Raw genomic sequence first — 114,433 nt, 5'->3', positions numbered from 1 at the left:
TGTTCCTATTTAGCTCCTCTGAAAACGAGCCATCACTTACGAATATCATATCTTAAGAAAGAAGTCTAACCCTTGGTTCGAACACAAGTTACGTGCATTATACCGTCCAGGAAAAAATAATGAGTTGGTATCCGGCGGGATCTGGAACCCACATACAAAAATTACCAACCCTGAAATGATGCTGCCTAAAGTCTTGTCTTTCTTAGGACTCCACCCGGAGACCAGCCCATCGTACTAGCTAACCACGAGTCCAGAACAACTGCAAAGACTCCTCAGTGGCAGTCATGAGCCGAAATGACATTCGATATAGTACATTATCATTCAAAAACTACCTTGGCTGGCAGTAAGACAGCCTCTCAATCAGAAACCTCTTATAATCGTTTGACCATCATTGCCGGCTCTCATCTGTGTGCCATAAATCAAAGAAAAGAATCATATTGCCAGAGCTAGAAGGGAATATTCAGTGTAAATTAAGAAACGAAAAGGAGTAAAGTATGGGTCCAGGATTCATGTTCGCGTTTGGTCCGAAGGATGACCCGTTGAGAAAACCAAGTTAACAGACGGTGATAAACAGACCGAGACTATAGCTTATGGTTAGCTGAAGGTCTTTCAATAGACGTTCATCAGAGTATACTCACGGAGATGGGTTGTAGTCCTCGAAGAAGTTGAGGTAGGTGTCACCGGTTCCCTTCATTTCATAACCCACGGTTTGACCAGCCGGGCACGAGAAAGAGGCAACCAGGTAGGAGTTTCCGGGTGAAATGGTGATTTCTCCATAGTCCTGTTTGACTGACGGAGCGGTGTTATAAGTGGTCTTCAGCCCAGCAGCAGACGTCAGCTGAGAGAAGTCAACCTTGCCGTCACCACTGAAGGTGTAATCAGAGGTCTCGAGGTCTTCCTTGTTAGGGAACAAGAAGATGAGGCTGCATGTCTTGCCGGCGTCAGAAGATGGGATATCAAAATTGAAGATGGTCGACACTGTGGACGAAACGGTGCCGAAGAGCTGAGAGCCATAGGCGGTATCAGGGGTGGAGGAGTTGACAGGAACAATGAGATGAGGATACTCATAGTCACCTGACAGATCAGTTGGGCAGCTGGCAGCGCCTGACCGAGTAGCGGAAGCTGATGGTTGAGTACTGCTGGAGCCTCCGGATGTTCCTGAGGGAGCAGGTTGAGTGCTCGCAGGCTGGGTTCCGGTGGATTTAGTACCGGCAGGCTGAGTACCAGCGGGCGGCGTCCCGGCAGGCTGCGTTCCACCAGTTGTGGTTCCGGCGGACTTGGTGCCTGCGGGCTGAGTTCCACTGGATGCAGTTCCAGAGGGCGGAGTACCAGCGGGCGGAGTACCAGCGGGCGGAGTACCAGCGGGCGGAGTACCAGCGGGCGGAGTACCAGCGGGCGGAGTGCCTGCAGGTTGAGTTCCACCAGGTGCAGTTCCAGCGGGCTGAGTTCCACTAGGCGCAGTTCCAGCAGGCTGAGTGCCTGCGGGCTGAGTGCCTGCGGGCTGAGTTCCACCAGGTGCAGTTCCAGCGGGTGGAGTGCCTGCGGGCTGAGTTCCACCGGGCTGAGTAGTTCCAGGAATTGGGATCGGAACAGGAACAGGCTGGGTGCCAGCAGGTTGAGTCACGCCAGGCTGACCGGGCCGAGTGCTAGCGGGTTGGGTGCCAGCCGGTTGAGTACCTGCAGGCTGAGTTCCAGCGGGTTGGGTTCCACCAGGTGCAGTTTCGCCGGGTAGAGTTCCAGCCGGTTGAGTTCCCGCGGGTTGAGTGCCGGCAGGCTGAGTTCCAGCGGGCTGAGTGCCGGCAGGCTGAGTGCCGGCAGGCTGAGTTCCACCTCCGGGCTGGGTTCCAGCGGGCTGAGTACCGCCAGCGGGCTGGGTGCCAGCGGGCTGAGTTCCAGCGGGCTGAGTTCCAGCGGGCTGAGTGCCTGCGGGTTGAGTGCCGGCAGGTTGTGTACCCTGAGGAACGCCTAAAACACTAGAACCAGGAATTGGAATCGGTACCGGAACACCAGAAGTTCCTGCTGCGCAATTGGATTGAATCACGGTAGCGGTGACGGTAACTGTCTGAGCGGAGGCACATCCAGCGCCAGGCACTGGTGCACTGGAGATGGGACCACCCGGTATGGAAGCAGAGGATTGACCTGGGGAAACCCCGCCAGGCACGGGTGTGCTTGAAGCAGCGCCACCAGGAACGGAAGCAGAGGATTGACCTGGGGAAACCCCGCCAGGCACGGGTGCACTTGAAGCAGCGCCACCCGGAATGTAGGAAGATGATTGACCTGGAAGAACCGAGCCAGGTTTGCCAGACTGGCCGGGCACCTGAACCGATGATACTGCCGTAGCTGTGCCGCCGCCCTTACCAGCACCAGCACCGGAACCCGAGCAAGAGTCGGCGGCCAGCGTGATGCTCGAGCATCCAGTCACCGAGGAGCTCTCAGTGGTATAGATGTTTAATTCACCGTTGTCACCCGTCTGGCATGCCACAAAGGTAGAGTCGCCCTGGTACTCCAGCTGACCGCCGGAAGAAATTGAGAAGCCAGTCTGGGCGGTATAACCCAAGTCACACTGGAACTGGGTCACAGAACCTGTCGGCATACAACTGATTAGCATTGTTTCTCGCTTTAGCATCGTCCGATTTCAAGACTTACTGGTCACGACACAACCACGTCCGCTGCTGTCAGTAATCGCACCGTTCGAATCGATGCAGAACGAGGCTGCAGAAAGACCACCACCGAGGCGATTCTGGCCATCACCAAGTTGGCCTACCGTGCCAGATGCGGCGCCCGAAGCAGTCAGGTGGAAGCAACATGAGTCGGCGCGGCTTACGAGGGCATTTCCTCCAGCAGCGAAAGCTGCGAGAGTTGCAAAGTTCTTCATCCTTGCACTAGCGAGCTTGGTCGGCAGCTAGGGGGTGAAAGGACTGGACGGCTTCCAGTATAGTGCAAGGTCGTTGTTTTGACAAGAACTCAAGAGTGACATTCAGGGCATGTGCAATTCTTTATAAGAGATAGTGGACACAACCAGAAACGTCATACTATCTGTTCCGACACAACAAACAGGTCCCAGGGAACACGATCAAGTACCTCCACATGTAGATCGAGAGAATTGAAAATAGACCGCAGCTAGTTGCAATGACTCTGCAAGGTCGACGAGACCATGGGCCCGATGAAGAGCCACCATGGGCCCAGCCAGATATGGCCGACGAGCGAATAGGCAGTCAGCGAATTGGCCGGCAGTCTCGGGTCTGGACACTGTCGTGGGTCGGCAAGAGCACCAGAGCAAACGTCATAAAGTCCTGAGCATTGTGGATATGAGAACCCTTGTGAGTGGCTCTTGTTCGGGAAGTAAGGCAGTACTGCTAAAAGGCAGCCGTATCAGTGGCCGGGGTATCTCAGGGCTTCTCAAGCTCGGTGGAGCCGGCCCCATCAAGCGGTGCCTTTGGATCGGCCAGATACCCTGCCTTGATCGATGAGCTCCCGATTGATGGAAGTGTGCAGCGGGTCAATTGCGACCCTGTGGCAAAACAACATACCATCCACGGGTTTTGTCCGCCGTTCAGCGACCCATAGCAGGTTCCATATCTGCCTCGCACCAGGGCCTGGACATTGGAGTTCCCAGGAACGCGTTGTTTCTATTCATATTCACCCACTTGACAGGCACGCGGAAACCCACCATCACAGAGCATATAGTGGGATAGGCTTTGTATGTATGAAGTATAGTCAAGGTACGATATGCGCAAGAACAAGCAAGTCCGCGTAATAGAGGAAGAGTGCGTTCCGATCAATGCCATATGGAAAGTGGACGACGGCAATGTCGGATTCCTCTTCGAATACATATTGCATCATTCCTTCCGTGTACAGGCCGTGTTTGGGATGAGTCTCTTTCACCACATGGTGTGCGGAGTAGTGCGATGACCAACAATTCGGCTGGACAGGAGGTTTCCGTTGGAGACATCAACAGCCTAGGATAGGCGAAATTCCCACCCGTCTGCATGTCATCATGGGATAATTGAATGTGATTGCAGCATCAGAATTCCGGCATGGAGGGGGTGCGGGGCGTGTGGGTGGGTGTGGATGATGTGGATGAGATGAATCGGGGAGAAGAAAGAGTTCCAGTTGAGTTCGTTTCATCTGAAACAGACAGGAAAGCCAAGTGACGGAGACACCGGAACTCATTCGGGGGAGTGGGGAAGGGAGTTGGTGGGAGGAGTGGGCCTCTCAGCAGGGGAAAAACAGGGGATGCAGCCACTCATCGGCCAGCCACATCAGTCATTATTCTGCAAGTGGACCATGACGAAAGCCACAACCAACGGCATTGCTTCTGGTTGGATTGTTTGATGGGGATGTGCATCGCATTCATCATCACATCATCCAAGACTATTTTTATTTCTCAACTACTGCTCATCTAATGACAATCGCTAAGAATTATCTCAATGCCCTTGTTCCATTCCATATTTCTCTGTTTTCTAGGTAAAGGCAATGTCGATCAACTTACCACGTCATTCGGAATTGTGTGTATGGCGGTGGTTGTCTGCGTGCTGCAAGCTCACAGCACAGTCTGAGCGAGGATGCATTGTAGTAAAAGAGCAATTGAGTGTCATGTACAGTACACAGACCATACAGCCCTGTGCGTCTGGGCTCCATAAAGTTTAGCCTAATGTTGAATGGTGGATGTATAGCTTCAGTTCTTAATTCCACCTTGGTCCTTTTATGCATAACGTCGCATACTATTGTTTTGCAAACCATTATATGAAGATTCTAATACATATATTCGAGTCCACCAACGTATACCAGACCTGGCAGAGTTCTCACATGCTTCTTTAGTGAAGCTACTTAATCACCTATAAATTAACTCTGATTCCCAGCTGTTTGACACAAGTAATACTTAGATTGTCTCTACATCTACACATGGAGTTGGACATCCAGAGCAGTACGAATGGTTGCCTCAGATGGTCTCTCTTTTCTACTGAATATAGATTCTACTTAGTCCTTTTTTTTCTATTCTATTGAAGCCCAGAGTGATCTAGCATTGGACGTATAGTACTTCGTACTGTACAAGTACTGAGAATCTCAGCTCTTCCCCGCGCACAGGGACCGTTACGTATGCTTCTGCCATCAGGACCCCCTTCAATTTGGGTCCTTCCCATTCCATCCATCATCCCACTAGATGATAATCTGGACAGCCGAAATGGTACAAATTCGCAGATTCCTGCCGGCTGGTCTCGGGTTTTCAAACTGGATTTGGGCCAGCCATTCTAGCCTTTGAAGTCAAGAATACCGGACCCACACTATCCAGGACTCTCAAGTGCCGGAAGGGAAGGGAAACCTCCATCGGCTTGTTTAAGAAAAAAAAATATTTGATTAAAAAAAAGGAAAGAAAGGAAGAAGTATCCCATTCGATCCACCCACATCTTTGGACCTGTCCGCTCGAGAATTGACAGCCGTCATTGATTTCCAAGCCAGTCTTCCCCTCTCCATAGACCGTAGACAGACCATGCTCTGCATAGTTCTCTCCCCTACTACAAGATGCTGTCAGGTGCATAAACATGGGGAACCGGACGAGAAACATTGCATACGAGTAGCATGTTGTGGAAACGCAATTGTGCTGTACTCATACGAGCCAATTCCCTTCCCCTCCCTCAGCATGTCTTACATGCATGGTCTACTTGTCAATGGCTCGTGATAAACAGACAAGTACTCGTACTCAGTAACTCACGCTGATCGGTTGACTGTACCTGCCTGGAGAGACTATGGGTTGTCAATTGCCTTGTCGATTGGATGGAACAATGGGCGGGGAGGGCCATCAATCCATGGATAAACAACACTGACGTCGATGTCAGTTGCAGATCACTTCCATTAAGACATGTATTTCCCGCGCTGTAGGAATCAGTATTGCGGGAAGTGGTACGCAAGCGATTCTCCACCTACATGCAGGGAATCATAAAGTTGTCGTTTTCGCTTGACTTACAAATATCAAAGACTAATTGACAGGTGACGTTGCCCAACCTAGGTCAATTGCCTGGAGATTCTTACGACAACAAAACTATGTTATGTGGCATTGGCTGGATTTCAAGGCGAAACAGGTGCCATCATCTGCTTGTTCAGATTGTTGGATGAGGAAGAATAAATTGAGCAAGAAGGCTAAAATGCGTTGAGTCATGGCCGCTGATGCACTTTATAGAGTAGCATTTTCTACGTAGATGGCGCCTCCAGGGTCGGGTTCTGGGATAATCGAAGAGATGTTGAGGGTGAAACGTAACCGTATAACCATCTCTTACTGTCTGTAAGTACTCCGTAGAGCCCAATACATCCAGTAATGGAAATACAGTCAGAGAGCCCTTGGTCCTTGATCTTGGACGTTTCAGCGTTATGAGCATACCAGGAGGTACTGTATGCTCAGTCATGAAGCTGAAGTCCAGTATCTACAGAGAAAATTCCTCAATGCAGTATATCAATGTGAGAAAAAATGAATATATTTTCCCAATTACCATGCATGTACATAGCGGGTATCTGACTTCCAATTGCATCTGATGTTTTTATTGACCTACCTCATGCGCGCGGCCTTGAACTTACTCACACGCCTCGGAGCCTCTTCTGTTTCGAGAGGGACAATTTCGGGCTCTTCGTCAACGAATCCCCCTTGTTCCTTGATCATGCGATTGCGGATTTGGTAAAATTCAGTCGCAATCTCCTTCCGATGCAGTTGTTCATCGAGCTCGTCGGGTTCCGGTGCCACGGCGGACGTCTGCGAAACATCACGTTCAACAAGGGTATCTGCCAGAATTTTGCCTTTTGGGCCTCTGGGTGCGGGGTCTTCCTCGGGATCAGCTGAGATTGGCTGGGAGAAGGGTTTAGGCTCCGCTGGCCTGGCAGGGAAGAGAGGCAGAGAGGATGGCGCGGGAGAGGGGGTGCCAGTCTTGCGTAAAGACGAGCGAAGTTCGACGGGCCGGGAAGGGCCAGCTAAAGTCTCTGACGCAGTGGCTGGATTGACTGCGCTGTCGTCCGTTCTCCGAACGCTCTTGAACCGAGAGACTTTCTTCGGTGCGTCTTTAGTTACTGGTTCCTTTGCAACAGGCTCTGTGCGTTCAACCACGGAATCTGCAAGAACAGGTACACTAGATTCACGAACTGGGACAACCCTCTTATCCTGCGTCAAAGGCTTCGGGGCCGGAGCAATGTCGAGGTCGTCAGCGAAGGCAACCTTCTTTTTCGGCTTCTTCTCAAGCACAGGTCCGGTGCCTGTCTCGGTGGTCTTCTCAACACGAATCACACTGGGTTGCTCCAACTCTGCTTTAACATCAGTTGGGAGAGAGTCGGTGTTCTTGCCAATGTTCCACAATCCTCGCGCGTTCAGCTTGGCTTCCAACTCTCGCATTTCGCGGTGGTAATCCTCATCAAGAACACGTGTCGTAGTTCTCCCATATTCATCTTCCTCCTCTTCGTCATCGTCGTAAGGGTAATCATCATATTCTTCGTCCACAGAAACGTCGCTTGCATCCTCGTCAAGTTCCAATTCGGCGACGACCGCTCCAACTTCATTTAGGCTATACTGCAGCATATCGCGCCGTAACTGGGCATCCTCTGGCGATTCCTCAATGCTTGCTGCAAGACGTTGGTATTCTAGGAGACCAGCTGCATCCATTGAGGGAGGCTTAGGGTTGTTCTCGGGAGTAGTCGCTTCCGGCATTTCCTCCTCCTCAATAGCCTGGGGATTTACCTCCTCCACCTCGAGTGCAGTCGGAACTTCTTCCGTAGCGGGTGCTTCCAAAGGCCTTGCAGCATGCTGCGACGAGTCTTGATGTGCCGTATTCACATTCGCCGTGTCCGGTATATCGCTGACACCTGCTTTTTGCAAGACATTCAAAAGCTCAGAAGCCTGGCTGCCTGGGGTGTTCGTTGTGCTCGAGACGACATTACCATTTTCGTCAAGTTCTTCAAAGATCTCAGTCATCGGGAATTCGGCCGTACTATCACTCGGCAGTTGCTCCTGAGAGTCCAGCGCATACAATTCGTTCTCTGCGGCGCGTAGTCTTTTCTCCATTGTCGCAACATTTTGTTTCACATAGTCAATGCGTCTGTTGATCAAACTGACCACCTGTCCTTTGGTGCGCGTCACGCCTTCTTTCTCGCCCAGTATCACCTTCACTTCTTCCTCAGTGACCAGCGATCCGCCGAGGCTGTTGCCCACGCTAAGGAAGTTTTCGCGATCCGCATCTTCAGGTAAATCATTTATCTCCTCTTTGAGGCCGTCGTACTCTGCCTCCCAGGTGCGCCAGTGGTAGAGTGAGTTCTGGAGTTTCAGGATATTGCCTTCGAGTTCTAGGCGCTGGCGCTCGAGTTCGTGTAGCTGGCTGTCGGGAACACCCATGATTATGTTCATGAAATCAAGTCTCGAGAATGTACCGAACGAATAACTTGGACTGAGATTCAGGATAAGTCGTGTTTCACCTGAATGAGGAAAGTTTGTGTGAATCAAGGTCAAAGACCAAAGGTGGACGGAGAGAGGAGTTGGAGGAGGCGGCGGCAAAGAAAAAAGTTCCGCCGCGGAACAATGGGCGGAATGCCTGATTGGCCCGTGCGGGCAGTTGGATTGATCACCCGTCATTTAGGCTTCACTGCTGCGACACCTCCGGTCTGTTCAACACTTACTCTGCTCTGCCTCGGTCTTATTCAGATCTGCGAGCTGTCAACTATGCCTTCTGCCCAGGAAGCTATGGCCAACCGCGGGGATGATGACGGTATGGTTGTTTGTGCATCGGAATCCCCCTCCCATTTGTGCTAACCAGCTCTCTTTAGAGGTGTGCCCTGTCTGCAAATCCTCGCGGTACTTGAACCCAGATATGCAGTTCCTTATCAATCCGGAATGTTATCACAAAATGTGCGAATCGTGTGTGGACCGCATATTCTCGTCAGGCCCGGCAAACTGCCCCGTCGCGGGTTGCCACAAGACGCTGCGAAAGGCTCGGTTTCGGAAGCAAACGTTCGAGGATATCAATGTGGAACGAGAGGTGGACATCCGGCGCAGAGTGATGCAAATGTATGTCGTCAGGCCCTCTTCCCTGGTGGCCTTGCAGGATACTGATACTGTCCGCAGTCTCAACCGCCGTGAAGAGGAGTTCGACTCCAAACGAGCCTGGGACGACTTCCTCGAACAACGTGAGGAGATCATCGCAAATCTCGTACACGGCACCGATGTGGCCAAGACCGAAAGCGACCTTCAGAAGTATGCTTCAGAGAACATGCGCTCGATTCGCGCCAACCAAGCCCTCGAAGCGCAGGAAGCCTCGTCTTTCAAGGAGCAGCAGACACATGAGCAGGAACTGGCCCGTCTTCGCCGAGAAGCCGCTAAACAAGAGTACGAGAACGAACGGCGGGAGCTACAAGCCTCTCGGGAGGATGTTCTCACTCGTCTCGCAGCCGGGCGACCTGGCGACGCTGCGGCTATTGCACGCGAAGGCAAGAAGGTGCTGCTCAAGAAATCATCGGCTCGGCGAAGTGAGGAGGACCGGATCCGACAGAAACAGGCTGCTCTCCGGAATTCGGATGCTAGAAAAGCTGGTCAGGGAGGACTCACGGCTGATAAGGCCGACATTGCTGGCGATTCGGGCTTGATCAAGGGTCTCAAGAAGATCGTGACTCCGGAACCCGAAAAGCCTTACGACCCATTTGGTGGCATGGTTCCCAACAATCGCGACTATTATACTTTGCGCGATTTCTATCCGTCAAGCTATCTGGATCCTATCCGCCAGGACACTCGTATGCAGGCAGGCGGGTACGATCTCCAGGAGTACTACTCTCGTACATTGATGGAAGCTTTCGCCGGCTTGGGCTGCTTTATCGATGAGGAGGTGGCACAACGTGACGGTGCAGGGTCTCTTGGGGCCTCCAGACCTGCCGCCACTCAAGGGGCTGCCCAGGCGGCAGTTTCTACGGGTAATACAGAAGCCAGCTGACTGGCGTTATACATAGACTGTTGAGCCCGCTGGAGAAAGTGTTTCCTGCTGTTATTTCTGCGCTTCTACTTCGCAGCGAAGGTAGCCTCACCTGGGTTGTTGTATATAATGCATAGCGATGGCGTTTTGATGGGATTTGGGTGCTCCGTTGGGGTATAGAAATGACGGTCTTGATAATGGATATGATTGATCTAGGTATACAAAAAAGACAAAGCTAACACAAACTCAGAAGACACTATTTAAACAAGATCAAGGACATCGACTTGTAGTACATAGAACGTAATGTGCAAACGCTCCCATGAGCACTCCCATTTAGAACTTGCCGCCGGTAATCTCCTCTCCAAGCTTCTTGATTCTGCCCTGAATGGCGTCCCAGCGAGCAGATTCGCTCCTGCTAGTCTCGTGGACAAGGCTGGAGACAGATTGGGGGTGGCCCAGGTTCCAGATGTTGTTACCCGCCTGGTGATCGTTGCGCCAGGCCTCATTTTCGCCCTCGGGGAAGACCTTCTCAATTTCGGCTGCGAGCTGTTCCTCGGTAGTGATAAACTGCCGTGCATTCACGTACAGGTCGTGCAGGTTGTTTTGGCGCTCGGCATTCTTGAGTCTTTCTTTCTCCTCAAGTTGACGCCGAGAAGCGCGCAGACGAGATTCTCGACCAGGATCCGGCAGCACCTGCATGCGCTGGGGCAACATAGCTTGAACTACCGACGTCTGAGTCAGCCTCACGTCCTCCCTCGCAGGCTGTCGCATGATCTTCTCCCGGTATCGCTGCTTTTGCTCGCTTTGCTGCTTCATGGCTTTGTCAGTGGCCTGCTTGCGGGCGTGCAGCTCCAAAAGGCCCTCCTTGAGATTCTTCCTCCGCATATTAGCCATCTTCCTCTGCTGTTCGCGGTATTCATAGTCCGGGTGGTTTGGGTTGAGCGAAATCTTCTTGGGAAGAGGCGTAGCGGCGTGAATGTACGCCTCCGTCGGCTTGTCCGTGCGGCGGGCAGGAAAGATCTCACGGGGAACCGGAAGAGTACCCTTGACGCGGGGCTTAGAGGGTTGTTCCGGCTGAAGAACTCGAGGAACGTCGATGAAATTGGGAGACTCGGGTCCGACTCGCAAAGAGGCCGATGAAGCGAAGCCGCGGAACTGCACGGTGGCAGTTCTGCCATTGCGAAAGAGGGCCATGATAAAACAAGGTCGCGCGATTGTCTGGGGATGTTTGGACAAAAGCTAATTGTGGGGGTATCGGGGGGTATTTTGCAAAGGAACTCAATTGAAAGGCCCACCTCAATCAACCGACAACCTGAACCGATACAGAGATCCTGAAAGGACTTATTGGCAAGCGCGGTTCTGCTGCGGAAGTTCGGACAGAACGAAACGATTTTCCTGATATTGGTCCGTGCACCGCTTAGCTTGGCGCGCGCCAATGGCAGAAAAAAAAATAATTTTCCCGCGCTTGAAACTTTTTTCTTCTCTTTCTTTTTCTTTTCCTTCTTGCGCTCCGCCATTTTTGTTTCACAACACTACTTTCTTGTGAATTTTTTTTTTCCAAAACTTCTTGAGGTACTCTTGGGAGGTGTTTTCATCATGGGTACCGGAAAGAAGGAAGCCACTCGTAGAGAGCGGCAGGGGAAGACTGGGGATGGCATGGGAAATGTTCGCACCAAGGGTGAGAACTTCTACAGGTAAAATAATGGCGAAGATCCCTGCTACTGAATGCTGGACTAACGTATCATGACAGAGATGCGAAGAAGGTGAAGCATTTGAACATGTTGAAGGATGGAAAGCCTCGACGTAATGCCGAGGGAAAGATCACTGTGGCTGCTTCATACCAATCTCGAGATGCTCCGGTCGCTAGAATCGAGCCCAACCGTAAATGGTTTGGCAACACGAGAGTCATTTCTCAAGAGGCTCTATCGTCTTTCCGCGAGGCGGTTGCCGAACGTGCTTCCGACCCCTATTCAGTCTTGCTCAAGACCAACAAACTTCCCATGAGCCTGATCAGAGATGACAAGGGCGCCAATGGGTTGAAGCAGCACGAGGCCAAGATGGCCATTGAGAATTCTCCTTTCAGTGATACCTTTGGGCCCAAGGCGCAGAGGAAGCGCGTGAAGATGGGCGTTGCCTCTCTGGAGGACCTGGCCGGCGAAACCGTCAAGATGCATGACGCTTACGTCGAAAAGACAGACCATGCTACTCATGAAGATGGTACTTTGGTTGTCAACGGTGATGATGTCGCAAAGGATGACAACTCCGGTCTGGCAACCACCGCCGTTGAGTCAGTTTTCTCCAAGGGTCAGAGCAAGCGTATCTGGAATGAGCTTTACAAGGTCATTGACTCATCCGATGTTGTACTTCATCTACTTGATGCTCGTGATCCCGATGGTACACGCTGCAGGAGTATTGAGAAGTACATCCGTGAAGAGGCTCCTCACAAGCACTTGATCTTCGTCCTGAACAAGTGTGACCTTGTTCCCACAGGTGTAGCGGTACGTCTACTTTTCTCTCGTGTTACTTTGTCCTTTCTACCCCTTGTTCTATCCTTTATGAAAATGGGTTTCGGCCCAATGCCATTGCTAAGTCAAGGCTTCTCCCTGCGACCTCGTGTCGTGTTTTTCTTCCTTGGGAGTATGTCTGTTACAGCTCTGGCAGATTGACGCTGATCCGCGCCGACCTTCTTTCTGAAGCTAGGCTGACTGGTTTTCGTTTTGAATACCAGTCGTAAGGATCAAGCTGTGTTCTGTTTTTGAGTTGAGATCTGCTACTACTCAATGAGTGGCCCATAGCAGTTCTCTTAGTAACATTTCACACATTTTCTTACCATGTCTCATCTTCGTCTTTTTGCTTATTGTTGTTTACGCTATTGTCTTCATTGCAATACCGTTGGTGTTTACTTGCTAACGTGACACCAGGCCGCTTGGGTACGACACTTGTCAAAAGACTATCCTACTCTGGCTTTCCACGCCTCCATCACCAACTCTTTCGGTAAGGGTTCTTTGATTCAGCTTCTAAGGCAGTTCTCCTCCTTGCACTCCGATCGCAAGCAGATCTCTGTCGGGTTGATCGGCTATCCAAACACTGGAAAATCTTCCGTCATCAACACTTTGCGGAAGAAGAAAGTGTGTACCGTGGCTCCAATCCCTGGTGAGACCAAGGTCTGGCAGTATGTTACCTTGATGAAGCGTATCTACCTCATCGATTGTCCTGGTGTGGTACCAGCCAGCTCGAACGCCACTCCCGAAGATATCCTCCTTCGAGGTGTGGTTCGAGTGGAGAACGTAGAGAATCCCGAGCAGTACATTCCGGCCGTTCTCAAGCGAGTGCAGCCCAAACACTTGGAGCGTACATACGGCATCAAGAATGTCGAGGATCCTATCGAGTTTCTCAGTATCCTCGCTCGCAAGGGTGGTCGTTTGCTTCGTGGTGGAGAACCTGACCTTGATGGTGTTGCCAAAATGGTCATCAACGATTTCCTCCGAGGAAAGATCCCCTGGTTCACTCCCCCGCCTCACAATGCCGGTGGGGAGGACGAGGCGATCGAGGGCCGTGCTGGTCGGCTCGGAGAAATGAGTCGGAAGCGCAAGCTCGACGACACTACCTCTGAAAAGCAAGAGGACTCTAAGAAGGCGTCGAAAGAAAAGGCTTCTGAAACTGACAACGACGAATTCGAGGGCTTCGAGAGCGACGACGATGATGACTCCATCGCGAACCTCGAAATCAGCGATGAGGAAAGTGGCGAAGAAGACGATTAAGTGGTTTCATTGTCGAGATCCTTGTCAAAGACTGTCAATGAACCAAGTACTCCCGATGCCGTCTGTCATTTGGCATCAATCCCGAGACGTACACCCCTGGTGACGCATGTCGCTCCACAACTCCCAGGGCGTACCCCAAGGTCTTGTCACACCTTGACTTTGGGTGGAAGTTGAAAGCCACTTGCGTCGAAGCGTCAATGACGCGAACTCTTCTGAGAACCAGAACACAGTCAGGCCTCTTGAGCCTAGCACTGGTTCCATATGAAATCCGCTGGCATGCCACCTGGACTGTTCTTGGCCAGTGCACGTTATGCTTCAGCTCGGAGAGCATTGGTTGTCAGGCCGATCAATGCCTCTGCCAACTTGATGCCCATTATTTAAGATACCCATTGAGTGTTGTTACACGAAGACTTCAAGAAATTTCAAGCAATCAATCAATCAATCATCCTGAAACAAGGTGGTCTGATTCAAGAAAACACTGGTTCTTCCCACAGTAATCCACCCGTAGACACTTTTCAATAGGGCAGATTCCTCACCGCCGACGGAGCTCACGTGGGGCTACCCCAGCCTCATTCGAGTGCCTCGTCTCCGTAGCAGCTGCCAGAAGATACCTTGCATTTCCTTAATATCACGACGCACTAACTTAGGCTATTTATTCGGCCTTTCATGTCTTTGTGTGCCCTGTGGATATGCTACTCTCCCCGTGACAATGGAGGATGAGGGCATGTCCATTGTTCCCTATGGTTCAGGCAATCTCGATGTCGTGCTGTAAGCCAGCTTTCTTCGATCCCCCTTCTCTCCTAGTTGTTCAGAGAATAGAGATCCTAATGTGGAGGACTGTCTTGCTGCAGGCGACACAATGACTCGGTTGTGGTTTATGATCGCGACTCGCGGCAACTGGTTCTCCAAAACACCGCGGATCGTAGGGGCAGTGACCTTGATCTGACCGATTGTCCTTACTGCCATCGTCCTTTGCATGAAAATGGTTCACCCCAAGGTGATCATGACACTAGCCCGGGCGCGCAGGCGGAATTCATCAATCCTGACTACTTTCGACTACTACATGCTAGCTTACCTGGCTCTACGGACTCATCCAATCCACCATCCCCTCGCCGTCGTCTCGTTCAGCCAGCTATCGCGGACGGTCCGACTAGTGATCCTAGCTATCCAGAGACCGGTATCCATACCAGTCAGGGAATTTCGTCGGCGGCCTTTACACAGGATTACTTCAAGAAGTTCTTTGTCGAAGAAACGGTTCTGGGCAAAGGCGGCAAGGGGGTTGTTCTTCTGGTCAAACACGTACTGGACGGTGTCTCACTTGGCCATTACGCCTGTAAGCGGGTCCCTGTCGGAGATGACCATGAGTGGCTTGAAAAGGTATTAGGTGAGGTACAGCTTCTACAGCACCTTTCGCACCAGAATCTCGTCTCCTATCGACATGTGTGGTTGGAAAATGCAAAGATCACTACCTTTGGGCCCAGTGTGCCATGCGCGTTCATACTTCAGCAGTATTGCAACGCGGGGGACCTCCACAATTATATCTGCGGTGCAGTGCAGACTTCTACTACAAAACAGCAGCTCAAAGAGCGTCTGAGAAGAAGGTCAAGGGGCGGACTTGATCCTGAGAACGATCTTGGGGCGCTGCGAAAGCTCCAATTCGAGGAAATATATTCTTTCTTCAAAGATATTACTTCCGGAATCCGATATCTCCACGCCAATGGCTACATCCACCGTGACCTCAAGCCCCATAACTGCTTGCTGCATAAAACCAGTGACGGGATCCGGGTCCTAGTTAGTGACTTTGGAGAGGTCCAGGCTCAAGATTCAATCCGAAGGTCGACTGGAGCAACAGGGACTGTTTCTTACTGCGCACCAGAAGTTTTACGACGAGAATATCCCGATGGTCCTTTCGGGAACTTCACCTTCAAGTCCGACATCTTCTCTCTGGGGATGATTCTGTACTTCCTCTGCTTTGCGCAGCTTCCGTACAGCAATGCAGACTTGATCCACGAGGAGAAAGAGGACTTAGACCGACTTCGTGAAGAGATCAGTCAATGGTCGGGCTTCGACTATGCTAGACGCATGAGACCCGAACTCCCCGAACAGCTCTACATATTCCTCCAGCGCTTGCTGTCCGTGGACCCTGATCGCCGACCCTCGGCAGAAGAAGTTCTTAATGGTCTCCAGGCTGGGGCTAATGTCAATGAAAACTTCCGCTTGAAGCGAGCAAGCCCAACCAGTCCAGATATGCGCCCCAGCTTCCGGATTCATCCGGTAGAAAGTCCGTCTGCTGCATCCTATACTCGCCAAGCCCTGTCGCCGAATAGGACCCTCGCGAGACCACCGCCAAGTGTACGGCGGAGTTCTGCATACGATAGTACCAACACTGAAGCTGCTAGAGCCGAATCTACCTCCACCTCCCTTAGCCCGGAACGAAATCTCATTTTCCGCCCGCGTTTCTCGAGTACTCCCTCATCTTCATTGGCACCTGCCCACCATCCTCCTGAGGAACATCGCCACGAAGTGGCCCCCCATGACAACTCTGACACAATCGAAGAGCCTCAGCAACAACACCTACTCCCACCACCTCCCCCACGTCACTGGTTCTTACAAAGATATTTCTCGTTCCTCGAGCCTCTGACAACTTCCGTAGCTGACTGGCAGCTTGGGATCACAATTTTTCAATTGACCACGTTCCTTCTCAAAATACTCTCTATATTTCAACCCTGCAGCCCGTTGACTGTCAACCCTTGGGTCGTTTATCCCCTACTATTAGTGGCGGCGGTCAACTTCCCAGCGAAAAGCTTTGCCAGGCAGTTGGTCTCACTGATGTTGCATCTCGTGGTTGTAAGTCTATGTATGCAGATGGATGCGCTTTGTTGGAGGACATACAGGCGGTAATCTCGTACCAACCTGAGGGTCTTTCTTCTGGGTTGATGTCTCGTATCCGGAATGAAATGACACGGAGACCAGACTGCGAAAGTAAAAGGGGTGACATCGGATGCTTGGGTGCATGGCTTCACATGGTATTTTGAAGATGCGCCTGTGGTTGATGAAATTATGTGCCCATGGCCATTGAATGCATTAATAGACCGTTCATGATAGTCACCGCAAGTAATTTCCTTTTCTGCGAGCGAGTCTCTCACCACTAGAGGGCGGGATCCATCGCAGTGGTATAGAACGTACCTTAGAGAGCATGACCTTCATCGATAGGGACAATATACTAAGTGCTTTGTCCGGTTAGCTGGAGCTCTCCAGCTTTGATAGAGTGATGGTATGAAGCAGTAAGAAAGGGGCTCAAGAAATTGAGCGGCTATCCAGAGGTAATGATAATATAATACACAAGAGACAAGCTACAGTGCCGCCCGCACTGGCACTGAAGTACTCAGTACCCTTACCGAGGGGTTCACAGTAGGAAAAGCTACTTCCGTTTCCGGAATCCTGGAAATTTCCGAAGAATTTCTAGTAAACCTCTAGTGGTTACAGCCATATACATTGAACTTGGAACCTACTGGGTGACTTCAAGGTTATAAGACTGGGAGCCGACGTCCCATGCAGTGCAGCTACCCCGCTACGCGATGCTGTTCCCGTCTCATTGGTCATCTCGTATCATCCTCGCATGGCCCATCTGACCAGCTCTTGTATACGCACGAGTGCATACACCTTTATATATAACAAAGCTGGTGGATAGCTATTGAACCTGTCTATCCAGCTCATCTTTTGTTTATATCTCCCATGAGACCCGAGTTCCTATCCTCAACCACCCTCTCCCCACACTGACAATGTTCCCCCAGTCGGTTTTGGTCTTCTTTTTCCTCTTGTCCCTGCCTTTCTTGTTCAGTTACCACGTCATCTGGGGACTTAACTGCTGGGTCCTTAATCAGAACCACCTTGAGCGCACCAGGAGAGGATTTTCGGTGCTTTGAGTGATCTCTTCACACGAAGAAGGCACAACCACGCCGCCAATATTCCGGATCTGAATGCATTCCACAACCTGATAGATGGATTGCCTCGTGTGCTGTCAAAATTTTACGAGTCGTTAGGCACTCGACCGTTGTGCTTCCTCCATACGAAGCTTGCCTTTGCGTACGACATGATATGCAACAGCCCTGAGACTTTGAGCATCGGGAGCTATTGTTGGGTCATCAGACGAGGGTCCAGGCGCTTAGGGCGCTTTCAAATAGAAGATTGCGGCGCTCGGATGCTGGTTCTGAGAACCTTGAAGGAGAAAGGCATTTCCTCCGCGGAACCCAAGTGCTCGCATCAACTTGAGCTTGGCCAGTACCCGTGTGCTGTGCTCACATCCTGCTTATACGCCGCGCAATCTTTCGCTGAACCATTCAATAATGATCTGTTTTATGGGATGGCAATGTTTCGAGCCTGGTCCCACATGTTCCTTCTATCTTCACAAGGCGATTTCGATCATGGAACTATGGCTCAGTTAAAGGGCCTTGCTTTGAAATTACTCTTAAATACATTGCACCCTCGGGGCAAAGAACTTAATTCATGTACACGTTCACGGCGTATTTATCTCTATCTTCATGTTATCTTCATGTGCAACTTAGCTCGCTCAAACATCAGCGCATAGATCAACGGGCAATATCTGGCAACTTATAGCCTTGGCCGGATAGTCTGGCCGCCCTCCCAGGATTCTCCCGCCTCCAGCGTCTGCCACCCAGCGACGGAGCCGGCCTCGACACAGATCATGTTCTTGTAAGCCTCATCCGGTCCAAAGTCGGCCATTCCCTTGGCCTTCTCGATCCAGGGGTTCCATACCACAACATCGGTCAGGGCTTCCCGGGTAACCGAGAACAAGGGCTTGTCATCCGAGACCGTGGTGACCTCGATCGGAACCTTCGGGTCAAGGGACTTGTACACCCGATCGGTCTCCTTATCGATCTCAACCGCAGAGGAGGCTTCCGTCTGGACGGCGCCACCTTGGGTCTTGTCGGCATACTCCTTGGACTGGAGGTTCTTGACGCGGACCTGCGAGATGTCCTATATGCCCTTATGTCAGTCTCTCCTCTCGCAAGATACTTGCACTAATCAGGGGCTTCGCTGTGAAAACGCACCTCAACGCTCAGATAAGTGTGCAGCAGAACCTGGAATTCAAAGTTCTGCTCGCCCTTGTTCTGCACCTGCAGGGAGGTTTCGAGACCCTCCTTGGTCAGGGTGACACTGTACACCAGACCAAACTGGTAAGGCCACGCCTTCTGGAACTCTTCGCTCAGCATAGGGTGCGACAGACCGAAGTCCAGCTTGACCGCATCATCGCCTTCCTTGCGGTCTTTTCCGAGGGACTCGGACGAGGACTTGCCCAGAAACTCCCAGTTCGAGTTCCGTGCGAAGCCGTGTTGCGGGAGGGAGGATGTAGCGTGATTCGAGGGGGGAGGACCGAAGACCTGCAGTGAGCCACGGCCGCGGCACTCGTTAGACAGCGGTTGTTCTGTTTGGGGGATTGAAGGTCACTGGGATAGAACTTACCGGGAAAACCACAGGGATACCGCCGCGGATGGGCTTGGAGCCATCCAGGTGAGCCTTTTCGCTGACGAACAATTGCTCCTTCCCATTGGCAAGCTTCCAAGATGTGACGGTCGCTCCATAGAGGTGGACGGTGACCGACTCGCCGGTGGGCAGGGTGGCCTGGACCTTGTTGTCGTGGAAGTTGACGGTGGGCTGAGGGATGGAGGCACCCACCCCGATGGCGGAGGGCTTGTTGGAACGATCCATCTTCGTAGGGGAAGAATATATCAGATAGTAGTTGCTTAGGGGAGAAACTAGTCAGGAAGGGTGGCTCGAATAGACAGTGTTTCTCTCACCTCTGTCTGTTATTCAATGCGGGGGGACTGTTGTTGGATGCGCCTGAACGGGCGGGGCAGCAGCGTCACCGTGGGGCCCTTCTCGGCTTAGATCAGCATACCGCTATGCGGATAACCCCCTGCCTATTTTAGATTTATGCTGCATAGTGCAGGATATCCAGGACGCTTCATATTGTTACCAAAACAGACATGTTGCCTTCACTGGAACCTTGAACGACCTTGAGGCTCTTCACAAGAAAGAGCCTGTCACTACTGCTGTTTCAGTCGCATAGGTCATTAAGCGGAATGACCGCCGCTATTGTTGGTCTATCCAGCTTTCTCCAACCCATCCGCAGTCTCGAAAGTACGGCAGACGTCCGATCTGGCAACATCTGCTCTTTGCGTTCAAGAGTTAACGAGAGTATGTTGGAAATGATCTAACACAGATTAGGGCTTTGCTGGAATTCATCAGCTGAGAAAGTACAGTACCTTGATTGGAGCAATCGTCATCAGCAACAAAAATGGTTGATGATTGCACCATCAGAGCCCGCGCGGGGTCGGTGTTGACATTACACATACTTCAAAAGCACTGAAGATGCACTGCACTCCGATCACATTTCCCTAATCTCTCGCTTTGATAAAGCAAGTATCTCATTGATCAACGTCCAGCCCAACATGACCACCACTGTGACAATCACCGCTCAACAACCTGATATTCAGTACGCCCCCGACGTGAACAAATGGCATGCTCGCACGGAGCGTCGCTTACGCACTGAAACCCTTCCTGCTGAGCTTCCTTCTGGCTTTCCGGCAAAGCTCGAGTCGGATCTAGTCTGGGAGGGCAAAGACATCGCAGAGCGATACAACTGGACGTACGTCCTGACCGAGGCAGATCTCGAGGAGATTGACGCTGCAGTGCGGCATTTCAAGTGTACATGCTCGCTTAACCCCTACCTTGCAGGTAAATCTCGTTGAGTTTTGTCTGACATTGCTGCTCACAGCGTTGAACAAACCCCTTGGTTTCATTGATCCGGAGACCTTCCCTCTACCTGCGCTGCACTCAACGTTACGTGATATCTCGCAGGAGCTTCACAACGGACACGGATTCAAGGTTGTCAGCGGTGTGCCAGTCGACAAGTACTCGCGCGAAGAAAATATCATTATTTATGTGGGACTCTCTGCACATGCCCCCGATCCGTGGTCGCCAGGACTCGTCCTATGATGGCACACCGGCAGACGTGATGCTCAATCATATTAAAGACTTGAGCACCCAGGAGCAGAGCAAAGGCCGCATTGGGGCGCCAGCGTATACCACCGACAAACAAGTCTTTCACACCGATGCGGGGGATATCATCTCCCTATTTGCGCTCAATACGGCCGCGGCGGGCGGCCAGAGCAAGCTGGCCAGCAGCTGGCGTGTGTACAATGAATTGGCGGAAACGCGACCTGACCTCATTCGTACGCTCGCGGAGAACTGGACTCTTGACGGGTACTAGATAGCTTTTGTGCAATCAACTTCAAAATATGAGGATGCATTTGTGCTGACTTTACATGGTGGCAGATTCGGCAATCCTCAGAACCCATATCATGAGCGCCCGTTACTCTTTCATCAGGCAGCTACTGGCAAGCAGCCTGAGCGCGTCCTGATTCAATATGCGCGACGCAACTTCACTGGATTTCAGGACCTGCCCAGGTCCAAGAATATTCCTCCGATCACTGAGGCACATGCGGAGGCCCTCGATTCGTTGCACTTTTTGGCCGAGAAGTACGCAGTCGGGCTTGACTTCCGCAAGGGTGACATTCAGTACATCAACAACCTGAGCATCTTCCATGCTAGAGATGGGTTTCAGGACACCCCGGAGCAGCAGTGAGTATTCGCCTTCTATGGTCTAGGCTTGTTTTAGCAATCGGCTGATCAATTATCAAGGCGCCATCTCGTCCGCCTCTGGCAGCGTGATCCCGAGTATGCATGGCAAACCCCCGAGCCGTTGATTAGAACTTGGAAGCAGCTATATGACGGAGTCACACCTGAGGCTCAGGTCTTCCCTCTCGAGCCTTATATCAGGGGCTCGGCGGCTGGGGGCAGAAAGGAGTAGGCATGTGTGCTGGTGCTGGATAATGTTGTTGTAGGCTGGCAATTCCGTTATCTCCCGGGCCTTGGCTCTGACATAAATAACGATACGCAGCGCTGTAGAGTATGTGCAATGTTGATTGTGGTGATATGCAGTCCAGGATGGTTGAGAGATTCTCTGATTGTAAAGCATCCAAGGCAGAGCATGGGCAAGCTATTGGGCATATTCTTGAGTTTGAGCGATTATCTAGCAAAGATGGTTTGTAGGCAATGATTCAACCCTTCTGAAGTCTTTTCATTGGATTATCTTCGTAAACGTCCGGCGTCTGTCGCACTGTCTATGTCACTGGTGGTAATGCCCACGCGGAAATAAGGTCTCGTTCTTCCCATGGTACGGACAAAAATTGCTAGCCCTACAACTCATTCCAGGCTCCACCCGCCATGGTTTTTCTTAAAGGATTCGATTTTTTTTACTTCTGCGAAGAAACATTTTATGATAAAGAAATTTGTTCTTGTCACAAATCCCAATGTCCTTGAATCTCGCCTACAGTTGCAGGTTTTACTTTCGACGGCCCTATACTGCATTAGCGGCGCTCGACCGAATATGCGATGAATTCAGCACATCGCAACTCAAATGCAAGAAGAACCACCATAAATCGAAAATTACATGGGATTGAGGGCATCCTGGGATCAATGGCGGCTTGGGGAAGATTTCTGTCGAATTAAGTTCGCGATAGATGGTTCCTTGGTGCAGATTGAGGCGAAAACTCGGTTCCAGGTGCTTGGATATAATTTGTTAAAATATTGACCCAATAACTACAATGGTCCAGATGGTCCAGTGGTTCTCAGCGCCAATCTTCTAGTGGTTAGGATCCAACCTTCCCATTCTCATAGGATTAGGTTGGGACGCGAGTTCGAGTCTCGCTTGGCGCAATTCTTTTTTGTGTTTTTTGGCTCTGATCTAGGTCCGCTGGTAATTTCCTCGTGGTTTGGGTGCTCTTTTTAAACCTCTTTGCGACATACGTGGTTCTTTTTTATCTCATGTCTACTTAGGCAGTGTAGTTGGTTCAGATAAATGTGTATATATGCGTGCATGGGAACATGTGCTGCTCAATAGGTTTTGCCCTCCCGTGGTTAACTCCTGTCTATATATTTCAGTAGCGCCGGGATCATTTACCCCAAACATCCCGGGTCACCATCACAAAATGGGGATGGCAGATCACGATAATGGCACAGCACCCCTGAGATATGCATTGTCAAATCCACTTGAAATATACCACAAATTTACAGCATGACCATACCTCATTAGCCACCCTGGTTGCCTTCTCACCTCCGATCGCACAACCGGCAATCCCTCGCTTGAACCTTAACATCCCTTCAACCATTCAAAGCACGTCCGTAAGAATGACCGGCCGAGGAAGCGAACAATGTACGCACTGCACCAGTGCAATTCGATCGTACTTCATTTACAAGTCCATCATGAATCTAGAGCACAAGTGCAATGTTTTGTGCCTGGCACTGAATCGCAAGTCAGGTCGAGAGTCGAGTCCACCCCCAGTTGTTCATCCCCTTGCGTCCTGTCGCCAACTCAGGCAAGGAATTCCGGACTCTCCGATGCGGCATGCAATCTCATCATCTCCCTCGTTCTGAGCGGTGCGTGTGGCGTCGAGACTGGCTCAGGGTCTCTGCTTCACGTGCCGATACAATGGCATTGCTGCGACAGGGCGTGCAAGGGCTGCTCCTGGTGGCCGATGCATTGCTCTCTATATATGTCCCCCCAGCCGCACACCACTCTACCCCCCTGGTGTGACATGCGCCGTGCAAACAGGGCGAGAAGTCTAGGAGCACTGGGGTTTACCCAGACTTTGGAAAGACGACGACATGGGTGACTTCTCACCTCCACCATATCAGCTCCTCTCCGAGGCAATTATATTCTGGAGCGTCGCAATCGTGCTATACATTGGAAGGATGTAAGTACCAAGAACCCTCATTACGTGGACAGAGTATGTTCTTTTCATAGAGCCCCTACTAACCTACCAAGAGTTTCCCGTGTCATCGCAACCGGTTCGATCAAGCGCCTGTATTGTATGACGCAGCCAGGATTTTTGGGGATTCGTGAGCACTAACGCGCCGGATACAGTTGAGGACTATGTGATGAGCCTCAATTTTGTAAGTCAAGGCCCGCACAAGGAGAGAAGAGCACTTGACTGACCAACTGGGCGAGGCAGTTGATCTATACAACCTTGCTGGTTTTGATTCAAGTCTCCGCCCGCTATGCGTCCAACCTCGTCGATCCGGCACAATACGATGAGATTATGTCCAACCCACAAGAAGTGCGTGATCGTATCTTTGGGAGCAAGATCGTCATTGGCCTCGAGCAGTGCATGTTATTCTCCACCTGGGGGGTCAAGATCTGCATGTTGACCATGTTCTGGCGGCTCACCCAGAATTTCCGGCTGTTGCGGATGTATGTCAATCTGATAGCCGCCTTCATCGCCGTCGGCTTCCTCGTTATCATGGTCACGTACTATGCCGTCTATTGCCGGCCATTCTCACAGTACTGGGCCATGCCGGTACAGGACATGCAATGCGCGACCTACCAGTACTACTCCATCACCCAGGCAGTCTTCAACGTTTCCTCCGATGCTGCCATGCTCGCGCTGCCATTTCCTCTGCTGCGGAAGGCCCAGATGAGGAGGGGAAAGAAAATCATGCTGGCGGGCGTCATGAGCTTAGGCGTCTTCACCATCGCCGCTGCGATTCTCAACAAAGTCTTCAATTTCGCCTCTCCCTTGACGACCACATATCAAATTTGGTATATACGGGAGGCGAGCACTGCGATCTATGTCGCGAATATGGTTTGTCTGTCGCCCCTGATTCGGAGGGTGTTCAGCTCGAAAATGTATCGGAAGACAAATAGGCCGCATGGTCAGCATGCTCGCTGGCATGGCATAGATCCTTCCAGCGCATCGCGTTCCACGCAAAGCAGGGGAAAACCGAGATACTGGCACCCTTTCCATTTCTCCCATACATACGAAGGGAAACTCAACCAGTTCACCATGAGTGTTAAAGGAAAGCCCCACGAGGATAATCTTGTTGACCAACGAACAAGCGAGGAGGCTATCATCAGAACGACCGCCGGAAATCCGGAAAGGACTCTAGGTCCGCATAGAGCCAGTTCCTATCGCTCTTGTGAGGACGAAGGTCAATATACGTTCGACGAGGGAATAGAGCTGAAGCAAATTCATATGGTAGCGTGAAATGCTAACGAGTTATTTACATCACCTACTAGCCTCAAACTCACCCCGACGCAACAGAAGTGAGACGCATGAAGACATCAAATCTCGAGAATCCAGTATGTAATCCCCGCGGTATCAGAACATCACAAAAGACGCTCCACGAATCAAGTCTATGTGCTATGCGAAAGCAAATTGCCACTCCCTCTGAAGTGTCCATGGTCAGCTACCTTTCTTCGGCTCACAACAATTTAGCGGGCAATCACGGTCTTCACTCACAGATATTTAGTTCCGCGATCATAGAGAGGTTTCAGAGACGCGGAAGGAGGTCGGTACGGATCAGAACTGCCTGCGGAACAGCTGGGCCAGACCCGGAACGGAGCCACCCGGTGCGTGAAGCCCTTGCGTTACAGTAGTCTGTCTTGCACAAGGGGCAGCATGCGTGGCGGCGGGTTAGCCAGGGATCTAGGCAGGACACGTGAAAAATATGACCACACGTCAGAGGACGAATGAAGTCTGGCCCGTGAAACTCATCCATGCAGATAACGCACTCTCTGCTGGAATCTGCCCTGTCGAAGCTCTCTCCTGTACCGGGGGCTGCGTGCATAATGTCAAAAGCAGTAGGGGCTGGCCCATCGCAACCAGGGACCTGACGAGGCGTATCTGTAGGCATTTCCTCAGAGCGCGGAGCGTCGTTGACCGGGGCGATTTCATTAGCATCGACAGAGGTAGTATCAGCAGCGACGGAAGAAACCCTCGCCTCGGTGGCATCCTTGGCGGGCATGCACCTGGTCCTAGAACTGAGCCAGTCGCTATACTTCATCTGGGGGAAGCGTCTCTCCACGTCACGGCTGGAGATCACGGCCCGACTGGACCCCATGGGGGCAGTCTCGGCATCGTTGCTGTGCAGGTTACGGGTACGCTCGCGGCGTCTGACCTCAACACAGATCCTTTTTGTTTTGATTCATCCGAGTTAAAATCCGGATACCCACTGAAGAAGAAACGAATGACCGAGGGGAATACGACCCACATACCAAGCAACAAAAACGAAGAAGGCAATGCAGACGGGGGCCAAGTAGCCGAGAATGGCGGCCGACGAGACGTCAACCATGGCTGATGCTGGGTCACCTTGCATCTGCTTTCTGTGAAGACCAAGCTAACCAGGGCGCGCCTAGTTAGAAAACCGACAGGACAGGACATGATCACGGAATCAATCATGACAAGGCCATGTACATACCTTGTGACTTGTGTGAAGCGGTGAGGATGTTTCTTTTCTCTCCGGGAAAGCTCAAGGAGTGTAGATAGATGCTATCAGAGGGCTTGCTTGTTGTATATGCAACTCACGAGATCTCTCAAAGCAGCGGAATCAATTTGATAAACACGAGAGAAAAAAAGGTGGAAGCAGACAGCAGACAGCAGATAGACAGGAGAGCGTGTTAATTCTGGCACCCCTCACGCACGATGCAGCACAACGCAAACCAGATGACAAGCCCCTATGGTCGAGCGTACATACCGACACGGCAGTTTGAGTGCAAAATGAGTGTGTGAAAGCGCAATTTCTGGCAACCCCATGGACATCAGACATTGAGAATCACCGTGCTTTTTGTCCGTGCAGAAAAGCAGATAAAGAAGAGAAAGGAAGCCGTGTTCAAGAGAAAGCATCCAGCATCCGGCATGATTTCCCTTTCCCATCCCAATGACGAAACTCTGACTGGCCGGAGGGAGACTACCACCTTAACCCCCCCCCCCCCAAAACTCCGCCCACCGCTCTCTCTCTCTCAGCCTTGAGCGGAGGGCGGGAGGAAAACTGTTGTTCTTTATGCAATTTATCTTCCTCGGAGAGAATTTTACGTGCTTCTGTGGAAAGTCTATCAATCTAGTGTAGGGGATGGCCTGCTATGTGCAGATCGATAGATCGGTGGGAGCTGTTGGCAGTGCATGCAGGCCTTTAGCGGGAAGTTTAGGAAGTATAAAGTCGAGTAAAGTTAAGCGAGATACAATTTGTATGATTTCTTCTCTCCCACCGATTCTTTGTATCAAGTGCAAATGCAAGTAGGTTGATTTTGCTCGTTCCGCTACTACGCGATAAGAGAATTCATCTATTCTTGTGGTAAGTTCAAGCCTTACTCCCTGCGCGCGCAACTGCGAGCTGAAGAGACAGGGTAGATAGAGACCGATTTCTAATCTAGATAGCCAGCATAAACCTTTTTTTATTTGTTCACTCAAACTGGATCTTCTCTATTTCCCAAATCGGCCACAGACTTCTTTGTGGCTGTGACAATGACAATTAAGGCATGAGGTGCATGACATGACGGTGAAAAATGCAGAGCTGCTGCACTGGAGAAGGCTGTCTCGTCTAGGCAATAAGCAAGAGTACCGGTGTAGGTTGATGCAGCCAAGGCGGTTTGTGCTTATCTATGGCAGAAGGGTCCACTACTTCACTACAGCAATCGTATATGTGATGTGTATGCATGTATGGAAGCCAAGAGTTTGACTTGGCCTAGAAATCATGGATCATGGATGGATAATGGTTGGACCCGATCCGTACAGTGTATCGAATTCGTAGTTAGGTATGCTTCTGCTGATTCCTAAGTGGGCTGATTCCTAAGTGGGCTGATTTCTAAGTGGGCGGGAAGAATGCCATTGTCTTTACACTTGCTGGACGTATCCACTCTCGGTGTTAACTCACACTCTCCACCTATAGAAGAGAGGTTTGCGCTTCATCGCCTTGTGCATAGTGCATGATTGTGTCTTGAAGTGGAGAATATGCCAGGTTCGAAGACAGTCATGTATGTCTATGAGCACCAAGGCTAGGGAGGTGTCTGGGCAGCTGGACTTGATAGCAGAGTTTTGGGATATATTGCATCAATTACCTGCAAATATCATAACAAGCCCGGGTGGTCTAGTGGTATGATTCTCGCTTAGGGATTCCAAACCCAAGCATATCTGCGAGAGGTCCCGCGTTCGATCCGCGGCTCGGGCCGTTATCCTTTTTTGCGTTGCCACTTTTTTTGTTCTCCTTTGCTCTTCACCACCTTCATAAGCCTAGATAGAATATACCTAAAAATGTGGAACCTTTTTCGTTTCCCAGTCCCCGGACCATAATACAAAAAACCTTCTTCCTAATCGGAGTTTTCAGGTACACAAAGGCAGCGAAAACAATATACTACTAGGATGGTGAATCGGAAGAAAACCGGAAGCAAAAACAACAAATCTCGATCTTTTCCCATCCTCCGCCAGAGATACAAAAGCAACCTCCCTTTGACGCATCGAAAGATAAGGGTGTATAATATAGGACCTAAGACAAGTAGATACCCCGCGGACATGTAAAAAAAAGCGCCTTCGCTATGCAAAAAAAGCAAGAAAAGTTCAACCTTCCTAACCCGTATTCCTCCGCATTGCCTCATGTGTCTCCACCCGAATATCGAACAACAGGTCGTCAATCTCCTTGAGAGATTGCCGGTCCAGCTTGGCCAATTTGACGTCGTCAAGGACCTTGCGGAGGGAGTTCGCGATTTCCGCCTCGGACTTAACCGGGACCGGTTCGGTTGAGGCCTTGGTTTCTGCTTGAGTAGTGGCAGCGCGGGATGAGGCGCGGGTTTTCTTCTTTTTCTTCTCCGAGTGCTTCTCCCCGCTGGAAGATGGTGTCTTCTGCGGCTCGGGAGCGGTTTCTGCGGTTGGGTGCGCATCGGTCATCTGGATGTCGTTGTCTGCCGAGGGCTGCAGATTCTCGACAGGCACTGGCCGGGTCGTTGAGGCGACTTCCTCCTGAGCTCCGAGTGCAGGTTGTACCGACTCCTCAGGCTCGCGTGTTTCCTGGTCTTCCTCGGGAACCACCGCAGCATCTATTGCATCTTGAACATCGTCCAGCTGATCGGACGCCTTCTCACGCGCTGGCTGCTTTGGCTGGTCTTCTGCCGTAGTCTCCTGGGAATCACTCTCCTCATGTATAGTTTCCGTGTTCATTTCTATGTCCTGCTTGCGTGGACGAGAGTGCCGAGGTGATTTCTTCGACTTCTTTTGAAGGACGGGGCTCTCCTCGGGTATAGGCGGCGCAGCTTGACCACTTAGACGAGAAGATCTTCTCTTCTGAGACTTGTCTTGACTCTCTGAAGGCTTGTCCTGCGAGCTGACAGGTTCCGATGCTTGACTGTTAGCGACCGATCTAGTCGTGCTGGAGGCCTCAGCCCTGGTGTCATGTTTCCGTCGTTTCGGTGCAGACTCGGCAGGCGACGACTCAAGGTCGTGAGTATTTAGCAAGATTTCGTTCGAGCGAGTGGTGTCGGCTTCGTCTTCCTCAACCGTAGCGGGCGTCTTTGTGAGTCGAGACGAGCGCCGTCTTTCCTTCTTCTGAGGTGTGTGCTCTTCCATCTCACGTTTTCTCTTCCTGGATGGTTGAGGCTCATGCAAAGCTTCCATCGACTCTTCACCACCCGCAACATCATCTTTATCTACGGCAAGCTCCAGATCTTGCTCCAATTGGGATGACACCTGGTCTTCCATATCAACATCATCATTGCACAAGCCAGAGTTACCGCTGGGTTGCTCCGCCTGGGACTCAACGACTTCGACATTCTGAGGCAAGTCCTTCTCCACGTCGGGCCCAGTCTTCGAATCGACGGCGTTGGCCGAGGCGGAGGCCCTTGTGGAGTGCGTATGACGTGTCTCCTTACTGGATTCTATGGCAGCTCCTGTATGTTGCTTCTCGGTTGTGGATTGCAGAGGAGATTCAGAGGTCTTGCCAGTAGAAGAGCGGAGGCGTTTAGTCATAGGCTGGTCTGCGACGTCGTTTGGAGTGTCCCGAGTGACGTGTTCAGTCTGATTGAGCTCAGAATTTGATTTCTTCTTGAGCTTGGCAGAGCGTCTGGCCTTCTTCTTCGCCTTCTTGCTCTTACCCGGTGTGGTCGTTGGTGTCTCAAGGTCAACTGGTGTCTCTTTACCAGGATGGGGGCCAGGAGTAAGCGAGTGACGATCTGCGGGAAGTGAGGTGAGTTCTGGAGGTGATGATCGGGGCTCGTTGTCCAACAAAGAGGCTTCTGGGGCAGATTTTGGGGGTGGTGGCACATGTGAGTCGCTCAACTGCGCCCTCCCTCTTGAAATAGGAGTCGGTGACGAGCCAAGGTAGTTATATTCGTTCTCTGCCGACACAGGCGGCAAAGGGGGTGTTTGCGGAGTCCCTGCATCTGTATCCGAGTGATGCATGTGGCGCAAGTGCGGCGGTGTCATGAAATGGATATCTCTAGGTGTATTACTCGGCGGTGAAGAAGACCTGAGGCTTTCAATCATTGAGAACAACTCGCTGCGCTTATTACCGTGCTCTGGGCCTGATATAAAAGGGTCTGGGTGAGAAGCAGCAACCAGTTGCTCGGCACGCTGACGGTCAGCTTCGAAAGCTCGTTCCCGCTGAGGCTCTTTTGTGCGCTCTCGTGAGACGGCACGGTCTGAGCCCCCGGTTACAGGCGACGAGTTCAAGCCCGAGTCGACCGGATTGTCTAGGATGAAAGAGATCCGTGACTTTACTGACATGTCCGCAAAGCTGTTTTTGGTTTCCTGTTCGTCCAAAGTACTCATCGGAGCTCCAGGCTTCGAAGGGTTAGCATGAGCTGGAGCATGAGCTGGCTGTCGCTCATTATGACATGACATACCTTCGATTCTTCCAAAGGTGTGATGGCTTGCTGATGTTTGATGAGAGCTTCCAAGCTCTCCAGCGCATGCGTTATCCTTTCAGGGCGGGACAAAAATCTCTGTGAACCGAAGGTAGAATTCCAGAAGTCATAGAACCTTCTTCTTACTGATATGTGTGAAGAATCTAGACCCGCGTGAATGATATCTTCGAACGTTTGTAGGAACGAGGCATTATGCGGGGAAGATGCTTGTAGGATATTGAGAACAGCCGAAGAGAGTGCGCGACACTATATAAGGGTTAGAGTATGTCCAAGCCCCCTTGCTTCTGACACTTACTGCAGTGAGAATCCTGCTCTCCACACCACTCTCCACGCTCATTCGCTTGTCCTCATCTTTCAGATAAATAGCCAGGGGTAGCTGAAGACTTTCCAGCATGATAGACCGGGCAGTTGAAGTACCTGAGCCCAAGAGGGATGTGAGGGATTCAATGAAGTCCGCCATACCGCTCGTCTCTGAGGGGTCGAAGTGTTCATAAGAATCCAACAGGGTACGCCCAACCAGGTCAACCAGTTTGTGGAACGGCAAGTGGCTCTCATTGTTGTCTCTCTCAAATTGTTGGTAATAGGTGATGGAAAGCAAGTGCTTAAGGATAGACGCCAACGGCAAGTAAGACTTCCGGGCACCATCCTTCATGATAGACTCGGCAAGAGGCTCAATAATCATGAGTGTGATTGCTTGGTCACTTCTCTCGGTTCTCACCACACGTATCAGGGAGTCAAGCAGTTCATTCCATACCTGAAAGTTGCGATAGTAATTCAACCCCGTTGAAAGAACTTTCACAGCATTTTCATAGTCTCGGGTAACGGATCCATCGCGTTCTCGCGCAGTCTCCATCGGAAGTGAGCGCAAAGAATCCGCAGCTGACTGTGCTGTACACTCCCAGACGGTCTGTGCCAAGAAGGGGCCCAAGGGGAAGTCGGAGTCACTGTACTCATCGTAGAGACTGGCACATTGTTGTAGTAATTCTAAGCGCGAGCTTCGAGAGATTTTATCACTACACGTGGCTTCAAGTACACTCTTGACCAAGTGAGAATACGCCGTGCTTGGCGCCGTAATCACAGACGTTTCACTGATCATTCGGAGGTAATGCAAGGTCGGGGTGCTTAGATTAGCCGTTGCTCTCGAATGGCGATGGGTTGGCGTGGTAGCAGCTTGGAACGAGTAGTCGGAGGTCCGCAGAACAAGCTTCTCTGTAAACCGAGCACTTCCTAGGGCGTGGATCATCGTAGTGGACAAGAACCCGAATCGCTCGAAGAAAGTGTCCATGGAGCCATCCTCTTGTTTTGCGCTGAGCGCGTCTGGCCCGGTGGTCCAGACCCGCCTAAGAAAAACCAGTACGTGAGCAACAGTCTGCATTGACTCAGGAGTTGGGGTAATCTCTTTGTTGAAGGTGAACGCCAAGGCCCTGGATAAATTCAGCCATGCAGCGCCAACATGCGACTGTTCAAGGTTATCAGTCCAGATTGGTGCTTTGAAGATACTCTCGAGAACATCAAGCACTGATGAAATCCTGGATCTTAGCCACCTACTATCAATAGAAGGTAACTCCTCTGGATCCAGCTTGTTGCTCTCATTGACTCTGTTTTCCACCCAGGGCCTTGGATGCGAGCTCCAGAACATGCTGGACAGCACGTGAGCGAGTCGATCATGCATGCCGGGCACTGTTGCGAACACCGTCGATAAGGGCGAGGCAATGTACTCTTTCCAGACAACATCCAGGTGCTCAAAAGTTGCAGACGGGCGAAAGGCATAGTACAATAGATTGTAATAACTGCACAATGCCAGCTGGCTGGGTTGCTTGTCGTGCTTCTTGCGGTCGAATTGGGACATGATCGGTTTGCTCAGCATCTTGAGTATAGAAGGGCTTGTTGTATCACTCGGGCCAACGACCAGAACAAATCGATTCCAACCCACAATAGCCTGGGCTTTGATTGAGGAGTCACTGCAATTGAAGCACCTCTGCAAAACCAGCACCCATTCTTTGAAATGTTCCCACTGGTCAACGTTGAACTTTTTACTTCTCAGAAGCAGTACGATCACCCCCCAGACCTGCGGTACATGTATACCTGACTCGGGGTTGTTCATCATCCGTGACATTCTCTCGCATACTTCAGTCACCATCTTTCTGCCCTTGTCTATGAACCTCCCAAGCACATCCCGGACGGTCTTTGATAGCGTTGGATTGGGGCCACATGTGATAGAGGTCTGGAAGCCGACAGAAATAGCTTTGAGGCGAGTGTCCTTCATATGATGAAGTAGTCCCGAGATTAAATGCTCCATCCACAACGCTGCATGAGAGACAAATGTCGATTTGGACTGAACGAGAACACGAGAGTAGATGCTCAACCGCTGAGACACAATTGCATTTCCATTGACACGGCTAGTCAGACTGTTCAAGACAGTGAGAAGGCGTATCACCCTCGCATTGGTCATGATCTTTGTATGGAAGTTTTGTGTAGCCAAGACAGATAAGTAATGTGTGATCACGGACTTGGGCACTTTGGCATCCTGCAGGCAATCGATCGAGTGATCGATAAGGAATGCCTTGAACTCGTCCGACAGTCGCGCAGATATCTCGTTGTGCCAAACAAGAGCAACAGCCAGTTTCAGCGCCTGGATGACAAGATTGGTGTCCAAAGGTCCTCCAGTCGTCAGGTCTCTGCTGATGTCTCGTTGTATAAAATGTGTAATTGTGCCCAACTTCGCAATAACCTCCTGCTCTCCAGGCAGCCCTTCATAAGCCCTTAGCGCCCCGAAGAATTGCATGTATGCATCGAGTCTGGAGCTGACTGTGTCGCCAGCTAATTGCTGGAGAATGGATTCGAGAAGCATGGCAAACGTGTCGGGAATGGGAGGAGCGGAGGAAGGAGAATCGGCTAGAGCGTGCGAGCTCGTCGTCTTGAGAATCGACTTTGCGGGTTTGAGTTCGTTCGACGGGGGAAGAACCTTCAGCTCAGGTCGCGATTTTGCGGTGGTATTCGTGAAAGTCGGAGGTTTGATATATTTAGTCCATGGCGAGAAATTCACGCGCTTGGAATGACGGGTCGAGGGGGCCCCGGTCGAACCATTGACAGAAAAAGGAGAGTCACGAGGCGTATGCACAATGGCCGGAGAGTCTTCCCTTCGATCTTTCTCAGACAGCATAAAAGATGATGTCCTTGGTGGAGTCGGCGGACGAGCAGAGACAGGACCGAGAATCTCCACCATATTTTTGACGATCGAATGGTTAAGAAATAGGGATCAGAAGCGGAGAGAGAAGAAAGGACATCGCGATATGGCCTGACGATGATCACGAATGGTCCATGCTCTAGTTCAAGCCTGAGAGAAACAACCTGGAGCGAGATTTGAAGCCCAGATGAAGCAGGGCTGTCGAGCGTTTGATCCTCGGGGAACCGCGCCAAGCCACGCAGCTCAAAAGGGACGCGCCTGTGGCTGAGGCACGCGTTAAGTGGCAGCGCCGCGTTTGATGCCTGAGGAGACAAGGCACTAGTATCCGGGCGGGAAGTTGAAACAAATCGAACAAACAAATGAACCATTGAAGTTAATGATGATAGAACCAGTCTAGATATTTGGGCGCGAAACATGGGTCTGGACTCGTGTCTTTGATAGGAAACGTTCTCGAAGAACTGAGAATATCCTCCTAGACAGGACGCAGAAAGATCTCCCTATATCAGTACATACGTTCTTCCATCGATACTTGTGGAGATACACATACATTTGTGAGCCTGAGTGGGGTTCTCCTGCTTTATCGCACCTCTCCGATCCTCTATTCACCGATCCATCGGCTTTAGCTTCTGGCAAGAACCATCCCGGCGGATCCAAGGCCCGAAACCTCTACATCACTTGGTCCAGGGCCTTTGAACCTTGCGCTACAGCGTGACTTATCTCACCAAAAGGAGTGTCAATATTTTGACCTTTCGGATTACCGGAACACTGAGGTTCGTGCGGTCGCAAAGGTCACTAGCTCTAATCAAGCGGGGCCCAAGTTTGGGTGGACTACCAGGGGGTGTCCTGTTCATACAAAGCCACACAGGACACAGGAATCCGGTTGCTTCTCTGCCGAGTTCAAGTTTCGAACAACATAAAAGATGGAGTTTCGCATGCTTTCAGGCGCAGGTATGTAGAAACCACCTTCATATCGATGTAGACTAACAGATTATGCTTAGCTAAACTGCAACGGGTCTCCCAGTTGGTGGAGTTGCTAAAACAAGACCAGATGAAGAAGTCGCTCACATCACAGCGTAAGTACAAAGAAAAGCATACTTATGAGCAAGCTTCTTACAACGTGGAATGCACCTTATAGAACGCGTACAAACACTGTTAGAGCTGAGGCAGCATGGCACCAATCCTGATAACGCAGGCCCGATCTATTCTAAAGAGGTACTAAGAACCAAGTACTCATAGTTTGCTTCGACTGCTGACTATTCTATAGGGAATAGAACTGTTAGCCAAGTACGGTGCTACGGGAGAAACGACTGATGTGCGGCGAGCTGCCCTACGATGCGTTGCAAATGCTCTCCTCCTTAACCCTGCTATGCGTCAGTTGTTTGTTGATACAGGCTATGGAGGAAAATTGGCGGAGTTACTCAAAGTATGCAAATCAATTACACCATCTTACACGTATTTCTATTTGCTGACACCAGGCTAGTGTGACTCTTCAGACGACGAAATGGTTATTAGTCGCATACTCTTTCTCTCCACATATGATACCACCATGGACTTCGAAATACTGATTAAGAATCATCTCTTGAGTGAAAATGTCAACTATGTAAGTGAGCCCCCTCCACCATTCCACCCCCCACTTTGTTCCTAGAGGAGTGGAACCAAACTGACTGATCAATCTATGTAGCAAATTACTCGACACGCCAAGCAATTTCCGAAGTCGGGAAAGAAGCCCTTGTCGCAGATGGACGAACTGGCGCTCATTGACACACTGAAATTGATTTTTAATGTCTCCAAAATCTATCCGGAGCTCGCGGGGAGTTTTTCGCCTTCGATCCCGCACCTCTTCAAGATCATCAGCCGAATGGATATTCCTGCAAAGCCTCTGGACGGTTTGCTCGGTTATCTTCTCAACTGCCTGTCAACCCTTGACATCGAGAACAAGAAAGGCAAAGCATGGGAAAGCAGTCCGCTTTTTCCGACATTTAATCAGAACTGCAATGTCGACAAGCTGATCAATATTCTGGACCAGGCTGTGTCTGCATATAAGGCAGATGAGTTAGAAACCAAAGCGATCCCACTCTTCCACACGCTTGTGACTATTCATGAGCTGGCACCTGATGGCGTCCGCAAGTACATGCAATGGCTTTTGTTGCCCGAAGAGAATGATAGAAGTCGTCCCATTGGACAGTCCGATACGCTTTCCTCCAAGCTTCTGAATCTCTCAACCACTCCCTATCCGAACGTAAAGACAGCTATCTCCGAGCTCATGTTCGTTCTCTCTGGAAAGGATGCGGAGAATCTGACCAGAAACATTGGCTATGGATTTGCAGCAGGATTATTGGCTTCCCGTGGCATGGAGATACCGCAGACAGCGGGCGAGGCATTCGCTACGAACCCGCAGGGATTCGATCCGGAAGTCAACCCCATAACTGGCCAGAAATGGGCTGCGGAGAAGAAGGATGAATGGCCGCCTATGACAAAGGAAGAGAAGGAGCGTGAGGCAGAGCGATTGTTTGTGCTCTTCGAGAGGTTTGTGTTCCCCCACCGATGAATATAGATGATTGCTGACAGCTTCATACAGGGCCAAGGCGAATGGAATACTCAACGTGGAGAACCCTGTCACACGTGCCCTTCACGAAGGTAGATTCGAAGAACTGCCTGATTCGGACGACAGCGACTAAGCGTTTGCTATCTGACCCCTTTGTCACTGCTGTATCATACCCTGTCAATTGAACTGGGACCCGGAGTTGTACAGGTTTGCTTCCCATTTAAGATGTCTGATCTTGCAGTCTAGCCCTCAGCATAGCACTACAGTTACAGTTCCCCCTTGTACATTATTTAGGGTAGTTCTGTCCCTCATTGCCTTGATCTGTCATCCGCAGAATCGAATGGAAAGCGAGCAGGCATAATTTGGCCACCCATTAATAAGCGACAGAATCCCAGAGTATAAGCTCCGAGCATCACATCGAAGGTGCTTGAAGCTTCCGGTAGAGTCTGGTGTAAAGGCCTATGGACCTGTAGTATGAGCAGTCTGTATTTGCATATCAGTTCTCAGGCCTTAGGAAGCACTGTTGAAATGGTGCGGATGACGTACGGATCTGGTGCGGGGCGGGGTTTTAGGCGGGCGGCGCAAAAATCTCCGCCCGCGGCAGAAAAAGAGTAGTCTGTCGCGCGGGGCACTTCGAATTCGATTTCCCAATCCACCCAACAACAACCAACCACCAGAGTTTGTTATCGGTCACCAAATAGACCTTCCATTGTATACCCACCACATTGAACATTTCTCAAAGCATACTCCCACACATACAACCGTCAAAATGTCGAAGCCTTTCGATCCCGAGACCGCGGAGAACTTGGACGATGTAAGTTCGTGCTTTGCGCCAGGAAGAAAACTCCCCTGGTGATCTCCATCCTTCGGAAACAAGATCAACAGCTAATCTTCTCGCGTTGTAGATGGAGAAGCAGTTTGCCGTCAAGGGTCCGTTTCCCTCTCACCTTACCGTTCTAGGTAGAACCGTTTATACTTACCCACTTTTACAGCCGTGGAGCACTTGATGACATACTGGGCGATCCTCGAGAAGGTCCGCGGCTCGCAGCTCCGTCTGACCAAGATGGACGATGAGATCTACGAGTCCTTCATGAAGGAGTTCCCGGACTTCGACCCCGCCGAGACGCTGAACGAGGACACGATGAAGAGCAAGGAGGGCAAGGAGAAGTGGCGCAACTGGATGAACCAGTATGAGAAGACCGTCACCGACTTCAACTTCGGAACTATGCTCCGCTCCAACCCTAAATTCGAGTACGACCAGGAGACGACTATCTTCGGTGGGTTTTCTCTTTTTACCACAGCAAGTTTGTTTGCACCGGGGGAATATGTGGGACTAATGTCGCGAAATAGCTATGCGCATGCAGTTTTACGCGATCGAGATCGCCAGGTGAGCACCATCGCGCTCTTAATTAGACAAAATCACAAGTGGAACTAACCAATCATCGATTCGTTAGAAACCGCGCTGGACTCAACGACTGGATCTACGAGAAGGCCCAGAAGGCGAGCTCCTAGATGTGTGCCACGGAGTACTGGAAAAACCTTTCCTTGGCCCTTCTAGAATCGTCGCACGAATGACTGGATCCGTTCCCCAGCTCCCAAGCCTGCATTCGCTGTCGCTTTATGGGATAGCGCAACGACTCGAGTCCATAGTCATCTCACTTGATGGCCGGTTCCTGGTCCAATGGATTGTTCGGTAACGGCCGTAAACGTTGCTTCTGATGACGTTGGCAGAGAGTCTGGTTTCCCTGCGAGAATGGCACCGGATTGGTCTCAAAATTTCCCTTCATTCTCAAAAAGCGAAACATTATGTGTATATACAATGGGTGGATCTTGTTCATTTGAAATGAAGTAATGAATAGACATTTTTTTTTGGGGGTGGCTGGTCCTCAGGGCGAGCGGAGAAACGACAATGGCAACTGTGGATCATTATCTTTTCCTTCCTCAATATAACCGCTTTGGGACATGGAGCGGGATAATAGGTTATCTCAGCCTGCCATGAATGACTCCCCTTTGTTACGCCTCACAAACAGGATGCAGCATAGGCGAGTGTTAGACTTTTTGGGTCCCTCATCTTTCGATATGGATAGATCATCTGCGAAGACCGACCTGTCTGCATTCTTAGTCAAACCATGTATTTCACAGAGTTTATCAAGGCGCCTCGTCGATAGATAAAAGAAAGGACAAAACAGTCAATCAAGGACGGCTTGCAAGGCCGAATCAAACGATGGCCGCGTTTACTCTCCGACCTCCCTCGGGCAGAAATGCGGGCTGGTTGTCTTTGTTCAGCTTCACAACTGGGAAGCATGCGCCGACTCTGATCGGAGGAGTCGTCCTCGCTCTCGTCGCCAGTCTGCCCACACCAGCTTTCTCTATATTGCTGGGCCAGATCTTCAACGAATTCACCTTGTACGGAGGCCAGGAGATCACCAATCACGACCTGAGTCGGACTACGACGAAGTATTGCGTCCGACTGGCGGTCTTGGGAGCAATCAGTTGGATTTGTAACGGATGTTACTATGTCCTGTTTGTTATCTTCGGAGAGTTGCAAGTAGCAAACGCTCGCACCGAGATCTTCGATGGCCTCTTGAAGAGGGATCAAGAATGGTTTGAGACACAGCAGGATGGAACTCGGGTGTACCTGTCAAGTCTCCAGGGGTGCGTTGCTTGATGATTCTTGTTCGGCTCGCCCTGACATGCTGACACTGAAAACTAGCCATATTGATGACCTGCAGAAGGCGACGTCGCAGGCATTCGGGCTTGCCGTGCAATACTTTTTTCGAGCGATCGTATCGTTGATCCTAGCCTTCTATACGTCCTGGAACCTGAGCTTGGTCACTTTGTCTGGGATGCCGGTGCTGTCGGCCATCATCTCATTCCTGTCCTCGAAAATGAATGCGAGCTTCGAAGCGCAGAAGGTCGAGCTTGCGAAGTCGTCGAAGATTGTGGACAGCGCTACCACCTCGATCGATGCTGTCAAGTCCTTCAATGGGCAATTCATCGAGCACCGGAGTTTTGTGGCCAGCATCGACAAAGCAGCCGTGTGCTACTTGAGGCGAGCACGCTTCACCTCTCTGCAGATCGCATTCCTGCGTATGATGTCCTTCGGTATGTTCATTCAAGGTTTCTGGTATGGCAGCTCTCTGGCGACGTCCGGCCAGCTCTCTGCAGGGGAAGTTTTAAGGACCTTCTGGGCCTGCTTGGGAGCAGCACAGTCCTTTGAATTCATCATGCCGCAGGCAGCTGTAATGAAAAAGGGCAAGATCGCTTCCCTTGCCCTGCGAAACGCGTTGAGTGGTCGAGCGGACGGTAAAGCCCCGGGGGTGTTAGACGGGGCCATATGCCCGGATGTCTGCCACGGTGACATTGAAGTGAAAAACGTGTGTAGTATATCACCACTCCCCTTTCATGTTGGGCCACTCGCTAATCCGCCGGTGCTTAAAAGCTTTCTTTCTCATACTCGTCTCAACCAGACAGACTCAGCCTGAACTCGACGAGCTTCTTCTTTCCAGCTGGAGAGACCACGTTCGTCATAGGAAAAAGTGGTTCCGGAAAAAGCACACTTGGACAGCTGCTTGCCCGCTTCTACATGCCGACATCGGGTGAGATTCTTATCGATGGACATCCCATTCAGACGTTGAGTACGAACTGGATTCGCAAAAACGTGACACTCATCGAACAACGGAGCGTGCTGTTCAACGATTCTGTGTTCATGAATATCGCATTTGGAAGCCGAGACCACAGTCGGCTCCGGAAACCTGACATTCAAGGATGCATTGATTTAGCCAGGTTAGAGGGGACTATAGAGGCCATGCCCGAAGGCATCGAAACATGTGTTGGACCCGGTGGGAGTTTTCTTAGTGGAGGTCAAAGGCAGCGGGTTGCGATCGCCAGAGCTCGACTCAGAGATACTCCTATATTGATCATGGACGAACCGACAAGTGCTCTAGATGGCACCAACCGTGTCGAAATCATGAAAGCTATTCGAGAATGGCGACGAGGCAAGACGACGATTATCATCACGCACGAGATGTCCCAGATCCTGGACCGCGACTTTGCATATATTCTCGAGCATGGCTCGGTGGTTCATGCCGGTTATAGACATGAGCTAGAGGAGAACAAACTATTCTTCCCTTCACTAAGTAAGAAAGCTATCGAGCAAGGTGAAGAAGAAGACGCAAGCGAGGCGATGAGCCGGAGCCCATCGCCTGACCCTGGGTCTTGTGATACATCGAAAGCTCGAAGTAGACATTTCTATGACCCAGTGCGAGATGCATATCTCAAGGAGATGCTGTCGACAGACAACGAGCATGCCAGCGGGGTGCGGTCCAGAAGGCAAAGCGTGTTCGGATCCATGCTTCCACTCCATGCGCAGCGGGAATCCATCGACTCAATTGCTATGGAGATGATAGAGCTCAACACGATTCAAGTCAACGGCGCAAAGGCACAGCTCAACCGAATCAGCCGTCACATTGCTGCCAACAACCACCCGCTTGATCGCATTGACGAAATGGTTGCAGATGAGCACCCCGAGCAAGTGACCCGCCTCCTGCCGCAGCAACGCAGGCCTTTACAGAAGATCTTGTTGACCATGATACCAAATTTGACGACTGGACAACGTTGGTTGCTGGCGCTCGGATCTTTCAGCACGCTTCTCCATGCGATGGCGACCCCGGTGTTCTCTTTCTGTTTGTCGCAGCTGCTGCAGACTTTCTACAACGAGAAAAGCCACGCGTCGAGGTGGTCCTTGGCCGTCCTCGGGGTATCACTGGCTGATGGTGTAGTGTCCTTTTTAATGCACTACCTTTTGGATCTATGCGGTCAGGCTTGGGTCGATAGTATACGCAAGATCGGCTTCGCTCGAACCCTCGACCAGCCCCGCAAATGGTTTGACGAAGAAGGGAACAGACCCTCCCAGCTAACAACATGCCTGAACCAAAACGGCGAGGAGATGCGCAATTTGGTTGGGCGTTTTGGTGGATATTTCCTCGTGGCTGCCACCGTTGCTCTGACTGCGATTATCTGGAGCATGGCCCTCTGCTGGAAGTTGACTCTTGTTGTTCTTGCTTGCGGTCCCGTCATTTACGCTATCACCAGAGGCTTTGAGAGAACAACTGGATTGTGGGAGAGACGATCTTCTGGAGCTAGAACCACGACATCGGAGGTCTTCATCGAGACGTTTTCAGAGATCCGCACGGTCAGAAACCTGACGCTAGAGCCGTTCTTTCACAAGAAGCACTTGAAAGCTGCGGCGGTGTGCATGACCATCGGCGTCAAAAAGGCTCTCTACACGGGATCTCTTTTCGGCCTGGTGGATTCTATGATCATGTTTGTCAGTGGTAAGTCACGAGACTGTTGAAGTATCATGCAGCTGGTGCTGACGAATCAAAGCCTTGATATTTTATTATGGGGCGGTGCTGGTATCTTCGTTAGAATTCAGCGTCGAACAACTCATGAGCGTGTTTTCCATGCTTCTATTCGGCATTGGATATGCAAGCGTGGTTCTTTCATGGAGTATGTTCTCATCATCGGCTGTTTTCCACCTGTATAGCATGCACTGACCACTCCAAAGTCCCTCAAATTGGCACGTCGCATGAGATGGCTAACCAGCTCTTGCGCCTTGCTGACCTTCCCAAGGGCAGCTCGCACGAGCACAAGGGAACCCTCAAGGTCCGCCAAGTCGCACCAGTAAAGATGACGGGGCTTAGCTTTCGTTATCCAACCCAATCCAACGCACTGGTGTTGAAAGACGTCTCCATCACCATTACGAGAAACTCATGTACAGCTATTGTTGGGCGTTCCGGATCGGGGAAGTCCACAATAACATCGCTGCTTCTCAATTTATACGATAGTCCGAAGTCAGCCCAAGGGTGGCCCACAATTGCTTTGGGGGGCGTTGACATTCATCAAGTGCACACTCCAACGCTTCGATCTCTCATCTCAATTGTGTCGCAGCAGCCTTCTATCTTTCCGGGGACGATCCAGGAGAACATAACATACGGCCTTGAAGACTCATCCCCACTGCACCAGATTTACCACGTACGCGCTGCCGCACAGGCGGCTGGGATTGACGAGTTCATTTCATCGCTGGCCCAAGGCTATCTCACAGTCATCGGAGACGGTGGCGTGGGATTGTCGGGAGGACAAGCTCAGCGGCTTGTCATCGCACGAGCTCTCATTCGAAAGCCCCAGATCCTTATCCTGGACGAGGCGACATCCAGCCTTGATCCTACTAATGCTAAGATCGTTCGCCAAACGGTGCAGCAGCTAGTCGCCGGGCAACTTGGACTTACTGTGCTCATCGTAACGCATGCAAGAGAAATGATGAAGATTGCGGACAAGATCGTCGTGCTTGAACAAGGCCGTGTGGTTGAAGACGGGTCATTCGAGGAGCTCGCGCGCCGGGATGGCGGGAAACTGAAGGCTTTGATAGAGGACCCCTGCGAGGACGATGAGACCGATGCATACAACAGAGGGGTTGTTGCGGGCTAAAGGCTGCATCGCTGGAGGTGAGGCCTGCGATGACGAAGGAACTGCGCAGTTGTCGACTCTCTCTTTCCCGGAGACTTCCGCTTTGACCGTCATGAGAAGTCACCAAGCTAATATGTACATACTTGTCGCTTCTTCCATCCTCTTTCTTCCAATTAAGATCTTTCTTGATCCAGAGGAGGTATAAGTCTGTAGCCAGACCAAGACCTCTAGAGGGCTGGGGTGGCCGGTAAGACTGGGTTGACGTTGTCGACACCTACCTTACTTAGCTTCTCAACCCAGCAGGTAAACCAGCTGCAGTGTCGGGCGTACAGCGGTGAGGTATAGCTTGTGGGGTATGGCTTGAAACAATCGCGGGGAGGGCTACTCCATACATGACCTGCAATTGGTGGTGACTGCACGATAGGAGGACCTCGTTCACTCAAGCGGGTAGATCTCTATGTCATAGGCTAGTAGACGCACACATGTACTATGAGCGAGTAGTAGAAAGGAGAGTATTCCGTAAGATGGTAATTTGTGTGCTCTTGGGTGTTGACTTCGAGATTCTCCGAGAGTGCAGTGTGCAGTGGCCACCCACCACTTCTGGTAGCAGTAGAGGCCTAGTGGCTTTCCGTAGGTCCCAGGTTAGCTGTTGTGTCAAAAGGTCATAAATTACTGTAGTTAGTCGCGCGTCACATTATTCCAATGATTAAAAACGACCGAAGTTGAGGGAGCCCAGCTCGTGCACGGGAATGGCGTTCCATGGTCACAGCCTCGATGAACCAACCATCAGCCGTTGGCCTTCCAGAAGCGTGGTTGCACCAACTGGACACGACATTCCTCGTATTGGATGGATGAGGGGAAGGGGAAGGGATCGGAGGAGCTTATCGATAGGGAAAAAAGATGACAAGATCTAAAAATGGCATCGCGCCTAAAAGTGGTCCGGGCAGAACAGCCGGACGGAGGAGGTACTGGCTGTAATGGAATTTCGGTCGGTCGTTTCACCATGAGATTGACTTTAATTACTCGAAGGGGAGGAAATGGAGATCATTAATTTAGAAAGTCTGAGGAAGATATGATGAGTATACCCTGAGTATATTTTCTCATTTGGAGGGTGGGTTGAACTAATTTGATTATCAAGGAAGAAATGGATACGAAGGGGAGGAGAGGAGAGGAGAGGGGAAAGCCTTAGTGGAACTTGGAAAGGCCAGCCACTCAACTCCAATCCCGTGTGTCTCGCAGGCCCAGCCACTCACTCTCTCTTCCTACAGCACTCACCTCTAATCTGCACTCGGTGGTGCAGTGGTGTGTCTGTCTGTCTTGTCTTGGACAGATAATCAATCGTCATTCTTTGATACCAGCTAGCCGCTGGTTTGTTCTAGCTACCTAGGTAGACTGCCTCTACCTAAGCTGTCTTCACTCGTTCTCCGACTTTCTCTTTTTCCCTTTCCCTATTTCTCTTTCTTTCCTTCTTTCCCCTCTTTTTTCCCTCCTCACTCTTGTGTAAGCTGTATGGAGGTCACGGATATGCTGACAAGCCATCTCATGTGTATCTTACTCCAACCATCTCTACTATTCCTGAACACCCCTCTAATCTTCTTTTGATCCTTCCGGTATACTTTTTGGATTTCTCGCCTTTTCCATCTGAACACGCATTGGCACCTATCAGCAGCTTCCGCTCCCCGTCTGTATCACCCTATATACAGCCTCACCACATCCGCCAGTTCCGCCACTTTCCCGCTCTAGGCTACCATATCTTTCGAGTTTTCCTCCCGAACCAGACTTGAATCGAATCGCTTATCATCTCTTTCGCACTTCTCGCACTTCTTGTACCTCTGTATGTTTTGAGGCTGAGGCCTTGGGCCTTTTTCTGCGTCGCCCAAGCTTGTCAGCATGTACATTCCAGACGACCTCCGGCATTTTGGCGCCCGTCAGAACGGGCCGGCCAGCGACCCAAACACGGAGAAGAGCAGCGACAATGGCGGGGACCACACTACGAACAAGAAGAACAATATCTTCATTATTGTAAGGCCACTCAATCCTTCCATTCTTTCTCTCCCTTTCATGAACATCACCCGAATTGCCTTGGTGCTGACAGTACATAATCACAATTGCAGTGTGCTGCCTGTATCATTTTCGTCCTGTCATTCATCTTGATGCTCTATTTTGTACTGCGGACCCTTCGCCGAATGGAATGCCGCCCGAAATATATACCCGGAAAGTTCCTTAAGGATCGATGGAATCGATGGAACGTGGGTGTCACGTATGGACAGGTGCCGGATGGATCTTCGACCAACAATTCCGGAAACGCCTCGACTGAAGCACCCCCAGAAGGAGGCTCTGAAATGCACACCACCAATACTGCGGTTCGACGAGAAACTTCAATCCGGTCTATTATCACCCTTCCTCCATATTCTGCGAGTCCCAAACCAACAGAACAGGTCATTGCTCGGGAGGGCGAACGAGAGGGTATGGATGTCGTGGTCGAATTCCCTGAAACTGCCGAGGAGGAGGAAGAGCGCAGAGAAAACTTGATGGAGTCCTTGTACCAGGTTCGCTTGCAACGAAGACAGGAGCTAGCCGAACGGGAGCAGCGGCGACAGGAGCGTCGTGAGGCTCGTGCTCAGGGAGATCATGCCCGCCTTGAACAGCTACGAATGCAGAGTCGGGTGCGCGCACAGAGTCGATCATCTGCCAACGCTAGTAATTCGACCCTTAGCGCGACGCTTGCAGAAAGTCAGGGTCGTGGTCGCGACAGGCGTATTTCCAGTGTTTCATATGCCGAGGTAGGATACGTCCGTCACGACGGATCGCGTGTTCGAGCCTCGTCACCCGATTCAGATCGTCGACCTCTCCTCACAGATGCTACTGGCATGGGCTCCGAAGCTGCCGATCGCTCCTCGGGCTCGATTCTCACCGGCATTCACTCTCGAGGTGAATCATATTCGTCCTTCCAGTCCGGCGCCACCACCATTTCCGAAGCCGACACTCTGACTCAGGTTCGGTCTCACGCGACTTCTACTCACTCTCTTGGGCAGCCTATTCCAGGCCCGGAAGATGGTGGTGACGTCGGCGCCCTCCACATCCCGCCTCCGGATTACGAAGACCTCGACTGGGGAGAGGCTCCTCCTTATCAAAGTCCAATCGCTGAACGAGGCGAACATGCGCCTCAGCTGCGGGAATTGACTCCCTTACCTACAATCCATATCGATGCTGCCAGCCCCATCAGCAATACTCCCACAACACCTACCAATCCTTTGCGAGCAGAAGAGGTTCCGACAAGACATGCACCCGTGGTAGAAAGTCCTGATGTGGACCGTCCACTTGTTGAGCTATTGATGGAGGGTCACTCGGTCACGGATGGCTCGCATACTCGCCCAGCCTCAAACACATAAATGCCCTGTCGACCGCCCGCTGCGTGCCGATAAAGTCTGCATATATTGGAACTGCTAAACCTGATCGTGCCTTGTGACGACTATGACCATTTACGACTTCTAGATTCTTGGCATTTATTCTTTTAATCTCCTTTGGGCACACTGGTTTGTCCTCATCCTCTGCACTTTTGTTAGCCAGCACGGCGTTAAGCTTAGGTGACACCATATTGTTGATTGACTTGTTTCGACACATTGCCTTTGTACATTTACAATCCGGAAGGATAGGAAGCGCTGGCCTTAAGCACCAGGGGCGCGCTTTGCATTTCACATTGTCTGCACATATTACAGGAGGGTGATCTGGGCGGAGTCTTATATTATATTTGTTATTTGTTTGAATATTCAAAACAAATGAACGTGATCACAATAGCAGTGCCTTGTGTTATTCAAAACTACCAGAATTGCCAATAGCGGAAGAAATCGCGGGGAGAGACCATGGCTCGTTGCTGGCCCGGCCGCACCTCGTGGCCGTGGAATTCAAGGCGGTCAGCAGCTCCACTCGAACAAAGTAAACAAACCAAACTGCCGTCCGCCCGTTCCACCCCGAAGCAAGTCAACCCAACCCCCTCGTTTCTTAATTTGTTGTGTCGCATCCACCTTTTACACCTTATGTTGCAGTCAAAAGTGATTACCGTTGTACTCTCATTGTGAGGCGAAAGCACCGTATTTTCACCATCTCAACCCCTCAATTGGAAGAACCTAGGGGTCTTGTCTTTTGTTGTTGCTTCCTGTTTCAGAGCACTAGTGGCTCGCGCTGGCCCGACGCGCTGCCCTCTAAACAATCCCGCACTCATATCACCTAGCCTATACGGTCCAGGTAACAACTATCCTACATCCCCCCTAACCTAGCCCTCCGCACACAATTGTAGGTGAGAGTCAGGTGCTAACGCGACTGCATCGATCACTAGTGTCAACAACGGACTGGATCTCAACCAGGCGCGTAGCTCATAGACGATATGTCGCGCGAAGCCACAACCAACAGCTTCGCGTCCTTTGGCTCAGACTTTGATCCCGAGCACGAAGCTCTCGAGTCCACGAAGGACATCGGAAGAAGCCCACGACTCCCCAACATGCATAGCAGTGCACGGAACCGCCGCGAAATCCAGCAGGATGAAGAGCCAGATTACGCCTTTAACACCTCAACATTTGAGCAATACCTCCCCAACTTTTCCCCAGTCGGCACATCAGAAGAGGAGATGGACCATGACGATGACGATAGCATTTCCATCGAAGCCGGAAGAGGACCCGTAAAGCCTGCACGCCGTTTAGATGACTCAAGAAACTCCTCCATGAGCATCGAGAATAGCATTCGTTCGTCGTCACCTGCTATTAGACTCGACTACCCTACATCGAACACACCACAGAAGTCTGCTCTGCGCAGCGCACCCAAAAGGGCTGCGAGCGAGAGTCTTCGTAAGGATGCCCAGATTCGACGCGCCAGCCAAGCACAAAAGGAGAACCTCGATCCCAAGGCGACCCGAAAAGACCAGCGCCGTACTCTCTCAGACTTTCATGCAAAGGTCCGTGACTCCTACGAAGGATCCTTGCTTGAAGACGAACGGCCGTCGGCAGTGGCCAACAACACGCGTCCGACGCGTTTCGGAAATCCTAACCTCTCCCACCAGATTGCGGACGCTGTTGAGAAGGCTTCGCAGGAGGCCTATGCTCGCGAGATGCGTCGTGGCAAGGCTGCGGCGAGCTCTCGCAGCATGCATAATACGGCTGGCGACACAGCCACCCAACAATCATTCCTCCTACCCGACCTACCGAACTTGTCGGAGCTAGTCTCAGGGGTGTATGAAGATGGTACCCCGGTATATGCACGCCAAAATCGCCCGCGCACTACGCGTTTTGTCTCTCCCCTGCACGATGCCATGGACGTATCTCTAACGCGCGAACATATACCGCTCGATGCGGTCCCTATTCCGGAAGACGAGAAAGCACTCTTTGTTTCGTTGAGACTACTTCAGGACAAGGTGGCTGAGCTTGAGAGAGCCAAGTTCGATGCTGAGAAAAGAGTTGAAGAAATGAGACAGGAGAATGCGTTATTGAAGACAAGCAAGTCTCGTGGAAAAGAGAAGGTTTCTCGCACCAGATCGTATGAGTCTGAGGAAGAAGAGTATAGAAAGGAGCGCTTTGCGCGTGAGAATCAAAGTAAGTCGGATCAACTCACCTTTAGAGACGTAGCTGACAATCGTTCAGAATTAGATGCAGCGAATCTCGCTCTACAAAACAAGCTGGACATGATCGAGAGGAAGGCCGAGATTCAAGAGACGGCCCTCAAACGGTTGAACCGGGAGCGAGACATGGCGGTTTCGCAACTGGGTGTGTCCTATCTTGAGTCACAGGACCTTAAAAATGAGGTTGAAGCTCTTCGTCAAGAGAACGCCGAGCTTAAATCGCAATTGGTGAAGCTCGCATCCGGTTCCAAGGATCAAGACGAGACTTACGAGTCCGAAGAATCATCTGCAACCGAAATAAGCGACGAAGATAGTCAGTTTGATACACAGACGAGCAGAAACATCAGCAGAAGCACTAAAGACCTTACCTCGAAGAGCTCGCGCTCCCGATCCAAGGCCGGTCGTCAGGGGCAGTTAAACACGAAGATCTCTACCCAGGTCGACAAGGAAATAGCTCGCTTAGAAAGAGAACGTGCTGAAGAGGCTCTGTTCTCGCTTGACCTTTCGCAATCAAAAGAGAAATCTAAGTCAAGAGCAGAGAAATCCCGAAGCAAGGCCAGGACTAGCGATGCCGCGTCCAAGAAGCAATCTAACACCGGCAAGCAACGCGTGAAGAGGGTGGTTGTGGAGGAGATCGATGTTAGTGGGCCTGTTGACTCAACTGGTGAGGTCACAAACAATACCAAAAAGTCTTCTGTGGCGGAACAAGACTTGACGCTTCTGAGCTTCGTCGACGTAAGTTCTCCCTCCTATCTGCTGTGTCTGCTTGTAACTTAACCAGAAATTCCAGGAACGTGAAATCGCTCAGCTACGGAAGACCTTGGAGGAGGAACGCCTGGCTCGCAAGAAGCGCCAAGCGACCGCTACCAAGGAGGTGACTGGCAATGAGACTGGGAATACCACCCGCCAGAGCGTGGCAAAGCCCGGACTACCTAGAAAATCATCCCTTAAAGAAAGCAAGGGGCTGCCAGCAAGACCCGCATCAGCAATGGGCGACTTGACCGCCACATCCAAAGCTAGCATAGCTGAAGGAGATAGCAACCTCTCAGTGCCTGTTGAACGTCCCAGACGTCACTCAGACCATGCTGCGACCACTGCTACTCCAAGGCGGCGACGTCGGATGGCCGAGGAGATGACCTCCGCCTTCATCCTACCCGATATCACTCTCAATCCTGCCAGCCTTGTCGATAACCTGACTAAGCTGCCTGAACCCACGCAGCGTGCGCTTGACAATGCCACCCAGCATAATGGCAAGAATTGTACCGTCTGTAAGCGTGTCATGCCTGCTGACTCTTGCGACCACTCGGTCGAGACGGTGAAAGTCCCCAAGCCTGTTCCTGTCTCGGAGCGTATGCCTGCGCCTTCAATTCTCAATGAAGATCATACTATGCGGCCTGCGCAGTCCCCAGAGATTGCCCTAGCGACTGTGCTCAAAGCCTTGGAAGATGAACTGGCACACCTGAAGATACAGCTAGTTGCGTACCAAGGTGCTTACAACAAGCTAGATGCTTCGCTAAGCAAGAGACAACGAAAGTCGCTTGGTGAGAAGATTGAGAAGTTGCTGAAAGACATCGACATGAAAGCTGATCAGATCTACGCCTTGTACGATGTACTCGAGGGACAAAAGCAGGACGGTCGTGAGATGACCGAGCAAGAAATGGAAGTGACTCTTCAATCTATTGGGATTGACACAGGTGCCGGCCCGACAGGCGATTTGACCGCCGCATCCATCAAGTCCTCCCACAAGGCCCCTGAAACGGAATTTGACGATGATGAACTGCCCTGGGAAGGATTTGAGAGCACAATGGAACTCACGGGCCGAAGTGGTGTAAACCATCGCAACTAATCTCAACTACATGATTCCGCTTGCTTTGGGCTTGTGCTCTCTTTCCCTTTCGTGCGAGTTCCGCATTTTTTCGATCCCTCCTTTCCCTCCTTCATCGCATGCCGCTTGCGCACAGTCACTAATTGAGCTGATCCGGGCCCTGACAAAAGACTCGGCGTCTAAGCCCAGAACTTCCAGGAGTCTTGGTGTCTTCGGCAGCTTTTGGACACTTCTGCGTCATGATTTAGAGCTTGCAGTAAAGGGATCTTATCATTTGTTTACAGTTCCGCGGAACTCTCTTTCACTTCTACATGCCGGGAAGGCCTCTAGGGTTGGATTAGGCGTTGCATTGTGTCGGTTGCTTGGTGAATCATTAGCATTGTTTGAATGGATTATTACAAGTGTTTCTGTGGTGGGCTTGGGTTGGATAATCATTGCGTTCCTGTGGTCTCGTGCCTGCTAGCTATACAGAGACCAAAAAGTAATAGTGTCGGCAATAGCGTGCCGAAGAAGCGGTCGGAAATACCCAAAGAGGCACTAGTGGCGATGACAAGCTTTAGGCCGAAGACGGCTCATTCTGTCTATTATTCTTTCTTCGCGCCCACATCACTACTGGAGTTTTGATTTCTTTCCTTGCCACTTACTCTCTTGAATGTAGCCGAGTGTCTTTTCGTTTGACCACGCAAGCCTACCGTAACAAAACATTTTCTCTCCTCTGATGACTTCACCGCAGCTACATCATGATCACCACAACAGTTCCAGCGGCGATGTAGATGTTCCCACGGATGCGACCGAAGTCAGCAAGGCTGCTTATCTCCCCCGAGATCCCTTCTACGAGGGAAGCGAATCTCTGGGTCCAGCTTCTCCTTCTGATCACCACACCTTGGAAGACGAAGCAAGCTACCACACCGCTATCCACGATGACAGTTCTGTGCAGACTCGGATCCTTGCACCCCCGGCAGAAATCATCCCTGCCCGACGCTTATCTATAGACATCGCCAATAGCAGTGATGGCGACAGCAGCGACGATGCCAGTGATGACGACGACAGCGAAGGGCCTACAGGCCCTTCGAGCGAAAAGCCTGTGACATGGGCCTCGCTGCCCAACAAAGGTCAACTTGCGATCTTGACTTTCGCGCGACTGTCGGAACCTCTGACGCAAACCTCCCTCCAGGCGTACATGTTCTACCAGCTCAAATCCTTTGACCCTTCCCTGCCAGACTCGACCATCTCTGCTCAGGCGGGTGTGCTGCAGGGCAGTTTCACCGCCGCGCAGTTCCTTACGGCAGTCTGGTGGGGTCGCCTGGCTGATGCGGACTGGATGGGACGGAAGAGAGTGCTTCTGATCGGGCTCTTCGGGACATGCATTTCATGTCTGGGTTTCGGGTTTTCGCGCTCATTCGCGGCCGCTGTGGTGTTCCGCACGCTCGGAGGATGTCTGAACAGCAACGTCGGGGTGATGCGGACCATGATTTCTGAGATTATTGAAGAGAAGAAGTAAGTTGGCGTGGTAAACGGCGCTTGCGGGCGGGCGCGCGTCGTTTCCTTATTTGGACAGAAGGGTGGCTTGAGCTAACGTGCTTAGATATCAATCTCGCGCCTTTCTCCTACTTCCAATGTGCTTCAATATCGGGGTGATCATCGGTCCGGTCCTGGGTGGTGCACTGGCGGATCCGCTGAATAGCTACCCTGAATTCTTCGGCCCCGGGACATTCTTTGGTGGTACCGACGGAGTTCATTGGATGAGACGCTGGCCATATGCGCTGCCCAACTTGCTCAGTGCGATCTATATCTTTGCCTCGTTCTGGGCTGTGTTCTTGGGTCTCAATGAGACCCATGAAATTGCGCGCTACCGAGACGACTGGGGTCGGAAGCTGGGACGCATTATTACGAAGTTCTTTTCGCGCCGCCGAAGTCGCTATTATCGTCGGCTCAGAACCCATCCGGACAATGAATCTATTTACATTGATGGCAGCGTGACCAGCATGTCCGCTCCTCCCAGCCCTATTCGTTCCCGTGCTCGGCCGCGCCCCAAACGCCCGAGCTTCTGGCAGATCTGGACTCCAAACGTTCTTTTGACTTTGCTGGTTCAATTCCTTCTGGCTTTCCATACCAGCGCATTCAATTCGATGACGTTCACTTTCCTGCCAACTCCACGAGCCCCAGAGGGTAATCGGAAGGGCTTCTTCCGTTTTAGTGGTGGTTTGGGATTGCCGTCCTCTCGAGTCGGCATGGCAACGGCTATCATTGGGATCATTGGTCTGCCGTTGCAGATCTTCATCTACCCCCGCGTGCAAGGTTACCTGGGAACTCTGACCTCCTTCCGAACCTTTCTACCGTTTTCACCACTGGCATATGCGTTGATGCCTTTCCTTCTCGTGCTTCCACGGGTGGCCTGGATGGTTTGGCCTGCGTTCACGCTTGTTGTGGGTCTACAAGTTGTTTCGAGGACGTTCGCTCTTCCCGCGGCTGTCATCCTTGTGAACAACTGCGTCACCGACGCCTCTGTCCTTGGAACAATTCACGGGGTCGCGCAGAGTATCTCCAGCGGGGCCCGCACCTTGGGCCCCATGATTGGAGGCTGGGGCTTAGGACTGGGACTGGAGCATAACTTTGTCGGCGGGATTTGGTGGGCCCTGGCCCTAGAGGCATTGATCGGCTGGTTCGCCCTGTTCATGATCTACGAGGGTAAAGGGATTGAGAGGAAGAAGGTGTTAGAGGAAGAAGAGGAGGAGCAGGATGGATTTGATGAACGTCGCTAAATACGGTTCGCCTTACTAGATGGACTAGAACTATTAGACTATATATGTGCATGGGATACATACACGATTACTACGCGACATGGGCATTATGGGTTCATTGATGAGAGTTAGCACGAGTCTTATGAGAAATGTCCTGAGATGATTGAATGAAACTTATTCATTGATGAATTGTGGCATATTTGTTTCATAGCTGTCATACATTTTGTTATTTTAAAGGATAGAGGGAACTCCGAACCCTTTAAGGTTACCACCAAAAACGCCGTCTTAATCGGGATCTTCTTCCGCCCGCGTCCTCCCAAGCCCAGTCCATCAATCCGCCCCCATCTCCACTTTCAAACCCGACTGACCAGCAGCGACCAGCAGCCTCAACGAGCAAGCGTCGCAGGCGTAATGAACGCCTTGATTGCCTGCGCAACATTCCCCTCGTGGGCCTTCAACAGCTCCGTGGCCCTGAGCTTATTCAAATCCAACTGATCCACCTGCAAGGCACCGAGCGTTTGACACACATTAGCCCAGCGCGCCTTATTCAACGGGTTCCAATATCCAAGAGCATCCCCAAAAGATAGCGGGCTTGAGGACTGCAGAGCAGAATACCTACCAGAAGATTGACATCGTCGGTGCTGACCTTGACGGCCTTCTTCTTCACCAGCTCCCCTCCCTCCTTACTCTGCTGCGTCGTCCCCGCCCGCTTCTTGCCCGCAGGGTGACCGGCTGCAATCTCGAGACGGCTCATGGCCTTGCCCAGGGCCTCCTGGTCAGCGGACGAGGGTAGCCTGGTCGGGGAGTCGGTGGCGGCGATCTCGTTGGTATGGAGGGAGGAGAGGGCGGCGGCGGCTTTGCGGTCCTCGGCGTTGGCGGGGAGCGGTTGCTCGGCGGCGTCGGGGTCGGCGTGCGCTGAGGGGATGGAGTCGGACATGATTGATTGGTTGGCTAGTTAGTTGGGTTACTTCTTGTTGTTTATTAAGATTGGTGTATAATCGAGTAATGGTTGATCCTCAGATACTTAGTGGTTATACAAGAGCACCTGTTGCATGACGTACAGTACCGAGAGACAAACAGACAAACAGACAAACAGACAAACAGACCATCATTCCGGCAGAACAATCAACCTAACAGTCCGGATCTAAACCACTAACAGCCTAGTGCCGGGGAATAATGACTCAGGCCGGGAATAGCCGTGCGTTCCTCATCTTCCAGAAAGTAGCATGAATCATCCCATTTCAGGCCTGGTGCAACTTCGACTTGTTCTTGCTTTCTTTTTTTTTTCCTCCCCATTCCTCTCTCTCTCTACCCCTTAATTCCCTTTCTTCGTCTCTCTACTCCTCAATCAGTCAGATTCGAAAGAGAATCCCCATTCTTTCCCCCCGTTTCTTCTCATACGAGTTGGTGGTTCCCGTACTCATCGAAACGTCACAAAGAAGGGTCCAATCCACTCCGGAATTATCTCCACACTTTTTTTCTGGCCTTGTCCGCTGTCATTCCAAGTTCTTTTAGCCGTCGATCATTGCTAGAATCATACCTATCATACCTGCGTACAGCGTCTTCCTCCCTTCTTCTTCTCGACCTCCTCACAGCTTCCCAACTACCCCGCCAGATCTATATATCTCAAGATCCAAAATCATGGAGACCTGGTCTCCCTCGTGTATGTTCTGTCTCTGACAGCGAGAGCAACATTCCAAATGTCCAGTTTACAAGAAAAGTTGCTAACACTGTCCGGCTCTTAGCGTGGACGTCCAAGCCCGCCAAACAATGCGTTGCGTACGAGGACACAAAGGCGACTGAGGCAGCTCTCGAGAAGCTACGGAAACTTCCGCCGTTGGTCACCACACAAGAGGTGTGTTTTTCTGTGTAACTGATGCCTTGTACCGGCAATTTTGAGGTCTTCTCTGTGCATGTGTTTAACTGATCGCAAATTTTGGCATAGGTTGCGAACCTAAAGAAGAGCTTGCGCAATGTCGCCCTGGGGAAGGCATTTGTGCTCCAGGGAGGTGGGTTTCTAACTTTGTTCCTTGACGTGAAACAGAATACTAACAGTAATTAGGTGACTGCGCCGAGCTGTTTGATTACTGTAACCAGGAGATGATTGAGGCGAAAGTGAAGCTGCTTCTGCAGATGAGTCTGGTATTGATTTGGGGTAAGTCGGTTAGATCCCCGCCAATGGAATGGTGATGATGCTCATGCATGTCTTCCAGGAGCGAATAAGCCTGTGGTGCGCATTGCTCGGATTGCAGGGCAGTTTGCAAAGTACGTTTGTCTCACGTCCTGTCCTGCCAACCGTAGGTCTAATGCACTAATTCGTGAGCCATCAGGCCTCGCTCCAGCCCCATGGAAACGATCAACGGGGTCGAGATGCCCTCCTTCCGAGGCGACAACATCAATGGCTTCGAAGCGACGCCCGAATCGCGCAAACCGGACCCCTCGCGCTTGGTGTCGGCGTACTTCCACTCCGCCGCGACGCTGAACTACTTGCGCGCCTCCCTCTCCTCCGGCCTCGCGGACCTGCACTCCCCGCTTGACTGGGGTCTGGGCCATGTCATCACCCCCGCCATCAAGGAGAAATACGAGCGCATCGTGTCGCGGGTCAAGGACGCCCTTCGCTTCATGCAGACTGTCGGCATCGACACCGACCGCGGCGTCGAGACCGTCGACGTTTACACCAGCCACGAGGGCTTGCTCCTCGAATACGAAACCAGTCTCACCCGTCTGCTCCGCAATCCCCTACCCCCCAATTCCGCCCCTGCTTTCTCCATGTTCTCCCCCCCTTCGTTTTCCCAGCCACCACCATCCGCCGTGGACCCGACGATAAGCACGACGACGGCACCGGCAACGGCAACAAGCATAACCCCCCAAACCTCACTCCTCCCCTCGAAATCCTTCTACGCGACGTCCGCGCACTTCCTCTGGATCGGCGACCGCACGCGCCAACTTGACGGCGCGCACGTCGAGTTCTTCCGCGGCCTCGCCAACCCGATCGGCATCAAGATCGGGCCCAGCATGACCCCGGAGGAATTGACGCAGCTGCTGGATGTCGTCAACCCTACGCGCGAGATCGGCAAGGTGACCCTGATCTCGCGTTACGGCGCCTCCAAGATCGCCGCCCACCTGCCGGGCCACATCGAGGCCGTTCAGCGCGCCGGCCACCTCCCCGTGTGGCAGTGCGACCCCATGCACGGCAACACCCAGAGCACGCCCACCGGTGTCAAGACCCGCCACTTCAGCGACATCCTTTCCGAACTGCGCCAAGCCCTCGAGATCCACCGCGCCCACGGCTCCTTCCTCGGTGGCATGCACCTCGAGCTCACTGGCGAGGCCGTCACCGAGTGTGTCGGCGGCGCCGGCGGCTTGACCGAGGAAGGGCTCGGCGAGCGCTACACCACCTTCTGCGACCCGCGGCTGAATGAGAAGCAGGCCCTCGAGCTGGCCTTCTTGGTCGCCGGGTTCTACCGCGAGATGGATGAGTCGGAGCGCGGGAGGATGAACTCCATTTGATTTGTTGTCTGGAGCCTGTAGACTAGGAATGAGAGAGGGTGGGTAGTATATCTTCACCACGGTTCCATGTTAGTCTAGGACATGTTCCATCTTGGGAGGGATCCAATGTTGAGAACGGGTCTATCGATTCTATGAACCTCTTTTGGAGACGGACAACTCCAGTTTTGACCAAATATTTTGATTTTTATGATCAGCGACAAAGTGATTAGGGCGGTATACGAAAGGAACCATTCAGTCTTCAAGAGAGAAAAGAGAAGTAAGAATGTTAATTTTATTATATTCAAGAATATGAGATATCCACATCGACCCAAAACCAGTTACAACAAGAAAAAAGCAAACCATTCTGCAAATAGGGGGGGGGGGGTAATGTAGGTGTCCCTATACACAAGATAGACCAGAGAGGAAAAACGAAACCAGACCCAGTCAACTGATAGCAAACAAGGAATCGAAAGTCAGCTCCCAAATACGACCGACCGTACCCAACATAACAACAAGAATGAAGGAAAAAGGACGCAAGATCACTCCACGAGGGGACTGCCAACCCGGGGTTTGTAGGCCATGCTCTTGCGGCGCGCGGCCTCGAGCTTCGAGCGCAGCTTCTGGTTCGGCTCGCGCACGGGGCCCGGGGTGGTGAAGAGACCCTGGCGGGTCTGCTTGGGCGGACAGGTCTGCTGGACGAGCTTCGTGCGCTGGGAGAGGTAGAACGGGGTGGCGGGGGACATGCCGATGGCGTCCATGTCGAAGGTGTAGGCGGAGGAGCCGGGGGTCTGGGGCGTGTGGCAGTACCGCTGGTCGGGTTCGGTGTGGCCCACCGTGTAGTCGATCTGTTCGGGCGGCGTAGCCGTAGAGCCTGACTCCTCCTGCTCCAGCTCCTCCCGGGAAGAGAGAGGCGGCGTGCTGTGGTCCCTGGCGAAGCTCTCCATGGTGTCTCGGCTGATGGCGCCGGAGCGGCGGCGATCCAGGGCGGGGGCGGTTGCGGTGGCCCGGACCAGCGTGCCGTTGACGTTGCTCAGCGCGCGCGGTTCCATGCTCTTGCGGCGTTTGGCGCCGCCGCGGGGGATGATGGAGCTGTCGACGGCGTAGGAGGTTTCGTCGAGCCATTTGTTCTCCCGCTCGCAGTCGAGAACCCAACCGACACCAACACACTTGACCAGGCCCCGCGCGTGGCGCACCTTCTCCAGCGTCCGAGCACTTCCATCCTTGAAGACCACATGGGTGACGCCCACCTTACCCTCCTTGGGTTCCAGCCCTTCCTCCGGGGCCAGGCTCGCGCGAGGGTTCCAGCACCAGTTCTTGATGCATCGGGCTCCCATTTGTTGAAGCAGTTCGATGAAAATACCACTAGCATCTTCGCCCTCCGTGGTGTGCACATCCACATAAACAACAGCTCCTTGCAAGGCTAGCTTAGGCGCCGGTGCGCTCATGCTCCTTCTCGGCGCCTTTGCACTCTTGGTCGGGCTTGGTGATTGCGGAGGGCGCTTGGCAGGAGTCGATCTCTCATTCTTAGGCTCGGCGGGTTGTGTCACCGGGGCGACTGGCCTGGTCATTGAGACTCTCTGAAGTCTCGGTGATTTCCGAGGCAACAACGGTGGGTCAGTTTGCTGGGTAGGAGCGAAGGTCGAAGTGCGGATTCTGGTGGAAGCACGAATAGGCGAAGCACCGGAAAGCGAGAGACCTCTCTTGCGTGAAATTTTCAGCGGCGAAATTTGACCTTCAGGTTTGAGAGGCACCTTGGAAACAGTGTGTACTGTTTGCATCTGAGGAATTCGGTTCTTGACAGGGGTGAAAAGAGGAATGTTGGAAAAGACCTCATTCTCCTTGTTATCATCAAAGGCGTCAATTGCAGGAACCGGGCTCTTCGACGCAGAGGTGATCTCCATCACTAATTCCTCGCCGGGGGCCTCCTCGGTATAGTTGCTAAGAGTAGCCTCAGCCTCTGTTCCATTTGGCATGTCAACCAAAGGGTCTTCCCTCTCCTGGATATTTTCAGAGGAATAGGCCTCTAGTTGGGAGTCCTGACTTGGGTCCTCATAGATCTGAGGGTCGTCAACTTCCTCAGTGACCGGCTCTTCAGTCTGAGCAACAATAGTCTCTTCCGTTTGAGATCGCTGGTTAAAATCTTCGAAGATTTGAGTACCATCGACAACTCCTGTAGATTGCTCAGTGAATTCAGCAGGCTCGGTAGTTTCTGTGTTGTTGGTCTCTAATGGACGAGAGCTCTGGCTAAGGCCTTCGTAGATCTCCGACTCGTCCTCTTCAGACATCAGCTCAGCATCCTCAGTAGTGCCAGGCTCTTCTAAGGCAGGGGTCTCGCTGAAGTCTTCGTGATCCTCGGGACCCTCAACAACCTCTGTGACTTGTTCGGCAGTATCTGTAGACTCTAAAGCCTCAGCAGCCTCAGTCTCTTCTGCCTGTAAGTCGTGGCTGTGATCTTCGTCATTTTGAGGATCGACGTTCTCGTCAGCAGCCCCAGCCTCTTCTGCCCGTGAGTCGTGCTCGGCAGTTTCTGTAGACTCTACAGCCTCAGCAGCCTCAGTCTCTTCTGCCTGTAAGTCGTGGCTGTAATCTTCGTCATTTTGAGGATCGACGTTCTCGTCAGCAGCTTCTGGCTCAACCTCCGTAGTCTCATTTGCGTCAATCTCCTCCGAATGCACGCTTTGGCCAACAACCTTGTCAATCTGAGGACCCTCGTCCTCAGAAATTTCAGCATCGGCATCAGCCGCTTCCGACTGCGCAGGCTCCTCCGAAGCCTCTTCCGCTTGGCTGTCGATTTGAGGATATGTGACCTCTACCGGGGTGGGCAATACGTTGCTGGATGACCTGCGGCTGCCACCCAGAGAGAATATACCTTTGCGTGGGCGTTGCGAACGCCGAGGCTGGAATCGCGCGGGGCTGCTGGCCTCCCATTGGCTGAATTGCTGCGCCAGAGGTGTGAAACGCGGAGCGTTGTCAAAGATCGAACGCTTTATAGACCGTCTGAGAAGTGGTGTGCCGGAATTGGAGTCGACGAAGGGGTCTTGATTGCCACTGGTGTCTACCGTGAAGCCCTGTCGAATCGGGCTTGGGCTGTCAGCGGTAGACTCGAAGCTCATATTCCGCCGTACAGGGCTGTCTGGTAAAACGCGGACTGGTGAGATGTTCTTCATTGCTCTGTAGTAGGCTTCACGAATTGGACTCCAAGGATTTTCTGGCTCTTCAACCTCGTATGGCAAGATGGGGACACGGCTGCGCGGAATGATCTCTGTTGGTTCAGCAACAACAATGGTGGGCTCATTTTCTTCGAAGACGCAATCGTCAATGATGTCTTCTTGCTGATCACGGGATAAATCGTCCTCCGCAGCGTCAACGTCATCATCGGTCTCCATCATGTCAGGGTCGTCCTCCGTATCCGAAGAGTCAAGACGCTGATTCGCCTGTTCAGGTAGTGTGGGTTCATCGACAAAGACATCGTCAAGGTCCTTGGCTACGCCGTTTCGGATGTTGGGGATGGGCGTGTGTTGTTCCTCCGCAATCGAGTGGTCGACCTCTTCTAAAACTGAATTGGGTGTTGCCGCGCGTTCCTGGCCAATTGCATTCTGATGGCTGTTTTCAGCATCAGATACTGTCTCGGGCATATCTTGGTCCAGATTGACACGGTCATCATCCTGTTCCTGATTGTCCCCATCAGAAGCATCGTCCAGTGTTGCGTCCACTGAAATTTCGCGAATAACGGGACCATCTTTATGCTCTTTTGCACCGTCCTCAGACTCCACAGCAACCTGCAGATCATCCCTTTCCTTGTCAGCTTGATGTTGAGACTCGGGGATAGCCTCAACAACAGGCTCTCCTAGGGAGTCCTCGTTCGACTCCTCAACATTCTCATCGTCGACATCCTCAATGGGCTCCGCATTTGGGTTCTCTTCGGACTCTTCAGCTGCATCCTGAGTCACTTCCTCGCCAGTCTCTTCCATAGGCACATCCGCATGCTCAGGGGCAGGATCGACCTCTTCCATATCGTCAATGTCAGATTCCTCTGCCATGCTTCCAGCATCTTCTTCCATGGCCTGATCCTCAGTTTGATCACCATCCTCGACGTTTTCTTCGACGACTTCGGCGACGTCTTCAGCAACTGTGCTAGCATCATCCTCGACGTACTCGACAGACTCCCCAGAATCGTGTTCTGTGGTATCTCCATTCACCGCACTGTTCTCATAGTGGCGTGCTAGCGAAGGCGAATGAGGCGGAGTTGTGCTGACAGGGTCGATGTCGTCATTCTCCTCAGACGCCACATCCTGAGTCGTTTCATCCTCCTCATCGGCCTGAGTCTCTACCCTGGTGGTTTTCATGAGTCGGAGAGGGGATTCCTCAAGGTGAGAATCATCAAAAGTATCGTTGTCTCCCGGTTCTTCTTCGTTGTCATTCTCGTGCTCGGACTCTTCAGGTACTGGGCTCTTCATGACGGACAAAGAAGCTTTGAACGGAGTGGCGACCTTCTTCGCGGGACTTTGAAGGAGGGACGTGCTATGTCTCAAGGGAGTGGCGGAAGGCTCTGGTTGAGATTGAGACATGAAGGACGCGCCAAACAGACCTTTTCTGGGCGACGATTTCAGGGGTGAGTTGAGTCCCGGTGTGAAGTTTGGTTGAGACACCGATCCGGTACTGGTGCCAAAAAGATTGCCGCGTCGAGGGGTTTCCAGGGAGGCTTTCTTCGGAGACAGCCTGAGCGGAGAGTTGAGGGTGGGCGACAACGTGGGTTGCGACAAGGGCTTAATGTCACTGCGGAGAGTCAGACCACCACCTCGTCTGGGTGTTTCTCTCATTGTGAAATTGAATGGCGAAGGGGGCGGTCGGCGGGCGGGGCTCGACAGGAGAAGGTTATTATCGTTGAAGTCGACCGAACGTCGAGGGCCGGGCAATGGGTCGCCATTTTCATCGAGGGACTTGCGGAAGTGTCGTCCAGTAAGATTGATCTTCTTGACTGGGGAGCTGGGTCCGGTATTTTCTGATCCGTGTTTGGGAGGCGATTGAAGGATTGCTTTCATCTGTTCTTTGTCCGCACTCAACTCGTCGTCTTCGCCATCCGAGCTGGCGTAGGAAGAAAGCCCCTTGGCGACCTGCGTCGCCTTCTTCGGCGACAGCGGCTTTGACGAGTCGTCCTTCTTCGCTGCCGCAGGCTTGCGGCCCCTACCGGAGGTGGCCGCGGGTTTCCGCACCGGCTTGGACGCAAGACCTCCCTGGCGCCCTGAGACGGCGGCGGCGCCCCTTCTCCTGCCAGCCGGCGGAGGAGACGGCTCGTTCAATTCATCCGCATCCGTATCCGTGGGATCCTGGAACGTGACTTTCTTCTTCTTGGCCGGTCCGCGCAGCATGTTCGACCTCACGGAGGAAGAGTGGGTGGTGATGTACAGTTGCCTCGGGGCCTCTTGCGACGAGGAGAAGTCGATATCCGTGAACCCTTTGGCGTTCAATCGCGTATTTTCCTTCAATTCGTCGACCACCTTCAGCTTCGCAGCCGCAGTCCCCTTCGGTCGACCTCGGGTCTTGGGCGCAGCAGCAGCAGCAGCCTTGTCCGCCTCCTTGGCGTCGGCAGCGGCGGTGGCGGGCTTCGCCTTCGGTCTCCCAGCGCGCTTCTTCGGTACCGTTTCCGACTGAGCCAGCTCGTCGTCGTTGTCACTGTCCGATTCCGCCGCCGCCGGCGTCGCAACCACCGGGGTCTTTCGCGTGCGCGGAGCTACGGCACTGGCCCCCGCCTTCGCTGCGGGCGGCCTCCCTTTAGGCTTCGACGTGGCCGTTCCATTCCTCCTACGACTCCCGGCAAACATATCGATCTCATCGTCCGTCGTCGCGTCCGAATCCTCCTCCTTGACGGGTCGCTTGGCGGTGGCGGTGGTCGTCGTTGTGACTGACGCGGTCCGGACGCCTCGCTTCCGGGCTTCCGTGGCGGAGCTAGGTGCTTTGGCCTTGGTGGTCTTCGGCGCGGTTCTGCTGCTGGCCGTCGTCGTCGTCGCGGTCGTGGTTGTCGTTCCCTTGGTGCGGGTGCGCGTTGCCCGCTTGGGCGGGGACTGTGGGATGATTGCTGCGCGAGCCATGCTGTCTGTTATTCGCGCCTTCACGCGTCGAAGATCCGAAGGGGTTGAGGTCGGTGGTTGTTGGTTCCTCCCACTCACTCTGTTGCTGTTTTTTCCGTCAAATGTGTCGCGCGCGGGGAGGGAGGGAGCCGGGTTAGTGTCGACGAATTCACTCTGCTCTCATTGTGTGACTGCTTGTAGTGACAAAATCAATGGCCACTATGTCAGATTGCCCCCGAAGTCCGATATGTAAGATAAGTCGTAGCAAGCAGGGGGGGGGGCGATGGGCGTTGGGTGTTGAGTGGGTTAAGGTTGTGGTGGAATAAGCTTGCAGCTTTCGGCGGCGAGCGAGCGTTGGGCGTTTCGTCAGAGTTCGAGCTCGGGTTGGAAACAACCAACCAAGCCTGCCCGCCGCCGCGTGTTGTCGACCTTGCTTGTTTGGGAAGTCGAGGGACTGGTTGCCCTGACAACATGGCACGTGATGACAGCCACTCCGCGCGACGATCATTTACAGAGAGATATCCAATCAAAGTACGCAGTACAAGATATCCAAGTCATACATCGTATGCATGTATGCACAGCACTGCTATCAAGAACTTTTACTATGCTTACTACTGTTCAAAAAGACTTGCATGATCAAAAAACCACCAAAGCCACGCCTTCAAAGGATTTACCCACAAAACATTTACAGCAAAGCGCCCGCAGTCACTGTCGCCGCCAAGGCACCAAGAAATACAGCACGCGACACAATAGCGCTTTCACTGCTGAACACAACAGCTGGCTTATACTCGCCCGGTGTGGTGGAGTTCGTCGTACCGTTCCAACAATATCTGTCAAAACACCGGTTACAGATGTCCGGGACGCTGGTGTTGGTGCGTTCGAGCGATCGACTCAGAATCGCGCACCCCAGACACGTTGACCAGTCCGCGTCACGGCTGTTGTTACCCATTGTCGCAACGTCATACCCGTTCTGGATGATCTGATCTCTCTGCGACTCTTCGTATTCCGGTTGGAATGTGGAAACGTTCGAGTAAGACACATATGGGTAATTGGGAAGGTAGACAATCAGCGGCGCCGGTCCCGTCAGATTCGACGAGTTGCAGCCAAAAAAGGTCGGCCGCGTATTGAGGCCCAGATTGACGAAAGTATTTTGGTCCGGAACCGCTGGGAAAGCTGTTCCATTTCCGATGCCCGTGGAGTTCAAGCTCCGTTCGTAGGTAGCAACCATAGCAGTACCATTCGGCCACTTGTTATCAGTGTCAGCAGACGAATCCACCGCGATGATAACGTCAACATGGCGCTCCGGCTGAATCAGTGGATGCAGTGGGATATTCTGGAGATCTTCACCACCATCGACTAGGTCGAGCATGGTTTCATTTGCAGCTGGCGATGAGTTGTTGGCCCAATGGTAGAAAGGATTTGGTGTATACAGCGCGATGTCATAGTTCTCTTGCCCAATGTCCTCCAGAATGCTTGTAAAGGCCGATTTCAAAAAGTCCGGGAGAGCTGTAGAATTAACCTGTAAGAGGAACTGATTGAAAAGACTGGATGAAGTCCCCATCACAAAGCCTGCGTTGTCAAATCCCCTAACACAGCTTTCATTCTTAGGAAGAGACCCAGCCACAAAACGAGACCCGAGGTACTCAATAGGCGCAAATCCGTAGATGGTAGGGTCAAAAGTGCCAAACTCCCAGGGATTGAATTCGTAAACGGTAGCATTGCTACTCACAAGTAGCTCATCCGGATATCGACCGTCAGCAACCAGTATCGGTATCGGCATCTCGGCCTTCTTAAAGGAATCAGTCAGAGCGATTGACGACCAGGTGTAGTCGATCCCCCCATTGGAAGCATTGATCAGCTGATAAGAGAGGGCACGACCCCTAACACATCACGGTCAGTGACTCTCGAATCTTAGCCTGAGGGCAATGTACACTCACCAATAATCGGTGATGGAAGTGTTGAAACCTGCACGCGATTTGCCCTGCACAGCATCATAGATATCCCTATAATAAGAGGCAGAGTCAAATAGCTGAATGCCATTTCCCTCTGGTCCCACAAAAATGGAATTCTGGAACTGCCAGATGTCGCCGTCGTCGTACGTCTGCAAATGAGAAATGGTACTGAAGTTATTCATATAAATCGAACCAACCAACCAACCGCCGCCGCTCAAGCCCGCCAGGTATGTCGCCGACTGCAGCAAACCACCAAGCTGACCATCACTCGTGGAGTTGTTCGTCCGGCTATCGAATGCCTTGATGGCCCCTGCACCGTTCATCAGGGCTCGATAGCCACCTCCAGACACCGCGATTCCGATATTGGGCAGGTTCGAGGTGTTTCCGGAGACTCGATCGATATATTCCGTTGCGTTGAAGTCTGCGATGGTGACATGGCCGAAGAAGCTTTTGAGGGCGGACTCAGTCTTTCCCCGGCGAGTCTTGAGCCATGAGGTCTCGTTCGAGGAGAGAGTCGAAGCACTGCGCACTGTAGGCCGAGTAGCCGAACAACTCACATTGTCCGGGGTGTAGCCGTCGGGGGCGTTGGGAAGCGCGCGCTGTAGCATCATGTGTTTCCGATCCCCATCTTCTGCGCTACTTGTCGCTCCTGTTTAAACAATCAGCCAGAAAAGAGGATAGTCATCGAAGGACATCGACATACCGACCAGCAAGCCCGCTAAAATGAGAAATGTAGCTGTGAGTTTCATATTGACTATCACAGTCAAGCCGCCTGCAATCGACAGCGGCAGAGCTCGTGTGGAAGAGGTCGAATTTGCTGCAATACCAGACCCCGAGTCATATCAAAGGGCTGAGCTGCCGTTGGGCAGGATGACTTGGGTGTTGACGAAGCCCGAGGTCATCCAAGTATTTGTATTCACCGATTCACCGATGGACATGGAGGTTTCCGGCACAGCTGGCAGGCAGCCTGGAGAGTCACGGCTGCTCATTGGTGTGTCTAGAAATGGAACGCGGCACAGTAGTGAAAGTGATATACTAGGTAGTGGACGCAATCGTCCGTGGCTGAGCTCGAGCAGCTACGAGCCATGGTTCCTGGTGAAGCAAAAGCTACTCGGGGTCAATGGGCGTTTGTGGTTCGGACAGCGGGAGACAGCTTCTGGGCTTGGGTCAGAAGAGCTCCCCCTCACCCTCATCGCTGGCAACTAGGCAGGCGCATTTTGACTTGGTGTGGCTCTAATCCTGTGGACAAGAGCCTTTTGACTAATATTTTAATCACTAATAGTTATCGTGTTGCATAGGTGGCCGATCAATCTTAAAGGGAAGACCCTGGATCGGCAAGCGATGGCGGATGCCGCGGGTGGTGGGCGGGCAGCCTTGTTGGAGGGCTGACTGGTACTGACGGCTCGGGTAGGTTGACGCAATCCCGCCCCCAGAAACTTCAGGCCAACCCCGGCATTCCTCCGCCTCTGCTTCGTATTCAACTGCTTCCAATCTCTTCTCGTGTTCCTTTTCCGAGCATGGGTGACCCCTCCCCGAACAAAGCCACGTCTGCATTGCTCAGAAGCATATCTAATATGAGATCATCATAATCCATCAACCCGTTCCCCTCAGGCCCTCCCGAGCCCAGCTGAGCTACCCATCATCCATCTCGACTAGCTATGACTGGCCTCGCGGTTCAATCTCCACTACCGCTCAATCAATCCCTTCGAAACATGATATCCGTCCTCATCGTATACTTGACCCCACGTATCACAGGATCCCCGCCATGCAGCAAATCATTCTGCTGAAACACCAGCACCGACCCCGTCCGGGGAAAGATGCGAAGATGGCGCTCCTTCTCCTCGAACCGAGGCAGAAAGGAGGTCGCACCGCCCAGCAGAGATCCTTTCGTGTCCAGATTCACAACGCCCTCGCCTTTTTCCAGGCGCTTGATCTCCCGCATCAGTTCCGCGCGATCCTGCTCCCCATCCCCATTCAAATAGAGGTGCACCGTGTAGTACGAGGTCTCGCGCCCGTCCGGCGTCCGGTAGTGTCCATCCCAGTGCGGTCGGAAGTATTCCCCCCCTTCGTATCTCAGAAAGCGCAGTCGCTCGTTGAGACGGGTGAGTCGGTAGACGACGTTGCGACCGGCCAGGCCCGTCACCCGGGGCTGATTGTCGATCACCTCGATGCCCCCCAGCTCCTGTAAGAAGGGCCGCAACCGGGCCAGCAATTTGTCGGCCAACTCAGGCGAGTCGTAGATGATTCGCCCGCAGTTGCGTGTGTCCACCGCGAGCGCCTGTTTGCCGTTACCCAGGTTGATCATGGCGCGCTCCCAGGTGGGTTCGGCGGTGGCGGCGGCGGCGACGGTCCGGTCCCCGGGCTTCGTTGACGGGACGGTGCTGGCCTCGGCTAGACGAAGAAACTCGTCGCATTCCTCCTTGGTGAATGCATTGTCAATGACTGCAGCGCAAAGCTCCTTGTATTCAGGCAGCGGTGGGTCGGACTGGGTGAAGTCGATGCGATGGCATCGAGCGTTGGCGGGGGGTTTTGCGGGGAGAAATTCCGCCTTTGTTCGCCAAGTCATAACGAGTTCGGCGCAGAAGATCTTTGGTGGTGTCGTGGAGTGAGCTCGAGATGTGGGCTTAGATTGTATAGAGTCGATCGAAGAATTTTTCAAATTCAGAACGTAAGGGGCAGAGTCATCTTGGAAGAATGACCCTCCGGGGAGGCTTAGAAAGTTAGCCCTGTTTGGGACCCCGACTCAGCCTCGTGAGCAGGCAGCGAAGCGAGTCATATCATACAGTGGGGGCTGAGCCTTGACCAGGCCAAAGTCATGGGCTCCTACAGTGAAAGCACTGCAGCCTTGAGTGTTCAAGTCCATCTCACACATAACAAGTAACAAAGACAATTAATAGGAGCATTTGTCCCGCTCGGCTTATCTCAAGATCCATGATGTCTAGTGCCATAACAACAACGCTTGGCACTCATATCGGATTTTTCTTCTTCCGCCCAACTACACGACTCATCTCTATTGCATAAACCCCAAGTATCATAGCACTGCCTTCTTATGGGGTCGCCAGTGCTGGAGGTAAGACCGCACGTAGAACTTCAAAAACAATAGCATCAGGAACAGAACAAACCCGCATCCAAGGCACACCGCATAAGCCTCACTACTATCTCTGATGCATCTTACTGTCTTCATGTCCCGAGACTGCTGTACTTTTGAGCCCCGTGGCGTTATGTTGAAAGGCGTAACCGGCGATTGATCACGTCGCTCAAGAGGAGGACCAGAAAAAGGAACATCATATTCCACAAGGACGGACGATAAGCCTAATAGGCTACCGACGAAGAGTTGCATGATTTGGAGTAAAGTCAAGGAAGCTTTGGTCGAGTGGTGAACGGGGATGCGCAACGCAGTCATGCTGTAGTATGTATACTGTGCGTCGCCATATTAGCATATGTGGCAGGATAGTATAGTCATCCGACGTAACAGTACTGACCATCACGGTGTGCACAGCCGAGTTAAATAGTGTGGCAATTATCGAGGCCGAATCGATAAATCGCACTCCCATGCAGCCCCAGAAGATAACGCCAGCATGGTGGTATATATGCAGACCCGAAGCCTGGCGCCCTTTCGCAAGAATGATCACGGTGTCGAGTGGTTCATATAGCTTCGACAGATAAAACAGCCAAACGATCAACTTCAACCTCGGCGTATATGATTCGTACCCCGGAAACTGACCCCCATGGCAGACAATGTCTGCCGCCCGGCTCATGTACAATTCGTCTTGCTTTTCCGGCCATGCGGAAAACAATGTGCTCAGCATAGCGGCGAATGTCCAGGCCGAGAAAGCTGTCAGAATCAGATTGTGTAGTATCACTAAGTTAGGGAAGACCTTTGTGCGACTGATTGCCCACGGTCTCCGTCCTCTGGCATTGATCTTATTCCAATATATGACAACCGATATGTACAAGATGCTTATTGTTGTTGGAAACCGCAGGTCCGTAGAGAATTTGTATAATGATGGTGAAAGCTGATATTTACCGAAGCGGAGTGCTGATTCGGAAAAAGGAAGGGAGTGGCTTGAGCCAAAAGCATCGGAGTACTCGAATAAGGTGGAGGGCGGTCGTGTAAGGCGAAGGAGTCGCGGTGTCAGCATGGCGGCAGACATTCCAAAAAATCCTTCAACGATGATTGAAGAGCGAGCGTGCTAATTTCGGTGACAATCAAGAGCCACTTGATGCGCGAACCGCATGCACCAAATGTCGGAGCTTGTTTGATGATACGATTGCTCATCCTGTATCGAAAGCAACCCTCTGTGCTAGGAAGATAGGACCCTTGCAGAGCTTATGAACTGCTGTCGGGTCATTAAGGCAAGGCCTCAATTGCATTCAGGGGAGAATCAGGGATTGTTGTTGGGAGCTGAAGTCCGCCCGAACCGGAAACCGACCCCGGACTTCCAACCGAATGTCCATCTCATGCCTTGGCAAGGCTTCAGCTGACTGCTCATTCTTCACTACAGTACCTTGAGAATAGACCAAAATTCCAGATTTACAGCTCTCTACTATATATATGTTCATTTCCTCAACTATGATCCCGCTACGGCGAAAGTCTGCATATGGAAAGCCAATACTCCCAAGACCCGGCATGGCGCATAAAAGATGATCTTTCCAAGGTGATAGATGGTATGCCCTCTTGAGGACAGGCACTATTAGAGCTCGGCTAACACTTGACAATAAGATTAGATTGAAGAGCTCCCCGGGCTTGTTCCGCACCTATCATTGGGTAGCTTGAGGGCAGTTTCAAGGACATAGACATTGAATCCCAAAGGGCTCCATTGGGATAGACATCGATTTCGTCCTACCATATTTGATCGATAAACTATGAACTAGCGACCGTCAACAATGACTCACTATACTAGCAAATCGGAACATTCAATGTCCATAGGTGTCGCTGGCATATCACAGAGCCCCCTCATTTGCTGTGTCGAGGCGGTACAAACAAGAGCAAAGTCCGTGAAATAACTCCTCCAGCGGCTGTGCCACATCAGGTCAGAAAAGGGTGGTGATTTTGGGCAGTAATCAATTCTCGGAGCCGATAGATTGTTTTTATTGCAGACCTTCAGCCGATTTTGAGGACGATAAGTGACAGCTCTCAGAACATGATCGAATGCATTCTTCCTGCTCCTCGATGACCATCAACTTTTAAATTTGTCCTCTGTCGCAATTATTGCAGTGGGAAGTATGGAAGAAATCAACACAGTCCCCGATGACGATCAGACAGGACATCTCACTGAAGAGCCGATGATTAGACGATATTGGTACCAACGTATAGACTGGTGGGGAATCATTTTTACAATGGTCGTTCCTCTCTATGGCCTGTACCAATTCTGGAAGATCCCTCTGCATCCGAAGACATTCATTTTTGCGGTAGTATTCGGCCATATTTCGGGAATTAGCATTACTGCCGGTAGGTAACACACATTCCACATCATTGCTTGATTCACCATTCCTGACACTGCGTTAAACATGCTAGGTTATCATCGACTCTGGGCCCATGCATCATACCGTGCTACCACACCACTAAAAGTATTCCTCGCCATTTTAGGGAGCAGTGCCGGTCAGGGCCCGATTGAATGGTGGGTGCGCAGTCACCGTACGCATCACCGATACACCGACACTGCCAAGGATCCATACTCTGCCCACAAGGGTCTTCTTCACTCCCACATGGGATGGATTCTGTTTAGGAGAGACGCCAGGATCTACCACGGGATAGACATGTCTGATATCAACAATGACTTTGTGGTCCGGTGGCAATGTCGCTACTACGGCGGCATCTTACTGGCCATGGTGTTCTTGTTCCCAACCGCAGTCTGTGGCCTCGGCTGGGGCGATTGGAAAGGCGGCTTTGTCAATGCCGGTATCGTCCGCATGTTTGCAGTTCAACAGGCTACGTTCTGCGTGAACTCCCTAGCCCACTGGATGGGGGATCAACCATTTAATGACAGGAACTCTCCGCGCGATCACCTAATCACGGCTATCATCACGCTTGGAGAAGGATACCACAATTACCACCATGAATTTCCCATGGATTACCGCAATGGAGCGGACCGGTGGCAGTGGGATCCAACTAAGTGGGTGATCTGGTTGTGGGAGCAGATGGGTCTTGCATACGACCTGATACGTTTTTCTACACATGATGTGGACAAGTGCCGTCTGCGACAGGCGCAGAAGAAACAAGCGTCGCACTCGGCCCGGGACGTTCCTTTGGAGGGCTTGCCAAGAGTCTCATGGAAGGACTACATAGTGCAAGCCAGAGACGGTAGGCGGGCACTGATTGCTATCGATGGGGTGGTCCATGATGTATCGAGCTTTATGCCCGAGCACCCTGGAGGCAGTCAGTTACTCGAGGATGCCATCGGTCAAGATGCCACTGAATTGTTTACTGGAGGAGTACACCTGCATTCCAGGCTGGCTCATGGTAAGCTTGCTACCTTGAGTGTAGCCGTTGTTCGTGAGGTATCATGATTAACAAGCAGATGGCATAGCTGGAACAAACCAGGTGAGCCCAATAGTTTCAGGAGTCTTGAGAGCCTTTCATTACCTGGAGAATCTTGCTACCGCAACGTTCACCCAGCTGGCTCAAACATTGTTATCTTTCCCAATTGAATGTGTCTGAGCCTCTTGCCTCAAATGCATGTGTAGTAGTACCAGCTCACCTATTCAGGCCGGTATACGATCACGTACAAGAAATAAGATTGAGTTGCCCTCTACCCAAAATTCCATAGATGCTTTGGACAGAACCACTTGATTGTACCCAGGGCCACGAAATACGGTAGTGTAGGGCGTGCCGCCGATGACCCACAGGGCGTGCAGACACGCCTTACTCAAGACATACTGATAATGGACGGTGAAGATGAATGCCAGTGGAGATACGACCAGCATATATATATATATATATTGGAAGGGGACTGAGCAGCAGAAAGAGCCATTGTGTTGGGAGTCACCGCTTAAATTATTCTCCATCACCATCACCGCCATGGTTCCTCACAACCGCCCAACGCCTCTCGCCTGACCTACACCTTCACAGCCGCTCCACGCGAGGTCCCAGACGTCCAAACCCTGAGCAGCACCAGCAAGACAATATGCACCGACCACATGATCACTGCATCCTGGAACGCCAAGAGCGGCTGGTCCGCGCCGGAACTGAAGCCCTACGGCCTTCTGAGCCTTGAACCCAGCGCCTCGTGCCTGCACTACGCCTACGAATGCTTCGAGTGCCTCAAGGCCTACCGCGGCCACGACGGAAAACTGCGGCTGTTCCGCACCGACCGCAACACCCGCCGCCTGCTGATGTCCGCCCAGCGCATCTCCCTCCCCGAATTCGACCCGACGAGCTCGAGAAACTCATCTACACATTACTCTCCGTCGACGGGACCAAATGGCTTCCCCGAGACCGCATGGGATCCTTTCTGTACGTGCGCCCGACCATCATCGGAACGGACTCACAGCTCGGCGTCACGCAGCCGACCGAGGCCCTCCCAGCGAGGGCTTCCTCATCGAAGGAGCAGATATCGCATCCAGGAGATTGATCGACGGGCAGCTGCAAGCTCCATAACACCTGTTTCAGGCCCCGCCGATCCCCTAGAACGCTGGAAGGATTCTCGCCTAAAGCGGAAGCAGCCAGCTTATCGGCCATTCAGAATGCTCTCGAGAATGCACCGACGGATTCAGGAGTAAGCCGAGGGCCCGCGCTGGGCCCGCACCTGGATAACTTGTTTCAGACGCCTCGCCATGCAGCTTCCCGAGCAGCTTCAACGGTAAGTGGCGAAAGTGCCACCAGTGCCTCCTCTTATCGCTCCAACCGATCTCGCGTATCTGTTCGATCCCATGGCAGCCAGTCCGGCTCTGATAGGCCAACTGCTGGGATCCAGAAGAAACAGGTCAGCACGGGCAGAAAGAAGCGGAGTTCGGCCAACAACCCTCGTATATTCTGCTGCACGTTTTGCTGTGATAAATTCAAGAGCAAATATGACTGGGTGCGCCACGAGAAGTCCCTTCATCTGGACCTGGAGAATTGGTCGTGCCCGCCGTTCGGTGGTTCTGTCATCCTGCCATCAACAGGCCGCACCCATTGTGCCTATTGCAACCAGCTGGACCCCACCCCCACTCACCTCGAGCAGCACGATCATAGAGTCTGTCAGCAACAAACGCGGACGTTCCGGCGATAAGACCACCTGTTCCAGCATCTGCGCCTTGTCCACCGTCTTGAACCCATGCCAATCACCGACGGGGGGAAGAATGTGGCCACAAACTTCCCATCCCGTTGTGGATTCTGCGATAGCCGGATGACCAGCTGGGACGATCGAGCTGACCACTTAACCATGCATTTCCGCCAGGGTTGTACCATGGCCTAGTGGAAAGGCGACCATGAGTTCCCGCCAGACATCGCCGCTCAAGTGAGACATAGCGTACCTCCGTATCTGCTCGACTTTGAGTCCCGGACCTTCGTTCCCTTCTCTGCCACCAACGGTGCTGTCAATGATCATCTTTCTCAAATGCTCTCCCGGGCCAGCTTCCGAAACGTACTGGGCGAGCCTGAGACGCCTCCGGATTCGGAAGCTCCGCAGCTGAAGTTGCCGCCAGCCCCCGAGCCTCAGTTGGATTGTTACACTGAAGTGCTTACTCGCCACCTGAGTCATTATGCGCGCGAGATGATGAGCATTGGCGTGGTTCCGACGGACCAGATGTTCCAGTCAGAAGCGAGGCGGATGATGTTTGGTTCTGAAGACCAATGGGACCAAACACTGGCGGATGTTCCGGAATGGTTGGCTAAGTTTCGCCGAAGACAGGGCAACGATGATTCTCTGTATGCATAGGGGATATCTCCCTTGGATCCAGTGATCTTACCACAATTATCGGCAGTTGAACGATATGAATATCTTTCCAACTCCTTGCGTCAATGCAGAACTATGGTCTAAATCAATTACTCTCCTGCCGCAAGGCCGCTGCTCTGCCTCAGCCGCGGTCCATACCGAATGAAGGCGAATGGTATCCCTACCAGGGCTAAAGCCAAAAACCCCAGAAGTGAGCCTGCCCGGTGGATGCCCAGGTGGTTATACATCGGGGTCGCGGCGAAAGGCAGAACCACCGCCATTATGGCCCTAGTTGCACTCGCGGCCGCCTGCGCAGATGCCGAGGCTTCCTTATAAGCATCTGTCAGGTAGTTCAACATGGCGGCGCAGACCAGAGAATAGCCGAAACCAAAGAAGACCCCAGCCATCATGGGTAGAGCTGGGTGAATTCTACGATAAGAACTCCAGCCGAGCCAGAAAAGCGCTATGACAATTCTGCGTTGGTCAGTCGAACACAACATGAGCGGGTGAGTGATCGGTTGAGGTTCATGCACATACGAAACGGCCCCGACACATGCAAGTGGCAGACGACGGTATTCTTCGATCAAAGCCCAGGATTTGTTTGCTGCCATGACTCTAGTATGAATCGAGGAGTAGACAAGCACAAGGCATAGGCCGAGAAGGGAACCGAACATCATCATCGACGGAGTCAAGAAAACCAAATCATTGAGTATTCGAACAACGGGCCGACCACGAAACCGACGAGGTACAGCGAATTCAGAAGCACAAGGCGGGCATCCATTCGGATACTTGAAATGCCTGTGCTATTGCCGGCCAGGCTCCCGAGGGAAGTGAAGCACCCAGAGAGCGATTGAAGGTGACGATGGTGCCTGCTAGGACAATATGTTTCTTTCGGAGCTGTGTAGATGGACATGTCAGGACGCGCACGAGGTTGAATACTAGTACCTAAGTTGGGTGGATACTGCATAGCTTTTTTCACGCCCTACAGGATAGACCCATAAATCCCCGAATTGGGACAGGTGCCAGTGGCAGTGAGTGTAGTGTAGTGTTCCACTCCAAACTGCCAGTATCTAGTCACTACAATTACTTTCCTCCCGCTTATTTTCAAGGAAATGGCCATCTTGATACCGGGGCCGATGCCGCCTACTCCGTCCAATGTTTGTGATCCGCCACACGCGCCCGCCCTTACGATTAAGACGGTAATGCAAGTTGTCGGACAAGAGAGGATTGCTTACTCAGTGACTTCGAAGAAGATGACTTGGGCTTTGCTACCCAGTGTACATACAGTGAGTACTTTTCATATGGAGGATTTCTCGCTCTGTGCCCTGAGTTGGTGTTGAATTCATATGATAGTACGCATTCAACGGCTAATATGGCTATGTGACCTAGTCTCCCCTAAATAGAGACTATTTGCACAGTAGATGTGTAATGTACTATCCTTGTAATGAAGAGGCAGTAAGATATCAGATTTCTTGCTGATGATCTCTGGAATCCTTGATGTTGTTGACGAACTGGTGTTATTGCAAGTCCCGAGCGGAAAATTACCAAATGCCTTGATATTATAGAGTACTCTATTTTGGTCAACACTGTAAGCATAATCCTATGACGTAATGATAGTGACACGTGCACCGACGTGTCACCGCACCATCTGGTGTATTTCACATTGAGTGCCAACAACCTGAAAGTAAATGAAAATGACGCCAGTAAGCGAAGCAACAGAGACCCTGCGTTTCAAGGGACCTGCGTGGAGCCAAGCCATCCAATGAACCGGTCGGTGGCGGTGGAGCTCCCGATCCCCGATGCTGTGACGTCACCTGTCACTCTTTCCCCCATCCATGAGTTGATCGCCTTTAATTCTCCAGCTTGTCGCCCCTCAATCATTTTCCTCTTTCCTGTTCATCTCAGGCCTTTTAGGACTTCCGGCTGAACGACTACTGGGTGCTTGGAACGATGAGGGTGTCGATCATTGCGCGTCAGGCCCTTGTGCAGGCCACTCTTCTCTCAATTGCCTCCGCTATTCCCGCTCCAACGGCTTTCCCCAGCACCAACAACGACAACAGTGCCGCTGCCGCCCCGCCCGACCCGGTCATCACCCCTTCACCCGTCCAGTACAACCCTTCTCCAGTCGTACCAGTCGCACGTCGGAATATCTTGAGTGATGTTGATTCGGATATCAACAGTGTCCTCTCAGGGCTTGGGTCGGATCTCCCCTCGTGGGTCGCATCGGGTGTGCCCAACTTCTTCCAGGGCTTCCCCACGGGAGATGCTGTCGTGAGCTCTCTCGGCCTGAACAGCGCCCAATTGGCAGCACTTCCCACCAATGTCTTGAACATTGATCCCTACGCCAATTGGACCAGCTCCGGCTGGAACGTCCGCTTCCACGGAAACGTTTACAAGCAGCCAAACACCTCCGTCTCCGACCTGAACAAGTTTGCCAATGTCTTTCTCGGGAACACAAGTATCGAGGATCTGCCGGAGTCCCAGCAGGCCCAAGCACGCAATCTGACAGCCGAGATTCTGGTGGTTCAGCAGCCGCACGTTGCCGTGAACACCATCCACCTCGAGCCGGCACCGAGTCAGGGAGCCAGCGGAGAGCCCGGTGGCGGCGGCGCATCCAACACCACCGGCGGTACGCAAGACTTGACTCTTCCGTACAACACCACCGCTGAAGGCGATTTCGATGCCTTCGTGCCGATTGACAGCAACGGCCTGACCGCGGGGAATGAAACCTCGGCAATCCAGAGACTCAACACTTACGTGGAGGGCGCATCGATTGGAAACAGTACCGCCTACTTGGTGCCACCCAAGGGTCTTACCATCGTGTCTGACATTGACGACATCCTTCGGGTCACCAAGATCTATGAACCGGAACAAGGCTTGCTCAACTCGTTCGCGCGTCCTTTCACGCCGTGGGAGAACATGCCCGACCTTTACCGCAACTGGTCTATTAACATCCCGGACATGCACTTCCACTACCTGGTAAGTTCGGTATTTACTATCTGCACGTCTTGGATACTAATTGTCGCAGACTACCACCCCCGAGCAAGTGACCAGAAACTACATGCAGTTCATCTACACCCATTACCCTGGGGGCTCCTTCGACACACGTCCCCTTAATTTCAGCGACGTCTCGGCCACCCTGTCGATCCGCAAGTTCCTGCTGAAGAAGGTCTTCGAAACCTTCCCCGAGCGCAAGTTCATCCTGATCGCGGATACCAGCAACAGCGATGTCATGCGGGACTACCCTGAGATGGTGACCGATTTCCCCGGACAAGTTCAATGTATCTGGCTCCGCAACACCTCCGCCACCGACTCGGGCGACAAGTTCCCGTACGACACGTCCGGGTTCAAGAACCTGAACCAATCGCAGTACATGTTCTTCCTGCATCCGAACGACCTCACCAACCTGGATGTCGCGAATGGCCAATGCTACAACCAGTCCATTGCCCAGAACCTGACCTTCAGCTACCAGGGACTGCCCTTTGGGCTTGGGGATGACCCCACCTCGGTCAATGCGTCCGCGAACGGCACCGAAGAGAATGCAGCTAGCGGACTCTCGACGAGGGGGGCCGCTGGTGCGCAGAGCCTGCTGGCATTGGTCGCGGCGATGTTCACGGCCACATTCATGTTCTTGTAGAATCATGTCGATACGAATCATGTTATAATGTCTTGTACATTTCAAACACATCATATAATGAACTGGGATAATTAATTTTACTGGTGAATCTTGACTTCCTTCCCGTCCCTAGACAGGCGGGGTATGCGCGTCATTTCCTGCTGTCCATTTTGTCTCTATTACTGTGCCAGATAATACACCTGCATTGACATCGCTATTGTGCGTTGGCAGGTCTAATGAGAAACACGTCACCTTCTCGCACTGTACGATAGATTGGTAGAGGAAGCTTCCCAATGGCTCCCGGGGGGATGGAAGAGGGGATCCCGCTTCTTTCCTGCACCTCAGAGTTGAGTGAGTAATCTCTTTCCTAGTCACACGTATACTGTACATCTGGCCAGGGGGTCTTCGCCGGCTGCAGGGCACGGACCACCCGTTGCTACTCTCGGTGGGCTTGTCTAGAACCTGGGGAGGATTTCCCAAACCCCAACGGTGAGGTTTTTTTTATGATCACGGGATCAGGTACGTATGTAACGGTATGGAGGTTGACAGTCCGGGAATTAGAGCCAGCGAAGGAAGATGGGGGCTGCTTAACTATCGCTACAGTAGCTGCAATTGATGAATCAAAATCAGGCTCGAAGCTTCCGAGAGGGGATTATGCTGGGCCCGGGATCCCCAGATGGGAAAGAGATGGTTGTGCAGAGTAGCAAGCTGTTTAACAAGTATGATAACTTGTTTTTTTCTTGATGATTTGAAAGCACAAAGCTCGTCCATTCCCCCCTCCCCGCCGCGTTATGCGTTCTGTTAAATAGTCTGGGGAAAGCGGGTCCCCGGGCTGGGTCACCTGCGCACGCCCCATGGTTGAGGGTTCCGCTTTTCGGCTGGCCGATTCGGATGGAATCTATCTTACCATTCTAGTTTCGGAAGGAGAGATATATACTGTGTCAATTGTGGATCTGGAAGAGGGGGTATTTCAAATATTCTTAGTTTGATGGGATAGTACACCACTTCGTTATTTATACCAGTTAGCCCAGAAACACCGAACAGCCATTGGGCGTGGGCATGGGCGTGGGTCTAATCCTGGCTCCAGTTACAGGAACTACATTACAGTCCGCTGCAGCCAAACAATCCAGACCCAGGTTCCAGGTCCAGGTACAGTACAGGGTTTCATGTGTATGTCAATGAGGGCTTGGCTGCCGTGGAATGTGGACATTTACTCATACTACAGGCAAAATGAACTTTACAGGGGTGAAATACAGGAATAATTGGCTGGAAGGGATCTGGAGAAGGAACCCCGTGATCTGGCCATAGGAAATTCACCCGAAATAGCCATGCCATGCCATGCCATGCCAGACGCCGAAACTTCGGCAATTGATCGAATTCGAGCTTCCAGAACCGCCCAGCCCCAGTACTTACCTTACCCTCGTGACCATTTCAAGGGTGCTTCCTTTCCGTATAGCCCGGCCTTGCCTCCTCCCCGGGTTTCCTGATTCGGTAATCCGAGATATCCACTGCGCTGCACCGCTCTGCTTTGTACACTTGTCTGGGACTCGCTCCTGGGGTAACTGGTATTATTCTATGAACATTGTACCCAAGTAGTCATCCCTATCCGGTTTTATCTGCTGTTTTTTGGGATGGTGACTTTGGCTTGGCAGAGGCTACGCGGAGAGTATGGCAACCTCCATGAGAAGAAACAAGAGTCTGGCGGCAATATCGTTACTTCATCATGATTCAACACCATCCATGTGGGAATTGACTAGCTGTCTCTTATCAATTAAGTCGTCAGTCTTGTCTCCTGCGGCCCCACGTTCGTACTGAGTTACTATGTAAATTATAGTTCCTGTAGAATGGAACCTGGAATGGTAATACCTCTATCTCGTGTAGTGCTTCATCTCACATATCGGAAATGGCTACCATGCTTCACACTTGCCACGACTGCTGGACTGGACCCAAATCCGATCACGCATTCCCCGGGTCTGGACCGCGGGCCACTATTCCCCTCGCTGCCATTGCTATTTCTCCGGCCTCTGTTTTGTCCTCATGACCTCCCCCTCCCCCATTGCCAGGACTACTAGGCCCGGGGATTGTCCTGCTTTCCTATTGCGGCAACTCCTGGAGTCATTGTGAATTATTTAAGAAGCTCCTGCGCCCATCGCCTTCCAGTCTCCCCAAACCATCAACCTTGCCGTCTGCGTGAACCACCCGAGCTTTCAGCGAACTACGACGTCTCTGCGAAGTTATTCCTGCCTCTACCTCTCCCAGACAGTTCAAGTACACTACACAATGTCCCTGTCCCTTGAGACCACCGACGTTGCTCCCGCTCCGGTCCCCGTCCCGGTACAGGATGGCCCAGCTCTCGGCTCCAAGTCGCGGATGCCCGAGTTCAGCCTAGCTGGGAAGGTGGTCTGCGTCTCCGGAGCCGCCCGCGGTTTGGGGTTGACGCAGGCCGAAGCTCTGCTCGAAGCCGGGGCCAAGGTGTATGCGCTTGACCGTCTCGCGGAACCAGTGAGTTTGCATTACGACAATAACCAGCTGTCAAACTGATCGGAGATCCTCTAGTCCCCCGAGTTCGCCATCATCCAGAAACGCGCGCAAGCGGAACTGGGAACAGAGCTACACTACCGTCGCATTGACGTGCGCGACACGGAGCTGCTGAACACCGCCATCGAGGCCATCGCCAACACGGAGGGCCGGATGGATGGGCTGGTCGCCGCCGCGGGGATCCAGCAGGAGACCTCTGCGTTGGAGTACACGGCCGAGGACTCGAACCGGATGTTCGAGGTGAACGTTACAGGGGTGTTCATGACCGCGCAGGCCGTCGCAAAGCAGATGATTCGCTTTGGGAACGGCGGCAGCATTGCACTGATTGCCAGTATGAGTGGTACAATCGCCAATCGGGTATGTGCCTGTTCGACGTGACATCTCCAGTTTCCCCGCTTTTTTACCGCCGCCACCCAGTCTCCTTCCTTGTCATCTTGACATCACGTACGTTCCCCCGCTGACTGTTCTGAAAAAGGGTCTCATCTGTCCCGCGTACAATGCTAGCAAGGCTGCTGTGATCCAGCTGGGTCGCAACCTCGCCATGGAGTGGGGGCAGTACAATATCCGGGTCAATACGATCTCCCCGGGATATATCGTGACGGCGATGGTGGAACAGCTGTTTGTGCAGTTTCCCGAGCGTCGTGAGGAGTGGCCGAAGCACAACATGCTGGGCCGACTGTCCACGCCCAACGAATACCGGGGCGCGGCGGTCTTCCTCCTCAGCGACGCCAGCAGCTTCATGACGGGCAGCGATCTGCGCATCGACGGCGGCCATGCCGCGTGGTAGATGTCTGTTTCCAGTGCTTGTTTTCTATGTGCTTCTTGTTGCTGTGTCGCATGGCGTTCATCTGTAAGAGCGAAGCGTTGATTGACTGGGATAATTGTTTACAATGACGCACAACTTTTAAAGAGGGGGATGAATCTCTCATTTTCCTGTTTAGCGTTACTGGTGTCTGGGTTATTCAACTTTAGATCATTGCAAGTTGTATCTAGTATGACCACATATGTACACAGTGGTCCATAATCTAATGAAGGCTGATCCTTTGAATCTGGGGATTATCCACCCACCATTTCGCAATCTAAGCTCTTGGCTCTTGGCTTACTGGGCTCAGTTCTATAAGTAGCTCATATGAGCACTTGTAGATCAACCCACCTACTTGGCACCCGATCTGGCATGTCAGCCTGGATGCACATGACCCACCCACCTTATTCTTTGACATATCATCTGCCAGATTCCCTACCAGTACCCAATCTGGCCATCTTTCGGGACGGACAGTCATCAGCGGTTACCTACCAGCACAGGTAAACGGTCCAGAATTACACTGGAAGGAAGAGAAGAGCAATACCCCCTTCCGGACTCATGACCCCAGACCCTCCCTCCATCCGGGGAAATAAACTCTGTGCCCCGCACTCATCGCCGACCCACGCGATCTTCACTTTTCGCCCCCCCCCCCGCATGAACTGTTAGTTACTCCTTCCCAAGGTTTCGGTTTCGGTCTTGGTTCCAATTGACAATCCAGGTTATGGAGGATGACATCAGCCACGTGTCGTTGACGTCATGGGGGATCACCTATAACCGGTAAGATATTTAGTATAGTCTGTAGTGTAGGCTGATTTCTTCCAGTATCTTTTTCGACTCCGGAGAACACAGTGGAATGGTCAATTGCTTATTCGAATTACAGTAGAAATGCGGAGCTAGACAGTGGTTCAGTGCAGTGTAATCAGACACACCAGGGTATCTCAATCGGTACATACTAGCGCAGCACACTGCCCGCTAAACCGGAGTATATATAACTGTTAGTACTGTACCCAGTGCCACCACCCACAGGCACTAGTCTGAAAGTGTGTTCTCTCCGGCTAAAGCCAACCTCGTTCGTGGCTTCGCCCGGGCCCCTTCATAGATTTACCGAATGGGGGGTTATGTTCTAGCCCTGGCAGAAACTCCTGTTCTGTTCTCTTGGTATGCACGAGTGCATCAACATCAACCCCAGATCGAATGTTCCGAGCATATTCGTTCTTCGGGTGTGCAGTGGAAAGGAGTCGGATGGGTGGTGGGGTTCAACCGCTTCTATTATGCGCGATGTACAGTATGGTCCTTACGTGGGTGGTATTTCTATATCTTTCGGTCTAGGCGTGCTGCTCGTGGAATCACCTGCGGGTCTGGCCTGCTAGGTGGCAATCTGTGGAGCGAGGAAGGACACTAGCCTGGGGCTGTGGTTGGTTGGGGTCGGTCTTGCAATCCCTTTTGTGTTGTTGATATGGGACATCAGGTATAGCTCTCTGGTCGGATGCGTATGGCAAGTGGTAACTTAATTTCTAGTGTGTTAGATGATTAGGGGTCTAGTGATGTAGGTAATCGTGTTTCCGTAGGAAACAATCAAGTTTATCATCCCATGAATATCCATTCATAGATTCACAGGGTGTGGTTAGGTAGGTACAATGTACTGCACCGGTACAGTAGAGGCCAGTAGTTGTGCAGCCTTAGCCTCGAACCCGAGTCTACATCAAGTCATCCAGAACCCTCTGGTAAAATAGCAGAAATGCACTAGCTCTGACTCTCGGATAAACCCCAGACGGGAACTCCCATGTCAGAAAGATCCAGAGGCTGGAATTCCCTCCAAACCAAGTTGAAGGCTGATTGCTCACATAGTTTTCAATGGTTCAGTGGAAGCAAAAGAATTGTCTAATACGTTGTTTGAATCAACTGAAACAGAAATAGCAGCGGAAGACATCAACAATCCTCGATGGTCTAACGGTCATGATTTCCGCTTGTCAATCTCAGCCCGAGAACAAGCGCGGGAGACCTGGGTTCGACTCCCAGTCGGGGAGATTTCTTTTTTTTTTTCACTGGCTTTTCCAGCGCCTTCGGGTACCTGTTGCCGGGATTTTGAGTGTCTTGCTGCGTCTTGAATTGGGGGTGGGGTGTGATTCTCGAATGTGCAGAGGTGGCATCTACATGCGATGAAGTACGTTCTGGATTGGAGCAGCAGCAGCAGCAGGGTTGACCTTCGGCCGCTCCGCTTGCATACTGCCGACTAAGCCAAAAATGCTGTGAGACTCACAACTTCGCATGTCAAACACAATAGAAAGTGTTCGGTTACGTCGCTAAGTATGTAAGCCACCACTCGTACGACGGCTGTACTTCGTCTCTAAAGGTCCGAGGATAATTGAGAATTAACAGCGAGACTATCAGCGGTGTCGAACATGTGCTGCATAGCAATATCGACCTGCACGATACCCACGACCAACAAGAATCCCACCGGTAATACACCCTGCGGTACGCACAACCCTAAACCTGCAGCTTCTTTCCTGATGTACTTCGACTTTCCCGGGGATTTGGGGAGATTGGCTAATGCTGGGAGTATGATTTGAATAAAACAGCTCTATTTGCTTCATCAGATGTAGCTTTCGTATGCAGACTAACATGGATGCGCAGCAGGATAACCGGATCCTTCAGAGACTTTTGCTACTGATCTAGATTTTAAACTATTTGTTCACGAACCAGGGTCTAAAGCAGTCCATCTTTGTGGGTTCGAATCCAGTGCTCTGCGTATCAGGAACCCACCAATCTCACCCCACCCCTCGAGGTCCAGATCCCGCTCAATTTTCTCCACTTCTTCGCTATCTTCTTGGCAAAGACAAAACCCCCCAACCGAACCAGGCAACACTGCGCTGCCTGGGAAGTTAATAGACTCTAGACTTACTTCGTCGGTACACAAATCATCTACATATATGTAGCCCGCATCTCTCCATACGTAGCACTCTCTAGATCTTCCACGCCGTGATCAATCTACCATCCAGCTACAACCTTCCATTGGAAGGCCAAAATGCCCTCCCTCCTCCATCTCCCCAACGACGTCCACCTGCTCATCCTCTCCTACCTCCACCATGACTGCCGCGCCCTCGCTCTAACCTGCCGCACCTTCCACCGCCTCTGCGACCTCCCCAGCCGCAGGCGATTCCGGCGCGTCCGCGTCCAGCCGGGCAAGGCCCTCGACCGCGCGTTCGATCTCCTACTGGCGATCCTCCGGCGGCCGGGTCTGGGCCGGTACGTGCGCCACCTTGAGTACCAGGGGACGGTGGAGGCGCACGTGCCGTACGAGGAACAGCCTGGGGACCGGGAGGCGGGGCTACGCGACGAGCCGGGGACGATGGAATTGCTGCGGGCCGCCGTGCAAAGGGCGATTGGGGTGGATGAGAACGATGCAGACGAACAGAGAACGAAATTGGCGGCGCAGGTCATGAACATGCTGATGCAGTCGTCCGAGCAGCGGAACAAGGGGGGGTGGAATTATACGTGAGTTTCTTTTTTTTTTTTTGCGGGTTCTCCGCGAGCAGTGACAAAGCTGATGATGGGTCCAGGTGTCGAGGTATGCACGGGATCTTTGCGGTTCAGGCGGTGGCGGCGCTGCTCGTCTCGGTGGCTCCAGACCTGGAGTCCATGGCGCTCGTGCAGCCCTTCTTCAATTACACGGGGTTCTATCACACGGAAGGGCGGTTCGCGAACCAGAACCGCGTGGCGTTTCCGCTGGACTACATCCTGCGCCGGGCGAACGGCGAAGAGGACGCGGCGCCATTTCTGCGCCAGCTGCGCCGCGTCTACTTCATCAACGTGGGCCACGGGTGGATGGACGACGAGCGCTTCTACACGAGCATGGACTTCCTCGGGATGTTCGCCCTCGTCGACCGGCTTCCGTCGATTGAGACCGTCAGCACCGACGTCCTGTCCGAGGATGAAAATGGCAAGCCTGGGCTGGCGGTGAACTCGTCCAACATCAGCCGGATCCGCATCAACCATTCGGCCGTCGACACGATGTATCTCGCGTCGGTGATCTGTGCGTGCAAAAGGCTCAGGGAGCTCCAGTTTTCCGGGGGGGGAGGGCTTCCTCGGACGGAAGCAGTCCGATGCAGAACCCCAAGACTTTCCTCCAGACGCTTCTCTTACACAGGGAGACATTGGAGGTCCTTGATGTGGATTTCGAGGCCAACATAAGTGAGTTCTGGAATGATGACGATGAGGACACGGAGCCGGATTTTGATACATACGGCGGACGGTCAGATGCGCATCATAGCTGGACGGGCGCGCCGCCGGACGAGCTGTGGGAGCAGAAGGGCTCGTTGCAAGATTTCACCTCCCTGACCCATGTGAGCCTGGGACTCAAGACTCTGCTATACATGGCTAGAGGGGTCGACTCAGCCAGACCGTCAGACTTCAAGCTGGTCGATCAGCTGCCGCCTAATCTGGAGTATCTGCTTATCCGGGGCTACGAGAGAGGTCTTCGCAAAGACCACGACGAGCATATAGATGGCTTACTGTCCTTGAAAGAGAGCGAGAGTTCCAAGCTGCGAGAGATTAGGGGCGTTGACGAGTTGATCCCGCACGCCGAGGACGTTGATGAGCCCGACGATGAGTCGGCTGCGTTGTGGGAGTGGGAGGAAGAGGAATGGTCAGAGGATGAGTGAGAGGATTCGCGTGTAGAGGTGTATGTAGCCCTCTCTGTCCTGATAAACAGTGGCTGCAGATATCGGGCCGATGGCAGCTCCACCCCATACTCTTCTGTTCCTAACCGAAGGGCGCAGTTCGGTTGCACCCGACCGGCCGCCCAATCATGAAGCTTCATCTTATCATCTTATCCGCGTCCCAACACATCAACTGATAAGATCGAGTTGTTGCTGCTTGCAACGTACCTGGCAGTCTGTGTAATAAACCAAAATACTTATCGCATCCTCAATGGGTCGCCAATGAGGTCGATGGTCGGCTCAGCAGAGTGGAGGTACGAAAACAAACACCAATTTCGGTGGGGTAAATACACTATGGCATAGACACCACCATCCTCGGCTGCGTTCTATCGACTTGGCGCAGCAAACCTCCGCGATGGAGGGAAGAACCTTATAAGTAGAGAGCTGAGACCTTAATCATGAGTAGCCAGTCGAGCATCCCTTCTTCTATCCTGTATCCCTCCGGTTGAACCGGATTTTTCTCCATGGCTCGTTTCCCGCGATCTGCATTGGGCTTGTCTGCGCCATGCCTGATGGGATTGATCAGCTCTGCGGCAGCGCGGTTGGTATCCACAGGCATGTCTGTCACGCTTCAAGACATTGATTACTTCATCTCCCCATATGCCGCCGGGAATGTGACTATTTCGTCTGCTCTGTTGTCCCAGGTCCCAAGCGTCAATGGATTTGCCCCGGTGACTGTCGTGCAAGAGGACACGGCCGAATTGTCCTCGCTATCCTCACTCTTTTCCACATGGTCGACCAAGGATGACGTGTTCACGGACGCATTTCTCGACGCTGTGTTTGTCCGCAGTAGCCGGCACAGTTCTGCCAATATCACCTCGCTAAAAGAAGGCCAAACGAGTGTTGTGGTTCCCCTCGAATCCAGATCGGTTCCCTCAGGTCCGTACTTCATCGAGCAGACCACCGGCAAGCTGTACCCCGTGTACCGTCTATACAGCGACTTTGCTGGAGCATTCAACCAGCCTCTTCTGCAGAAGCCCGACGGCACATTCCAGCCTCTGTCGGCCCAGGTTGCGGGCGTAGCATCAGTCACAGTTGGCGTGCCGTCTCGGCTCTACTACACCCCAACCGAAGACAAGCCCCTGGCTGGTGTCCGGGTAGGCATCAAGGACATCTATAGCCTCGCAGGCGTCCGACAGAGCAACGGCAACCGGGCATGGTACAATCTGTACGGTGAGAACAACGTCACCGGCACGGCCGTCTCGCGGATCATCGAGGCCGGAGGCATCATCGTCGGCCTGCAGAAGCCCTCGCAGTTCGCCAACGGAGAGACCGCCACGGCGGACTGGGTGGACTTCCACGCGCCCTTCAACCCTCGCGGGGACGGCTATCAGGACCCGTCGTCCTCTTCGTCTGGGGCCGGGGCCTCGATCGCCTCGTACGACTGGCTGGATCTGGCCTTGGGCAGCGACACGGGCGGTTCCATCCGCGGACCCGCCGAGGTCCAGGGAATATTCGGCTCGCGGCCGTCGCACGGCCTCGTAGCGCTCGACAATGTCATGTCTCTATCCCCCGTCCTCGACACGGCGGGCTTCCTCACGCGCGACCCGTACCTCTGGGACACGGCCAACCAGGCGCTGTACAGCACCAACTACTCCTCCTTCAGCGGCAAGGCCGTCAAGTACCCCGACACGCTGTACACCCTGAGCTTCCCGACGACCAACGACTCCGCCAGCGACGCGATGCTGCTGGACTTCCAGCAAAAGCTTGCCGCCTTCCTGAACACAACCACCACGCCCTTGAACCTGACCGCGGACTGGACCGCCAACCCGCCGGCCGAGGCCCCCTCCGACGTCACCCTCCCCACGCTGCTGAACCTCACCTACGCCATGTTGATCAGCAAGCAGCAGATCTCGCTGGTCCGGGATCCCTTCTACGCCGACTATGCAGGTAAGCACCCATGCCCAATAAAGACCATACCCATCCATTCTCAACTCACCCCACTAACACCCCCCTAGCCAAACACTCCGGCCGCCTCCCCTTCGTCGACCCCGTCCCCGTCTCGCGATGGAACTGGTCCGAAGCGTACCCGGCCTCCGCCCTCGACGAGGCCATCACCAACAAAACCATCTTCATGGACTGGATGGCCGCGAACTACCTCCAGCGCGTGGCCGATCCGGAGCAATGCTCCTCGTCGCTGATGGTGTACGTGGGGTCGGCGGGGCCCGAGGCGGGGGCCGCGCGGAACCTCTACCGCTCCCTGCCCGGCGCCCCGCTGGGATGGGGCAGTAGTCGCATCTCCAACATGGCCGAGGTGCCGGATTTTGTCCTCCCCGTGGGCGAGGTCGCCGCGTACAGCAGCATCACCAACCACGACGAGAAGTTCCCCGTCACCGTGGATGTGATCGCCGCCAAGGGCTGTGATGGGTTGATCGTGCGGCTGGCGCAGGATCTGTTGGAAGCCGGGATTATTGCGAGGCCGTTGACCGGAGGGACGATGGGTGGTGGGGAGGTTTTGCTTTAGCATGCTTGCCAGCAGGGGTCGGGCGAGGTCCGTCCTTGGTGAGTCTTTCACGACTGTAAATATGGTAAATATATATGATGTTGCGAGCTTGTGGTGTGATTGGAAGATGAAAGAGGAGATCAGTATACTATGAGATAGCTTGCAGGGAGGAGGAGGATTGTATAGATAATAGATTTGATACCTGGGGCTGATGTTGAAGACTAAGACCTTGCTGCTCATGCTTGAGATGTTTTCTGATAAATGTAGAAGATTAAATAGTGTCTTATCTGACGTGTGGAGAGCGAGTAAGGTGATGAACGAGGTTGAGGTGGAAGTTGCTGCTGACGGGAGGAAGACAGGCGATGATGTCTCAGTCGGCAGGTGACTTTTGTCTTGCGTCCTCCCAGATCACGGTACATGACATCCCGCCAAAGCACCCTCCACCTGGAGTATCTTCATATAGAAAAAAGTATTGTACAAGTGATGTTGTCAGTGCTCTTCACACACTCGACTAATAGAGCTATGGTAATGCATATCTACCATTCCTGGATGATAGAAAAGCATTAGATTGTTATCTTACAGTTCAAGTCCCCAAACCATCACACCACTACCGTAGCCCCATCATGCACAGTCCTCCCCCTAAGGAAAAACACCTCAGAAGACAAACCGCAACCGCCTGACAAGACAGCAATCGAACCCATCCTGGCTGCTATCTTAACCAAGATCCCCCACCACCCCCTTAGCCCCCAACCGCTTTACCACCCCACTTTTCAACCGCATCACCCGCTCAATCTCCCTCGCCGGCAGACCCTGCCGATCCCGCATGGCCAACACCTGCCGGATCGTCAACGCATCCAGATACTCTCGTCCGACAAAGTCCGGCCTTCCCAGGTTGTCCACTTCTTCCTCCGCCGCCTGGGTGATCCGTTGCCGCGCCGTGACGGTCAACAGGGCTGGGTTCGGGGCGGGCGCGAAGGCGGTCGTCGGGGCGCCTGGCCCCCCGAAGGATCGCTGCGCGGGGTTGAAGGTGCTCGAGGGAGAGAAGGTTGGGTTCGGGGTGACGGGGCCGATGCTGCGGAGGGAGGCGGCGAAGTCGGGGTCGCGGCCGTCGATGTCGATTGCTAAGTTGTGTTCGAACTGTTAGCTTTGCGACTTCCGGGGAAGGGGGTTGTGGTAAGACAATTTGAAGGTTTAGGATGAAGGGAAGGCAAGGGAAGGCAAGGGAAGGAGGACCGTACCGCTTGATTTCTCGAGGGACGCTTGCTCTTGGTTTTTGGGGTAGTATGTTGCAGGTCTCGAGGAGCTGGGTTGTGGGCTGGGGCGAGGACTGCGCTGCGGCTGCTCGTGAAGCCTGGGTTGTGGTTGCGGTTGTGGTTGTGGCGCTCGCGGTGCTGATGCGGGTGTGGAGGTGGGAGGTCTGGAAGTGGATGTCGTGGGCTGTTTGGGATATTGACGCCGTGAAGCTGCCGCCGCTGCGGACTTCACGGGTTTCGACGCTGATGCACCCATGGTGTTGGGAAGCAAGTGTGAGATTCGTTGCAGTGTTTAGCCTCAGCTTGTGAAGACTGCGGCGGATCAACCGCCGTTGCGTCTCTTCTGCAGAGGATCCGATCTGTCAGGCTAACCCGATCGGGGTTACACACTAGCCGCGCGGATGACGTCAGCCATTTCCGATGTTTTTATATGTAAACTAAGATACGGGGTACTGCTAACGGCTATGAGGTTGGTGTCGTCCTGCAGGATTTGATAGCTGGAATGTACACTTTTCTTCTACACTGATACAACTAGTCATCCGACCACGAGCTAGATGACGTCGGATACACCCAAACAACCGATAATGCCACACCCAGACTCTCGACCCGCAACACTGAGCAATTTACCGCAGGCCGGCAAGCCGTCTGCCCTGGACCTCACCGAGAGCACGGCTGCCGCTGACGAATGCGACGGTACCAGCCACCGCGACAGCAGGAAGGATCTGGAAAAGGTTCCAGGAGGTATAGTACAAGAAGAAGATGCCCTGGATGGAGAAGAGGGAGCCGAGGAAGACTGCGTGGGGAAGGGGAGCCGACTTGAAGGCAGTAGGGAGGTGGTTCAAGTTGACGCCGAGGACCAGCCACTGTATCAGAGGAGAATTAGCCCTCCATCGAGGCGGCAGCAGAGAAGAACAACTTACCACTCCGCCCAGAACCGGAAGGGCAGCAAGCACCAGAGCGAGGAAGACCAAGGTGATGACCAAGGGAGGACTCTGAGCATCGGTCTTGAAGATGTGGTGGATCTCCGGAAGCTTTCCGTAGCGCGACGACTCGACGGTGGGTACAGGCTCGTCGGGGTTCCGGGCCACCGTCAGCTTGAATGCAGCTCCGTTGTAGGCGTCGGCCTCGCCAAAGGATCCGATCAGGACTCGCGCATCGAGGGGTTCGGAGACGGAAAGGAATTGAACGGGCAAGTCCTTCTGGGTCTAGCATGCACGTCAGCCTTGTTTCATCCGGTCCAGAGTTGCTGGATAAGCACTGACCAGCTCAATTCTGGATTTGCCATTATCCTTCACGCTGAAGGGATAGGAGATATCCAATCCGGTCTCAGAGTCCTGAAGAAAGAGGAAAACCTGGTGCGCGCGTTTGGCGGTGCGGCCTTCCTGGGCTGTCAAAGTCACCTTCAAGGTGTCGGCAGATCCGAGGGAGACCGGCTTGGAGAGAGCTTTGTTGTCGGGAATTCTGTCAATGGCACAAGAAGATTAGCATCATAGACCTTTCCTGTAATTTTCGCCTTGACACTAATTGTACATACGCTTCCTTGAATCCAGCGCCGACGCCAGCGCCTTTGGTGTGAACTGACACGGTGGCATCAGTGAATCCCCACGCGGAAGCAGCTACAGCGGTCGGCAGGGCGGTCGAAGCCAGCACGGACAGCTGAAGGAGAGAGTGCCACAGCTGCATTGTGATGTCTGATTGAGGAGGGAATTGGGGGGGGAGAAGAGGAAACGCAACGACCGAAAGCAAACCGCAGGAAACGAAAGCTGGGCTGTGGAGGAATTGATGCGGTCGGCGGAGAGACCAGATGATAGTTAACTACGGGGAAACAGTCTTACTTGGCCAGAAAGGCAGAAAAAGGCCGACCGACCGAGCGACACGCAAGCCCGCGCGGCCAGGTTCGGCGCTAAGATAAGCGCCCGCGCGCGTGCATTGGGGCAAGCAGCGGTCCAGTGACCACCGGCTTCACCGCCCGCCTGCCTTTACTGCGCAAGCCCTAATTTCCCGGCCGTCTCGATGGGAGGTTTCGGCCCTGGCTTTGCTTGCTTGCTTGCTCTGCTTGCTTGCCTTGCCTTGCCTTTGCCAAACATAATTCTTTCCTCTCCGCTCCCTCCATCCCCCAAACTTCTCGACCAGGCTTTGTCCTGCAACTAGTTGCGCGGTCGCAAGACTTCCGATCGACTGGAAAGTCGCTTCTTTACCTGTGCGCCATGTCTTTGACCCCTCTCCTTTAGTTCCGCGACGAACCTCCCTGCGCTTGCAGTGCGCCTTGAACGTTCCGGGGTTTCCCTCGCCTCTCCGCCCCAACCGATCGGGTCACGCGGGTTTCTCGATCGCAAACCGCCGACGCTGAGCGAAATCACTTGCATGCGAAGTGAATACAGTATAAGTAGGGATCCCTCTGCGGTGTTGGGTTAAACCAGGCGGGTGTCGTTTTGGTGTGCGTGTCAGCTTTCCCAGGAGGTTGCCGCTTCCTGCTTTCTTGCTCCGGGTTTACCGCAACCCTCGGTCCTGTCTGGTTTCGCATTTCACTGACAACCACCGCCCAACCTTGCAGGCAAACTCCAAGCCCAGTCCGACCGTCGCCTTCACTGCGAGACTCCAACAACTGTAGCGAAAACCCACGATCAAGCATTAACAACTCATTGCCTATCAGCTCCGTTGCACTCCGAACCGGTGAAAGTGGTGCTGCGATACTAGGGCTGAACCGGGGCCCGATACCTGGACACAAGTAACGAAAGGGCTGGGGAAGTTGGTGAACCAAGCACAGTCAAAAGTAAGAAGAATACAAGAGCGTCCAGTTTGGCTAGGCAACAGTTCATTCACTCCAGAACACTTTTGAAAGGAACATGTGACTTTGGAGGGGGGGGGGAGTGGCTTATTTAGTGAATGCAATGCTAATAACACGACAGTGGTGAGTAGGGCTTCACTGGCCAGGGAACTCGGTTCCCCCGCCGCGTTCTCTCTCGACCCAACAACTCCTGTATGTTGATCCAGTTACTCTCTACCCATACCCCATCCTCAAACCCGTGCTTACCCAGCTTCCAGCGTGAGACTCGACGAAGCTCATCTCGTGCGTCACGTAAAACGACCCGTGAACCTGAATCTCACGCCTCAAATCACTCTCAATCATCCTACTCTCTACCTCCGACTCCTGTCACTACCTCATTTGAAGAATCTTTCCCGTCGGCCAAACGACGCAAAACGCAACGATCTGTGAATCAAACCACGCAGACTCCCAAAGGAAAGGAATCCACGGAGACTCCTAATACGTCTACTTCCAAGGGACCTGTGGTCTCATCTCAAGCCACTGACAGTGTCTCCAAGAGGAGGGACCGAAATCGAAAAGCCGTGACTTCCAACAGTGAGCTGACTTCCAACACCGGCTCTCCCAGTGAACCGGCTGTTCCTCAGACCAAACCGCGTCCAGAACAGTCGCAATCAACGTTGCATCACTTTCTGCTGAAGAAACCTCAACCGAAGCGGCAGTCTTTGGCGACTACTACTCTCCCTACTTCTACCTCCACCCCTCGTGTTACTTCCTCTGCTTCTTCTACCCCGCGTGCCTTGTCCACGTCGGCTTCTACACCCCGTGTCACTTCTACTCCTGTCAGTACTCGCAAGGATCGTAATCCCAAGAGCGCTGAGACCCCAAACTCCAACGTCGCGAAAACTCCTGCGGAGATCAAGACTGAGTCTGCACCTGCGGAAACTGCTACCAAGCTCTCCAGTACGCAGGACAAGAATTCATCCAAACCTCAAACACCTATTGCACCATCTCGCCCGTCTACCCCTCTCGTCTCCACCAGTAGAGCGCGCCGTACGGGCCGCAAAGCTGCCGGTACCACCAACCCCAGTCGCTTGAACCCAGCCACTGAACATACTCAATCCACTCCGGTCGAACAGATATCAACTCCAACCACATCATCCGAAATGGGCAACGCCAAGTCCGTCCCTTCCCGTGCCTCCAAGAAGGGGAGCACTCGACCTCAGCGCAGCAGTCGTCGCTCGCTGATTGAGCCCGGAACTCTTAGCCAAACCCCCAACTATCTGAACAGCAACAACAACAAAGTCAGCGACCGCTCCTCGGGCGCAGGGTCGCTCACCCCCGCGCTGCAGTTTGGCCGGGAGCTCGCGGAGAGCATTGAATCCACCACCCCAGCCTCCGACGACAAGGTCCTGGGGGATTTCGGGACTCCGATTCCCGACGAGAACAACACCCCCGGCGCGACTCCTTACGGGGATAGCTTCCACTTCGAGTATGACACAGATATGTACCGCAACAACTTTGGCCTCGATGGGACCACTGAGACGCCCGGCTCTCCCACAGGAAGCCTGACCACGGCGACGTCAGCTGGCAACCGCATTTCCACTAGACTGCGCAAGCCGACCATCAAGGCCATGGAGTCGATCGAATCCGAGCGGCGGTTCCGCCGGCCTCCCCGTTCGGCGTCGGCTCGACCCGATGGTCCCAAAGGTCCCCCGTTGAAGTGGGATGCAGTGGCCTTAGGCATTCAGATCTTTGATTTGGCAAATGCGGCTCTTGCTCCTGAGTCTGAGGCTGTCGCAGAAGCGGAGAACTGGCTGGCTGAGCTTCGCAGTGAGTTTGAGGTCAAGCATGCAGAGAGGGAGAAGGTGCGCCTGGAGCGGGAGAGACTGGAGAAGGAAAGGGAGGAAACGGAGGAGAGGGAGAGGGAGTTGAGAAAGAAGGATGAGAAAGAACCCGCGGAAAAAGAGGCTCAGGAAAAGCCAAATGGTCAAGCGGATGTTGCGGAAGAGGAAATTGATGTGATGGAGAAGGAAGGTGATGTGATGGAGAAGGACGTGGTGGAGAATGGAGAGAAGAACGAAGCAAAGAAGGCGAGCAGTGAGCCGGAAATCACAGAGAAGGCCAATTCAGAGAAGGCCAATTCAGAGGAGGCCAATTCAGAGGAGGCCAATCCAGGGGAGGCCATTCCAGGAGCCAATCCAGAGGCCATTGCAGAGCCAAATGCAGAGCCCAATGCAGAGCCAAATTCCGAGAAAGAATCTGCGGAGAAGAACTCTGCGGAGAAGGACTCCGTGCAGAAAGAGAAAAGCGAGGGCGAGGCTGAGAAAACCAGTCCACCTGCGGAGCAGCTTTCGAAAGTGTCGAGACCACAGAGACCGGTGCGTGCAACACGCAATAAACGGCCTCTCACCGAGGAGCAACCCTCAAAGGAGACAAAGACCAAGGACAAAGCAAAAGCGAGAGGGGCCAGTAAGCCAACCTCCTCGGGGGACAAGTCGAAGGAGTGGACTGACGAAGACGGCTTCACGTACACAGGCCAAGTCAATAAATTCGGCGAGGAACTGGTGTATGTTGGCGGCGAGTACGAATGGTATCGACCCAACAACACTTACGGGGATGACAAGCTGCCGCTGCCTCCTGTCCGCCTCATTTCGCGCGACCAGCTGGAAAAGGACCGTATCTTTGGCTTTCCCCCTCTGATGGGCGAGAGAAACATCCCACGTGCGACGCACATGCCCTTCACCTATGAAAACGTTTATGAGGAACGCGCGAAGATCAAGGCCCGGGATGAAGCGCGCAAACGTGGCATTGAAGTGGACCGGTTCATGCCCTCTGCTGTCATTCACGCCCTGATAGCTGAGCATGACAAGACCTCGAGTGACAAGGGGAAATCCGGCTCAGGGGTGGAACACAAGGGCCCGGCTCCGCGCAAGCGACGCCGTGGCGCAGAGCAACCCACCGAGGCCGCACAAGCCGCCAAACGACGTCGCAAGGAGGACACTCCCCCTCGCGCGGCAGACCAGCCCAAGACTCTGCGCATCAAATTGACTCTGAAGGGCGCAGCAGCGGCAGCCGCGGCGGCGGAAAACGCCGGCTCTCCAAAGGACTCATCGAAGAAGCGCACCCGTTCTGAGATCGAGACCGCGCCTGAAGCAAACGGTGTTCCAGACAGCAAGACCCCACAGGGCCGGCCTTCAAAGCTTCTCAAACTCTCCGGCCTGCGCCGTGATCCAGTCTCGACTCCGGCCAAGTCGACGGCGACCCCAGCCACGCCCGGGGGCGGGAACAAAAACACCACTGCTACACCTGCGCCTGCTCCTGTGCCTACACCTGCCACGGCCCCCGCCCCCCAGGCTTCGACTCCGGTCACCGAAGCCAGTACCGCAGTCCCAGGAACTACTCCTGGCGGCCGGCCCCGGCGGCGAGCCGCAGCAGCCTTGATGGCGGAATTCCAGACTCATGCGGAGCAGAGGGCGCGCCGCGCCAACGCCCGCAAGAAGGAGCCCACCACCTAGGTGGCCCGGCCTCTCCCCCTTCTACCTACCGCGTTCCACACACTCAGACCACCAGCGCAACTCCCTCTTCCGTCTAGCTCGTACTCATTCCTTCTTTGCGACTATCGACTTTTCGAAGTGAGACCAGAGAGAAGAGCGGGTGGTGGGGAAGGGAGGGAACTCCGGCCTCCATTATCCCACACGTCTCATGCGCTGTTATCCACACAATGCACGATTTGTGCTAGAGCCAGGTTACTCCCTTATTTTGTATCTCGACCCTGGGCTGCGAGACGTCAACGATCGAAAAAGAATCCGCTTCAAGAACAGTATCGACAAACAATCCGACCACGACGATTTTAGCACTAGCACGGTGAGGGTGAAAACCGAAGGCCCTTGAGAGATGAAACGGAACGGTGGAATATGAAGAACGAGCGGAATCGACCCCTGCTGAGGCGGATGGACTTGTCAGAGGGGGCATGAACACAGAGCAGAATGGGGGAGGAAACAGCATCACCTGGCTTTAAGGTTGTCCCAACATACCAAGATTCGAGACATGTTACCGGCTGAGCACTATTACTTTGTCCCTTTTATTTCCTTTTTCCTTGCGATAAATCTTGCGAATTAGCTGAGCATAGCGATTGTGTTTCTATCATCATCATCATCATCATCATCAGAGGAGGAGGAGGACGAGGATCATCGTGCCATGGAAGGAGATATGGCTTTTGCTGTCGTGTTGGGTTATGGGAACTCGGGATTCGATCATACCTACTACTATTATCCTCTTTTCTTCCGCTCTTGCGCACTGATGTCTGTACTGGTATTCGGGATGGGGCACTCGGATATAAGGATTGTGAGCTGGGGAAGAAAAACTGGCTGCATGCTGTGATTTGTTGCACGTTGCACGTTGCATTTCGACCTGCGGATGCTTTTGTGTGTACGTGTGTGCTTGTACTTTTATTGAATTGGGATAGGATTGGGGGTTCATGGTTCATGGTTCATGATGCATCTTGCGATGAGATGGAGAAAGCTGGAAATGAGGACACGGAGACCAGCGGAACTGTATTGCACAGGAATTTGAGACGGTGCAAGTCAATCGGAATTTGAAGATAAGAAGCTGTCGCCAGTGACAGGTGGTTTCAAGAACGCTGCGAAGTGAAGTGTAGAGTGTAGCGACTAACCCATCACCATCAACCCAGTGTTTCCTGCAATTCATGCCTCAGGCCCCAAGGCTGTCAACTTTCCCAGAAAAAGAATTTCCCTTCCGGCTGGCGACAAGCAACCAAACAACATCAAATCACCATCAAGACATCTATCTGGTATTGATCTCTTACTACTGCTCCTGGAACATCCAAACATAACCCCTACCCTGTCCAATCAAACTCTCTCATCTATTCATACTATTCATTCCACTTCCCAGCTCTTCCACAAAATAAAGGCAAGGGCGAGGAAGAAAGAGAGAAAGACAATGCCCTCCACTCCCACCTCCCGCACATCCAAGCCCACCCCCTCCCCCAAGTCTCACGCTCAACCCACTTCCAAACCCACTCCCAAACGCGTCGTCTTTCCCGAAGCTCATCTCCGCCACACGCCTCTCGCCTCCCGGATCCCAGGAAGCACTGGCCCGAAGGTAGGCGGAGGCGGAGGCTCCCGCCGCCCTCCGCTCCCCGTGAACGATATCCGGCAGACGAAGGAGTATAAAGCTGCCGCTAGGAAGTGAGTCTCCCCCTCTCCCTCTCCCCCCTGCCCTTTTTTCTTCCTTGCTTGAGTTGTCTTGTCTTGATTTGATTGAAGAGCGCATGCTTGGGAATCATGGTCGTATGTTGTGTTGTGTCTCCCCGATGAGCATATACTTGCCCTATACTATCCACTTCCAATGCCCCTGCACGGGAGAGAGAGTGGAAGCTATCGACCCACAGCGCGAGTACAGCACCAGACAGCAGGACACGAAATAACTAATAAACCCAACCCCCTCCCCTGGGGGTGGCAAAACAGATGGCTCTCGACGATTGTGGCGCTGCCGATTCTGATGTATACTTCTTATATTCTTTATGAGCGGAGTATGTCACCTCCTCCTCCTCCTTCTTTTGGGTGTTGTTCCCGGGAAGGCTGTGTACTGACTCGTGTCTAGCGGTTGGGCATCAGAAGCCGAAGCGGTTGGTTGGAGGGGATGGACGGGCGCAGCAGGGGGGGTTGGATGGGCAAAGTAGAGGAGGGAGTAGCTTGGGGAATGGGGAGGGGAGGGAGTAGATCCTGTGAGGGCCTTAGTCTTGGTGCTACTAATGTGGGTTGTCTGGTTGAGGGGTGTCGGGCACCGGGTGATGGTGTATCTTGTTGACATGATGTATATTATTACTTGATCAGGCGAGGGTCGGAAGCTGTATGTTAAGCTGTATGTTTCTGGCGCAGAGTTATGGTTGTTTGACACTGTTGGTAAGCATAGGCATAGGCATAGCTTAGGACCGATATGCAGTCGGCGAAGGATACATCGGTCGCTACTCACATTTACACAAATTTCTACTTTGGGCCTACGATCTAGTAGAGCCAACTTAATCCAGCTGCAGGTAAAGCCGAGATCTTCGTCTCCGCGCTCTCTCATCCTCCGCATCGTATTCTTCGGGTTCAAGGCGAGGACGTCTTACCCTCCGCGGTCTCTCATCCGCCGCATCGTATGGCTCGTCTTCGCCTTCAGGCATCGAAAACGCGGGCTCGGTCCATTGAATCTCCCCATCGTGGATGTTGCAGACATCGAGGATCAGGCCTCCGACCTCGGGAATGTCGTCGATGACCCCGATGAAGGCAAAGATCCTATTTGGGGCCCCCCCGGCGGCAACGTTGACGTTCAGCGTCGCCGCATGGTGCTCCCGCAGAATGCGGGGGTACTGCCGTGGATCTCCTCCTCCTCGCCGACGACGACGCTGGGGTTGTTGCAGCGGACGCATGGGGAAAGTCACCGGGTTCTCCTCGGTCCTCTGGGTGTAGATGGGCTCCACATCCGGGTGCAAGACCCCGCTGTCCCGCTCGGGCGGGACGGCCGTTGTCCGCGGCGCGGCCATGCGCGCTTGATACTCTGCGTCGGCTTCCTCGGGGGTCCGCAGGAGGACATCCTCGGACGTGTGCAGGACCGAGTCGTGCTCACAGACGTGGTGGGGGTCCACGGAGGGCCCAGTGACGAACACGGCCCGCGACAGGAAGGCGCCCTGGAACCACGCCTCGACGATCAGGTCCGCGGTCTCGCGCGCGACCCTTCCTAGATAGAACTCCGGCGCCGCCGCGCTGACGCCCGGCATGACCTGCCATTTGATCTGCCAGGTCTCGGTCAGCCAGTGGTTGAACTCGGCGGGGTGGCTGCCGGCCCAGAGGGCGGCGTTCAGGGCCACCGCGTAGCGGAACTCCGGGTTGGGCGCCTGGTCGTACCAGCGAAAGTTGACGGGCGTCGAGAACGTGAGCGGGCGCTGATAGGGGACGATGCGCCGCGGGAGCTCGACGAGGGTCCGCATCAGGGACCGATTCCGGGGCTCGAAAATCGCCCCGTCCACCAGGACAAAGCCCGCCACGCGGTAGGTGGGGTCGCTGATCCAGACGTTCCATTTGGCCACAAAGTCGGCCTGGCTGGTCACGCAGACCAGTCGCGCCCAGGCGGCCAGGCGGGCGAGCACGGTTGGGTATTGCTGGACAAAACTATACCCACCCGGGCAGATCAGGAAGAGCAACCGCCTCGCGAGGCTCTGCTGGGCGTTTAGTCCGTGACGAACTGGTTGTTCCATCTGGGGTCAATTGACGTCAACAAAACTAGGGCTTTGGAGTTGTTCAGTGGGTTGGTCGAGTGGTTAAGGTACCGTGTGATGAGGATGACCAAGGTTCATTTTGGGGCCATACGGCCGACATATTTATAGACTCCAGCACACGAGAATGCTCTTTCGCTGGGACGAGAGACGCATGATCTCTCCGAGTTCCCATTGTGTCGAGGTTGAGGATTGCCGACGACGAACATTGTTCGGATTGAACCCATCTTTATTATTATTCTTGAACTTGGATGCCGTCAACTATGTCCTAGAAGCGGTGGGATTCTCAATTTTATAAATGCCTTTCAAGGGCTGAAATAAGCTCAATGGTCAGATCTCTCGTCAATGATACGAGATATAAAGAATGGGAAGAAAAGCTCCGATAGCAAGTTGTGGACAAGATGCCCATGGTGCACCGTCAACCTTCCCCACGGGGAAAGCAAGATGACAATGAATGAAATAGGACTTACCAGACAAGTCCATGGTTCTTTTTATTCCCCACCCAGAATCTTGCCGGAACTCCTGTCTTGAAACCATTTAACCGTGTATAACTAACGCTGTACTAGCTAACTAACTTGTATGAAAAAAGTAAAATCGATTTGCTCATAGAGCCCAGGTAGTCCGCATTGCTACCAGTATAGGTAGTTTAGAGATAGATAGCCAACGAAAATGCATCAACATCAGGCGAAACACTGATCCCAGTTCCCACCAGATCTAGCAAAGCTCAGTCCTCTCACAAAGTCATCCCGCTTGCATCGGCCTAGCTTATCAACCGCGCAGCCGTGCAGCGGAACCACGCGATCGTTGACTAGCACCCGCACAAGAGGCTCCGGCTGTGCTTTACACTGCATCATCTCAACGTAGGCTCGCGCACCGAATGGTACGGTCCACGCCGCCGAGAACCCATCGGTCTCTTTCATCGACTCCACCTTCGTCTTGGACAACGGTTTGGTGCCGTTGTACAGGCCCAAGGCGAAGAAGATAGGGATCATCCCGTTGTCGTGTGTGAAGTCCGCATAGAGAGTATAGTTCAAGGGGAATGTGGCCGGGCTTGAGTCCAGAGTGCGATTGGTACTTGTCTCGTCATGGACCAGGGTATGTGTCAGACGAGCAATCAACTCGTTGGTGAAGCCAACCCCTCGACTAGGGCCAAGAGGATTTCCAGCACCGTACCCGTAGTACTTCTCCAAGGAACGGAGGTAGTTGTATTGCTCCCATTCCGTATGAGTGAAGAGGTCACAGAACGGAGAGAGCTGAGTCTCCGGCTCGGACTGTGCGATAGTATCGAAGGAGCACATGTCCATGAGATAGACGACCTCCTTGGCCGTGAGGTTCGCTCCGGGGATGTTCTTCTCCAGCCGCTTCAAGATGGGCGGCGTGAGGAGGGCAGTAAAGTTGGCTACAACATCATCCCCCAGTTCGCTGTTCTCGAAGACCGTGCAGGTGCTGGGATCCAGCGAGTTATTAGCATTGGTGCTTTCGGAGATCACCACATTGACCAAGGGAGCAAGTTGACCGGGAAGGGCCGAGGTGTCATTGAGCTTCGTGTCCTGGAAACCTTGGATGAACTTTTGGCCAGATTCGATCACCCGGCTTGACCCGGATGCGCGAACGAAAGGAGTGCCGTCCCTCGCCAGAGACTCGTAGCGCTGGTAGAACTTGATTCCCGAGTTGACCATCTGCTGCACCCCGAAGGAGGTCAGATCGTCCGACCCCAAGGTGTAGTTGTAGGTCTCCAGGAACGCATAATCCCCTTTGTAAGACGTCGCACCGGCCTGGATCTTTGCGATCACTTTGGCATATTTTGCGGACTTGGATGCAGTGGGGTACCGTGCACCGTGGCGGGAGATCACTTGTGCGAAAGTGACGTGGCAGCCCTCAGGGATAGCCGGAGAGACGGACTCCTCTTCAACCGAGAAGTAAGGGGAGTACTGGCCCCAGAGATGCGAAATCTCGGAGAAGCAATTATAGCCCCCATTGACACTGTCGCAGGTCGAGGAGCTCTGCTTGGGGGATCTAACCACCGGACCGGCGGATGCTCTGCCAAGGTTGGATGGGGCGGTAAGCAACATGTATAGGAAAATGGGGAGAGTCAGGTTCTACATACCCGGAGAGGAGGTAGAGCGAGAGCAGAATGGTAAAGAAGCCCATTGTAACCGCAATCACAATTTTTCTGTTCGCATAAAACCACAATTGACGAGGTCTTCCACCAGCGAACTGGGGGTGTTCATATAGTCCCTTCATTGTGGCCGGAGAGCACCCATGGCTCAAAATGTGCGACACCGGTCGGGAGCTAGAAAGCTAGCACGCGACACTGGTAGCCCACGTGCGAGAATAGAGTTGATCTTGAGGAGTGTTTAAACTGCTAAGTGGGTATAGGAGTAGTAGAAACGGGATGTGGTTCGGAGCACAGTAGCAGAGTCCTTGTACATCAGTTGAAGTACTCGTAGTGAGAGGTGCGGAAGATGCCGTAGTACCGGAGAGAGACCCAGGTTGAATACCATGGCTGTGGAGCATCTGGGGGCAGACCACGTGGGGGAGTTCCCTTCTTCTGGTTGGGTAAGTTATCTCGGCTTACAGGTAGATATGAGTAGCTGCCTGAGGACCTGCCGAGTCGTATCTCATTACTGCCGGAATCCTCAGGTGTCGACCCACTGCCACCGGGAACGCTACAGAGGCACAGTACATACAATACTCATACGGAATCTCCTACATAAAGGAGTCGCCCTGGAAGAAGAGACCTTGTCCAATGCTACGAACTTTTACTCCGATAGCCTTTGTCTGACCATCTGCAGCTCTCGTCAGTCGGTTCCATGCAAGTATGCTTTAGTGGTACGAGCGTTCCCACCCCAGTCCATTGTTAAAATAGACCGTCGTGTGATGAAGGGAAAGGTAGTGAGGATCTTTATATAATTCTTACTCGAATGACTCGAAGCTCATACTAACACTGTCTCTAGAAGTGTGAGGACTGGCAGAGTCTGAGGTGCCACAACATCACACCAGGGGGTCGGCCAGTGATATAGTGTTACATACATATGCAATCCCAGCACAACCTACCAAGTCTGAGTAGTCCTCCCACGTGCAAGACGAAAGCAACCAACAAAGAAAAGAAAAATCCCAGGAATGTTGCAAAGGAAATCTTAGACATCCATCCAGATGTCAAGTCACATCCAGCACAAATTCAACAGTACACAAGAAAGGTTAAGGAGAAAAACAAACTGCCGCCTTTTCCATTGCTATCATCAAAAGTTCTAAACCTTCCAGCATGTAAGCCATGTAAATACCTCTTTTTTGCACACTTTCCCCCGTCAAGAAAAAAAAGAATGTTACGTCAAGTAATGACTCCTCCAACTTCTTAAGAAAATTGTGAGGAGTCCAGAATCTTATACAAGAAAATGTAGGCAGAAACACATAAAAAAGTGATTCACCTAACAGAAGCGAACGCCCTCGGGGAAACTGCCCAAGATATAGTATTGCATGAGGAACTGAGGGCATGCGGTTGATGTCTCTGTGTCACCTCTCGCAGCCCACAATAGGAGCATTAAGAACCCCGTGTCCATGCCCCAGAAACGTGTGCTAATTCTCTAGGGGGTCTCTCAACAGGTACGATGCCCCGCTCTGCGTGCATCGTGCCGTAAGAGGCCGAAGAGGTAGGCCATGTGACAGGTGGCCGTGCCGTCGACAAGGGCATCATCTTCGAATCGGCCATCGAAGTCCTACTTGCTGCGGACCCATGTGCGGATTCCAGGCTTTCGCGAGTTGCCTCGGGTCCGTGCCAAGCTGCCTTTCGATCTTGATCAGGGGTTGTACGAAACGACGTGCGGAACGCATGCGGGGATGTTGGCCTCGTAGGCATCTGCCCTGCAGGTACCAGGCGAGTATAATGGTCACGGAAGAAGTCTCGCTCGGAGCGGTAGAAGTCGCGCTCCTGAGTCAATGTCCGAATCTCTTGTGTTTGTCTCTGCAGAGCCTCGGCTTGCTTTCTTATCTCGTCCTGCTGCGCAGTGATCTTCTGTTCCATTTGCATTTCGTTCCTCTTGCGATTGCGGAATCTTCTTGAGGCGTCACTGTTAGCCTTCCGCTTCTCCGCCTGCTGCGACGAGCCCGATTTCGTGTCGACGAAACACGGAATCATGCCAGGGGGTGGTGGCTCAGCCGACTCGTCCCCAGGCCGCGGTACTGCCCTGGCAGGAGGTAGCCGGCTCGCCGCATCCCCTGTCGTATATGAAGTATTTCCGAACGAAGGTGTGTGATGCGGCATGGGAGCCACTGCTATTGCCGGAGGCGATCGACCAAATTGACTGTAAGTTGATACCGGCGTTGTTGGACTGGTTTCCTGAGAACTCGGATGAGGGGTGTGGTTGCCACTCACTTGGCGGCTATGGAAAGTTGGAGTTGATTGCACCGAGACTGGGGCCAGGATTGGGGCTGAAGCCGGGTGAGGGGAGGTCGATACGGGGTGCCCTGGAACAGAGTCGATATATTGGGGCGAGCTGGGACCTCTGGAGTATGAGCTCAGGTGTGATGTTTGAGAGAGTGGAGACTGGGCCGGTCCAGCCTTCAAGCTCAAGCTACCCCCAAGAGGAGGGAACCGAGGTGATGGCGATGCAGGGGCTATAATCGGATGGCTCCTGATCCCGGGAGAGGAAAGTCGCTTAGCTGGATGTTGCGTTGGCGAGGGAAGGTGCACCGTCGGCGAGGACGGGTGTCGAGTGTGTGAAGATAATGATGCAGTCGACCGTCCTTCCCCATAACTTTCCCAGCCGTTTTCTGGTTTGGTGCTCGGCACCTTGGAGGGAGGATTAAGAATCGATTCCACGCCAATGGGACGAGACTGCCCAGTCGAAGTCAATGCATACCCCAACGGGTCAGATGATTGCCAGGAGAAAGGTCGCGAACGAACATGATCTGAGCTATCCGAGTCATCGTCCAGGCGAGGTCTTTTCCGTTCAAGCGAACCGCGACTCTCGGACGAACGAGCATCGCCTATGGAGGGAGCAGAAACAGGGGGCGACATGTGCTCCAAATCTCTCAGTACCGATTGTTGAGATGATCCTGGGCATAGCGGGGCTCCTCCTCTCTCCAGATGAGCTGGAGATTGACGAAGAGGAGCCTGAGAGAGGGAGCCGGTTGGTTGGGCGAGAGGAAAACCAGGCAGCGAATGATATTGGGACGAAGAATGCACCGGACTGGAGTATGGAAGATTGGCCAACACACTGAGTCCTAGGGTAGCCACGGTGACGGAAAGGCTGATTAGGAGCCCAAAAGAAGACGAGAAAAAGAAGGGAAGTATGGGCTGGGCTTGGGTGGTTGAGAAAGGAACACGGGCAGCGGATGCCGTGCGCAGTTGGGAATCCTTATACACCCAATCCTTTCGGTTCTTGCTCGTATCGCGTGAGAATGAATTGACCGCGTCAATAAACACTACAATATATTCTGTGCCCAGCAAGATTTACCCGATTGCCGCCGGATATCGTTGAAATCACCAATGTATGATGTGAGAGAACAAGAAAATCAAGTCGTCAATTGAGAATCGATACCCAGTATCTGTATAGTGGAGCCGAGTTATCAGATTTCAAGGCACGATTGATAGAAGAGGCAGTGAGAGAAGACAAGTTCGGTGAGTTAGACAACGTCTCGATCTCGGGCTTAGAGAGGAAGTGAGGAAAGAAGAAGTAGAAAGTAAGTTCTAATCACAAGGGGACCGCAAATGATAATGGTAGTGTTGAAGGCGGAGGAGGCGATAGTGATGGTAGTAGTAGGTTGGTAGGCAAGTAAGTGGGTTAGGTATGGTACTAATCCTAAATATTTTTTTCTCTTATGGGATTGATTTTATTTTATCTGATTATTGCTAACGGAACGGATCTGCTTCCCAGCACAAGCATAAGTGAGCTGTTGACAGCAGAGAAAGAAGTACAATCTTTTCGGCGGTGTGAAACGGAAGGCGATGTTTGGTAGTGAATAATAAATGGGGAATCAAAATAAGAACAGCAGCAGCAGCAGCAGCAAGCGGGTGTGGGACCCATGGATTTTAGTTAGTTTAATTAGTTTAAGAAAAAAAAAGAGAGGAACCCAGAGGCATGGGTTGGGGAATGAGGAGGGGGGCGAGGATCTTGGGTCGACGATGAACAACAAGTATGTAAGACACTTTGCGTTAGACAAAAGATTATTTTAATCAGGAAGAGAAAAGAAAATTAAAATTCAATCATCGATCAATTTAAATAGAAAAAGAAAAGAAGAGAAAACAAAAGAAAAGAGATTATGGCATCACACAAAGAGTGACGCACAGGCAGCTCACGCAGCTGGTAAGGGGGGAGAGAGAAAAGACCATTCGAGGTGGATTTTCCATGACTGCAAGCCTAACTTGGTCGGTCTGTCCCTACTACTACTTAGCGACATACATACATGCATGAATACATCCATCCATCCATACATACATACAGTACAGGCATACATACATACAACGTACATACAGCCTACATTACAGCACCTTTATATTTTTAATCTTTCTTCCACTCCTGTTCGGACTCCAGGAGCCATGCATCTAAATATACGTGGATCTTGATTATCCACCCGACTAGCTCTACCTCAATCTTGGGTAAATTAGACTACAGTAACTTACTTCCTTGAGAATCTTAAAGTCCCACGCCCAATTGAAGATCCATAAAAACAACTTGTGGTGGAGACCACGACACTTAGGTACATGCTCATACATATACAGAGTACAATCAACTCTCAGACAGTCAGACGTATTGTGCATGCATGCATGCATAGATACCTGTCTGGGACTTTTGTCTAGTCCGGGTGCAGTTCCAACGATCTAGTCTTCATCCGTCAAAAGTACTTGGTACCAAAGAGGGAGGAGAAGGAGGAGAGCGCCATCGTGATGGGTCTCGGGGAAGACGGATACCCTCCCTCGAAACTACTTAAGCGGTAAAAGCTGTTCCAAATTAGGAGGTAAGTATTGATTGTCAAGTGGGAAACTTGAAAGACCATGAAGACAAAAAACAGTGAAAAAAGAAAATATTAAGAAATAAAAAAAGGGTACTATCTAGGCTCCGAAAAGAACAGCATTACCAGAAGCTTCCAGGTTTGAACAAGGCCCCAGGCCTACTCTATCAGTACACTTACTGGGTATAGTGTACCTATGCTATACGTTGCCAGTAACTCAACTCAGGTTTCCTAAAAGTTACCTAGAAGGATATGTCGGTCGACCTATCGATTATCTGGCCATACCATTATCACCTTTTTTGCTAGGTGATTCATTTCCTCATCACACAAGCTATGTTGATTCATCCGGTTAACTTTGGGGCGAATACTTATGGGGCTCGGGATTGTAGTATTTCTTTCAGGATCCTTCAGCCTCTATGAAGTCCTGTCCGTCTTGAGAAAACGAATAACCCAAACAACTCCATCGTTCACTAGTGAGATCACTAGAGGCGGCTAACCATGGAATTGGGGATTGGGGAGATGCAGGTGAACCGGAAGCTTTTAGTATGGGCGCCGTCAATTTGGATCGGTGGAGGTCCCCGAGAGGTCGTGCTTCCCCTAGACTAGTTCAGCAGCAGCTTGAGGGGGGAACTTGCAAGATACCCGCTCGCTCAAGCTGTCGGTCGGGGTGGAAAGAGGTACAGGGCAGGTACCGACCGAGCGTGTGGGACTCGAGGGTAGCAATCAAGCGGTAAGTAATGTATGTCAGTACTATACTGTAATATATCCATCCGTATGATCATTTCACATACATAGCGGTAATCCAAAACATCTGCCGGTTGCCACTTACCGCCTGGGGGAGCACTGAGAGGAGTGGAGGAAGAGAAGGTCGACCCATTGGCAATCAACTACAGAATGGCCCTCGGAAGGATTTCGTCTTTAACATCCTGCCTGCCTCACGACGATCTCCAGACTTGTTTTTTGGTGTACGAACCCAGTCAGTTGCGATGATGGCATTTGGCCTGGCCCCCACTGAGTTTGCTGATGTCAATTGTCTCGTTCACCCCCAGCATTTCGGCCTCGATTGGTAACTAAATCTAATGAGGCAACGTTACAAGCATGGCTCTAATAGAATCATTGAGTCAAAACGACACAGATCACCGGATTAAGCGAGGTTGGCCATGTCAAAGCGATGAAGACAGAGTGTCTGCTGGACCGTACAGGCTGCTGCACTGGAAAGAAGTTGGTATAGATATAAACAGACACCCGGTACATACACTCGGGAGGATGACTTTCCTTCTGGGGCCCGAAGCCCTCGGTTGATATCCATGACTGCCGACTGAATGGCAAAGTTATGTTTAGTGAATGACTGGGCCGTACCACAATGACCAGCAACCATGGATAAAATGGGACATTACTCCCCCATCATTCATCCATGTCTATCTATCTCCTGAGTGAGGTAAGCTATCTATCTATCTATCTACCTCAAACATGACGGAGTAGGAAAAGGCCATCTGCTCCATCCTGCCAAAGAAAGCTAAAACAAGCCCGTCGTCTAGTTTGCAGCGGCAAATGGGGCGGACGAGCAGACTCTCTTCCATTCAGGTGGCAGATTTGTCCCGAATCACGATGTTTTGCATGCATGCGGGAAGAAAACATACTTTCCAAAGTTCAAGTTTCAATCACCTTTCAATCCTTCTTTCTGGGCAGCCGGGTCTAACCCCCGACCCCCCCCCTCTCAGTCCCCAATCAGTTCCCCCAATATTTGCTTTCCCCTCATCTCTTTCCGCCAGTGCGGATATCAGCCGGAGAAGGGTCAGTACCAGACTACCAGTACTCAATAGCTCGAACTATAAAAAAAACATGGAAGGACTCCATCAACTGTGGATAGTCACCAGAACTACGATGTCATCTGCTGATCCCCGTTGTTCACCCGGCCAGCTGTCTTGAGTTAAACTCGCGGACCGCATCCTTTGCCAGCCCGTGTGACTGGAATGGGGATAACGAGTAGTTAACCACTAGGTACTTTTTGGATGGCTCAGCTTTGGCTAACACCAAACATGAGTCGATTAAGCTGAGCCCGATACTAGGATTGGGATTGGTCAGGAACCTGGAATGGGAAAGTCTCGTCCGTTTAGGTTGATTGCACGCAGGCAGCAGAGCAGACAGGTCATCAAGCCTCTCGGATCATCCCTCTGGGGTCGACTTCTGAGTGGTCCACGCAGAGGACTGTTCTTGTATTCCTTCCGGCACCACTGCTGCTCAATTTTCGATACTTACACGGGAGACAGGAGTACGTATATGAAATCGGGCCAAAGCGAAGAGGAGGCGGCCAGGAGAGTGTTTCAGCTACGTCATTGGGCATCAATCACAGATCATAAAAGCTTCTAGAGATCGCAAGGCAATGCTGCCTTTGATTCCTCCATCTACTCCATGAGAAAGAGATAAGGTATACCTCCGACTGTGATCAAACCAATTTGCTTCGTGGTTCGGGAAGTTATAATCCCATGATGCCATTGTACTTATATCATCTTACGCTGACCCGGGGGACGATCCCCAAGCTACGGATGTCAATCATTTCAACACAGCCCACTGCGGGTCGCATTGACACCAAGAGCGAACTAGATACGTCGAGTGTGGTTGCTAAGCTCTTGATAATATTGGACGGCCAACAGCCCAGTCAGCCGTCTGCAAACGGGATCTCTCACGGGTGCACCTGCCACCTGGGCTTAGGCATTCAATACAGATTGCATCAAGACGGATCAACCACGACACTTCCGACAAACGGTAGGCAACAATGCATTAAGTACACTGTGTGTAACGTCCGAATATTGTTTGAAAGGAGACAACAGCAACGAGAACGAGAGCTCTAGATCTGTCAACCGTATGCCGGCAAGGATCGGTGAGCTGCTTCTGCAGAATAAAGCAGCAAATTACTTGCAGAAAGTCCGAGGTGTTCCGCGGGGACCTGACTGGCTAGAACCCCGTCAGAGAATAGGAACTGTTGATCAATCAGGTTGTCCACTTGCTTCCTTTTTGTCAGAAAAGGAAAAACAAATATCGGATTTCTTGCGCGACTCTACTGGTTTATCAAATGGTGCCGTCGCATAGTCGGCGTATCGAGCATGTAGAAGCCAACTCAGGACCGGACAGAGACGCTATCAGCTATCGTTCCGGGCGCATTCTCAAGAATGCCTTCTGTGAGACGACATCAGACAACTATGAATGCACAAGGCTTTTAATATAGAACAAAGTGGAACCTCGGGGCTCATCTGATTTTGCTCATTTATTTCCTGGCTCTTTTGGTCTGATGACGAGAACCAAGGAAGAACGAGGTCTACACCTTCCTTCTGGAAGCACCAGACCAGTTAGTGGTCGTAAAGGGGTTGACTAGTAGTACCCAGTAGTCAGTGCGGATCACCAGCAAGCTACCCTAGGTTTTGGGTCCGTTCCGGCGCCATGGGAGGTCATTGAGGTTTCAGCCAGCCTCCAAGGTTGAGCCTTGATCTTTCACCTCCAGGCTCCAGGATCCCGAACTCCAGAAACTCACAAGCGCTTGATTGACTAATGGAAGGTGTGTGGTGGTAGACTACCTACTGTACGCACCTCATCATTCGCAAGCGCCTGTAGGCGGGAAGTGGAGACCAGATATTCCGGACTGATTGCGATTCATCCGTTTGCTTCATGTCGAGGCAGCTGGCACCGGATACCTTCTCCGCTTCCTCGTCCTTTTGTCGCCTGCAAGCTCTCTTGGTGTGGAAGCCAGGCTGATTGATGCATTCGTGTTTCCTGGCTGCTTCACGCCAGTTTTCTGAGCACTCTTGGACACTGCTGAGCACACTTGTGGAGTGGGCCGTTCGATCGGAGAACGTGTGCCACGAGAAACATGGCGGACAGGTAGGTAATTACTTAGTCTAGTGACTCTAGTCCATGCAGATGGGATCACTTGGCGGGATTGGAAAAGGGAGTGTGGAGCCCGATCGGAACGGGCTGTGAAGTGGCCCAGAAATATGAAGAGACGGTGAGAAAAGTCCTCCAGAGTGATAAGAAACAGCAAACAAACAAATAAACATGAAACTTGGGGGTTTAAAAAATTACTGGCTCTCTCAGGATCCGGAATTGAATGTCCGCAAAACAGCAGCAAAATTTCTCATGCAGAGCATGGTCCATCCCAAGTAAAATCTCAGTTGTCAATGGCTTTGTTTGGAGCATGTTTACTTTTTGCTTTGTCTCCCTTTGTTTTTGTTCTTCTTGCTTTCAATTCTTTCTTTCTCTTATTCGCGTGCGTGTTGGGGCTGCTGTTCCCCGCTGATACCGCTTATCACTTGAGAAGGATCGAGAAAACCATCGGACCAGCAGTAGCAGTGCCCACAAGCCATGGCAGGAAAAGTCCATTCCATTTTCCATTTCCCATCTCGGCTGTGGTCCGCCGCTAAGTGAGGCTAGATGAAGAATCCCAGTGGAATGGCATTAGCTTACGGAGTCTGAGTAGTTTGACGACTACTGAAGCCTGGATGGACGTACGTCCTACGGAGTCTTGCATCGCAGGTCTCCACTTTATTTGTGCATGGTCTGTTAGTGCACATCGAACTCGGGCCCTGCAGCTGTGAAAATCACGAGTATTCGTTTTGGCCGGGTGCGTACCCTTTCCTTGTTTCTCTCTCTCTCTGAGGGGCTCTCTAAGGCGTGCTAAATGTACAGCATAGTGTAGGTTAATATGCGTATGTATACACAGTCAGGGTACAGTCATTCTCTTGATAATGTCATACCTAGAGGCAACCACCGCGGGATCCACAAACTCAACAGAACTTCGAACATAGCTGCCTCTGACTGCAGCCGCGATAGGTTGTGACAGGCAACTCAACTCACCTTAGCTTTTGTCGTCCCCGGTTCCCTCGATGCGCTATCATCCACCCCGCTGCACCTTCTTCGCGATGGCTCGCAGTAGTGGAAATTCACTTATGCTTCCAGGTCGTGCTGACCCGGTCGAGGAAAATAGCTAATCATGCTCGATGGTTGACAATGGGATTCTTGAATCCGTCTGCAGGAAAAAATGGGCTAGCCCCGTCTAGATCCCAAGGTGGCACTGCCGTAGCGTGCATTTTCTGTGCTGCACATGCATGCAATAACATTCACACCACCTGTTGGCTTCCTTCCGCTCGATGCTCAGGGCTCCCGATTAACTTTGGGAGTTGGGAAGAAGGGGAGTTCGGGGAACTGGGAATCGCTTCCAATTCGGGGAGAGGAGATCAGAATCACGCATAGATGATTCTCCCTCTGGTTCACCGTAATTGCTGGGTGTGATTCCCACTCCGGGGGCTGCACGCTTCGATCCGTTGTTGTCGGCGACCTCTATTTGGGAATTCGCATTGACTGCGATGTCTGCGTATACCTGCATACTACTAGCTACATCTAGAGAAACAAGCACACTGATGGGGGCCCTCTTTTCTGTGATTGTATCTGCCAGGTGCTTCCACTGGCCTGTCTTGCTGATTTTCAATCACGGGCGTGATCGATCCGGACAGTCTAGATTTACAATGTCCTGTACTGTACTTATCACCAGAGGGTTCATATCTTGTTCCCAAGAGTCGACAATTGTGACTTCTTGAATCTGTTCATTGGTGTGGAATGACGCATGTGTGATACCAGGCCATGCACTCATTTGTACTCTATACTCTACATAGGACTATTTAACCTGACAGTGGAGTATGACAGTCAAAAAACGCATGAAAATGAAGATTGTTGGAAAGGAGAAGGACCTGCAGTACCTGAAAAGGAAGTCGCGGTAGCCGTCGGACTCGGTAGTGCGTTAGACATCAATCCCTTCTACACACTCTAACTATGCCCTGCTAGAAATGCTCAAGGATTGACTGACTTCACTTACTGACTGACCGAGTGGGTCTGCTGACTTCTTTTTTTCCACTCTTTCTTTCTTTTTCTCTTCTTCATCTGCCCCACCCCTTGCATTTACTCCTCCGCATGGAGACAACAACAACAACAATAATTAAACAACATTATCCCCTATCTCCGTGCCTTTGAAAAGGTGTAGATGCACTCTGCACAAGTCCTTTCCCGTTCTATTCCTGGACTTCGGATGCATCTAACTGACATATTCTGATCAGGCTGTGTGTCTCACAGAGTTCGTTCTTCCCATCGCAGCCGGACGCCAATTCCCGTTCTCCGTCCGAGTCGAGTAGGCTTCGTTGGTGACTGCCTGACTGAACGCTTCGAACCAGGACAATCCACATGTGCCTTCCATACTTGCTCTGCTACACAACGTTTAAATCTTCATATGCGGGTCCTATATACAAGTTCGCGTCTCCATTGTGGCCTCTTAAGAGGGCGCTTGGTCTAAAAGCCTACACTCAGAGCAGCTCCCCGTCAAAGTATACTTCTTTCTACAACTCTTTGAATACTAGGTTATCAACATAAGATCAGTCCTGGAAGCGAAACTGATTCTTAGGCTTTCCTCTGACACCAACATCCACGCGATAAAGCCGTCCCCCATACCGGATAGAGTTGGGAAGCTGCTCATCGTTCACATCATCCTTGGCAGTTGTGATGAAAAGCTCGGTCCCGACAAATGTTGGACAAGTAATGTTTCGTGTAGGCAGGATCACTTCGCCAATCACTTTTCCCTCCGGCGAGATGCGTATGATCTTCCCGCCGCCATATATGGCACTCCAGAGGCAGCCTTCCTCATCGATGGCAAATCCATCGGGCTCCTTGGGCTCACCAATATCAAAGTGAACCCTGCGGTTGCTGATTGCTCCGGTCTTCGCATCGAAGTCGAAGGCAAAAATCTTACCAGTAGGGGAGTCGGTCAGGTACATGGTGTCATCCGCAAGGTTCCAGCCAATCCCGTTGGGGATCGTCAGCTGTTCAACCATCCGATGGAGTTTCAGGTCAGGATCTAGCCGGAACAGTACCCCTTCGTTGGTAGGCTTCTGGATCTTGGGGTCATTCATGGCCCCGGCCCAGAATCGCCCGTGGCTGTCGACTGCTCCGTCGTTGAAACGCATCCTGTTTTGATGGCGTTGTCGATGAGTCAGATTCACGCCTTCGAGTTGTGCAGATCACGACTTCTGACACCTACCTGTGGTCCCTGTCTGGGTCGTCCCATGCTCTGCGGATATACGACAGCTCGCCGGTGTCGCGGTTGATCAGGGCAAATCCATGTTTGGCGGCCGCGACGATCTGGTTCTTATGGGAATCTCCGGCATTGGCGATGTTGGCAGTCACCCTGCAGTCCCGACCCGCGGGTTAGCCTCGAAGCTGTGCTGGGAATAGACACCCTGTAAGGAAGGCTATCGGACAGGCAACGCACCCAATGGAAGCAGACGTGTCCAAAATCCGCAAGGAGTCTGGCCCTTCGGCAAGGTTCAAAGCGTATAATTTCTGTTCCCAGATGTCGACAAAGCGAAACTCATTCCTGGTCTCATCATGGAACGGACCCTCCAATAAAGTGCCTGCTATGTCGACGTACGGCTGGATCAAGAAAGAAGAGTAAGAATCGTGCTGTTATGCTCAAACCCCACACGGACCATGTTCATTCGCCCAGAAAAGGTCCAGTTCTAAATCCGCGTACCTCGGAGACCGTCCATCTCTGGAAGGCTGACATTCTAAATGATCGACCAACAAGGATCCTGAAGTTTTGGACAATTCAGTTTCGGGAGCACCCGTGGTCTGAGCTGTAGCGGAAAGTTATGGCCGGCTTCGGATATATGTGCAACAGTTATTGTCACTGGAGAATAATATGTGTTGGGAGCGCACTGAGGGGGAGATAGGGAAGTCGACTTGAGTGTGACGGCTGATCAGTTGGTGCGTGGCACACGGTTGCCAAGACAAACCCCACACGAACCTCACTGAAAAACGCGATTTTTTGCTGTCCCGCTCCTTCTCCAGCAGCAGCAGCTCCTCATGGTCAGTGGGTCGAGCTGGGTCAGCCATCCCAGTTTCGACTTAGGGCCCTAAGGCCAGAGGGCGAGGGGGAAGGGGAGTGGATAACTGCCCATCGGGCCACCACTTCCGTGCCAAAGCAGTCGTCGACGGTCGAACACACCGATTGCTAGCACTAAATAACACACACTAACTGGATGGCATCTATCGACTCCGACTCGAATCGATCTAGAGTCTGGGCCCGGGAATTTCTCCAGTTTTGCTGCAGAAGTTGCTGCGTGTCGTGCCAATTATTAGCGTCTACTTCTGGGAATTCAGAAATATGTCCGCGTCCATGGTCTCTAACGGTCCAGAAAAGGAACATGATGCATACATGCGCCCCTTCGTTTATTGAGCGATTCGAGCCCTCAGGTTTCCGGAGTGGGTATATTATTTATTGGGTATTCACCACCAAGCATGTCCCCACTCATTGGAGCTATCACCTGTCAAGTGAGTTATCAGCTACCTTACCTACGGTATTTACGGTACCTGTAGACGCGAAGTTACAGGCAGCCCTGTCACAACCAAACGTGGCCACTCAGAATGGTTTTAGGTGCCGAGAAAAAGCAATTCTCAGGGAAGGTCAAGATTTGGAATTGAATTGGAGGGACTAACTCCCCAGCTATCTCTGAAGCACGAAGGGAAAGTACAGTATGTACCCACCAACAAGACCGTTTGATTGTGAGCAGGCAGCGAATGTCACACCATGTTACCGGCCCAGACCCAGTTGTGCGCAGTGACAGGATGCGGGCAGACTTCCCGTGTTCCGCCTCAATTTGTCCCAAACAAGGCTCCTGGTGGAGTCTATCTTGGACGGGCCGATGACTGCGGACAAATAGGAAATCACCCGGCTGCTTTCCCTTGGGGCTTGTGCTATGCGGCAGCTTGCTCCCAGCGCTTGAAGCAGTCTGCGTGACAGCAAGCAAGGCGAGTCCCCTCAATGCCTCGAA

At 52.4% G+C, this 114,433-nt stretch overlaps 35 protein-coding genes and 3 non-coding genes across 38 annotated transcripts; 21 read left to right on the top strand and 17 right to left on the bottom strand.

Annotated features, from left to right (window-relative positions):
* Positions 1-6,475: 6,475 nt before the first annotated feature.
* Positions 6,476-8,512, bottom strand: ASPACDRAFT_112139 (prefoldin-like protein). Its single transcript, XM_020195617.1, has one exon. The coding sequence runs from the start codon at positions 8,363-8,365 to the stop codon at positions 6,542-6,544; it is 1,824 nt and encodes a 607-aa protein (XP_020060291.1). The 5' UTR covers positions 8,366-8,512; the 3' UTR covers positions 6,476-6,541.
* Positions 8,513-8,689: 177 nt separating this feature from the next.
* Positions 8,690-9,950, top strand: ASPACDRAFT_39566 (TFIIH/NER complex subunit TFB3; the record flags this gene model as incomplete). Its single annotated transcript, XM_020200612.1, has 3 exons — positions 8,690-8,735; positions 8,794-9,034; positions 9,092-9,950. 3 exons carry the CDS (start codon positions 8,690-8,692, stop codon positions 9,948-9,950), a joined length of 1,146 nt encoding a protein of 381 aa, XP_020060290.1.
* A 312-nt stretch (positions 9,951-10,262) lies between these two features.
* ASPACDRAFT_57303 (uncharacterized protein) lies at positions 10,263-11,123 on the bottom strand (the record flags this gene model as incomplete). Its single annotated transcript, XM_020203226.1, has 1 exon — positions 10,263-11,123. The coding sequence occupies one exon, from the start codon at positions 11,121-11,123 to the stop codon at positions 10,263-10,265; it is 861 nt and encodes a 286-aa protein (XP_020060289.1).
* A 395-nt stretch (positions 11,124-11,518) lies between these two features.
* ASPACDRAFT_112137 (putative GTPase NOG2) lies at positions 11,519-14,159 on the top strand. Its single transcript, XM_020195616.1, has 4 exons — positions 11,519-11,623; positions 11,680-12,427; positions 12,851-13,710; positions 13,783-14,159. The coding sequence occupies exons 1-3, from the start codon at positions 11,526-11,528 to the stop codon at positions 13,688-13,690; spliced, it is 1,686 nt and encodes a 561-aa protein (XP_020060288.1). The 5' UTR covers positions 11,519-11,525; the 3' UTR covers positions 13,691-13,710; positions 13,783-14,159.
* A 114-nt stretch (positions 14,160-14,273) lies between these two features.
* On the top strand, positions 14,274-16,927 carry ASPACDRAFT_112133 (protein kinase IKS1). Its single transcript, XM_020195615.1, has 2 exons — positions 14,274-14,458; positions 14,542-16,927. The coding sequence occupies exons 1-2, from the start codon at positions 14,400-14,402 to the stop codon at positions 16,589-16,591; spliced, it is 2,109 nt and encodes a 702-aa protein (XP_020060287.1). The 5' UTR covers positions 14,274-14,399; the 3' UTR covers positions 16,592-16,927.
* Positions 16,928-18,133: 1,206 nt separating this feature from the next.
* Positions 18,134-19,440, bottom strand: ASPACDRAFT_75464 (D-hexose-6-phosphate mutarotase). The gene is made up of 3 exons (XM_020204462.1): positions 19,175-19,440; positions 18,763-19,092; positions 18,134-18,688 (listed from the first exon to the last, which is right to left on the bottom strand). The coding sequence occupies exons 1-3, from the start codon at positions 19,418-19,420 to the stop codon at positions 18,302-18,304; spliced, it is 963 nt and encodes a 320-aa protein (XP_020060286.1). The 5' UTR covers positions 19,421-19,440; the 3' UTR covers positions 18,134-18,301.
* A 723-nt stretch (positions 19,441-20,163) lies between these two features.
* Positions 20,164-21,584, top strand: ASPACDRAFT_49957 (TauD/TfdA family dioxygenase; the record flags this gene model as incomplete). Its single annotated transcript, XM_020202305.1, has 5 exons — positions 20,164-20,419; positions 20,490-20,656; positions 20,697-20,977; positions 21,050-21,355; positions 21,416-21,584. 5 exons carry the CDS (start codon positions 20,164-20,166, stop codon positions 21,582-21,584), a joined length of 1,179 nt encoding a protein of 392 aa, XP_020060285.1.
* Positions 21,585-22,407: 823 nt separating this feature from the next.
* Positions 22,408-22,492, top strand: ASPACDRAFT_t54. Its single transcript has one exon. It is a non-coding gene; the product is annotated as a tRNA-Gly (tRNA).
* Positions 22,493-23,440: 948 nt separating this feature from the next.
* ASPACDRAFT_57299 (uncharacterized protein) lies at positions 23,441-25,006 on the top strand (the record flags this gene model as incomplete). The annotated part of the gene is made up of 6 exons (XM_020203225.1): positions 23,441-23,529; positions 23,601-23,644; positions 23,700-23,728; positions 23,788-24,417; positions 24,852-24,914; positions 24,968-25,006. The coding sequence occupies 6 exons, from the start codon at positions 23,441-23,443 to the stop codon at positions 25,004-25,006; spliced, it is 894 nt and encodes a 297-aa protein (XP_020060284.1).
* A 99-nt stretch (positions 25,007-25,105) lies between these two features.
* ASPACDRAFT_49956 (putative RING finger protein) lies at positions 25,106-25,906 on the bottom strand (the record flags this gene model as incomplete). Its single annotated transcript, XM_020202304.1, has 2 exons — positions 25,106-25,732; positions 25,826-25,906. The coding sequence occupies 2 exons, from the start codon at positions 25,904-25,906 to the stop codon at positions 25,106-25,108; spliced, it is 708 nt and encodes a 235-aa protein (XP_020060283.1).
* A 1,780-nt stretch (positions 25,907-27,686) lies between these two features.
* On the top strand, positions 27,687-27,778 carry ASPACDRAFT_t55. The gene has a single exon. It is a non-coding gene; the product is annotated as a tRNA-Pro (tRNA).
* Positions 27,775-33,849, bottom strand: ASPACDRAFT_112122 (putative telomere length regulator protein (Rif1)). Its single transcript, XM_020195614.1, has 3 exons — positions 30,757-33,849; positions 30,441-30,707; positions 27,775-30,378 (listed from the first exon to the last, which is right to left on the bottom strand). Exons 1-3 carry the CDS (start codon positions 33,685-33,687, stop codon positions 28,174-28,176), a joined length of 5,403 nt encoding a protein of 1,800 aa, XP_020060282.1. The 5' UTR covers positions 33,688-33,849; the 3' UTR covers positions 27,775-28,173.
* Positions 33,850-34,108: 259 nt separating this feature from the next.
* Positions 34,109-36,575, top strand: ASPACDRAFT_75459 (synembryn). Its single transcript, XM_020204461.1, has 7 exons — positions 34,109-34,596; positions 34,647-34,721; positions 34,784-34,860; positions 34,913-35,071; positions 35,129-35,248; positions 35,330-36,174; positions 36,227-36,575. Exons 1-7 carry the CDS (start codon positions 34,569-34,571, stop codon positions 36,324-36,326), a joined length of 1,404 nt encoding a protein of 467 aa, XP_020060281.1. The 5' UTR covers positions 34,109-34,568; the 3' UTR covers positions 36,327-36,575.
* Positions 36,576-36,962: 387 nt separating this feature from the next.
* ASPACDRAFT_39556 (polysaccharide biosynthesis domain-containing protein) lies at positions 36,963-37,705 on the top strand (the record flags this gene model as incomplete). Its single annotated transcript, XM_020200611.1, has 5 exons — positions 36,963-37,007; positions 37,099-37,123; positions 37,186-37,470; positions 37,544-37,580; positions 37,648-37,705. The coding sequence occupies 5 exons, from the start codon at positions 36,963-36,965 to the stop codon at positions 37,703-37,705; spliced, it is 450 nt and encodes a 149-aa protein (XP_020060280.1).
* Positions 37,706-38,417: 712 nt separating this feature from the next.
* Positions 38,418-42,682, top strand: ASPACDRAFT_49953 (ABC transporter ATP-binding protein; the record flags this gene model as incomplete). Its single annotated transcript, XM_020202303.1, has 6 exons — positions 38,418-38,848; positions 38,907-39,570; positions 39,636-40,413; positions 40,711-41,529; positions 41,582-41,704; positions 41,763-42,682. The coding sequence occupies 6 exons, from the start codon at positions 38,418-38,420 to the stop codon at positions 42,680-42,682; spliced, it is 3,735 nt and encodes a 1,244-aa protein (XP_020060279.1).
* A 1,738-nt stretch (positions 42,683-44,420) lies between these two features.
* ASPACDRAFT_75456 (uncharacterized protein) lies at positions 44,421-46,463 on the top strand. Its single transcript, XM_020204460.1, has 2 exons — positions 44,421-44,683; positions 44,776-46,463. The coding sequence occupies exons 1-2, from the start codon at positions 44,552-44,554 to the stop codon at positions 46,051-46,053; spliced, it is 1,410 nt and encodes a 469-aa protein (XP_020060278.1). The 5' UTR covers positions 44,421-44,551; the 3' UTR covers positions 46,054-46,463.
* Positions 46,464-47,045: 582 nt separating this feature from the next.
* On the top strand, positions 47,046-50,115 carry ASPACDRAFT_22862 (uncharacterized protein; the record flags this gene model as incomplete). Its single annotated transcript, XM_020199155.1, has 3 exons — positions 47,046-48,243; positions 48,292-49,004; positions 49,060-50,115. 3 exons carry the CDS (start codon positions 47,046-47,048, stop codon positions 50,113-50,115), a joined length of 2,967 nt encoding a protein of 988 aa, XP_020060277.1.
* A 982-nt stretch (positions 50,116-51,097) lies between these two features.
* On the top strand, positions 51,098-52,805 carry ASPACDRAFT_13041 (putative MFS multidrug transporter; the record flags this gene model as incomplete). Its single annotated transcript, XM_020197121.1, has 2 exons — positions 51,098-51,591; positions 51,680-52,805. Coding segments are annotated over 2 exons (1,620 nt in total), but the record flags the coding sequence as incomplete, so codon positions are not given.
* Positions 52,806-53,028: 223 nt separating this feature from the next.
* ASPACDRAFT_75454 (huntingtin-interacting protein K) lies at positions 53,029-53,800 on the bottom strand. Its single transcript, XM_020204459.1, has 2 exons — positions 53,455-53,800; positions 53,029-53,335 (listed from the first exon to the last, which is right to left on the bottom strand). Exons 1-2 carry the CDS (start codon positions 53,770-53,772, stop codon positions 53,222-53,224), a joined length of 432 nt encoding a protein of 143 aa, XP_020060275.1. The 5' UTR covers positions 53,773-53,800; the 3' UTR covers positions 53,029-53,221.
* Positions 53,801-54,074: 274 nt separating this feature from the next.
* On the top strand, positions 54,075-56,657 carry ASPACDRAFT_1852854 (3-deoxy-7-phosphoheptulonate synthase class II). The gene is made up of 6 exons (XM_020197272.1): positions 54,075-54,498; positions 54,581-54,690; positions 54,781-54,844; positions 54,898-54,990; positions 55,049-55,100; positions 55,166-56,657. The coding sequence occupies exons 1-6, from the start codon at positions 54,477-54,479 to the stop codon at positions 56,343-56,345; spliced, it is 1,521 nt and encodes a 506-aa protein (XP_020060274.1). The 5' UTR covers positions 54,075-54,476; the 3' UTR covers positions 56,346-56,657.
* A 50-nt stretch (positions 56,658-56,707) lies between these two features.
* Positions 56,708-62,481, bottom strand: ASPACDRAFT_75452 (uncharacterized protein). Its single transcript, XM_020204458.1, has one exon. It carries the CDS (start codon positions 62,411-62,413, stop codon positions 56,864-56,866), a length of 5,550 nt encoding a protein of 1,849 aa, XP_020060273.1. The 5' UTR covers positions 62,414-62,481; the 3' UTR covers positions 56,708-56,863.
* A 596-nt stretch (positions 62,482-63,077) lies between these two features.
* ASPACDRAFT_49949 (lysophospholipase family protein) lies at positions 63,078-64,955 on the bottom strand (the record flags this gene model as incomplete). Its single annotated transcript, XM_020202302.1, has 2 exons — positions 63,078-64,272; positions 64,330-64,955. 2 exons carry the CDS (start codon positions 64,953-64,955, stop codon positions 63,078-63,080), a joined length of 1,821 nt encoding a protein of 606 aa, XP_020060272.1.
* Positions 64,956-66,040: 1,085 nt separating this feature from the next.
* On the bottom strand, positions 66,041-66,910 carry ASPACDRAFT_39547 (uncharacterized protein; the record flags this gene model as incomplete). Its single annotated transcript, XM_020200610.1, has 1 exon — positions 66,041-66,910. The coding sequence occupies one exon, from the start codon at positions 66,908-66,910 to the stop codon at positions 66,041-66,043; it is 870 nt and encodes a 289-aa protein (XP_020060271.1).
* Positions 66,911-67,295: 385 nt separating this feature from the next.
* ASPACDRAFT_112104 (uncharacterized protein) lies at positions 67,296-67,857 on the bottom strand. Its single transcript, XM_020195613.1, has 2 exons — positions 67,827-67,857; positions 67,296-67,762 (listed from the first exon to the last, which is right to left on the bottom strand). The coding sequence occupies exon 2, from the start codon at positions 67,745-67,747 to the stop codon at positions 67,376-67,378; it is 372 nt and encodes a 123-aa protein (XP_020060270.1). The 5' UTR covers positions 67,748-67,762; positions 67,827-67,857; the 3' UTR covers positions 67,296-67,375.
* A 1,713-nt stretch (positions 67,858-69,570) lies between these two features.
* ASPACDRAFT_21987 (acyl-CoA desaturase) lies at positions 69,571-70,854 on the top strand (the record flags this gene model as incomplete). The annotated part of the gene is made up of 2 exons (XM_020199077.1): positions 69,571-69,796; positions 69,863-70,854. 2 exons carry the CDS (start codon positions 69,571-69,573, stop codon positions 70,852-70,854), a joined length of 1,218 nt encoding a protein of 405 aa, XP_020060269.1.
* A 2,458-nt stretch (positions 70,855-73,312) lies between these two features.
* Positions 73,313-73,851, bottom strand: ASPACDRAFT_1852850 (uncharacterized protein; the record flags this gene model as incomplete). The annotated part of the gene is made up of 2 exons (XM_020197271.1): positions 73,740-73,851; positions 73,313-73,676 (listed from the first exon to the last, which is right to left on the bottom strand). The coding sequence occupies exons 1-2, from the start codon at positions 73,811-73,813 to the stop codon at positions 73,313-73,315; spliced, it is 438 nt and encodes a 145-aa protein (XP_020060268.1). The 5' UTR covers positions 73,814-73,851.
* A 1,299-nt stretch (positions 73,852-75,150) lies between these two features.
* ASPACDRAFT_75451 (phosphatidate phosphatase App1 family protein) lies at positions 75,151-76,895 on the top strand (the record flags this gene model as incomplete). Its single annotated transcript, XM_020204457.1, has 2 exons — positions 75,151-76,181; positions 76,231-76,895. Coding segments are annotated over 2 exons (1,640 nt in total), but the record flags the coding sequence as incomplete, so codon positions are not given.
* Positions 76,896-79,098: 2,203 nt separating this feature from the next.
* On the top strand, positions 79,099-80,143 carry ASPACDRAFT_75447 (putative short chain dehydrogenase; the record flags this gene model as incomplete). The annotated part of the gene is made up of 3 exons (XM_020204456.1): positions 79,099-79,320; positions 79,375-79,713; positions 79,832-80,143. 3 exons carry the CDS (start codon positions 79,099-79,101, stop codon positions 80,141-80,143), a joined length of 873 nt encoding a protein of 290 aa, XP_020060266.1.
* A 1,951-nt stretch (positions 80,144-82,094) lies between these two features.
* ASPACDRAFT_t56 lies at positions 82,095-82,185 on the top strand. The gene has a single exon. It is a non-coding gene; the product is annotated as a tRNA-Asp (tRNA).
* Positions 82,186-83,183: 998 nt separating this feature from the next.
* On the top strand, positions 83,184-84,819 carry ASPACDRAFT_75446 (F-box protein; the record flags this gene model as incomplete). The annotated part of the gene is made up of 3 exons (XM_020204455.1): positions 83,184-83,653; positions 83,719-84,191; positions 84,221-84,819. The coding sequence occupies 3 exons, from the start codon at positions 83,184-83,186 to the stop codon at positions 84,817-84,819; spliced, it is 1,542 nt and encodes a 513-aa protein (XP_020060265.1).
* Positions 84,820-85,388: 569 nt separating this feature from the next.
* On the top strand, positions 85,389-87,340 carry ASPACDRAFT_23045 (glutamyl-tRNA(Gln) amidotransferase, subunit A; the record flags this gene model as incomplete). Its single annotated transcript, XM_020199165.1, has 2 exons — positions 85,389-86,766; positions 86,835-87,340. The coding sequence occupies 2 exons, from the start codon at positions 85,389-85,391 to the stop codon at positions 87,338-87,340; spliced, it is 1,884 nt and encodes a 627-aa protein (XP_020060264.1).
* Positions 87,341-87,620: 280 nt separating this feature from the next.
* ASPACDRAFT_1885397 (uncharacterized protein) lies at positions 87,621-88,900 on the bottom strand. The gene is made up of 2 exons (XM_020198393.1): positions 88,558-88,900; positions 87,621-88,440 (listed from the first exon to the last, which is right to left on the bottom strand). The coding sequence occupies exons 1-2, from the start codon at positions 88,826-88,828 to the stop codon at positions 88,034-88,036; spliced, it is 678 nt and encodes a 225-aa protein (XP_020060263.1). The 5' UTR covers positions 88,829-88,900; the 3' UTR covers positions 87,621-88,033.
* Positions 88,899-90,323, bottom strand: ASPACDRAFT_112089 (putative oligosaccharyltransferase subunit ribophorin II). The gene is made up of 3 exons (XM_020195612.1): positions 90,107-90,323; positions 89,835-90,033; positions 88,899-89,777 (listed from the first exon to the last, which is right to left on the bottom strand). Exons 1-3 carry the CDS (start codon positions 90,253-90,255, stop codon positions 89,196-89,198), a joined length of 930 nt encoding a protein of 309 aa, XP_020060262.1. The 5' UTR covers positions 90,256-90,323; the 3' UTR covers positions 88,899-89,195.
* A 1,231-nt stretch (positions 90,324-91,554) lies between these two features.
* On the top strand, positions 91,555-94,854 carry ASPACDRAFT_39539 (putative GPI-anchored cell surface glycoprotein; the record flags this gene model as incomplete). Its single annotated transcript, XM_020200609.1, has 1 exon — positions 91,555-94,854. One exon carries the CDS (start codon positions 91,555-91,557, stop codon positions 94,852-94,854), a length of 3,300 nt encoding a protein of 1,099 aa, XP_020060261.1.
* Positions 94,855-97,379: 2,525 nt separating this feature from the next.
* ASPACDRAFT_57280 (uncharacterized protein) lies at positions 97,380-98,597 on the bottom strand (the record flags this gene model as incomplete). Its single annotated transcript, XM_020203224.1, has 1 exon — positions 97,380-98,597. One exon carries the CDS (start codon positions 98,595-98,597, stop codon positions 97,380-97,382), a length of 1,218 nt encoding a protein of 405 aa, XP_020060260.1.
* Positions 98,598-98,921: 324 nt separating this feature from the next.
* Positions 98,922-101,114, bottom strand: ASPACDRAFT_112083 (histidine phosphatase family protein). Its single transcript, XM_020195611.1, has one exon. It carries the CDS (start codon positions 100,685-100,687, stop codon positions 99,296-99,298), a length of 1,392 nt encoding a protein of 463 aa, XP_020060259.1. The 5' UTR covers positions 100,688-101,114; the 3' UTR covers positions 98,922-99,295.
* Positions 101,115-102,156: 1,042 nt separating this feature from the next.
* On the bottom strand, positions 102,157-102,876 carry ASPACDRAFT_39536 (uncharacterized protein; the record flags this gene model as incomplete). The annotated part of the gene is made up of 1 exon (XM_020200608.1): positions 102,157-102,876. The coding sequence occupies one exon, from the start codon at positions 102,874-102,876 to the stop codon at positions 102,157-102,159; it is 720 nt and encodes a 239-aa protein (XP_020060258.1).
* Positions 102,877-111,919: 9,043 nt separating this feature from the next.
* On the bottom strand, positions 111,920-113,314 carry ASPACDRAFT_75439 (SMP-30/gluconolactonase/LRE family protein). The gene is made up of 4 exons (XM_020204454.1): positions 113,134-113,314; positions 112,873-113,033; positions 112,642-112,788; positions 111,920-112,568 (listed from the first exon to the last, which is right to left on the bottom strand). Exons 1-4 carry the CDS (start codon positions 113,164-113,166, stop codon positions 111,980-111,982), a joined length of 930 nt encoding a protein of 309 aa, XP_020060257.1. The 5' UTR covers positions 113,167-113,314; the 3' UTR covers positions 111,920-111,979.
* Between the last annotated feature and the right edge of the window lie 1,119 nt (positions 113,315-114,433).

The sequence above is a fragment of the Aspergillus aculeatus genome (assembly GCF_001890905.1).
Source record: "Aspergillus aculeatus ATCC 16872 unplaced genomic scaffold ASPACscaffold_2, whole genome shotgun sequence".
Lineage (NCBI taxonomy): Eukaryota > Fungi > Ascomycota > Eurotiomycetes > Eurotiales > Aspergillaceae > Aspergillus > Aspergillus aculeatus.
Note: the sequence above shows the minus strand (reverse complement) of the source record. Positions and strands in the feature narration are given on the sequence as shown.

What these genes read in the sequence shown, in the direction of transcription:
- ASPACDRAFT_112089 (XM_020195612.1), bottom strand. Translation starts at nt 90,255, where the DNA reads ATGCAGCTGTGGCACTCTCTCCTTCAGCTGTCCGTGCTGGCTTCGACC. An exon ending in GGCGCTGGATTCAAGGAAGC is followed by an intron (nt 90,034 to 90,106) that starts GTATGTACAATT and finishes TGCCATTGACAG; the next exon opens with AATTCCCGACAACAAAGCTC. An exon ending in GCAAATCCAGAATTGAGCTG is followed by an intron (nt 89,778 to 89,834) that starts GTCAGTGCTTAT and finishes CGTGCATGCTAG; the next exon opens with ACCCAGAAGGACTTGCCCGT.
- ASPACDRAFT_1852854 (XM_020197272.1), top strand. Translation starts at nt 54,477, where the DNA reads ATGGAGACCTGGTCTCCCTCGT. An exon ending in GGAGACCTGGTCTCCCTCGT is followed by an intron (nt 54,499 to 54,580) that starts GTATGTTCTGTC and finishes TCCGGCTCTTAG; the next exon opens with CGTGGACGTCCAAGCCCGCC. An exon ending in GGCATTTGTGCTCCAGGGAG is followed by an intron (nt 54,845 to 54,897) that starts GTGGGTTTCTAA and finishes AACAGTAATTAG; the next exon opens with GTGACTGCGCCGAGCTGTTT.
- ASPACDRAFT_1885397 (XM_020198393.1), bottom strand. Translation starts at nt 88,828, where the DNA reads ATGGGTGCATCAGCGTCGAAACCCGTGAAGTCCGCAGCGGCGGCAGCT. An exon ending in GTCCCTCGAGAAATCAAGCG is followed by an intron (nt 88,441 to 88,557) that starts GTACGGTCCTCC and finishes AACACAACTTAG; the next exon opens with CAATCGACATCGACGGCCGC.
- ASPACDRAFT_75452 (XM_020204458.1), bottom strand. Translation starts at nt 62,413, where the DNA reads ATGGCTCGCGCAGCAATCATCCCACAGTCCCCGCCCAAGCGGGCAACG.
- ASPACDRAFT_75459 (XM_020204461.1), top strand. Translation starts at nt 34,569, where the DNA reads ATGGAGTTTCGCATGCTTTCAGGCGCAG. An exon ending in TCGCATGCTTTCAGGCGCAG is followed by an intron (nt 34,597 to 34,646) that starts GTATGTAGAAAC and finishes GATTATGCTTAG; the next exon opens with CTAAACTGCAACGGGTCTCC. An exon ending in AATTGGCGGAGTTACTCAAA is followed by an intron (nt 35,072 to 35,128) that starts GTATGCAAATCA and finishes ACACCAGGCTAG; the next exon opens with TGTGACTCTTCAGACGACGA.
- ASPACDRAFT_112137 (XM_020195616.1), top strand. Translation starts at nt 11,526, where the DNA reads ATGGGTACCGGAAAGAAGGAAGCCACTCGTAGAGAGCGGCAGGGGAAG. An exon ending in AAGGGTGAGAACTTCTACAG is followed by an intron (nt 11,624 to 11,679) that starts GTAAAATAATGG and finishes GTATCATGACAG; the next exon opens with AGATGCGAAGAAGGTGAAGC. An exon ending in TTGTTCCCACAGGTGTAGCG is followed by an intron (nt 12,428 to 12,850) that starts GTACGTCTACTT and finishes ACGTGACACCAG; the next exon opens with GCCGCTTGGGTACGACACTT.
- ASPACDRAFT_112139 (XM_020195617.1), bottom strand. Translation starts at nt 8,365, where the DNA reads ATGGGTGTTCCCGACAGCCAGCTACACGAACTCGAGCGCCAGCGCCTA.
- ASPACDRAFT_112133 (XM_020195615.1), top strand. Translation starts at nt 14,400, where the DNA reads ATGGAGGATGAGGGCATGTCCATTGTTCCCTATGGTTCAGGCAATCTC. An exon ending in GGCAATCTCGATGTCGTGCT is followed by an intron (nt 14,459 to 14,541) that starts GTAAGCCAGCTT and finishes GTCTTGCTGCAG; the next exon opens with GCGACACAATGACTCGGTTG.
- ASPACDRAFT_112083 (XM_020195611.1), bottom strand. Translation starts at nt 100,687, where the DNA reads ATGTTGCTTACCGCCCCATCCAACCTTGGCAGAGCATCCGCCGGTCCG.
- ASPACDRAFT_112104 (XM_020195613.1), bottom strand. Translation starts at nt 67,747, where the DNA reads ATGACTGCGTTGCGCATCCCCGTTCACCACTCGACCAAAGCTTCCTTG.
- ASPACDRAFT_75464 (XM_020204462.1), bottom strand. Translation starts at nt 19,420, where the DNA reads ATGGATCGTTCCAACAAGCCCTCCGCCATCGGGGTGGGTGCCTCCATC. An exon ending in GTATCCCTGTGGTTTTCCCG is followed by an intron (nt 19,093 to 19,174) that starts GTAAGTTCTATC and finishes GGCTCACTGCAG; the next exon opens with GTCTTCGGTCCTCCCCCCTC. An exon ending in ACACTTATCTGAGCGTTGAG is followed by an intron (nt 18,689 to 18,762) that starts GTGCGTTTTCAC and finishes AAGGGCATATAG; the next exon opens with GACATCTCGCAGGTCCGCGT.
- ASPACDRAFT_75454 (XM_020204459.1), bottom strand. Translation starts at nt 53,772, where the DNA reads ATGTCCGACTCCATCCCCTCAGCGCACGCCGACCCCGACGCCGCCGAG. An exon ending in CCGACGATGTCAATCTTCTG is followed by an intron (nt 53,336 to 53,454) that starts GTAGGTATTCTG and finishes GGTGCCTTGCAG; the next exon opens with GTGGATCAGTTGGATTTGAA.
- ASPACDRAFT_75439 (XM_020204454.1), bottom strand. Translation starts at nt 113,166, where the DNA reads ATGTCAGCCTTCCAGAGATGGACGGTCTCCGAG. An exon ending in GACACGTCTGCTTCCATTGG is followed by an intron (nt 112,789 to 112,872) that starts GTGCGTTGCCTG and finishes TCGGGACTGCAG; the next exon opens with GGTGACTGCCAACATCGCCA. An exon ending in GACCCAGACAGGGACCACAG is followed by an intron (nt 112,569 to 112,641) that starts GTAGGTGTCAGA and finishes CCATCAAAACAG; the next exon opens with GATGCGTTTCAACGACGGAG.
- ASPACDRAFT_75456 (XM_020204460.1), top strand. Translation starts at nt 44,552, where the DNA reads ATGTACATTCCAGACGACCTCCGGCATTTTGGCGCCCGTCAGAACGGG. An exon ending in AGAACAATATCTTCATTATT is followed by an intron (nt 44,684 to 44,775) that starts GTAAGGCCACTC and finishes TCACAATTGCAG; the next exon opens with TGTGCTGCCTGTATCATTTT.
- ASPACDRAFT_112122 (XM_020195614.1), bottom strand. Translation starts at nt 33,687, where the DNA reads ATGGTGGAGATTCTCGGTCCTGTCTCTGCTCGTCCGCCGACTCCACCA. An exon ending in AGAGCAGGATTCTCACTGCA is followed by an intron (nt 30,708 to 30,756) that starts GTAAGTGTCAGA and finishes ACCCTTATATAG; the next exon opens with TGTCGCGCACTCTCTTCGGC. An exon ending in CACCTTTGGAAGAATCGAAG is followed by an intron (nt 30,379 to 30,440) that starts GTATGTCATGTC and finishes AACCCTTCGAAG; the next exon opens with CCTGGAGCTCCGATGAGTAC.